The sequence below is a fragment of the Sphaeramia orbicularis genome, chromosome 24, assembly GCF_902148855.1.
Source record: "Sphaeramia orbicularis chromosome 24, fSphaOr1.1, whole genome shotgun sequence".
NCBI lineage: Eukaryota > Metazoa > Chordata > Actinopteri > Kurtiformes > Apogonidae > Sphaeramia > Sphaeramia orbicularis.
This window is the reverse complement of record NC_043979.1, coordinates 15,758,857-15,903,035: the sequence shown is the minus strand read 5'-3', so window position 1 is coordinate 15,903,035 and position 144,179 is coordinate 15,758,857. Positions and strand designations below refer to the sequence as shown.

Below are 144,179 nucleotides of genomic sequence, written 5' to 3'. Positions count from 1 at the left end.
GTGCCTGTCCCCCACCTCTAACTTTACCACTCGCCACAACACACAGACAATACCACTCCGTTCCGCCTGATTGGATCCATTTGCATTGGACACCTCCTCTGCATATTGATTGATGGGTTTAATCAGCGAATCAGGGGGAGCGCTCAGGACATCAATCTCTGTCAGGCCCCTACCTTTTTTCCGAGCCTGTGAGTCCCTGCTAGGACTCATCAAGGAAAGCAAGTTAGACAGAGAGGGAGGAAGAAAAAAAGAGGTGAGGAGAAGGAAACAGAAGCGGAAGAGAAAGAAAAAAGGAAAAGCGTGGGGAGCGGAGGGAGAGAGTATTAGAAATACTTCTATGGTGGATTTCTCTGACGGCCCTAGTAAAAGCAGATCAGGTGTAGCGTAAAGGAAGGATGGCCAACTGTGAAGCCAGGAAATTTAGAAATGAAATGGCAGCTAGACAGAGCAGATCAGATTTTTTACAGGTTATACACGTACAATAATGCAGAAAATGTATGAGCTGGGCATAAAAAAAATTCAAATTGTGTAGTATTGAGAATGATGTGCCATGTTTGATAGGGTGTTTTTACACGCTTATTCACTGTTAGTTGAAGAAAATATATGACAATTTAATATAATAATACTGCCTTAGAATAGAAGGCATAAGAGGCACTTTTGCATCTTCACTTCCTCAAATTAAAATTGTGTTCCTTATTCTCACCGCCCTCACTTGAGAGCATGAAGTAATAAAACGAATGACAAAAACAGTTAACTAATTGGCATCAACCCAGCTCGAGTCTTAAGAGCGTTCTTCTTCCTGTCTAATTTCACAGGTCCTACAACAGGTGTAGCTGTCAAAGTCACAGGATCAATAGAAAGGGTTGAAAAACAGCCTTTTTCACCTCCTCTCCCCGCTGTTTTGTGTGCGCTGGCGTGTGTGTTTGTGTGCTGCCGTGCACACGCTTGTGCCTCCTTGTCTGCGCGAGTGCACAGTTGTATATATAGATAAGTGTTAATTGAGTGTGATTGCCATTGTGTGCCTCATCAGGGATGTTTTGAGACCCCCCCTTCAACCTTCCCATGTCAATGTGAGAGTGTACCTGTGACAAGTCTGGCTGACAGATACTTCGTTTCCTTCTCACTTGATAATTACTGTAATACAAACTCAATTAAAAGTAAGCAGTTCAGAAAAGAAGGAGATGAGTTTGATTAAATATGAATAAAAATACAGATCTCCTGAATACATGTTTTTACAGATCTGTCCCTACATTGTGTGAGATTTGCACACATTACGCAGGTGTCTAATTTCTATAGCACAGCACAGAGTAAATAGGGTTCAGTCAACGCAGTGTTAAAGCCAGCATAAAGCAGGGAGAGTTTTGATTTTGTTAAAAAAGGTGTAAAAATTTAATAAATTCTACAGTTAACAATAATGAATGAGTGACAGTATTAGACCTCGTCTTTGTCACGAGCAAACACACTCACCCTCTATTAGAAGCACAGTGCTGAGGTTGCGACCAAATTACTGTCATGAAACAACATCACACGCAGCCAGTAAAACAGTAAATGAACTCTATCCTTCTGTATTTCAGCATTTGTTCAGCCTAAGAGTATTTTTTATTTCTTCTATTAAACTCAATTACTTCCTGTGTGAACCTGGCCTTGACGGAAATGGCTCCATAATTCAGTTTTAGAGAATAGAGAAAGAGAGAGGGGTGGTGGTGGGGGAAGTGGGGGGGGGGGGCGGAGGGACAAAACATTGCAACATTCTCGTTTTTTTGGAGGAAGAAACTTTTTAATACCCACAGCTCTTAATGACGGCACTGCAATTAGAGTGGCTGCATTTTTGCTCTAGCCGCGAGTCAAAGGAAACAAATAAAGCGCTCGATTTAGAAACCATTATTAGACTCTTGAGTCCTGAGCAATTAAAGTATTACAGCTGAAGTGCTTCTGGTGGAACCCACCGATGGAAAGCATTTATAGGTGGTCTCTACTTTACTGGTGGTCTGTTACAGGGCTTTTTTCTCTCTCTTTTTCTTATTTGCACTCTTCAGAGCTGCAATTGTTTCATTGTTTATGTGTAAGCATGTTATGAAAGACTCGGGCTGTAAAGCTTTTTCTACGTTTATAGTGTCTGTCAAGGACAAATTGTGCATGTGCAATACATGCAGATGATTCACACCTCTGAAAAGATGCCACCGCATATGACACAGACTTAATATTTCATTAATTAAGATATGATTTTGGAAAAAGGAAATTATTTAAATGCACACATCTTTTAGCATTCATACTTTAATCTTCTATCTCCAGCATTTGCCCCACACTGTGTCTAAATTGGCTTGGCTGTGATGATGCCCTTTGCAATGCAATCTCTCCAATTTGATGCCTTATCAAATTACTAACCCAGAGGAAATTAATGATATCATCTGTGTCAAGGCATTGATGTAGTTTCACTTAGCCTGAAACACTATGGTCCTAATTGAATGATTAGATTCCTCTAGATTTTCTATCCATCTTCATACTAATTACAATTGAAGAGGAAAACTGAGTGCCTTACATATCAATTTAACAAATAAAACCAGGTAAAAAAAAAATTAAAAGATGTTTCTGTCATGCAAAATTTAATAAAACATAATTGTAATTGGCTATAATTGGAATGAAAGTGTTCTGAAGACAAGCAGAATTTCATTTTCTTAGGTATATATTATTTAATGAATTATAAAACAGTTTTAGGAATAGAGCACAGCAATAAAAAGACAAAATCCTGATGTGCCACTAGGGGGGTGGTGATGCTTTTCGGGCTGAGCAACCACATGGGATGGTATGCATAAGAAAAATACACTCAAATGTTGTGTCTCTCTTTCATTCACCACACATACTTACTTTCCCACAATGAAGAGAGAGGAACAAAGGGAGGGTGGTGGGATTTAACGCATAGACAAAGAGAAAAAAACAGTAACATGACTACTTGTATCACTGCCACAGCTCTATCTTGACAAACTTCAGCTATAGTTTCACCCTCTGTCTGTTAATACCATAATCCCTCAGTAGTGACCTCCTCTTCTCGGACCTTTTCCGACACCTCCTGCTCGGGCCACCTCTGCCACAGCTCCTCCCCTTTGATCACTCAGCAAGAGTCCCCCGCCATAATTGACTAATGACCCCATATCAATATTTGGCTGTGGTCACAGGCTTTCAGTACTGTTGTAATTTAAAGTGGATTAGTGTTCGCCTCAGCACGTTTCTTTTGGCAGCCAGCCAGTGGGACGAGCTTTTGATAACAGGTTCCTTCTTGCGTGAGTGTGTGTGTTTCTACTGTTAAGTGTGTGCGGGTGTACTTTGTATGTGTTTGTGTGAACTACATGAGCTGCCCATTGCCCTACGGGACTTATAGACACTAAAGCACCAAAAAAAGGCTGCAGTTTTTACTGATGAGGAGATGGGAACACACACACACACACATACACACACACGCACAAACAGACACACATATGCAAAAGCTGGCTCAATAACTTACTGCCTGAGCCTGTTTCTGTGAAATGTCGAGGTCTCAGTCCAAGTATTTTTGCTGCTCTCCCACTGTGATCTACAAAGAAGGTGGAGACGGCCCCAGATCTGAACAAAACAGCTGCAGACGGAACAGTTCATTTTTGAGGCGATCAATTAATATTAACTGATCAGGTCGGACTCGAACCTTCTTGTTCTTGTGATGTTTTTGTGTTATTCTGTTATGGCGGATGCTGATTGAAATGTTGGGGAGCAGCTGATTGTAACAGTCTTATGGAACTAATTAGAAAATAATGTAAATGTAATCACTGTCATCCCTAAGAAATATATGCAATTTTAAATTAATTGTACTTCTTGGAATTGCATCCAAATATATTCTTGTGGGTAGAAAAAACAAAAGGCATATGTGTAGAATGTAAGAAGGGACCACACTAAGGCAGTGGCCATGTCATTTAACAAGAACCATTCAATGCTACAAATATAATAATATTTTCCCTATAAATTTGGAAAAGGGCTCCGACCAGGATTCTAATGCAGTATGTAAAGTAAAAAAACAAAGAATTTGATTAGTTTTTTTTTTTTTTTTGTCCAGGTTTGTGTAAGTGTGGAAATAGGGGAAACAAAAATGTCATATTATAATGGCAAATAATGTCAAATTGAACACAAGAAAACACACATCAAACATAAACAGAACAGTGTCAATCTAAATTTATTTCCATAATAAACATGCACTCAGTGTGAAATTTTGAAATGGGAAAATGTGCAGAAACCCTGTGTAACATTAATGGTGTAAATGTATATTTTTAGGAGTGTTTGGTTTTAAAAACATTGTGTCGTTGAAAACTGATCAAATGTTATGTTACATTATGCTGATGAGGTAATTAAAATAATAACATTACTTGTTTTTACAGGCCTACTATCTATTAAACACAGTACCTTCCTAACAATATGCGAAACAGTCGGATATTAACTAAACAAAGCCAAAGTATTCAGTTATCAGTCTCTTTGTTTTAAACAGTTATGTTGATTTTTTTTCCCTCCTCTCTCTGTTCTTTTATGTCAGCACCATTCAGACACATCCAGCCAGGTTCAGACTTGCCTGGATACACTGTCTGTCTTTTTTGGAACACTAAATAAACCATACAGCTTACTATGGCAATACCCAGACAGACAGACAAACATACAGACAGAGAAACAGAAAAAAGGTGTCTGACCTTGTTGTGTCTCACCTGCAGAGTGCACAGTGTTTATCTCGCTGGCTGTGGAATGTTTGTGTAACTGAACAGTATGCTGATCGAGTTCAAATCACAGAAGGATAATTAAAACATGTTGATCCCTTCAGTCATGGGAAAGGGGCAGATTTATTAATGATACACTTACTACAGCCCGTGGACTGCGTGCGCAGTGAGAAATGGTAATATTGCATGAAATCGTTGGTTAGATTGTCATTTACCTGCAGGCCCGTGCCAGTGTGAGTGGTCTTTCATGTAAATGAATTTGTCTAGAGAAATGAGAGAAATGAGAGACAGAGGGAGGAGTGAGAGATGGAATTAATAGCTTCGGGTCATGGGGATAATGATTTCTTCATGGACCCAGTCAGAGTCAAATGGCCCAGGCCTCTCGTTTGGTTTTTGAAAAGGAAGAATGAATGCAAGGGTGAACATTACATTGAACAGGGGCATTTATTGAATATGTAAACGCATTTGGTTTTATGACAGGGTCTACATGCCAACAACGCTTCCAAATGACCCACTTTGTATTCACGCAATGCAAATTTGCCACCGCATCATTAGATCTCGTTGATTGAGTGGTGCTCGCATATGTTGAACAAGAGGACATATAATTTGATCATCATATCAAAATATTATGAAATGTAGCGCATAAAAAAAATCTACTGCATGAATTTGACCTGATTTAGTTGAACTGATGGGTCAAGTTTAGCAGATATTTACTTAGTTTGAGCCTGATCTACGGTCAGAGTTGGTCACAGAGCACACACTCCTTATTCAAGTAAAGGTACATATACACATAATTATAAGGACGGACTCAGCTCTTTTATGGCAGTAAACGTAGAAAAGTACATACTGAAATTAACTCAAGGTATGAAAGTAGGATTTTGAAGGTCATCTCTACCTTCTGTGTTCAGTGTCACATCATATTAAGGTTCAGTGTGTAATATTTAGTATTATCTAAAGGTGAAGGTGCAGATTATAACCTAATGATTATCTCTCCTACTCACCTCTACAGTGGCCCACAAAGATCCATGACTGTAATTATTACAGCCAGTGTTTGTTTTTGTTTTTTTGGTCCATCTGTTCCAGGCTTTGAATAGATTTAACTCTAGTCCACACTCAAACATACCAGGTGACAGTAATGCACCTCAAACTAGATCCCACCTGCTATTAAAAATGAAAAAAAAAGGAATAAAGAAGTCTGTTCGGTAACTAAAAACTTGGCGGCGTAACATGGTGAACACAGAATGGATGCTGCCTCTATTGACAAAATGACTCATTTCAATGGCAACAAAAACACAAACTCCTACTTTCATGGGGTTATACAGTAATGAAAACATAATTGTGAATACAGTATATATTCAGTTTCTCTTAAATCCCATAGAGCTTACGTAATGGACCTTTAACCATCCTAACTCCAACTAAAAAACAAAAAACAATATGCTGAAAATAATGAATATAAACTTCGGCAAATCAATTTTCAGTATCAGCGACAGAACTTGACACATTATGATGCTTTTTCTTGCGTCTCATCTTTTTTGTTTCCTTATGTTTGTCTTGTGTGATATGAGCTCAAGGGATCAACTTTTATTATTGTCTAATACGTTTAGATTGAAGTTGATGTTTGGATGGTGTGAAATAATGAGAATTCCCTTCAAAAGCCTTAAAACTAGTAACAAGCTTTATTGTAAATGTAAGAAATTGAAAGGTACAGATATTAGTATTAAAATGTAGGGAGAAGAAGTGACTCAGATAAAATATAGATATTGAATTTCCCCCTGGAGATTAATAAAGTGTATCTGTGTGTAGATGTTGAAAGGTACAATAAAAATAAAGTATATGTACTTCATTACCTCCCACCTCTGTCCATAGTTGATTTTGGGCTTTATTCCAAATGTTAAAGGGAGACAGAGCAGTCATACCCCTCTGGCATTAACTGTGAACCCACACACATAAAGGTCCAGGTGTGTTTTTCCACCCATGCTTATTCACTGCTCAATGGGGGTGGCTGCGTCAAAAGCTGCTGGTCAATCTCTTTGCACGTCTATTGTGCAGGGGGCAAGTCTGACAGAGTAAACCAGCATGGACACATGTGAACATAAAGAGCACACCTCACACCCTCACCACCCCATGCTGAAAGGACCGAGAGGGGGTGAGAGCAGGAGGGGGGAGAGGAGGGGACAAGAAAAGGGCCCAGGCCAGGGCCTAATGGTGGGAACAGTGTGGAGGTGAAGCCGCCTTTTTGTTCGTGGTGGATAAAGGAGGCTTTTGAGAAGCAGCGTGTGTTTTTGTTCCGCGGAGGGCCATCGAAGCTGCAGGCCATGCTTGTCCTGGGTTGTGTTGTCGGATGGGGGGGGACAGGAGTGTGGACACAGGCAGGAGACAGAGTTACTTGCTCCAGGGAGAGAAATATGCTACTGCAAGGGTGTTGGAAGGAGGACAGCGTATCATCTGTCTATGAAGAAAAAAAGAAGGGGAGAGTAAGACAGGACTATAGAAAGAGACAGATGGAGAGGGGGGGTAGAAAGTGAGAAACAGAGAGAAGGAGCAAGAGAGAGAAGAGGCGTGAAGGTGCTTTATGGGGTACTTAGTGGCTCATGTATCTAAACCGCTGTCATTTCAGGTCATCCATTGTACTATGTGCAGCTGTACACACCCGAATCCCACTCAAAATGCTGCAAAACATCAAATGTTCGACTGCTTTAAGGAAACTAACTTGAATTTTTGGCGCATGCTTGTCAACTACATTTGGAAAAGCAACTCCACTTCTGTGACAATGTGACAATGACCTATTCTTCAAGATGACGAGGAGGCAGCTCCAGGCGGCGAGGGGTGAACTCTGCGTGCTCCCTGACCCGTCTGACCTTTCCAACAGTTCAACTTCCACAGACCAGTGTTGATTGATCTACCTCCAGGGCCTTTAAATTTGCTTCTTGTCTCATCTAACAGGCACCAAAATCTGTGATTCTTACACTGAAACCTCATCTTCGTATTAAATCTTTACATAAAACATGACCATGCAATCTCACAGAACAAGATTCGGGATCAGATTACACAGTGTCAGACCTCAAACTCTCAAAAGGATTCCAAAGCCTACTAGTGTCTAAGTGTTTTAAGCACAAAACAAATCCCTGCTTATTCGTGTATTCACCGATTTCTGAGGATTCATGGAGAGATTAACAAAATGAGGACATTCCTTTTGTTTTGATCCTGACAACATTAACAAACAAATGAAACTTGTGACCTGTTATAGGACTGGTATCCTGTATAATGACTTCGATCGTACATTGACATGACACAGAAGGAACCCTTACAGGTGTTGAGTGTCACAGTTGAATGGTAAGTCACTTCTCTTCTCTTAAATGACCCCAGGTGACTTCTCTGCTCTTTTCCGCCTTCAATTGATTGTCAGACATCTAATCTCCTAAACGTCCATTAAGGTGTGAGACAGAGTTAGCAGATTGTAATTGATGGGAATCAGATGACATTCAAACTGGAAAGAGGAGGACCGATTCTTTCATTGGCTGCGTAGAAATTACTATGATGTACAGACTGATGCTCTTTTTGCTGTAGATGCATTACAATATAATGCAACTGTAGAACATAAAACCTCAAATGAAGCGGGCTAATCATACTGATCCTTTAAGACTAATTGCAATTTGAATGTTACCTGAAACCTTTACCTTCCATCTGCTTTCCACAGCACTTTCACTCCAATATGTTGATACAATCCAAATATTACTAAAATCTGAAGAATCAATAAGTGAGGCTTTTGTGTTCAGTAGTTTTTTATTGTGTTTTCAAAGTCGCTAAGGAGCTTACAGATATACAAAGGAGAAAAGAAATTAATAAATACAAGAGAGAGAAAGAAAAAAAGTAAAATAAAATAGGGCACACAACTCAAGATGATAAGGTACATGAGTTTGCATCACTAGTAAACTGGCTGGGTTCCTACAAAAAAACAAAGAGGTGAGTGGCATGTTATGGGCCACTTCCCTGGCCATGGTCTTCATTAGTTTGAGCCATGTGGTCCAAAAAAATAAGTGATGCTTTTTGATAATTGCAGAATATACTTTTTTTTTTTTTTTGAGCAAAATTTTATTCATATTCATATTTCAAGCTTTACAATATGTACAATCCTTACATATTCTTAATGTAGAAAGCTACATATCTTTTATAACATAAAAAAAACAAAACAAAATAAATAAACAAATAAACAGAACTTCTCGGCAAACTGGTACCTCAAATCACTGTACTGTTACAAGGTTCTTATTTGCATACCTAAATATCTGCCTACAATTATTTTAATAATTACATAAAAATACAAATAATATCCCCCCAGTGCCAGACTCTCAAATGCTACAATATCAAATCCAAATGGGTTATCAAAGGATTCCACCTCTTGAACAAATCAGTGGTATGGTTTAAGTTTGCTGTTATTTTTTCCATTGTATAGACCCTCACAATTCTTTCCCTCCACTGATTTATTGTTGGAGGAAGTGGTTTATACCAGGATATAGTTATCATTTTTTTTGCTACCAAGACAAGAATTTTCAAAAGATATTCTTTATCCTTATTTAAAAAATTAGCAGGGAGCACTCCAAAGATAAAAATCAGTGGGTCAAATTCAATGTAAGTATGTAGTATTTTAGAAAGTTCATCTCTAGAATATACATTTTAAAATCTGATTTGTTACTATTCACACAAATTAGTGCACTGACAGGCAGTGAATTACATTTCTACTCTCTCAAAAACCTAATATAAGGTAGGAACTGGCAAAACCAATTAGTCAACATTTGCGCTCTTTCCACATCATACATGGCACTAAAACAGTCTGATATATTGTTACATGGCCAATTAGCATCTCATAATGCTCAGTCAGCCACAGAGCTCAGGGTCAGAGGTCATATTCACTCTTGTTGACGACAGAATGAGACAGAAGCACTGGTAGCGCTACAAAGGGGAGAAGGAATTTTTAGGGCTAATATTGTTACAATGGGGCAAAGGTAACATAAAGTCATTATGTTATTATTACATGATGACGGGCGATATTTGACTACACTGAAATAATGTCTAGATTGCCTGTTCACTCACATCCTCAAGCCATTTCTTGCCTTGGTTTAGATTCTACCCTCACACCGGTATTGTGCAAATGTTCCTCGAACAGACACTATAACACACTTCGTCATCTTTAAAAGGCAAATCAACATTAATAATAGCCTTTATCTGAGCGCTAATTGCCATAATCCATAAATCATCCTCTGAGATTACATCACTTAGGGCTGTCAAGTATCATAGATGCATGATAAAGCATTCAAATCAGTTTAATCACCTCTGACAAAGTACATAAATGACTGGATGGGAAGAAGTTTTGTTCAGATAAGCTAGGACATGCAGCGAGTGTAAGGAAAAAAGCTGGATCTGTTAGGCATCCAAGCTGATGGAAATGAAAGAAGTGTGTGTAGTCTATTAAACTACTCATTTGCTCAGCAGATACACAATAAAAACATTACGATGGCATTATCAGTCACGCGATAGCCATGATTTCCCATCAACAGCTCTCAGTCTGGTACCTACCAAGACCCTCCATTAGCCTGCCTGCATGTTTACATTCCAGTGGTCTGTTCACAAATTATTTGAATGTATTTCGGCTGCTACTGTTATTTATCACATGCAAAATGGGCTGGGACACTGGGATGTACGCTATCAGCAGTGACAATGATAACCAGGACAATAATTACACAAAGCCTGTCTCATCCATCACCGTCACTTATCACTTAAACAATCAGGCGTTAAAGAGAACGAGGGGTGGAGAGCAGTGGAAGGATCCTGGACTGGGATTCTCTGTTCCGTATATCAGTCAAAGCCACTCCAGTTTAGCTGCTCCTATAAACACTGTGTCATTGGTGTCATTGAGTCACTTAAGGCAATGTTTAGCCTCAAGGACACGGGTGTGATAGAGTAGACTGGAAGACAACAGACTCCTGTGAAATATTGTTGATTGATCGGTGAGAAAACGATCTCATCATGAAGAGCTTTTGATAGTTGTTCAGGAGCGTTTGATCATATGATGAGCAGTAGATAGAGTTTGCCCTGCTGTCATGGAACAGGAACTACTGCATAGTCTAGATGTTATTTCTGATTTAATAACTTCTTCTCCACATTAGATTGAAGTTGAGTGATAATGTATTTGTTCTTATGGGCAAAAAAACTGCCCCTAGCATCAATGAGTCCTTAAAAATTGTAGAAAAAAACATTAGACATCTGAAATTTCAGGAAATATGAGCTTTATCTAATGATAAAGATAAGAGATAAACTGTCTTTGATAAAGATAATCTAAGTATTGATGGAGCTCATATTTTAAGATGTGAAGTTCCCTAACAGCTACAAAATTTAACTTAACTATTAGCAGAAAATATTAAATTTACTGCAATTTAATACATTTCCTATGGGTTAAGTCCAAGATTAAGGAAGTTTTATTCTTTAATTTTAAAGCTTGATATATATCTCAGTTGTTTATTTTGTATTTCTGCCAGGGTGGTTATATAAGCACTTTTGTATGTCTGTCAGCAGAAATTACCTCACCAATTTTCATGAAACTTGGTGACAGCGTAGAGCAATGGCCAAGTTCTAAGTTTTGGGGTGGATCCAATAAAAGGGGTGAAGCCTGTCACTGTGGTTTTTTTTTTTTTGGTTTTGGTTTTTTTTTAACTTTATTTGACCCCAGGCTAACTTAGGGCGTTTTCACACCTTAAAGTTCAAACCAAGGTTACATTTCTGTTTCTATTTGGTTTGGTTAGCTTAGCTTTTACACCACAATTTGGTAGCAGATGAATACATGGTGACATTATGACATACATATGTGTGCTCTCCTGTACATCTGAGGTCAACATGTTGTTAATTCGCCTCATTTTCCTGGTCTTATATTAGTTTTTCTTCTCATTATTGTTTTTCTTGATGATCACTCTCTCTCTAAAATTTCAAGCAATCACAAAAGTGTCTTTATGTTGTAAGGGATAGTGTACAGAGTCAGTCATTTTAAAAACCCTGACAAAGGCAATAAAGGATTTAGTGAAAAGTAAAATTTTACAGTAATGATAGCCTCACTGCACATTAATCAGCTTATATAAAATATTATTGACACGGAAAATTATTGACAGAAGAATCATCCTGATGAATCGTTGGTTTCCACCATATAATAACATTATAGTCTGTGGATGGAACTGCATACAAAACAGCAATCGCCTGTTATACAGAAATGACTGTCATTGACCAATCACAGGAGAGAATTCAACAAAGCTGTGTAATCATTTAATTAAAAATTAACTACCCAGTGACACCATCTGACAAAACAAGGAAAATATAGGTTATAATTTGTGGTTTGTTTGTGGAACACGATGAAGTGTGGACTAATGGCCTTGGTGGAGGTCTGTGCTTTCCAAGTGCACTTCTGGAGTGTTTTTTAAGACTAAATTGGCTGCAAAATAATAACCAAAACAAGAAAATCATTCTAGTGGTTCTCAACACTGTGATTCAAAATAGCAAGATTTAATATTAATAATTTTTTTTTTTATTAGTAAGTTTTCACAGAATGTCCACTCAATACCAGCGTGGCGTGTGTTAAACAGACTGACCAGAAATCCACAGTGTTTTGCCTTTCACAGAGTCCTGGATAGTCTCAACATGCCTGGGCTGCACTGACAGTGAACTTGAACCCAGGAATCCACGGATGAAGGGAGTAAAGTGGAGAGTGAAGGACTGCTTGAACGACAGAGAGAGCGGAGCCTCCCAGTAGCAAGAGGTCAGAGGTTACATAAATACTAAGAAAACCCTCTGGGTTGGGTTGATGCACTCTCGGGTAATTAGGTTGCCACCTCCTGGGACTCATAACCTTTGAACTCTGAACCTACAATGTCTTGGCCTGTGGGGGGAAAAGGGAAATTTCACTGGCAACAGACACACCCATATGCCTGGAGTAGAGAAGAAATAGAGGGAGAATTTGACCTTTAACCCACAGCTTGCACTGTGATCCCAGACACTATCGCTCAACAGATTTCTAACAGTGAAATGCATAGTGACTCTGTGACCTGTTTGAGAAAATGTGGAGAAAATTGCAAAGGAGGAGTGAAGAGTAAACATCTGTCCATGCAAGCACCAAATGAAAAGCACTTTACACCAGTGTCTCATTCCCTTGTTTATTGCAGCCGGATTGTGAATATGTTTCCTTTGAACATGATGGATCATTAAAGTAATGGTGTACCATGGTTTTGTTCTTTTTTGCTCAGGATGTTTCTTCTTTTTAATACAAATTTCTATCTGTGTGTATTTCTCCTGAGATCTGCCATTGCTCTACTTACCAGGAAATACTTTCTAGATATGCAAATTTTTAGTCATGAGAGAGAAAGAATGTGTGTGAACGTGTGCATGTACTGGAAAAGAAAGAGAGCAAGAGATACACGGTTGGATATCTTGTAGCATCAGCAAAGTAGCAGCATTTAAGTAACTTATAGCGGCACATGTTGTGTATCCCTGAGTTCATGTGCATATATTGTACATGTGTGGGTGTGTTTTTGTGTTTCCTCTATGCAAAGTTTGGTTTTTGAAACAGCGTGTCATTGTGTTAATGGCTCTGGGTATACAATTACACTTGACTATTCCAATGTAAAACAGATAAAAGCACCTCACTTGTTAATCTGTGGTTCTGTGTCATTTGTAATTGGTGTCAGAGTCTAGTGTCACCAAACTGTAGCATTTATTCAATGGCAGATTTATAAGGAGGAAGAAACTTATACAGATCTTATGAAATGCAGCTGACCAAGAAGTATATTCCTGTATGAGGCATTTCTAAGACTGATCATTATAGATTGGTGAAATTTAATATCTAATGGTAAATTTCCCCTATATGTGCAGTACAGTCATCTCCCACAGTGACCTGACCCAGATGACGTCAGTCCAGATATGAAATCCCCCGGTTCATCTTCTCAGTCTGCAGATCAGAGACCACCCTCCCACTCATATTGTGTGTGTGGTCTGCGCCTTCTTACCTCAACCCCTCTTTTGAAGCTTATGCTAGAGCTTATCAATGGTAAGTGATACAGACAGATGAACCCATGGACAGCCAGGTACTCTACTGGTTACACTCAGTCAAGGCCAAATTTAACCCATTCAACTTACATAATAGATCCCCAAAAAATGTGCAATATTAAGAAGTATGAAGTGCTTAACCTTTAAAGTGGCATATGACTTTCATCACTCACCAAAAAAAAACAACTTGCACAATACATCAGTACAAGTACTTATTTATCTGAGAAACGTGGTGAGATACGATGAAACACTCAATTCAGATGTAAACTCGGATCATTTTCATGGTTTGAAAATTGGGCCATCTTCAATGTTTGTTTATGAACGATTTGGGGGAAGACCAACACAAACATGGTGACATCAAGCAATGGAAGTATGTCAACTAGCGGGTCATAAGAAATGGAAGGAGTCACCGTAAGTAAACTGTCATCTTATAACATGGGGTGTGTGATTGTGAAAGACAATACTTAGACATCAGTTTCATGTCATTTTCAGAATACGTCATTGTGTTGGCTTGTCATACACACCTCGCAAACATACAGGGTATGGCCGGGCCCTCACTGCATTCCCACAATGCACTTTGCGACCAAATTTCTGAAAAGGCCCGAGTGATGTTTCGGTTTGTTATGTAAATAACAAGTTGCAAGACTAGCGGGTGATACCATTTGGAATTAAAATATAGTAGGACTCAATCCGAGTTAATAGACACTATAGCCCCTTTTACACAGCACTTCTGTTCCGGGAATATTTCGCCTTTATTCCGGAACGATGTCTGTGTAAACGAAGTGGTGGGATCATTTGGTCCCACCTCTGTCACGGCTCTGTAACGCCTCTGGAGGTAGTGACAGAGCCGTGATAAAGGTGGAATCATGATTCTGAAACGCTATGTAAAAGGAACACCCCTCGTTCCGCAACCAAGGTGTCATTTTGATAACATATTGCATGTGTGACCCCCGTGCCAAGGCAATTTAATAATGAACGCGGGCCGTGTACAATAAACAAACATATCAACGCGACCAGAAAGATGTTGAACTGGGGAGACGCAGAGATCCACGAGGTGTTGTCACTTTAGGTGCTGGACTCTATCCATGCTAACACTGTTCATTCTCCATTGTTGATTTGAGAGCCAACACCGCTATGCTCGGGGTATTTCCGATGTGCAAGTTATACGTCACTCTATACGCTGCGCTGAATTACCGCACCTTTGATTCCGGAATGCAGGTCCGCTGTGTAAAAGTCCAGCCTGTCTGACCTCGGTTACTCCTTTGGCTTGGCTGTGGAAATCGGTCAATGGTGGCAAAAAGGTGGTATCACCATCTCACCATTTTTTAGGGAACTCTGTGTAAAAGTGGCAACAGATTGGTGAGTAATGACTCATTTAGGGATTTGGTTAAAGATCTGAGTAAAGATTCACCTGACTATCTCCACTGAGACCTGATGTAGCAGAGTACTAACATTATGGATGCGTCATGTCTTGACTTCTTTCAAATCAGCCAAAAATTTAAAGTAACAGTGGAGCCATTTGTAAGTATAGCCCATCCTACTAAATTTGACAGAATATCCTTTAAAAACTGTCGCAGTCCCATGACATATCCTTTTAGGTAGGAAAAATTCCCAAGGGAGACACAATAAAAAAAAAACAAAAAAAAAAACAGAAAAATGTGAAAATTGCAATTAATTTGAGGGCGGAGGATTAGTTTCTTGGATGAGGATCTAAAAATGGAATAATAGTGCTAAGTAAACCAGTAGTCAATGGGACAAGCATGCAGGCTGGTTCTTTGAGTGTCCCAGCATCACTGACTCAAACGTCTATGGCACCTTTGTCAGAGAGTCAATAACATGATAAACACTCTTTCATTTGGGCCCGGTTCACCACTTTAGCAGCCAATTGCCTTGACAGTCATTACCTAACTAGTAAATCAAACAGCCCCGAAACAAGTAATAACAGAGCCAGCGAATGAATGACTTAACAAAAGCAGTGAGCAGCAGGATGAGGAAACAAGTTGTCCTGTGTTTTACACAGACTCAATCTAAGTGGCAACTAAACATATGTTACAGAAATGAGCCTGTAAAACATTTTTGTATTTTCCCCCCCGAATAGCTCCGGCAGTGAGTGTCATTCAAGATGTGGCCTTTCTACATCCATAAAGAACACATAAAACACACATTGTGCTCTCGTAAAGTACTTACAGAGGTGAGATTTATGTGCAGGGGTCTGGATTTCCCAATAGAAACTGTCCTGTCTGTAAAGTGTTTGAAATGTTTGTGATTTACATTGACAATGGACTGGAATGAATACCAATTTGATTGCTTAAAATTTTGAAGGTAAAATTTCATTTGAAAAGCATTTTGAGTGCATACTGGAGGAGGACACCCTTATCACCTCAACAGGTTTTATTAAAAAGAGGCAGCGTTCATCATTAGTATTTTTTTTGTACAGATGTTTTTTTACACCCATTGTCGTTTTTGAGAGACAACAGCTCCTCCAAGGATCCCGGCTAAATGTGTGTGCTATCAAGCATACAGTGATTAAACACTCCTTTGCTCATACAAAACCAAACTTTCATTCTACAAAGAGGAGTGCATCGTAAAAGTCTCCCTGAATGAGCTGAGGTGATCACCTATGCTTTAACAGAGAAAAGGCTGAATTCCCTTTGCAGCAGGAGGTGTTTCTGCTTTGCTAATGTGTCTTTAATGTAGCCTCTTACACCTTGGCCGTGAATATCAAAACGTTTAAAGCGACCTGCTCACTGGAGGCACAAGTGAGTCTTGTAAAATGAATTATTAATGCCATGCGAGGCTCCTCTTTGACTGGGAACAATGTAACGTGCACTGGTGAATTCATCTGAGCTCTTTAAAATCAAGGTCTCTCTGCTCACTTTCATGTTCTGACGACGGTTCGGTCTCCAAAGCCACAAGACATTCCTTGATTGCCCGTGATGTCCAAGTCCTTCTCTGAGGCACCTCACTCCTGTCGGGACAGAGCACGTTATTGTTGGGATACCTGCATAGTTGCATGATTGGTGTCAAATAAACACAGTGCTGAGCTACAGTGCTAGAGGTCTTTTTACCTGTAATTATGGCATGGCTAGCTTTCCACTGTGGGACGGCTGCCAGCTTGCTTTGGCTTTTATGGGGCTTCTGGTCCTTTCTTGTGGTTGTCATGCTGCAATTAAAACTGTCTCCAATCGCTGGGTGGCAAAAGGCGCTGAGACAGACTCTTGTCTCTCTCACACACAGGCACACATATGCATGTGTATGAGTACACATAGACCCAAATACACACACACAAACACACTGTGGAGCCTCTGGCTAGAGGCGATGGGAAAGCGTATGATATAGGAAAAACATAGTTAATTACATTTGACAGGTATCTATTAAAGTGCATTCTTAGACCTTAGAGGCCTTCACACATCTAATGGAAACACACACTCAACTGCTGCCCATGAATAATAGGGCTTCCCAGCCAAAAGCTTTGGTTTTTTTCCCCCTTATCTCACCAACATCAAGCGTCTGTCAACGAATAGACAAATCACCACTAATCAAATCCACAAAAGTATAAACCAAGGTCTTATACTGGTATTCGGATGCTTTTTAATTAGTTATTCAAAGATTCTTTTCACTTTTAAGTGAAAGAGCACTTGAATCCCTCCTCCACAGAAGCACCAACTCGCCCGTTTATTACAGACAATAGTAGTATGATTGTAATCATGGCACTTTGCTCTGATTTTGCAGTTTAAGAAAAGATGTATGCATTGCAGATATACTTGAATCATGACCCGCAGGTGAAATGTCCAGATGAATCTGTCCAATTAGTAGGGATATTTGTCAGTCTTTTAATGTTAAATCTGTGCATCTGCCATTTGTCTGTCTTCTGCCTTGGTCTGTCTTCTACCTCTGTCTGCTTTGTGGGTTCCCCTGTCTGTCTCTCTTTTCTTTACTGGCCTTTCATCTAATCTGCCTGAAGACTCAGGCAGATCAGCTGTCAAAATCCAATTTACTATAGCTTGGTACAAAATATTCCAGGCGACAATAACGAAAACAGCCTTGTTAAAAAAAATAAGAAATAAATATAAAAATGTGCTCCATGGTCTTCAGGAGCAATTAGACTATGCATGTGTATAGGAGTGATAAAAGACTCTGTCTGCCATCAGATTCCCACTCAGTAGCATTGATGATTAATAAATGTTGATTATTTATTGTCTTCTGCAACACTTCACTCATACAGAACCTGTACATTTTGATTTGTTAAAGGAAAGGGTTAAAATGTGATTTTAAAGTATTTTAGTAAATTGTTACACCACTGATAGCTGCTGGATGGTGGCTACATAAAATCTTGATTCCAAAGGGCTACCAATGAACCCCTCTAAAGAAAACTAAGCCAATAACATCTCTCCACAACTCATTCTGGTCTCATTTACTTCATTTGGATCCACACGTTTAAGTCTAAATGTAATGGTGGGTGTTGTGTGAAGTATTGCTCACTTAATAAGATTTTAGGCCTAACAAAGATTTTGACATCTACTCTTGGAACTTTAAATGTATGGTGTGATTGACAGTTTACTCTTCTGCCAATATGGATTATCAGAGCTTCTGTTTAATGATGAAAACATATCTTTCCTACCAGACTTCTCTAGTGTAGTCGTAGTTAAAAGTTACACTAATAAGACCAGCAAATTATTTGTGGCACAAATGTTAAATGAACTTAACCATTTTAAGTCTCAGTGAGTTAGTGTAGTGATAGCACCAATTTCTTGACCAAATATAGTCACTTCTGGCCATAATGCAAAATTAAGTCTTTAAGACAGGCAGACGCCATGGTGGCTACGTCTGCTTTTTTTATACTGGGGTCAATATATGATTGAGGGACTTTTGAAGTCCATGGGGTATATAGTGCATACATCTTTATTAAAAGTTAAAAAAAAAAAAAAAAAAAAAAAAACAACAACAACAAAAAAAAAAAATAATAATAATAATGTTTTTATAGTCATTATAATAATTTCTTTAAAAATGCCATAATTATTTTATGGAAACAATCATTTATTAATAAATAACAAATGACTAGATATACTAAAATGTTGACTAAATAACCGTCCGAATTTAATCACAACCACCTCCTAATTAACAATAATAAAATAAGCTTGTTCAAAAATTGTTTTGATTGTGTTCTTTTTATTAAGTTGAGATAATTATGACAGATATTGATTTTTTGGCAATATATTAGATTTTATATAGAATATAACAAATTGTATCTGTGTCTGAGAAATCACTGTCAACTAAGTTACCCATTCCAGAAACACCTCTCAAGGAAGTGTGTTTATTCCAAATCACATGACCTGCTCCACATAATGTCATTTCCTCCTGAAGAAAACACTGGCAAGACTCCAACATATGTGCTTTCTCCTCTCTTAGTTATTTAATATAAAATAGTGTGTGAATCAAGTGTGTATTTATCACACTCTTATGTTAACAGTGTTACTACAATATCTTTATAAATAACTTTCAATTTCAATTTTACTCAGTTGTATATATGATGTTTAGAAGAATATTTCTGTAAAAATGCCATGTGGTGTTATGGTTATGTTGATTTTAGGCCTGAAAACAGCAAAAATGTCAACTATACCTGTCAACTAAGTTACCCTGTAAAGGGAACTCAAAAAGTCCCTGAATTATATATTGACCCACAGTCCAACTTTGAGGTCATATAAAGATGAATTAACAGACTGGTCACTGGCAAAGTATTTTAATCAGCAATAGTTGTATTAGCAAAACAGAATATAATGACAAAGCAAACAAGGAATTTTACATTTTTCTCATTTGAAATGTAGTCTTTCTCTTAACCACTTCTCTATTTTGTGTTTCACAACTCTTCTCCCAGTTTCCCCTCCTCCCACACCCTTATGTTTCTCCTCGTCTATCTCCTCTCATTAGAAGGGCTTGAGGATCACACACAAAGCCAGGGAGAGATTATGATGATAGTTTTGTAGCCTCCCCCCTTTGTCTCTGTCCACATTCCTTTAAAATGAAAGACAGCAACAATTATGTTAGTGTCTGAAGTCTTTTGACATCTACCTTGAAAGGCAGGTCTGGTTCCCAGCCTATGGCTATACGCGCACGTTTGTCTTTTGCTGTAATTACTGTCCACATTGAGATAGCTGACTAACATGGAGCCAGATTTTGTTGGCATGAAAAGTTGTACTTCATTTAGAGGCCAGGTTTTTGATGGTACACGTTATTTATGTGTTACTTTTGTTATGGACAGCTAGGCCGGATTCACTCTAAATATTACCACAGGTCAGGGGAAAGGCAGTGGGTATTTAAATAGAGAGCACATGAAAGCATAGCAATTTGAGAGTGACATGTGAGTCTGGAAAGTGCTAATAGCCTTCCCGAGCTGATTCCATCCAACCTCCTGCCAATGTCAGAATCCAGCTGAATTTGCTCTCCAAGATGTTCTTCTGAGGTGAAAGCCAGCAGTCAGTTGTAGCTCCACTGGTAGCCGTTTCCGATGCTTTGGTAGCGTAGCATCAAAGTCACGGGGCACACATATATTCTGCAGGATTAGAGTAGCGTAAAAGGACAGCCCCAGCCCATTCACTGTTGGCACGGCCGCCACAGCCTCGGCACAAGTGAGTTTTTAATGCATTCCATTTAACTTTAATTACTCCAATCTCTGCGAGGGCACACAGGAAGAAAAGGCCCGGGCGTTTGTGCCGAGCAGATTACCCCACTGCCCTGCCAAGTCCGCGGCGCGCTGCATCCTAAGATAGAATTCAAATTCAAATGTGGGCTAAAGAAAGTGCAGCTGTCACCCCTCTGGCCTGCGAAGCCCCAACCGGATCAAAGATGAGCTGTCCTCCTCCCCTGCCTGTGTAAAAATGAGCTGTCCTGGCCGTGCCAGTGTCTCGTCCCCCTGGGGCACCTAATCCTCCTCTCCTGACTCCACACTGACAGTCTGAATAAAGGCATTAAACCCTGCAAAATAATTACCAATTAAAACGGATGGAGAAGTCATCAGGTAGTGACTGGGGGGAGAGCAGGCAGAGGCGGCAGAGAGGGATGAAGCTGTGGTGGGTTTCTTTCCTCCCTGCCAAGAACAACCTGTATTTTCTCCTTTATGGGTTATGGTTTTGCAGTTCTGGATGAGTGAGTGACCTTACAAAGTGATATCAGACCAGGAACAGACTTCTGAAAGCTTCTAGGATGTCGAAGAAAGTTTCTCTGTGACATCCAAACTGTACAGAAGCCAGAAACGCGTGCAGAAGTTTTTGTAAGCCACCGGAATTAAAAGTAGTTGTTTTTATCTGCTGTTCTTTCATCTAGACTGCAGCTGCACGATGCTGCTGATGGGTTGTAAAAATGCACAGATCTCTGTGTCTGCGAATGCTGCAGTGAGTTAACTGGTATATGTGTTTCAAAGTGTCGGTGCTTTTGTGTGTTTACTGGCCACTGTGTTGTAAATGAGCATGTACGTGCATGTATATACAGTACCTGTGGAGAAGTGTTATGGGGGTGTTTGCAGACTAGCGTGCCATGAGGCCCGGGGCACTAATCCACCAGCGCCACACTGCCGAATCCAGGTAAAGTGATCCTAAAGCCTTCTTACCTCTCTCCCTCCTCTGTTCTCCATGCTCCCCTTTGAGCTCTGTCTATTAGCAGTGGCAGAGATCAGACTAGTGAATATCCACTCAAAAGACCAGTCTGGACCAGGACCCACATTTGACAACTTAATCTCCCCTTTGACGGCAGGCAGAAAAGGAGTGAATTGCCATGTGACAAAAGGGTTCTGACTTGACCATGTTCTTTTGAAATTCCTTGGAGACAACTGTATTCCTGTCCTTTTAACTCTTGTGTAAACATCTAGAGCTTACGAGACTTTTATAAGACACTTTTCACTTAGCATTTTTGATGATTTACTACAAAATTCTCTCCACAATCAGTTATTGGAAGGGTGGAGTTTTTTTGATATACACTTTCATCTCAACTGAAGCTCAAGGGTGAGTCTCCTTTCTAGAAGACATATGAGGACAGAACACGAAATTCTTGTGCAGCATGACTGTCACAGTTAATGAATGGCACATGCGATAAATCAAATGCAGATTAAAATGCCTGTTTATCTGTTGATTGTGCAAGGTGGCTCATTCCAGTGTCTGAATCTAACTGCTCTGTGGTCTATAACTCTCTGTGGTATTCCACTGATGTTGATCACTTTTGACCCGAGGGACAGTTTGCATTGCTGATATGACTTGTCTTTTGGTTTCTGTACCTGTGCCAGAATCACCGTGGGCTAAGTACACTGGGCGTGTACACCACTGCGGACGTTGCAATGTGTATGATGATGCATGCATGTGTATGTGCACTTGTGTGAGAAGAGCACAGAAACTTTTTTTTTTTCTTTCATGGAACCCACAATTAAATCTTGACTTTGAGTCTTATTTGAACACACATTAGTTGTACACTTACTTACCCAGGACACATGTGCACTACATTTACCTTGACAAGAAGTTAAATTGGATCCTGTGTGGGTGTTTTCTCTCTGCTGCTCTCTGTTGGATTAAACCCAGGATCAGTTCAAATCTGCTCGTTTCATCTTGGTATCCAAGAATTATCATCTTATGGTCACATTATCATCTTGATTTACAAACTCTGCTTTACTGTTGAGGGGCCAAGTCATCCTAAAAGTGCAATTTTAATTCCACTTATTGTAATGTGCAGCCCTGGGCGTTTTACTGCTAAAACAGATTTCATTCAGATGACAACTTCTGCTACTGTAAGAGCAAAACTCAATGCTAATCCTTTCGTAAACTAAGATTAAACATGGTGTGTTATGGAACTGTGTTTACATAATAATAATAATAATAATAATAATAATAGTAATAATTGCTACATGGTTACTCTTAGAAAGTGTTATGTTACACTGTAATCTTTGGTCAGTCCTACGAGTGAATAAGAGGCCCATGTGTCAAACAAACCGGTGGAGCAGCTTTTGTGCCACTTTCAAGGGTACGTGTCAAGGTACTAACATATTGCAAAACACCAGAGGACAGTGTGAGAAGAAGGAATGATTTCCTGTTTTAGCTTTGAATATTTTAAGACTTACTAAGCATGGTGTTAAATTTTGAGTATGCTTTGTCATTTTATTTTAGATGATTTTCCTTTAAAGTGTCTTTAAAACATCTAATGCAGAACATTTAGAGTCATTCTGGGCTATAATCACTTAACCATATGGATGGTATCAAAGCTAAAAAAGTTTAAAATATGAACATTGTGAGGAGGAATTGACAGGTAGTCATTAGCATGAAACTGTTTCAAACATCAGGTAAGGCCACTTTCCATTTCTGTCATCCATTAAGGTTAAGAAGAAAGAGCTCAGAAATCAAATACCTTACTTATGTAAACACAGTGTTCAAAATGCTTGAAAGTGCCTTTGATAAAAAAAAAAAAAAAAAGAAAAGATGAGAAACTTTGTGACACACTGAGGTCGAAGGACAATTTGATAATTTAAGGAGGGCAAGGATTTTGCTTTTCATAAAAAGAAAGAGCGCCATATAAAAGAAAGAGAAGGCCTTCAGGCCTTGTCAGCCATCTTCATTAGAACCCCACTTTAGTCTTAATGCATTTCTAGTCATTAGCCAGGGCACAGTATGTCACAATCCTCTTCAAAAGAGTATATACACATTGTTCAAATAATTGCCCAGTGAAGGACAGAAAACCAGCATGTAAAAGGCATCATTATTCAGGTGCAATCTCTAGCGGGGACTTTCAGGCCTTCCCTCTTCTTTGCTATTGTTGTAGAAGGCCATCTGATATCATGCCACGTGCCTCTCTGGAAAAATACAAATTAAAGACACAGTGAATCACCATAAAGCAGCATCGAGGAGTCTTCTGCTGCCATGCACAACACTACTTTAAGAAACATATCTCGACTCTAATGTTTTTAATAATAGAAAATAAATTATGCCACAAAAGAATGTTTATCTTAGATGGTAGTTTGTTTTCTGTAACATTAATTCTGCTGTGAAGGTAAACAAGATTTCCTCTTTGATGTTGCCTGACATAAAACCGGTGGTGCTGAGGCTGCAGGGAAGCTTTGGTCAATATGCTGATGCCACATCAGGCGTCCAAAAACCAGCTGAGCACACAGAAGTGAGCCCCAAATAAACTCTTTTAATAATTTAATAAATAATCTCGAGGTAAAAATTTCCCTACATCTTTAATTGATATCCTGCTAAATAGCTAAATAACAGCATGGGAGCCAGGGTGACTATGCAAATGTAAAGTTTAATACCCACACTCTGTCAGCCAAAACAGCAAAAGCAAGGGTAGAAAAGGACACATTTTTGGCAGCCCTTCATCAAAAGCATAAAGCAGTGGCCACAAGGGGAGAAGTAAACAGATTAGAAAAGCTATTGACATTTCCCCGTAGCAAGGAAGGGGTGTCGAATGGCAGCAAGGATGATAAGGTGTACAGGCATTCAGTCCCCCCTCTCATGTTTTATGTATCTGTGATCACAACTGATCGTGAGAGAAATTAATCAATAACAACGCCGCCGGGATGCGTGGCTGACACATGCCACTACCCAACCCCACCCCAACCCCCTCCGCCGCCACATCCACCGCCACCTCCACCTCCACCTCCACCTCCTGCCACCAACCTCCTCCTTCAGCGCCCATGTGCCACACTCCTCCATTCTCCACCCTCCTCCTCCATTCTCCTCACCCCATCCATTTTGATTCAGGGGCCTGTTGTTCGCCCACGTCTAGGTGAGGGATTTTTACATCCCCGGCGTGCTTGGAGGAACTCCATATGGCCGGGATCAAAGGTGTTGCTGGGTGCATGGTTCTGCTTGGTTGCCAGCCACCGCCGTTAATTAGAAAACAAGATCAGAGGCGGTATTAAAATCCAATTAAGCCCGTATGAACAGATTGCCAAGTGATGTTCACTAATGCATTACTGAGCACCATGCAAATTTTAGTGGCAGCATTTGGCTTTATGTTATGTGTTTGTGTCATTAAGAGTGTGAGCGTGTTTGTGAGTGTAGTATCCAAGTGTGTGTTCGAGGGTGTCTATGCACGTGTCACTTGCTGGCTATCCAAGGCGCTGTGACATTGCCTGATCTTTTCCTTGATACACAACTATAATCTCATATAAACAATCAGCTAAAGCTTTGCAGAGCAACAACACCTATACACACAATAAGATTGGATGATATTGCTTCGTACAATTAAAGCATAATTGAAGAATGCTGAATTATTGATCCATCATAATTGAGTTCTCTTCATTTGATTTGTATGAGAAACTAATATGATACACAGAAAATCCAGCAGATTTGGCTAAATTGCCTGGGAGTGTTTGAGGTTGATACAAACATCTATACCTTTTCCGTTTAGTCTCCACTGGCCACTCCAAGACAAATTACAAGAGGGACAGGAGCTTTCCATTTAAATCATTTTAAAATCTGAGATGGCTGTCAGCAGATAAAATTAACCATGTTAAGGAATTGGATGAGGCACATTAAAATGCGTACATAAAATCATCCTGCACAATAAGTGCCAATTTAATACATGAGTTTCATTTGCCACAGCAGACAGACAGGGCATCTGTAGCAAAGACTGACAAGTGGATGCAGCTGGTGGCCTATGGCCCGAAGCATCCACATTATCACAGACGAGGGTTGTTAATGTTGGGCTGAATGGAGCTCCTTTTGAGATACAAAATAGCATTCTGATTAGAAAGCCAGGAAATACACATCTGAAGTGCCGGAAATTGTCACAATGTCGAACCAGGGCACATTTGGCACAGTCTCAAGCTGGCTATACAGAAGAACGGTTTAAGATCTTAATGAAGGGATGTGCCAGTATCATTCACATTTCTCATACTGTAGTGTAGTTTAATAGTTTATTGAAGATAAGATATAATCTTCGGGTCATGAGTTGGGTCAAACTGCAGCTTCAGATTTGTACATATGATTATACCATGTTTGTCAGAGTTCATGTTTTCTAGATGGCTTTACAGGAGGTTTATTATAGCTTCCTTTGACTTTTTTGCTACAAGAACAGTCAACTAACTACACGATTTTTAGAGTTTTGTACCTGTTGAAATTGCTGTGAAACCAAATGGAGCCTATAAAAATGATGTACCCTTCAACTGCTTAGAGTTTGGTCAGTGTTGCTGAATCTGTAATGAACGCTTTGCTAAAATGTAAAGTTAAGATTAAAAATGTGTTTTAAAGCAACAAAACTGTGTAGTTTAATGTACAGGAGCAATATGCAAAATTGTCAGCCCGGCTGCCTTGCCATCTGCCTTGGCAGTGCAAGAACATGAAAGCAATTATCAGAAGATGCAGGTACAGGGCAACATCTGGGTGTCTGAGCATTCAGTACACTTTACTTTTCTGCAGCATCATGTGTTTCATTTTGACAAAGACACTGGCCCTGAACTGACAATTGCATAGTGATCAATACAGTCAATGACTGAAGCAGAACATCTTCAATGCCTACAGTATTAGTAGTAAACGTAATGTACAATGAGTTTGCAGGTGAATGGGAAATCAAATAGGTGTTTTGCCTTTCAAGCCCCAGTGAATACTTTTATTTACAGCGTGTTTTTCCTGCGGCATGACACACCATCATCATCATCTCCACTGTGAGAACATTTTCTATTTCACCTTTGCCAACAAAAAAACACTTCTTAAAATTCAGAGAGTATTAAATTACCTGTTGTGTGGGCACAAACTGAAACTTGCACACATAGATTTTTCTGTGATGTTCCCTCAACGTATGCCTTCAGAGTAACGGTCACATGAAATCAACTCAGTAACTTGTTGTTTTTCTGCACTACTCTTTTACATCCTGTGATGCATTGCTGATTACTGAATCAAGATGCGGGAGCGATGCACTTCAGCTTTTCAAATCAACTGCCTCAACTCCAGCAGTATTAGAGAGATGGATGCCACTTATCCATCTTCTGATGCAATTCCGACATCAACTAAAAGCCATACGTTGTCACAAATATGCAGGGGCTGTGGGGTATGGGCTCTTAAGCTGCATTTGGCTTTTTACAGTGTTGTGAATAAAATAGAGGCATCCATAAACACATCTCAGCAACCTGGGCGCCAGTGATCTATAGCTGTGGCTCAAACAAGGGAATCAATAGCCAGTCTGTTACAGTGACATTGCTTGATGTCATTAATGGACAGTGGGCATCCTAATTCATATAACAAATCACCTCAGAAAGACTCTCCATTGATCTTTAATTAGAAGCTGCTGTTAATCACCTTTATGACTCTCCTCAGTGGCACCATAATGGTTTCTGCAGCAAAGCCACAGCAGCCTGTTTTAGCTGAAGAACAGCAGCATCAGCAGGGTGTGTTTACTGTCTGAGTTTATGCACGGGGTATCATACTGTTAATGAATCTGCCCAGGTTTTCAGACAATTTGTGAATATTTTATGATTGTTATTTTTATTTAATATACAGCAGAAGCGAATTACTTCATCTGCTGTGTCTCTTCGTCTTTACCTCTGCCTCTTTAACAGCCTAAAATCCGCTTTTCTAATGGACCTTTCAGGCACAGGGACAAACAATGACCCACAGGAGACAAGTGGCAATTACCTCTAGTAAGGTGCCCACTTCACACACCTGTCACAATACAGATGAACCCATCATAAAAGACCAGTGGAGAGGGACAAAAACGAGGGAGTTCTCCCTCAGTGACCCTTGAGCTTTCACAGTCTCCCCTCTTCTTCAGCTCAACTATTAAGACATAAAGGGGTCAGTCCCCAGACAGCTCCATCCTTTATCCCTCCCTCACATATTCATCTCTGACACAAACTCTGTCATGTTCTCACAGCCACTGAGTATCACAATTAGGACTCCAGTCTGATTTTTGCTTTGAGAAAATATCTAATTTCATATATATATATATATATATATATATATATATATATATATATATATATATATATATATTTTATTTTATTTTTAAATTTATTTATTTTTGTTTTGTGTGTGTGTGTGTGTTTTTTCTGAATGAAGGTTTTTGTCATTTTAATGACTGTGGGTCATCATCAGCCACTGTTTTTTACTTTAAGTATTAAAATATTTACTCAATAATAACAAAAATAACAAGAAGTTTAACATAATACCTCTAGTACACAGTGCAAATCATTTAATTGTGAGTGATTTGAAGCAAGGCTCTGAAACATATTGCATGAAGCACAGCAAAAAAATTAATATACATATTGCCATATGTTGCGATTTGGCATCTGGTGTCCTCCTGTGCGAGTTGACGTGAAGGTGGAATCTGGTTTGACTTAGCCATGTGGCAAATATCATCCTAAGCAAACATGTATTTCAAATGTCTTGCTGTAAAAGACGAAAAAAAAACCCCATAAAAAACGTCTTCTATATGAGGAAATAATTTGCTCATAAAATTCATAGATGTTCATATTTTATTCCTTCAAGTGTTTTATGGCTCCCTCTTAAGATAATGAAACAGAAATAAAATCACATGGGGAAAGGATCAAAGTTTTATTTACAGTTTTTCATATCAATGTGACTTCTTATGATGTGATGCGGTCATTTATTGTCACATTTACGTATTTATCTGTCTAACCTCACACAGTCAATTTGAAGTACACAAAGAACAGCGAATCCTTTATTCTCTGCAGAGATTCCTCACATTTGAATACCTTTGTGGTATGAAAACCATATCATTAAGTACACCGCAGAAATACAGGAGGCATCAAATTCCATTACCTTGTACAACTGCTTAACTTTTTTTTTTCCCCTGAATATGCAGGATGTGTATAGACCAGTGTTAAAATCTACCCCCAGCCATTGCAAACGGCCCAATTGCCTTGTGATTAACGCACAATAAAAGAATGTGATGGCTTAAAGAAGCACCAGGAAAAGCTGCCCAGTGAAAGATGGGTGGATGGCGCACTCTATAATTAAGCCAGTCTGCACTTGATGAAAGTAGATCACACTGGCGGGCCACGGCTTCACAGCCAGTTTGTTTTTACGACATAATTACAGTCCAAATCAAATGAGAAGATTTAATATTGCACCACGATGAGCATGTGTCCAATGTCAACAATGACACTGACCCCCCTGAGGCAAGGTGTGTGTGTGTGTGTGTCTGTGTGTATGGGGGGTGGGGGGGTGGGGTCAGGCGTCAGGAAGCCGACAGCAGAGGAGCTTCCCCACCGTGGTAGCTATCTACCTGTGTCTGGGTCCACCTGGGAGGTCTGACACCAGTGGAATTACGCTGACAGTGGGACCAGTAACAGAGAAAAAGAGAGTTTGTCTAAGAAACTGAGGGAGGGAATGAGAAGAATGAGCGACCGTAGGGGGAGGGAAAGTGTATGTAATGAGCTTTAGATAAGAATACACAGGTTAGAGACACGAAAAGCGCTACAGGTGAAGTTATGTCACTCGTAAGAATTAATGAGGAGAGTGAAAGAGAAGAGAAACTGACAGAGCGGACATAAAATTGCAGAAAGCAAAGGGTGTGGCCTGAGTGTCAAGATAAATAAACATTTTTCCATGACTGTGTCTCCATGAAGACGTGAGGACCAGTGTTTATGAGGACATGTACAGTCATGACACGCTCTGTCGTTGAGGCGATACCAGAACAAAGGAAACAAGTGTCCGATCCTATAAGGTGTCTTCATTCTTGGTCTGTTCATTCTGACATACTGCTATTTTAAAGTGAAGACGGTTGAAAAGCATCACCAAAATATGACGTTTAATTGTCCAACAATGGAGTCAATATTTCCTACATTTCAAGTGAGGCAATTATAGGAACCATAAGTTGTCATTTCTGTTTTGCGATGTGTGCCGTTTTGATGCCTGATGACATGGTTGCACCCTAAACGACCAAAACCTCCCACTGAGTGGCTTTAGTGCTTTTCCTCTTTCTCAAAAAGCCTCCGTTTCCTGTCCTTTAGTTACACGCTCGACATGACCACAAAGCCTTTGTTCCTCTGGGTCAGATTCTCCCAGAAGAGAGGATCTTCCCAAGCCACAGCTGTTGAATGACCACGCTCGACCACACCACTCTCTATCTCCTGACCACCCTTCTAAATTGCTCTCTCCACTCGCCCTTCATCCATTCCTCCCTCCACTTTTCCCCTACTTCTCCCCCTTGTTCCCCCCCATGTTCCCAAGAGCAGGCAGCTGGACCGGATTTACTCTGGTCGCTGTGTCGCAGGGCGAAGCCCAGTCTTCTCGCTGTCATTTGACTGGGTACAGGTCAGAGCAGTAGATTAGTAACTGGATATCTACAGAGAGGCCAGTGGGGCCTGAGCCCTGTGATCCAGTGGAAAGTAGGGTCTGTGCGGTTTCCATGTGGTTCTGTGTGGACCAGGACGTGAACCGCAATCCCTGCTGACACCCTGTTCCCCGAGGACGTGGTTTTACTCCATACCGTGATTTCCCATCTCCCTCTGTGCGACTCTCTGTCTGTGACTATAGGGCCTCTGCCCAGTGCTTTCTGGTGAAGAGGATACGGCACCTCCTCACCGCTGGCGCTCAAGGCCACTTTTCTCCCACGAAGCCGGGCACACAGAGCTCACACAGGGGGAGGCCGTCTTCCAAACAACCTTATAAAAGACAGCTTTTTAACCTCATGTCACATGTGAACTGAGCAGGATGGGCTGGTGGCAGAAAAGTGGCCGGAATGGGTCTGCGAGCACACATTTGTGGCCTTTGATTATAAGGAGAGTGGCCTTTTAAAGAAATAGTTCATTATGGGCATACGGCTCTGCCAAAGCAAGCTGCATAAAAAATGCTCGAGGCTGTAATATGATTTGTTATTTTGCAAGACAAACAGACAGCTTTGTTCTCCAAAATGCCACTTTGATTAAAAAATGTAACACCGCACAAATTGCTTCCTTTATGCATTTTAAATAGATACATTAAAAGTGAGAAATAAACCCAGCAGAGAAGAGCCTCTGACACTGTCATTTTATACATTTTTTTAATTTATTAAAAGCATCTGTAGCCACAAAGCATTTGCGGAAAGTCATGCTATTTCAATTGTTATGTCAATGGTTCTGCCATTGCTAGGATAAGACCTGTGGGAATGTGACATCTTCCCTACATGCACATTTCTGCTGACCAAAAGACCAGAATCTTCAACATGGCACCCAGATGTCAGCCTTCAGGCACAAACACACACAGACACAGTTGGGAAAGTCACAATCAGTTCTGCACTGCAAACACCAAATCATCCAAACATCATCTGTGTAAGCAATTCGTAGCTTCTTGTGCGCTTATTTTTAGAATATTTTGACGTAATGATTGTGCTTTAATAATGAATCATCTATAATATCCAGACGCACAGACACTTTCTGGATTGTTTTGCTTGGCAGGAGCTGGCAGGCGTTGAGAATTCCTCCTGATTCAGTCTCACACAAACTTTCCTTTCTTTCTCTTTTTCCTCTGTGGAGTTATGTGTCTTTTCTCTCCCTACTTGTGCTCCCTCTCTGACACACAAATACTTTACGCACACTCTTTTTGTTATGCTATGCAAAGATCTGGAGGCTCAAGCAAAGACAAGCTTGACTGCTGTTGGCCTGAAATCAAGAAATACCTGATGGGTCCCCTTACTCATGCCAGGACTCATTTATGAAGTATGAGACTGTCAACGGCTACCTTGAAAAAACATGAAAACTTATGACTCACTTTGCATATTTTGTAGCAGTAAGAGAAGGTTGTACCAACAATTAAATCTGGGATGTTCCTTGATAGACAAACACATTGTAAAAGAACTATATTTAAATTCTGATGCAGATTTATTAAGTACCATCTGTCTGTGTCTTGTCTTGCCCCAAAAACATTTGGCTAAATAACTGCAAGCTGGCAAGATTCCTCAGCAACTATGTGATATGGATTTCTTAAATTTCAACTATAAAAATATCAAGTAATTTATAGTCACACAAAAGCCTTCACACATCCACTGCAGTTTGAGATGAAAATGGTGCTGATGAACCATTTTAGTTTTATTAAATTCATCATACTTGAGAGAAAATGCATGTTTACAACTGACTAAGGTACCTTTAACCTTTAACATCCACACTGTAAAAAATGACTGTAGAATTAACACCAAAAAGTTGTAAAATTGCAACATCAAAAAAAACTGTAAGTGACAATACAATGCAAAGTTGTTTATTTGAAAAAACCATAATGTTGAAATAACTATAATTTGTTTTATGTGTGTGTATATATATATATATATATATATATATATATACACACACACACACACATATATATATATATACACATATATATATATATACACACACACATTTATATTTATATATATATATATATATATATATATATATATATATATATAAGTTAGAAAAAAGTAAACATTTAACAATTCAGCATTTTAAACTTGTAAATTAATGGGTTGGTAGAGCGGCTTGTCCAATAACCAAAGGGTTGGTGGTTCGAATCCTGGTTCCGACTGTCCATTTGTCGAAGTGTCCATGGAAGACACTGAACCCTAAATTGCTCCCAGTTGGACCTGGTGGATTTGGAAAGTGCTTTGGACACCATGAAGGTGGAGAAAATGTGCTAAATAAGTGCAGCCCATTTACCAGTTAAATCTACATGTTTAAAATGTTAAATCTGCATGTTACTCTGTAAATATTTTTACAGTTGGATGTGTTTTTTACAGTATTTTTCTGGAAACCACAACTGCCAGTTTTTTTCTGAAAAAACAACAGGATTTTTTTTTTTTTTACAGTGTACTCTTATACAGATGAAGTGTAAGCCCAAACTGCATGTATACTATTCATTTTAAAGGTTTTGTGTTTGGCATGCAGCTGCAACACAACCAATGTTACCTTAAGCATAAAATGGCTGATGATCTGATAGATGTTAAGAGGATATAGTATAAAAAAGAAAATGTAAGAATTGCAAACTTTAGAAAAATGTACGTCAGTGAAGCAAAACATACTTGATCCCTTAATAGTAACATTATCTCTTTCTGACTCATCATGACAGCATCAGTGGAAGGTTAAACTCTTGTCTCTTATTGTTAAAGTGTACGTTATATGATCTGACTTTACCACTCTTTTCCAGTGACCTTTTGTTCATTACATTTAATCATCTTCTCTTTATTCTCTTCATGCCACAATAGGAAAAATGTATTTTTTACTTTCAGATTTATGTATATTTTTTTTAGTTTTAAAGCATAGGTCATCCAGAGTCAGTTTTTGTCAGTAAAATAGAAGATCCACTAGTTTTGCTGGTAACCAATAAAGACCTATAGCTATTTTTGTGGTGACTTCCAAATGAACCTTTCCTAAAGGATTTATCCCCATTTATTACAATATAATCCCCTGCACTTTGTGTTTTTTTCTGTGGAAAATTAGGTATTTTCTTATATTTGAGTCACTGATTGTGTAGATGTTCATGAAAGCTCAAAGTAACGTCAACGGGTATTATATTGAAACAAAGAAAACTGATGAAAAAGTGACTAAAGTTAAAGATTTAACTGAATATAAAAAGCATCTACAGCTACTGCCATTTGTCAGACTACATGGGTTTTATTGGTGAATCAGTGCTTCAGAGGTTGACAGTGATTCCATGTTCACTACGGAGCCGCTGAACGTGGGTCATATCTAATGACAATGAATGCATTTTACCTGAATTATTTCAATGTATTGGAAGGTGATTAGTGATTAAACATTATAGATCAGTAGAAGTTTTTGGTCACTGGTGGCTGTTTAGGTCTTTGAGGGTTAAACTGTAACTCCTGTTTTTCAGCTTTCACCTAAACTTTAATGAAGATGTTCCGTCTACACTGAAGTTTTATCGTTGCTGTAAAATGTCTTTAATTTTGTAGTGAGATAAATAAGATGAAAAGATGACAATGCTTACAATAAAATCACAATGAAAAGAAGCTTCAATCATAGAGCAATTGCAACATTTATTGAAGTGTTGGCTTTCTTGTATTGATTTTTCAACACATTACAAAAATACATATATGTTCAAAACAGCAGATGTGTACTGTTCTGAAATCACTTTTTTCACAATGATGCACTCCCCTCCAAAAAAAGAACAAGGAAACTATTTTGTACAAAGAGTGTAAGTGAAAGTTGTGAAAAGTGAAATATGTAAAAATGTATTTAAAATTACAGTTGTTAAGTGCCATCACAAGACCTTCAACCAACCATGAGGAAAAACAGCAAAAAACATGATGTCCATGAACGTCTCATTAAATTGATTTGGAAAAGCACTCCCACATTTTTATTCCCCTGCCGAAAGTCTTCTTAAGGATTATCTCATTCCTTTATTTTTTTCCCTCTCATTTAGTTGTTTTATATCCACATAAGGATAGCTTCACCAAACCAACAACAGGAAACTCATTCAAGAAATTAGAAAAATAAAAAGAGACCAAAAGTCAATAATGGCACCACTCTTGTTAGAAAAAAATAATTATCTGGCATGATTCTGCAATATTACATTTAAAAAATGTATTTCCATACAGTGAACAAGTAATCATACAGAAACATATTTATGAAGATAAAATCCCTCCACCAGGATATTCATACAAAACTGCTATGGTGTTCAAAACATTTGAAAGAACATTGGAGAAAACAATACTTTATTATCATTTTAAACACTTACACAGAGTATTTCATTAATGGCATACTTCAACACTGTAAACATATTGTAAGACTGAATGTCCGTGTGTGATTTGGATCTGTCAGGGTTCAACTGTTCATTGTTTAAATGTAATATATTTCATAATTGTATGGCTCATTTTGGCCTAACTCTGAGTTTTCCTGGAATGAATATACTGTGCGTATACAACTGGATCTTGATTTTTTGCACTCATGCATCAACATGTGTAAGTAAGCTGAACGTAGCTCTTCAGCCAACCTTACCTTGTGTTCATTCACTGAAATATAGTATAGTACGAGGCGGTAACGGAATAGCTTATGCTGTCACCTCAGCATTATTTACTTTCTAAGAAAAAAAAAAATCACAGAGAGGATTCTGCTCTTAAGTTACAGAATATTCCTTTTTCTATCAAAATAAAATGGTGCAGATAAAACCTGACAATGGTCCAAAATGCATGATTTTGATGATTGAGAACTGCAGCGGTAAAATGAAAAATCTAGTCTCCATCTCCCTTCATGTGGCTTTGCTGTTTCCCTTCCACTAATGTTCACACTGTGTTGGTCCATTATAAGATGTGGCCAGTAGATGTGCATTTGGCTACAAAAAAAAAAAAAAACACACACACTTTTCATATGCTTCCAGTTTCATTTGAATGACTCTTCTCCCTGGTCAAGGTCTTGCTCTCTCTCTCCCCCTCCATTTCTTTCTCACACATCTTCATTTCTCTGTTCCAATCTTTTATTTTTACTATAAGTACAGCCACTGCTCAAGGTCGCCTGGCCATCCCCTAGCGCAGCTGTGCTCAAAATTATCATAACTCATATAGCCGTATTTTTTTGTACCAGATTCATTTCGGGATGAACGATGCAGAAAATAAAAACTGTAATCCCCAAAAGTCACGAACATGCACACTGTCTCAAAATCTGTTACTGGGAGTTAAACCCATATCACTTTGTGAGGCGAATGAACAGGCTTCCTTTTAAAAGCTGCTCTAATGCATGAATCTGAGCTAGTGAACTGTGAAAAGACGCCGTCGGAGAGAGGCTTAGAGCACACAGCAGAGAGAACACATGCTAACACATATTGATATGACTTTCATTTGAAACCGTTTTGTGAATCGTAAGGGGGACACGGGAAGTCGGCATGGGTCAGAGCGAGCTGCCCAGACCTTTGGAAGGAGATAGAGAACAATTCAGAGAGTTTTACAATTGTTGAAGTAGCTTTAGTTTAACAAATTGCCTTGGAATAAGCACACATAATGGTGGTGGGGAATTGGGGGAGATAATCAAGTGGGTCTGATAAATCAAGAATGTATGGTAGTTACATTTAGCATATATGGTGAATGATGCAAGCAGCTGGTCTTTGATTGTTTAGTTTTAGGCCATCTTTAACGTACTTGGGGCTACTTTAACATATAAAAAAGAAAATATTTACAAACCATAAACAGGACTGTTCTCCTTCTCACATTAATCACAAGTAGTCTTAACTTATTCAACATATTACATATGGTGGTTTAAACCTACATTGGGAATGTACTGAGCATCAGTTAAGGGTACCTCCATTAAGTGCAACCTTTATTTATGTCCTGACTGAACCAAGGAAACAGGACAGCAATACAGTAACTGCATTTTAAAAATATCTGCATGCCAATATTTAAAAGAGAAAAAAAAACCCTGAATTAATTAAAGTAACTTATCAGGTCTTAAAGATAATGTTGGATTTTTTAAAAATCCAGCATGATATTTTATTGTCAGGCTGACATTCAGTGCTTTTTAGGCCTGTATGATGAAATGGATTGTAGTCCGCTGCTGCAGTTAATATAGAAAACAATTATCATTTCTTTTAAAAGCATACTGCTTCACACAATTTTACTCTCACATGATAACAAGGTTCCTTAAAGGAAAGAAAGAAAATTTGTATTAAGGGTGACTTCTTCCAGTTATCGTGTTTTAGAAAACAAAAATGTTTTAGCACATTTTCAAAACTAACTCCATATGAAATCCCACAAAGATGTACCTGCACATGCCAAATATCATTACAAAAATCCAATAAATACAGAAATTATTGCACAGTAGAAAGGCTCCATGGATTCCTAACTGATAAAATCCTCAGACAGTTTGCCTAGAAATACCAAGCTGGGCATTTCAGACAAGTTCTCTTTAAAGTTTCCCCTTGTTTATATTCTCAGGTGGCAGTTTCTGTGACAAGAAAAAAAGACGAACATCAATCAGTCTCAAAATTTTTAAGAGAGAGAGATTATCCAGCCAAGCCCCATAGCTGAAGAAGTGGTTGATATGAGGGAATTTGTATGTATATGTGTGTATGTGTGTGTTTGTTTGTGTGTGTGTGTGTGTGTGTGTGTGTGTGTGTGTGTGTGAATGTGTGTGTGCTTTTGTGTGAGTGTTTTCTTGTGTACACTGTAGGCTGTATAACTGTAGTTGCTGGCTTAACCTCTGTCCGCCTGCTCCAGTTTGACCTCACTGGCCATCAAATGTTCCCCATGCCATTTCTTCATGTGTTTCTCCAGCGTGCTGTAGACGCTGAAGGGCATGTGGCAGATGTCGCACCGATACACCTCCTTTCCAAATTGCCCATGGGTCTTCATGTGGCGGGTCAGCTTGGAGCTCTGGGCGCAGGCGTAGCTGCACAGGTCACACTTGTAGGGACGCTCACCTGTGTGGCTGCGTCGGTGCACTGTCAGGTTGCTGCAGTTCTTGAACACCTTGCCGCAGTATTCACAGGTGTCATTTCTCCTATCCTTGGAGCTTGGGGGTCTGCCAGGTCCAGGTCCCCTCAGGAGATGAGGGGTGCTGCTGTTGCTGCGACCTGAGGCGCTTCCCCCTTCCATCAGCTCCCCAGGTGGAGTGGAGAACCGGAGGCTTCCTGTTTCGGAGGAGGAATGCTCAGAAGATGTGGCAAACGGGGACTGACGGGAATCGGTGAATCCCAAAAAGGGTTCTCTGATGAAGTGGCGTGAAGCAGCATAACCAGCCAGGAGCTGAGAGTAGACATTCTCCGGGGAGATCAGGGGTAAGGTTGGGGGAAGCTCCAGCTGTTCTTTCTCTATCTTGATCCTCTTGTTATTGGAGGGGCTCGGGCTGGTAATGGGCGTAGGCCTTCGTTGGAACAGCCCAGGAAAGGAGTCTACTTCTGAAACACTGATCCTACCATTCATCACAGGCCTCTGCTCCTCCTGCTCGTCTCGCTCTCTGTCTTGTTCCCGTTCAGTGTCTCTTTCTCGTTGTACTTCGTCTCTTTCTCCACCATCTCCATTTGGTTGTCTGTCCAAGCTTCTCTTGTTAGGGTTTAGTCTAAGGTGATTGTCCAGATGGTTGTAAGGGTGCATGATGCCCACACCACCACTTTCACTTACTCTGTCTGCACCCAGGGACTTCTCAGGAGACTGTCTGGGCCCATTCTCTCTATTTTGACTGAACTCCTGAGAGTCCTCACTTATGTTTGAATCTGGCTGACTCCCATTCCTTAACTCTTCTTCCTCTTCCTCCTCCTCTTCTTCTTCCTCCTCTTCTTCTTCCTCCTCATCCTCATTGTCCATCCCCATCCCTCTTGAATCTCCATCCCTATTTTTTTCTTCACCCTCACCTCCCTCACCTCTACTTGCCTGCTCTGGAGAACCACCCATGGACCCAGACTTGTTGTGCATATGTGTCTTCATGTGCCTCTTAAGCTTGCTGGCCTGGGAACAGGCATGGTCACACAGGTGACACTTGTATGGCCTTTCTCCTGTGTGACTGCGCCTGTGGACAATCAGGTTACTCTGGAACTTGAAAATCTTGCCACAGAACTCACAGGATTTGGATTTGGCGGGGGTCTGGTTCTGACCTTGGTTTTCAGGAGGGCTGGTGGAACCATGTCCCCCATGTGAGGTGGGTGGCTGCGGGGCGTAGGTGAGAAAAGCTGGGGGTTTGGAGCCAGGCTGGAAAAGTGTTGGACTTAGCAGGCGGTGCATGGGGGGCACGCGGTTGGGCGAAAGAGGGGGTGTGGGTCCACCATTATTTGTTGTGTTTCCCGCCAGTTCCCTCAGACGTCTGGAGAAGTCCATGGAAGGTGGTTCCATGGGGGTCATTCGCATCACCCTCTCAAAGGCACTGGGGTGCTGGGACAGCAACCCCATCTCCTCTGGGCCTAGCCGCTCTAGAGGGGGTCTAGGGGGAGGGGGAGGGCTGATAAAGGGTGGTGTTGCAGGCAGCCGGGTTTCCATGTACCCCGGGGGAGGGGGGTGTTCCCTGAGGAGGGGCGCAGCCATGCGTAGGAGGTGGAATGGGTTGTTGGTGTCACCGAGGAAAGTGGGTAGAGGGGAGCGGGGCAGGGCATCAGCACCCGGAGGTGGAGGAAGAGCCATGCGAGGAGTGAGGGAGCAGTTGGCGAAGTGGTTGTCCAGGTATATGCGGATGCCATGAGTGTGCTGGGCATGTTGAAGCAGGAACCAGGCGCTGGTGAAGGTCTGCTTACAGGTAGTGCAGATGTAGCTGGATGGCTCATCTTTATCTGTGGGCCAAGAGAAGAAAAAAAATGGTCTTCAGTTCATTTTATTACTTTATAATAACATTTGACATTTCTGACAACATGTGGAGTGTGTGTTTAAGAATATTAATTGTACATAAACTTACAGTTATATGAGCTTTCTGTGTGTGAGATGGTCCCTGTGTGTGCTTTGTCTGCGTGTGTGTGTGTATGAAATTCTGTGTGTGACTACAGGCTAATGCAGATGGCGGGTAGCGCCCTAAGGCCACGACACATTATGCAAATTCTAATGTCAGCTAGGCTTTAATATACAGATCCATCTCGTCTACTCTGTCATTTCCATATGGAGACAGGAGAGGCAGCCATAGAAAAAAGCACACCAATGGGGGGAAAGCGAAATATGGGAGGGAGGGGGGGGTGACATGTGGCATTACAGAGAAAGACAGACGCACAAAAGGAGAGACAGGAGATGTGATGGAGATGATGTGTAAACAGTGAAGTCGCCTCTGGTCTTAACACAGCATCCACATGTAAAAGAAGCTCTACGTCACTGTTGTAATATCACGTACAGTAAAGTGATCTGTTGTTGCTGAACTCACATACTGTATGCACACACAAACTGTACATTACTCATTGACAAATTGCTCCTTTAAATGGCGTGACTTAATAAAGCCAAATGAATCTATCAGTCACTGTGGCACGGCCCTGTCAGCCTGCTGGTGACTCATAAAAAGAGCCTTGGTTGGGATTCGTCTAATTCAACACAGACTAGCATTGAAAAAGTATTTCCACAGTCTTGTGTTTGCTTGCAAGGCATCTGCATCTACTTTATCATCAGCAGCTACCGCAAGCAGAGTCAAGTTGGTACAGTGGTCCCAAAGCCTGAAGCCCTGAAGGGGAAAACAAAGACGGAGAAGTTGCTCTTGCCCAAAGTCTTATGTGATCAAGAAAAGAATCCTTAAGATGGCTGACTGCCTCAAAGCCACCCATTGTCATGGAATGTAAAACACACATGCAGACACAGATACATGCACAGTAATATTTTCTTTTCACTTTTCACCTCTGTTTCCCTACAGAGTCACAGCTCACCTCAGTAAATTCACACACATACACATGTACTGTGTTGAACAGATGAGCGAAAGCTGATGTTGGATCAGTGTCTAGTACAGGAAGCTGATTTGGCGCTGTGATTGGTTTGGCTTTCCTCAGGGGAGAAGGGTCAGAAAAAGTTAATGAGGGGCTCATTTACTGATTCTGTCTGCTTTTCACTGCTATTAGTGGGGTGTAGTCGTCACTTTCGCTTGTGTTTGTGTGGGGTGGGACATGACCTGACACCGGCTACTAATGTATGTGCACGAGCGAGTGAATGGGCACGTGTGTAGAAATGTATATCGGTGCGTTTTTGTGCTTCTCTGTATATGTCTGTTCGTGTGTGTGTGTTTGTGGGGCGAGTGGCGGACTGCCTGCCCGTGTTTAGTTTGGCTAGGCTTCACACGGCTGCTTGGCAGCAGAGAGCTGGACAGCTTAACAGCTTGGACGGGGAGAAGAGAGTGAGTGAGGGAAGGAAAGGGGAGGAGGAGAAGGGGGTAAGAAAAGAGGTGGAGGGACTTTAAGGGCCAGACGTACTTTGACACACACACATGCACACACAGGAATTGACACACAGGGAGGCTATTTACATGTCCCCAGGGATGGAGCAGGGTCTATAGACTTGGGAGCTGTTTAATCTCATCAACACATGAGGATCAATATGAAATGAAGATGTAAGATTGGGAGAGGGAGAGGGATTGATGATCTCATTCGATTTGTCAAAATCAGTATATTCTTATTCATTTATCTGTGTTTTGGTCTGCACACATTGCTTCATCAATACAAGCTACCCAATCAAATACCCACACCCCAGCAACCTTCCACCCCCAACACCATCACCACCAGCATTAAAGCAACACATTTGCATCTTGTCATATCCTACACAGCCGTGCCATATGTTGTTAAAGGAAGCGTGGCAGCTAATAGAGTGGCAGCTGATGGCTGCTGCCTAATGACGGCCAAAGACAAATTTCATCAACTTCCCAAACAAGCAAGTGGGGGGAGGGCAGAAACATAGAGAGGGGAAAAGAAAAAATTAATAGTTAAATATGAAAATTAAAGATAGGCAGATTCCTGTCTCTCATATATTTTTCTTTAGTGCAAAAAGTTAATCAAATACTCATTTTACATTTTTCACTGTGCATCTTGGCAGTAATTCTTAAATTCAGACATTCATTAAGAGTACATAAAAGCTTTAAGAAGCTGTCTCTGGGGAAACATTTGCCTGATTGACAGTTCTCTCTGATTATCACACTGAGCTTTGGTGTAGTTTCTCTGTGTACCTCAGCTCCAACAAAATCTTCCAAAATTTTGGCTTTAAAATCTACTGAAAGGACAGGGTGATCACTAACCCACAAAGACTGTAAAGCCCCTCCTTAGAAACTAATAGCTAAGATCAGAGACACTACCTTTAAGTGTTATACACACACATACACACACACATTGAGTCGTAGTCACCCACACTCAATCTTCTCACACACACACGGGCACACATGCTGGGAGAGTGTGAATGTTGTCGCTACTCAGTGCTCCAGCCAATAAAGCATTCATTAAAGAATCACGGTGGGCCGTGTCATGCTTCAGTTTGCGGTAATTACAGTCGTCTGCCTGACACGCAGGCAGGGACCCCTCCACTGCTGACCGCCAAGGTCAACTACCAGTTAGAATAGTTACATTCTTCTCTCTACGCAGTCACTGATGCTGGACCTAATCGCCCAATTTACTCCAGCACACCATATGCACACATACACACAGATACTAAAACACACACCAATGTAACTGAGAAAAGAGGTTAAATGAAATAGTCACAATAGAGTCACAGCAGGATTTAGGACATTGCTGTACATTTAACATCACTGTTTTTGTTGTTTTGCTGGTTGTGGAACTCTTTCATAATTCTACTGTATCATTATAAGCCATCTATCAGTTGTAACGTCTTCCCAGGTATCCAAATAAGCAGATTTTCCCATGAAGCAGAGGAACACAACACAGACCTGAGACCAGCTTAAGAGGGCAGCTCTTTGTCCTGTGCAAGAAAAACGAGGGCTAAGGGCCAGGAGGCCTGGAGGAAGTTATTAAAACATTGGCACATGCGTGGAGCTGAGGTGGGCCAGTAATAATGCTCTGCTTCTCTCCTGGGTTGGTTTTTTTACTAAACCACCGAGCCAATTAACCCAGTCTTCAGGGACTGAGATCTGAGCTTTACATCAGATTTTATTCTTTCCAGATTGCCTTTTATAGCCATTATTTTGCCTTAAAAAGTACAAACAAAATGCCAATGAATGAAGGGGAGCCATAGTATTGACTGTTCGCATATGGCTAGTGTAGAGATGTTGGTGTGAGCTGGAGGGGTTGGAGTAGACACCAGGCCTATGGTGCAGACATGTGGATTTGTGTTTAATTTAGGAATTCACATATGCCATCACTCCAGCCTGTGTTTGATTTATATTTCGAAGCACAAGCTCTCTCAAATGTACATTATACTTACATTTTGGGCCTTTATCAGATGCTCTAATCCAGAGGGATTTATAATAAAACCGCAGAAGAATAACAAAAATCCACAGGCTCAGCTCAGACAAGATGGGCAAACTGGAGCTTCTCAGCTGACAGTAAACTGTGTGTGGATAGTAATGAATGCTCACTGATGCCAAATTAACTCACAAAGCTTTGGGGGAAAAAAATCATAATTGAAAATAAGTAGCATTTGAACTTGAGCCCAGCAACTTCTCCACACAAACTGGCATGGACAGCTCTGTACTATGGAGGGTGAAAAATATTATGTCCAGAGAGCACAATATGGAGAACGTGTTACTTTATTGTAGAAACAGAAGGCAGTGCAGGTTCTTGTTGTTAACAAGGAGGTGTCTAGGACAGCAGAAGATGTGCTACAGTAGGTGTCATGTTTGTGTGTGACTGTGTGTGTGCGCACTGCAGCATTCCTTGGGTTCAGGTTCGCTTTACTGCTCCTACATTCCATCAAGGGCGACAGAACGCCACGGCAACAGATTTGCATACAGAACAAAGCCGCCCGCAGGCTAGGCCACTGGGACACAAACCTGCCCCTGCAGCCCCTCCCCTCCTGTACCCACTCTGCACACGCAGACACACAGTTGCCGCACACACATGTACACACAGGCGCACAAGCCCTGGGAGTACGCGTGTGTGCACCTGTCAGGGGTTAGCTGACACCTCTGCTGCTGGCAAAGCAGCTCCTCATTAGCATGGCTGTGATCTAGGGGTCCCCAGAGGTCCCAGCCTCCTCACCTCGCCCCCTGCACCCCCTACGCCCCCCTACACCTCTGCTCCTCTCCTCCTTCCCACATCTCCCATCCGTCCCTCCTGCTCCTCCTCCTCCTCTTCCTCCTCCTCCTCCTTTTTCTGCTCCCCTCTGCTCTGATGACTTGTTTGTCATGCAGGGGGCTAATCAGCAGACAAGAGGCCATGCAGATCAACCGTGGATATGTGTGTTACTCTCCCGCAGAAAAGGGAGTGGGGGAATCCTGGACATTTGACTGTGGCCCCAGCGAAAAAGCAACTGTCCACACGTGTAGTAAAAGAAAGAGGGAGCTGGAGAGACAGAAAGAAGAGAGACTGTGGAGGGTGGCAGTAGCAGGCGGGGGGTAAGGCTCTCACACAGTGTGACTGGCTCCATGCTAACTCAAACCAGCTTCGGCCTGCTAACCATATGCATCTGTGTGTGTGTGTGTGTGTGTGTGTGTGTGTGTGTGTGTGTGTATGTGTGTGCATGTACGTGTATGTGTGCAGCCAATATGACCAGCTGAAATGCCTGGGAGAGAGGATTTAAAGAAACAGCGTTCCCTAATGTGTTTGTTGAAAAATATTTTGAGATTATGAGCCATACACTCACATATGTTGCACGAAGTGTTTTGTCTTTAATTTTTTTTTTTTTTTTTCATTTGTCCATTTTTCTTGTCCTCCTTTCCCTCACGTACACACAAACCACCTGTACAAGGTATCTGGGTACTCCACCCTGACCCTCATGCCTCCTGGGATGCGGGTCAGATGAACAATAAAAGGGATCAGGTATCTCCAACAACTTGATCACACACACACACACACACACACACACACACACACATTGAGCCAGTCCAGCTGTACAACAATGCATGAGTAGAAGACGCTCTCATGTAGCAGACTGACAGAGCACGTTACCGCCATGAGGCAAGCTATCCCAGCGAGGGCACAGGGGACGCACTGTGAAAAATAACTGCAAAGACCTCTGTGTCAGTAAAGAGCTATGACTTTTGGCTCGGCTTCTAGGACAAAGAGAGAGGGGAGGGGGCTGCAAAAAAAAAAAAAAAATAGACAGAGAATGAAAAGAAAAAGGGAGCTCCATAAAGTGCATTAGCTAAGCTCTCTGTGGCATTTCTCTAAGTCTGACTCATCACCATCAGCTCCTAACTGGTCCCAGCGCCTGTATGCGAGTGTGTGTACACAAGTGTCAGTTTATGCCTCTGTACGTGTGCGTTTGTGTGTGTTTTGTGTTATGTGCGCACATTTTGTGGGGTCTGCTGTCTATCATATGACGCTGACAAATGGATGACACTCAATCGTGCTTGTGGTTGCCAGAAGATGTAAGAGAAGAGAGCAAGATTGAGGAGAGGACAAAAAGCAGAAAGGGAGGGTGGTGGGAAAATACAAATGTAAGAAAAGCGTGATAAGAAAAGAGAATTGAAGGCAGAATACTCGTAGTTTTTTTTGTTATTACCAGACTTTCTGCTGTATTAAATATCTCAGTTCGTCATGTGTTTACATTTTACCATAACACAGCAGCAAGAAACATGAAATGCAATTAAAGCAACCACTACTAAATAGAAATCATATTTTAGTTTAAAAAAAAAAAAGAAAGAAATAAGTTCACGCTTATGCCACAGATCTGGAAAAAAAAAAAAAAAATTTGAATAAGTGCTGGCATCAAAATACAAAACCTTGAGCTGCTTTGACAATGAAATGGAGAGTGACTTTGTGGACTCACCCAATGTTTGTTTGAGGTTTTACATCCAAATGAGCTCCTGTACCCCTGGGGAACTCTCACGTTGTCCAGAAAGTCAATTTCCTCTTCACTGGCACTGAAGAGGAAATTGACTTTGACATGTGAGTGACGTGCGAATTCTGAATTTTGAGTTTAATAAATTTTTCAGTGGATCAATCATTTTTTATGTAGAGTGCAGAAAATGTATTGTGTTGCAAGCGAGGAACAAAATGGACACTGTTATTTTCTTAATGTAGATTGGTATGAATTAAACAAAAACACAGTTGAGTGTAAAAAATGTTCTCATCTGAATGCATATGCTGCATGCATGTGTTTGTACATATGCCAGTGATTGTTGTTTGTATCTCGGTCTACCATTATGTGACAGGGTGCTATATTCTTTCAGCGGTAGTAATGGTCTACAGCTGGCTTTACCCATTGGAGCCAAGCAGCCAGCCCCACTTAACTAGCAGCCCACAGGAAAATACCACCATGGCCCTGAATGCAGCACACAGGCCCTCCTTACCCATTCAGCTCGCTATAAAACTCACCCCTCACATGCTTTCGACATGGCGTAGAGTCCATTCTTACGACTGCAGAGGGGCAGATAAGGAAAAAGAACCTGTACATTTAGAGTCCCATTCACCATTACTCCACATTTTTGCCGTTTTAGCTGCAGCTCCTCGACATACAGTGCTTCATCCTTGTGCTCCAACGTAAAGCGGAGGCTGTGATGAGAGAGCACGGGGAGCGCAAGGAGTGTTGCATCATTTGACACCAATTTGCAAGCTATCTAATTAGTGTTAGCTTAGTAAATCAAAGTAACAAAGGGAGGAATGTTTAAAAAAAAAAAAAAAAAAAAAAAAAAAAAATGGAACAACTCTTTGCTCAGTCTTGAAAAGAAACTTGCAGAGCCCAAGGCTTGTGTTATGCATAGACGGTTTGGAAATTTCCTCTGCAAGATACAACTCAATTTCCACATCAATTTAACATGTAGCATGCCTAGTGTTTTGGAAAGTTATTTGTGAAATGTACTCGGTTACAGATTACTAATTATGATGTTAAAAATGGAGTAAGTAAAGTAACTATTTTAAGTCATCACAATTTCTTACTTTCTGGAAACTTTTCTGACAAATGCTTTAAATTTACAAATGCTACATTCCAAATACAAAAATTCAGAATGAGAAAATATTCAGATTAACCTACTTTTTTTTTTTTTTTATTATTTCAATTTAATTGCATATTTCATTACACAATTTACTTACGAGCACTTTCTCATGTGCTCAAACAGAACAAAGCAGATAAAGTTTTCTGTCTTTCTTATATTTTCTTCTACTAATAATATATCTAAAATATCCAAATAACAAAACTAGTGTTACATTTCCATCTCTCTATATCTAAGTCAGTCAAACTTTATCTTTCATATAACATCCTGTTTCCGGTGCTGGATCCGGTGTAGGCCAGCAGCAAAACATTATTACCGTTGCAACGGTCATGTCTCCAGGTGAATTCTGTTCTTTCGATACTGGGGGCCTCAGGTGTGCCGAACTACCTCTTGGCTTTCACTGCTTCGAATGTCTAACCTCGAATGATCCACACACGCCCATACAGTCACACACAAATGCAGACATGAACATAGATTCATCTCTCAACATACACACCCAGCACATATTTATGAAGTGACATGAGTGTGTATGTGTGATGGGGCTGAGTTTGGCCCCAGGCGTCCCCCTGTGGGTTCCATGTGGCCTCTCCCTGTGTATGTGTGTGTGTGTGTGTGTGTGTCGCTCTCTATCGCTCCTTTTCTTTCTCTCTCATTTCTTTCTTTCTCTTCCTCGTTTTCGCTCTGTCTTTCTGGCTGTTATCATGCTGATACATTTCCTGCTCCTGGCACGGCTCCTGCATAGCTTATGGTTAAAGAAAGCTTTCATCTATCCAGTGCCTTTAGGACACACACACACACAAAAACACACTCACACCCACACACACACACACACATACATATACAAGCGCTGGTACGGGCTAGCGCTGCCCCGCCAGACCACAGGCCCAGACAAGCTCCGCTGGCACCAATCACCCTGATAACATCTTAGGCTTTATTTCATTTTGGCTTGCTCTGTTCTGCTTTGGGAACGACAGACACAGAGAAGAGGGCTTTCTGGAAAAGTATGAATTATGCCAGTATACAAGAAGAGTGAAGCCCTTTAACCTTGAGCAGTTAACTTCCCTGTCTGCAATGCCATCTATGGACATGACAGAGCAAGCCTTTTTTTCATCCAAGAAACAGACCAGAGCAGATGTTTCTGGTCTTTTTCTACTGATGACCTTACAAGTTTCATGAAGTAAAAATTAAAAAAAAAAAAAAAAAATTCAGCAGAGTAATTACATTTATTTCAAATATGACGATCCAGAGCATCCTATCATTTAAAACATCTATTTGCACATTTCTGCCTCCATCCCACTCCATTGAATTTGGTTTGTGGTGCTGACAGCTTTGAAAAAAAATGTTGATTTTCAGCATCAACATTAATTTGTCTTTCCAGATGAATGATGTCCCTGCAGCTCTGGATAATATACAGTCCCCTCTATGAAAAGAAATCTGTTCAGTGTGTTTTGATTATCCAAGGAAACAGGGGGAATGTGTTTTTAGACAGAGGTGCTGCTGTGAAAAAATTCTAAATGTTTTTCGGTGAAACCAACACATATAATTTAATTCAGTCTCCTTATACTGAGGTAGAAAACTGAATAAAAAACTAGATACCTTTAATTGAGAATAATCTGGTGATGTGATTCATACCATGATACAGGGGTTATAATCCAATATACTATAAAAAAAAAAAGTTTTTTTAGATCTTATTTTAAGGAAACACATTCATAAAAGCTGAAAAAAATGCATTTTCTTTTATCACGTGTAAACTATTAATTAAAATTCAATGTGATATCAAACTACTGATGTGTATCAGTATTTTCTTACACTCAGCCACTGGATCAATGAGGATTTGGGTGAGGCGACCGTTTAACATTACAGTCAAAATAACGCTCAGAACAGAGTGTGTGCAAGATGAGCGTGGTTTGTATGAAGGTTGTTGTTGTTGTGTACACTGGATAATGTTGCTGGCACACTACTGATTCATATAATGTTCGTCATGTGTTTGTCTGTGTCTAGTGTTCTCTCTCAGAGTAATTGCTCAAGACAAATAAGTGGATAAAATAAGGGGGGACTGTAAGTGTACCATGAAAGGCTTTCAATATCTCTTGTGGTGAAGCAGCCTGTAAAAGGAAAATACGGCTATAAACGCTGTTTCCTCATTTTCCTCTCCCACAATCCCACCCAATCAGAGCAAGACGCTAATAAGATAAGAGGAAGAGAACAACAACTGTGTAGTGGGTAGGATTAGCCCTGTCTGACCAGTTAACAAGCACTATCTCCTTTCTTTTTCACCAATACTAATGGTAGCCTCTTGCTCCCAAAGGCTACTTTGCAACAGAAAAGTGGAGTGTACGGTCAGAAACCTGCCCATTATCCCTGAATACGGTGTATTATATGTTAAGCACTGATGTCCGACTGGCACATGAGGATTTTATCTGCATGTCTTTCATGTTTTTTTTTGTCAGGAGTGTTTCCAAAGGTAGAGAAAGGTCTGCATGTTGCTAAGCAGGCTCTCATTTTTGTTCTTGTGTCTAAGTCAAAGCATCTGTACCCTACACACGTGTACTTATACTGTAATTACAGTAGGCCCTTTATAAAATGTGATGCATTACTCAGCACCGGTGAAAGCACACCTGCTATCAAATGTCAGAGCCAGAGAGAAGAAGCAAGGGGTAGCAAAATAACTACAGCACGGCAGTCAAATTACCTTGATTATAGCTATTTATGTGAAGAACATAAACACATTCACAGATCCCCACTGACACAAGACACAGCTCTGGCCCATGGCATGAAGTCCACATCAGCTCCTTGCTCAGAGCTCCACACAATGCAGCATGTTTGTGTTGAATACCAGAGCTCCATCATCACCCTCCATGCGTAGCAGGGACAGGGTGTGAGGTTTCTAATGCCTCTTAAGTAAGGCTGTTAAGGAGCAAAGAGTCCACACATCTGGAAGGCACAGTCAGTCGGCACATGCTGAAAGTTAGCGGTGGCGCTCGCAGTCCAAATTAGTGGCGAGTTTTATTCCCCCGCTGTGGTAGGAAAATATCAAATCTGCTGCCATATGAGTGCCATAAAGCTGGCTGTGGAGCGTTTGATGCCTTCATGTGGGAGCCTTTAAGCTGTGTGTGTATGTGCGTACAGTATGTCTGTGCAAGCATGACTGTCTTTGGTGGGATATCCAGGTCTTAATGTGAGATGCGAGCCAATGTATGCATTCCTGCATGCACACACATGCTTTGCGTGAGTGTGTCGTTCTTAACTGTGGTGCGCTTGCAAGTTGCATTTCCGTTTTTTCTAGCACAAATGTGTACATGTGCATCTGTGTGCGTTTGTGCGTCAGGTGGCTGTGTCGGTGTGCACGTGCAGCTGTGCCATTTTAGCAGCTCCCTTATAGACCTGGTTGACCCTGCAGACAGACAGGCACAAGCAGAGTCAGACGGCCCCTGGGGTGGTCCTGTCTGAGGCACAGTGTTATGGGCCAACAACTCCAGGGGCCCATACACAGGCAAGAACATGTATACTGTAATTGTACACACACGAGATATGGATGTGAACCTAAATGCTCACACAAGGCCATAAAATGGTTAACTCATGACTGTAAATGGAAGTTATTTTATTCATAAATGTAATGTTTACAAACAAATTTAAAAAAGACCTAAAGCTTTCTTTGGCTGTATTTCCTTACATGCACACGTTGGCACCAGTGTTGATGTGCAAATCTCTGGAAGAAACACTAAAATGTTGCTTGTGTTTCTATTCATTTGCAGCATGGAAGTTTAAGAAGTATAACTACAAAAATAATCAGTTTTTGGCACTGGATTCCAACTTTTTAGCATTAATGAAGCTTCTCCTGGTACAGTAAGGGCAAGGCCGATTGTAGGTACTTGTTCAAGAGTCACATGTTTTATTGTATTCACTGACAAACAGGCATTCATGCGCAGTTCTAAGCATGAAAGTACACAAAAAGAGAACTTATAAGATGTCATGAATTGATCGCAGTTGTATGTGTTGTGTATTTTTCTAGTCATAAATCTGCTCATATACTCTCCTACTTTTAAAAGAAATAGTAAAGCTTAAAAAAATCCTGCAATGTCTAGTTTAAAGAATGTGCTCAAGGTCTTTTAATATTCTTCTGTTACAACATCAACATATCTTTATTATTAATATTTTTTTCTGTTTCTTTTCTCCTATGGAAACTTACAAGCTCTGCGAAAAATATAAAAAGGGTGTATATGTAATGCAAGGAGTTACCGTACCATAAACGATGTGTTGCTTAAAGGATTTTTGTATATTCGACTGGGGGAAGATTTGTAACTGCTCTTTTTTTCCCCACACAGTATTAAGGAAATATTTGCCACTTACAAAACTGGGAAACACACACACACACACAAATGGGAAAATGAAAATAGACACACATGCCTAACAGCAGAAATGAGATAAATTAACTGGCAAGTATTCAAAACACTCGTGTAAGAACACATAAACACACAGACTGCTGTAGAAATGCAAAACCATGAGCACACAGGAGATACACTTGCAGGCAGGCACACACACACACACACACACACACACACGCACACATTCACACATGGCTGTACACACACCACCTACACAACTGCCACCATGTAACCCCTAATCACAACCCCAGAGCTTGGACATCAAATGAAGCAAGTTTTTAAAAAAAATCATCAGGAGTAATTAACGCATTTTCATATGCAAATGTGATTAATGCAAAACTACAAAGTCATTATGCAAATCGACTTTTCCTTGAGCCTCTGTACAAATATTCACAGCTCAAATCAGGGATCAGTCTCGCCATCTTTCTTTTTTTATCTCTACCCCTCTCCCTCTCCCTCTATCTCTCTCCCCCTCTCTCTCTCTCTCTGTCTCTCTCTCTCTCTCGGAGTAGAGATAATACGTAAGTAGCATGTGAAGTTATTTCTAACTCACGCAGTGTGTGTGTTTTCATGCGATGGGCCGGGGCTATGGCATTACACCGCCTGCCTACTGATTACTGGCTGCTTGGCACTGGAGCGAGACAGGGAAGCCGGCGTACAGGGGAAGGTATGAATATGCAAAAGCCTGATTGCTTTTCATGATTAAAGCCTATTTAATATGGAAATGAGAGCAAGCCAGGTGATTAAAGGAGCATTGGGTGGTGGGGTAAAAAAAAAAAAAAAAGGTGGGGGGGGGGGGGCAGAAAGAGAAAAGAAGGAGGAGAGGGGAAGAGAGACACCTTTAAATCCAGACTGTTGAAGAGGTGTGGAGAATGGAATGGAACAGTTATTTGTGCCACTTGGAGTGGAACAAGTGTTAAATAGTGTACGTTTGACCTCTGAGAACTAAGGTCACCATCACTTTTGATAAGTTACAGTTATTAGTCAGAAAGAATGAATCATTCTTGGGGGGAAAAAAAAGGCAAAAAGCAGAAGGAAAAAATCTGTTGGTAACCAGATCATATATTAAAACTCTTTTGAGTCCTTTCGCTCACTTTCACAAACATTGCATGAGTGTAGGTGTGACGGTTATTTGACGTTCACCCTTTGATCGTGACACCAGTGTCATTTCTGTTCATTTAGGCAAACCAGTGTCAGAGGAAGTTGCTTCCTGCTGTGAACGCCTAAAAATCTACAGTCTAATATAGTGATATGACTGTGTTACCCATAGAAGTGACAGCAGGGAGATCAGAGGTGGACAGAGAGAGAGAGAGAGAGAGAGAGAGAGAGAGAGAGAGAGAGAGAGAGAGAGAGAGAGAGAGAGAGAGAGAGATGTTTGAGAATGTCACTGTCGCTCACGTCGTCTCATGAAATATTTACCTCTTGATCTCGATTCACAGTGTTTGTGAGTGAGAGACAGACAGAGAGGGAGAGAGAGAGAGAGAGAGAGAGAGAGAGAGAGAGAGGGATGTTGTCATAATGTGACTGCGTCCTTATGTACTGAATGTCTTAAAGTGCTCCGAGGGGGCCCGCCAGCCGTCCTGGGAGGGGTTCAAAGCAGGGCCAGGGTCGTCTTAGCATGGCAACGCTCCCCTAGCGACAACCTCTCACTCTCCTGATGACATGCATCATTCTTCACAGACACTGCTCACAACAGCACACAGACATGCACAGATTCATACAACGCACACACATATTAACATACTCCGACAAAGCCCACACATAAACACGCAGAGTGCATGCATCAGCAAGAGAAACTCAGGAAAAAAAAAAAAAACGGGGCACAGACGGACCATTTTTCATCTACGCCGTGTGTACATGTACATGTGCGTGTGTGTGTGTGTGTGTGTGTGTGTGTGTGTGTGTTGCATGGGTGTGTTTGCACCTTTTGGGGTTCATTCTGCTAGCCTTGCAGCATGTTTGCAGTTTAAGCAAGGAGGCTGACAGACAAAGAGGCCAGACAGGATGTTATAAAACACAACCAGGTGAAAAAAAAAAAATTAATCCAGGAGAGGAGGGGGTTAAAGGTTATACCCACAAAACAAGCATTTCACACACTGCAATATTGTGCTTGCAGGTGTGTATTGTGTTACAAATTTGCAAGTTTTTCTAATGTTTGATACTTGTTCTTTAATTTTTTTTCTTTGTCGCCTCTGCTGCAGGTATCTGTTCGTGCTTGGGTGTGTGCATGCCGCAAAGTCCTCATTACCACATGTAAGCAGTTGTGATGTTTCCTCTTTAGCTTGTGTGTGTAAGTGTGTGTGCACTAGTAACATATTGGACTTAATTACGCCTAATAATGTAATCTAATTTTGGTTGAAACTTGAGAATGCCTTGAGTGGCAATCTAACGTGTTGAACAAAGCGCTCCTCCTCTCTTTTATTTGCGGCTTCGAGTGCTTTCATGTCCTCTTCTTTTAGTGATAAGGCTGTCTGTGCGTCTGACTCAAGTGACTGCAGCTCCAACAGGCTGACTCACTCGCCAAGTGGGTCTAACTGCTTTACCCCTGACCACCTAAAAAAACAAAATGCCATGGGAAGTGCAGTGGGAATTTTGCACTGCAGAAACTTCATGTTGTTCCTGTTTTTGTGCAGTTGACATATAAAACAAACAAAAAAAGTCTAATATAAAGAGTTATTCAGGTGTTTGTTCGCCGTGCTGTCAGAACAGCTTCACATTGGTTCTAGAAGTAGCGATGAACACCATTCTGTTCTTCTAGAAGATAGTCCTTGTTTGGTGTTTGGATGACGGTGGTCTAACAAAAATATTCCTAAATCTGCCGTAGTTTAAGCCTTATCATAAGACTCACATCATTTTCACGAAACCATTCAAAGAGGCCTCATAAATGAATGGGCGCATCGTCATTCCATCAAGTTTTTCCTTTAATTTGTCACCTGTCTGTAGGTGGGTTGGTGCTGAAGGCTGTTTAATACTCATTAAATTGTATAAATACAAATTAGCCATGTAGGTGCATACTCACATATTCACTGATTCTATTTAAATAACTCAAACCGACTAATTAATTGTCACTTTGTCCCATTTATATTTTATCTTCTGAGAACTCACTTGAAACATTTCTCTGATCTACTAAATAAAAACACTTGCGTTTTATTTTCAGTAATTAGCAGTGACATCCAAAAGTGTGTCACATATTGTTTATGATCTCTCTCTTTTTTTTTTTCCTCTGTGCAGATGATGGTGGCCACACACAGAACCCATGCATATCTGCTACGTTTTTTTGTAGTGATGACAAACCATCTCTTTATAAGATATGACTCAGAAATAAAAAGAAAAAAAGCAACTTGCAAATATATAATCTAGTCTGAGATGTTTAGTGCCTTTTCTTTTTTACACAACATTTGCAGGCCAGCTTGATATGTAACTTTTATCTTTTATTAAAGCATTATAGTAGTGATATAAAACATCTACATTACTGAGCCATTGGCTTTATTTTACTTTATGCCAAACAGTGTCTGTTTCAGATTTTTAGTTTTACTGAATCTGATCATATTTGATTGACTTGTACTAGTGCTCACATCTTGCACATGAATTCCACTGGTGCTGTTTTGCTGGTGTGAATAAATCATAACCTAGTATCAATATTTCTACAATGTTGTTAAAATAATAAGAATAACGTGGATTATTACGACACTGATATATATTACTCTTGTGTGCGCTTCTATCTTACTAGGTCTATGACTGAGTAAAACGGCCTAAGTCTGTCATTTTAACTGTTGCATTGTATTTATTTTGAAGGACAACTCAATTGCATTTTAACAAATACGCATTTGAAAAACTGACTTAAATGTACAGTCTTCCTTTAACTACTTATCTCTTAACATAACAATTGAGCGCTCTGTGGTGGCCGGTTTCTCTGTTAACTTCTAATCTTTTTATGTACCATTAAAGCTGGTAGGTTTAACAATACAGTTGCCTTGTTCCCGAACCAAGCCTGTCTGAGTCTACTGGAGTCGGTGTAATCCTGGATAGCCTTCCCAGCTCTTGGGTGTGATGGTGACTGTCTCCTCTGATAACTTTGAACTGGTTCCCCTGCAGCGCTGGCAGTCTACAGGCCTCGTTCTCTCCCCCCTATAGCCAGATGAACGGCCTTGCTGCTTTATTAATCCCCTTCTCCTCACCACGCGCAGAGATGAATTTTAATCAGCTTTCTTAACCTCTTTTTTTTATATGCTGCAGGATTTCTTTACCAACGCACAGACATGTGATGTGCACTCACGCGCGCAAAAACACACACACACACACACACACACACACACACACACACACACACACACTGGGGGCGGCTCCTCTATCACCTTCTTCTTCGCCTTTCACAATTGGTTTCAGCTGAAGAAGTCCTTCAGGCCTGCCAGTGTGTGTTTGTTTGGTGTGTGTGTGTGTGTGTGTGTGTGTGTGTGTGTGTGTGCGCGCGGATGTGTGTGATGTTTTACTTAGAACGGAGCAAAATAGACACACAGTGCAGCTCTCACTCACTCTAATGAAATCATCCCAGGCTACATTAATCCCTCCTGAAGGCCACTGTCAAAATAACAAGCAGCTGGGATTCTTTAAAGAGAGCTATCTGTCTTGGACAGGTGAGAGATGTGTGTATGTTTGTGCAAGTGTTTGTGTGTGCATACCTATGTGTGTTTAAGTGTACACACACATCTATACTGACAAAAGAGCTCTCTTCAAAACTGTGTATTTACAGCTGAGGAGCTGATTGGTTGTGGTGTGTTCTTTTTTTCCTACAGTGTGTGGTGTGATTCAGTCCCCGTACCTCCTCTTTCTTGTTTTGGGCAGATCCCCTTGGCCGGCGTCAGCCTCCTCTCTTCGTCATTTTCTCCTCCTGGAGTTACCTGAATGCCCACCTCAACTGGCACAGGCCCTCTCCCCAGCTCCAGAGACCTGGCACGGGGAGAGATGGGAATACCAGGGGCTCCACCGGTGTCCCCGGGCTTGGAGAAGGATCCTGGTCCACCTCTGGACCCCCGGCACAAACGTCGCTTGTGCTCAATGAAAACCAAGATTTCGCCCAGGGGGAAGTTGGTCTGGCACTGGCCACAGGTCAGCAGATCATGTTCCCCGGGTCCCGCCCTCCGAGGGCTGGGGGTGGATGGCTCCAGAGATGGAGATCCCGCCCCTGGATCATGGTTGGGCTCTGCTGCAGTAAGCGAAGAAGAACGTAAAAGATGGCAGTCAGTTATGTTTTCTTATAACAGGTAGTCAGTGTAAAAAAGGGGTAGACAATGAGAGACAACACATACAGAGGAGCATAAGTGAAAAAACAGTGGTTTTAGGTATTCCTGATAACATTACCTAATAAAAGCCATCCAACACTACTACACGAGCTGATCATTACGTTCACAGCACATGGCATAAAACAATGTCGCTGTAAAGCCACTTCGCCTAGACAAACACCTGCACAGCTTATCTGTGAGAGATCTGTGTGGGTGAGACCAAACACATACACTATATGTATATGTGTGTGTCTGTGTGTGTGTGTGGCCAGGAAGCTATTCATCTCACAGTGCAGGCTGGGTTTCCGGTGAGGGCCTTCGTTGCACTGAGCTGTCATAACTAGATGGCTGCTTCACCACGTGGGAGCCCCAGCTTGTGCAGAACAAAGTGGCGGAGGCCACATCCACCAGCATGTGTGTGTGTTTGTGTGTGTGTGTTTTCATGTTTATGTGTATCAGAGAAGAACACAGAGAAAAGAAAAATGAGACAGAGGGAAAAACAGTAAGATGCCTGTGCGTGCTTGTGTTGTGTCGTCTGTGTGTACGGAGCAGCACACAGGTGAGTTCCAACACCGTATTCTCCATAGACAGAAAATCTATAAAGCCAAACCTGGGGTCCTGTTAAGAGAGTAAATCTCATTCTTCACAGATCTGACACGGTCATTAATAACCATTACACATTCTTCCCTCCCTCCTCCCCTATGGCGTAGACTGAGTCCCACAGCTTAACATAATTCCCTCATGGACAACCTCCATTTTTTTAACCCTACCCTCATGTACTGGTATGAAAATGTGTCCTGCTCTAAAAGCCCTAAGGAAACCTGAGGCTCCAGAGACTCTAGGGGCGTCTGAAGGAGTGGGTACCCAGGGAGAGGGGCTAACACCTGGGAGAGGAGCCTAGCAGTGTCTGCCTGTCTGTGCTCTTCCACTTTTAGCGCTCACATCCCCCACCCCATGTTTGTCTCTGTCTCTCTGCAAATATGACACTCTAATAACTGCAAAGATTAGACAAAGAGTTTATGTGCTCCTCCATGTTTGTGCCTGTGTGCAGCTATCATAAACTCTCTATCACATGCCTGAGGTAAAACTCTACTTATCTATCTCCCATCTCAAACTGTCACGTACGGGTAGCTTCTCTAAACTCACAGTCATAACTATTATAGTAAGGCGGTGTTACACCTCACTGTTGCATACATTTTTACCAGATTTTACTATTCTTTTTTTTTTTGCAAATATGTATCACCCCCACCCCTACCTAACAATGCACCCAGACACCCTCCCTCCCACACACACACACACACACACACACACACACATGTTCCAGTCCACTCACTTCGCCCTGGAGTGATGATCCGATGCCAAATATCTTTTCTCTAAATGGCGATGGGTTCCTGGACGCCTGCCAAATAATTTCCATCTCATAATCTTTGGCGGCAAAGAAGGAACACAAACACATATTTACCTACAGTTCACAGCTTGTGACCATAATTCACATGAAGCAATGTTCCACAGTGTTCACACAAGCCATGCAACTGTGCATGTGCATATGTGTAATGCATGCAAGTAGGACTTTTGCAGGAGATCTATCTGCTAACAATATGGTGTGATCTCATTTCTGACTTTGAAAATAAGACAGGTGGCACGACGATATGAAAAGATCTTTATGTGTCGTCAGATGAAAAGCGTTGACTGACACCTGGGCAATTGAAGCTGCCTTTCTCACTGTGAGAGACAAATAGAGTAGGGCCTGTTTGTTAACCTATGGTTGAGTAACATGGCCTGTGGGGAGAAGGCAGTAAATTAGCAGGCGTTGGCACTGTCACTATGCCACTGCAATGTAAGTCGGACATCTTCTAAAAACCGCACCTCTCTCTGAAACCCGCTCACTCATCTATCTCGAGGCTCACCTGTGTGAGAAAAATATGTGTGTGCAAGAAGGAACTGAGCGTGGAATGTTGCAAATGAAAAAAAAAAAAATCAACCATGGACACAAACAGTCTGAAATGGAAACATACACACGAAAGAATAACACACTAATGTGGCCTATCATCGTGACAGACAGTGTCTAATTCCTCTGTATAAACTCCTATGTGAGAGGAACATGCTTGATAGGTAAGGGAGCATAGCAGACGCACTGTCAAACATGCCATCGTTGAGAAGGCGTGATGATAGCAATGAAACCCAGCTGTCTAACACGATACCACACATACTTTATTTCTCCCTCTTGGTCTCTCTCACACAGACGTACATGGTGCTGTATTCACCCAGTGACAGTGCTGCTACTCTGCCTTATCAAGTGTGAGTTAAGTCAGGCAGCCTTAGAGCACCCCCTATCAGTTTGATGAGGAGAGAGTCAGTCAGTCACTCCACTGCTGCCGCACACTGCCACTGCACAATATGTACCAGATGGGAGACACAGCTGAAGACAATGGGCCTCTTTCACCAATATTTCCACTGGTGCAAAAGGTTGAAAAATATTCCTATGCTTTGCCAAAATCGATTTAATGAGAAAAAACACTGGTGTCTGAGGGGGTGAATTGCTTCATTTGGGACTGAAATATTTTTAATTGCAAATATCTGTTTGTGCTACATTGTAATTTAAACTGTCAAAATCTTTACGACGTAGTATTTATGTTTTTTTTTTTTTGTTTTGTTTTGTTGTTTTTTTTTACCGAAAATGTGTATTCTTTTTTAGTGTTTTTCACAGTAATAGCCAAGTAAAAGAAGCCAGGCAGGTAGAACATGCCAAGGTTTGAGCACTCTAGGCTCCTGTTAGGTCCTCTGACATTAATTGCCCCTCTAAATCCACCTAATCCCTAATTATTGTCTTCATCCTTATATGCTCTTACAATAAGATGAGTCTTTTTGTTGTTTAATCAAGCTGGAGGTGAAGGCGAGGGCAAAGAAAAATCCACAACACGGTTTCATGAGTGTTGTACGTCTCTCACTTAAACAATTAATGGAGCAAATGTCATTTTTGCTGGGTCGTCTTCTTTTCGTGTAATTGTTCAGGTCTGATAAGATTGGTCTTGGCGGTATTAAACAAAAAGACGTGAAATCATTTTGCGTTAATGTCCTGACCTGACACCAGCTGCACACTGTGTTCTGCTGGTAAAGACAGAGTAAGGCCAGGGGCACTCATATGACAGTCGACCATACTGTATGGGTTCAGACCTGTCTGCCTTTCTTTGTTTTCTCCCTCCATTTGCAGGGTTAAAAACGCATGCACACATATACACATTCGTTTACGCTCACACACAGACACACACACATGTTTAAACCCCAAAGGGAAAGTGGGGTAAGATTCACGCTGTCATTGAAAATAAATGACACCAGCAACGATGCAGATGGTTGCAATCAAAAATTCAAACAACAAGCGGCCTCGCTTAGCCTATCCCTTTTTCTCGGCTGTGATTGCCAATGAGAGCTGCAACAGTGTGCGTTGTGTAAGGCCAGAGTTGTGTGTTTCATTATCTTATCACCATTTAATCTGTAGCAGTCTCTTTTCTTATCATAAATCTTAGATTATCAGGCTGAGAGTGAGCAAAATACGACGATGCATCTGACTGTGACTTGTCGCTAAATTGCTATAAATGACTTGTATGCTCTGAGGCATCATATTTGGAAACATAAATCAAATTTGCCCAACAATTTTAGACTAATCTTTATAGCAGCACAAAATTGATGAAATATGTTTGATAATATTGAAATACAGAAAGAAAATCTGGAACATTAAGCGAACAAAACCAGAATGCCTCACAGTAAATCATAAATTGCTCACCAATCATCTCCTGTGAGATTATCACCGGTTACCACAATGTGTGTGAATATTTACTGTGGTGTTGCAGTGTGTATGGTGGGTTTCTCCCCAGCACTTGACAACCATATGGCAGGAATAAAGAAGAAAACATTAACTGTTTCACAAGTAGCATGCCAATTGTCAGAGTAAACAGTTATCACGGGGCGTTTCCAACGGTGAATCCAGAAAACAGTTCTGCTACAGTACTATATATGAGGATGAGGATGATGATATAATGCTATATTAGGATAAAAAAAAGTATTCTCTGAACACGGGAGACCTGTGATTCTAATCACCTGTTCTTCAATAAAGTGTCTGTAATACATGTTAGATGCCTTTGTCATGGATGTGACTGTTAGTAGATTTATTAAGACGAAAAGCGTGAGAAAACTTAGAGGGGATGTTTGTATTTTTCTCTGCAAGACAGTTAAACAAAACAAAGATTAAATCTTGAAATCTACAAGGACATAGTAACATGTTACATGTGGTTTGTTAGCTTGTGAACACATATAGTCATGCAGTTTCAGTGTGATGCCACTGCTGTTTTACACTATGTGCTGAGTCTGTATACGATTGTGTGTCTGCTTTCCTTCTTGCATACTTCTGCATTGCATGCATTCATTGCAGTTACAGACACTTGTACGTCCCTCTTGATGCCTGGTCTCGCAAGTCGATTTCCAGTACATAGTCTCCTACAAAAGCCTGTCCAGAAATATGCTGATATTCAGGTTCTCTTCACTCCCAACTAGAGCATGACCTATAGGCCTATGGCTGCAGGGCACAGGGCTGTGTTCAGTTACACTGAATAACCCCACATCTGACATGTGGTTGATATATGCTGGCACCCTGCAGAAACTTCAGATTATTACTTGTGTAAGTAGATACCCTGTGACTGTTTTAGACAACTAATACTTAAAAGTTCTGCAGACACAGGAAAAGACTGACTTGCTGACAAGGTATAATTAAAAAGTATTAAAAACAAATGAGTGTCCACTTCTTTATGATGCATTTCTGACTATTCTCACACAGTAATGCTACAAATTTGCAGTCGTCTTGTTACATGTTGACTCAGTCAAATTACAGTTTGGTTTCCCCCCAGCGCTTCTCAGATCCTCCAGCCGGAGGTGTGATCCTGGTCGCCTCCTGACCCACCCAGCTAAGGGAAACAGCCCACAGCAACGTTCAGCCCCTAGACATTGAGTGATAGGTACATTAAAAGCTCTCCATCTGTCATAGCTGTATAGATATGGCATCATTACTGAGATGTCCTGTATGTATGGTAAACGAAGCTTAGGCACTTAGGCAAATACAAATGCATCTGTACACACACTTGCATGAAACCACACATTGTTCCAGCAGAGAGAGTAATTATACATATAAATGCATACAACACATAGCTAAAATGACAGAGCAATTGCTTTTGCCGTTGTCTGTTCAAAGTCAAGTCCTGCCGCTGTATTTGACCTTCTTGGTGACACCTCTGGCAAACAACAAAAAAATACCTGCATGTCCAGTGCCTCCCTACACTTGGACTTGTTCCCCACAGGTTGTTGTCACTTTGCTTGAGGCCACATTTCAACAAGCAGGAGACAGCGGTGTATCATGTGAAAAACAGGTAGGACAAGATTCAGGCCCTCCAGATGGCCCAGCTTTTAAGTATCCTGCTGTACTGTACTTGCACTAATAACCACATCAGCACGCATTCATACGTGCATGATCAAAATTAATAAGTTGTTGTTTGACACTTGGGTGTCTTTGCAAATAGGTCAAGTGGAGTTAAAAAAAAAAAAAAAAGAAAAGATATGATGCACATATCAGTTTCTTCTTAACTTTCACGTATCATTTGATGAATCCGTGAGACATTTAGACACACCTTTATCTTGGACAAACATGAAAAAATTAAAGCTGATCCATGACAAATAATTACTAGTTCATTTATGAAAGTGTCAGCATTTAACAGTGCAGGTTGTATTGAAAGTATGCTCCCTGTAAAGCAGATAATGCACAGTTTTATACATTTAAAAAGAGACTTGAAGGCATTAAGCAAAGTGTCCCCTGGCCAGAGGGAGCTGATGCAAATATTTAACAGTCACTCTTAGACAATAAAGACAATAAAACATGGAAGAACAATCTAATTTTTTTTTTTTTTTGGCATTTAACACACATTCACCTGAGGCAAAACTGTAGTAATTTAAAAGTCACAATTTAACTGAGGTGATAACATTTCTGCACATAAACACTTAAACACACACACACACACACACACACTGGCTGTGACAGCAAAGGAAAGCACTGTCAGATCAATATGTAAGATTTCTGCAATCTGACTAAATTTGATAAGAAGGCGGAATGCATGCTTTAAAAAAAAGGAAAATGAAAACACTCGCAACAGCAAACATTTAGATTCCTATTTGCGTTAGAAATTACCCCAATTATTTCAAGTGAAAAGTCGACTGAAGAAAAGTCGGTGAAAGGAGAAAGGGAGACACAAAGTGAATGGGATAAATGATTAGTCTAAATGCTAAATGTGTCGGGTGGGACGGAATGCGCCTAACCCTTTTCAACACAAAACAGATTGGCCAAAGATTACATCATGAACTTCTGCAATGAATTACCCAGATTAGGCCTCTATGAAATTGGATTTAGGCAAAGCAGAGCGCTGGGAGATGAAGGTTAGATTGATATAATTGATTTGAAATTGGATTATGTGACTTTTTAATCATATGCCCCGCAAAAAAATTCCTGCCCAGATTTAATCTTGCGCAAATTTAATCAAAATTTTTGGTCGCAACGTCTGAAAAGTTGCAAAGGAGTTGTGACCTTTCGTTTAAAAAATATTATTTGAATGAACCTTCAGTGTGTCGTTACTTAGTTTTTCTCTTTCTGTAAACTGAACTTATTTTTATGCACTTTTTTATTAATATTTTGTCTGCTGCCTTAATGTGCAGGTTGGCCTGTATGTATGAAGGGAAATAATTTTTGTAGTATGAGTAATGTGTGTGACAGAGTGTGTGTGTGTGTGTGTGTGTGTGTGTGTGTGTGTGTGTGTGTGTGTGTGTGAGAAAGAGACACAAGTAGTAAAAGGGAAACCAGTAGAATAAATTATAGAAATTAAAATAAAATAAAGCATTAACTTGTCTTGTACAATGTCTCAAAATAAATATTACTGTCTTTAAAAGTCAGAAGTGTAAGCTGAAAAGAACTCATTAATATATATTTTGCAGTATGTTAACATATGCAGGGAAAATCCATGTTGTGTGAAATGTTTTATTGTATGCACACACACGCTGGATGCACGCGTATACAGTGAAACACACACACACGCACACACACACATAAACACACACAGACACATACACTCTGTCTCTCACTCTCTCTCTCTCTCTCTTACACACACGCACACACACACATTGCCAAAAAAGTCCCATTGCTGTTGTCACTAGATCAGCTCTATCACTAAAAGTAAAATAAAGCTAAAAACAGTGCATTAAAATAAAATATCCAGTAGTGTTAATATATTAAAAAGTACAAAATAACATCCCATGTCCATGCACTTGCTCAAAATGAGTGCAAAAGTTTCTACAAAAAAAAAACAAAAAAAACCCAACAAAACAAAACACACATACACACCTGTTTTCTTTGCATCGGCACACATTATCACCTAATAAATTCATTTTTACAATTCACTTGTATTTAGTTTTTCGTTTGCTCTGCGCATCTTTACTCAAACAGTGAATGAACAGAATGTGAGTCTGGTTACAACTTGCTTTGAAAATCAGAATTATAATAAATAAACGTAACCAATAAATGTCCAACAAATCAAATGAACCATAAAAGTGTTTCAAGAATCCCACTCACCTTGTATTGTCTCCCTGTGCGTCAATGATAAGTGCTGCGGGTTCACCTGCTTGCGGCGGGACATTGCCCCGGCATTTACTCTGGCATCGCCCGGTGAACGGCACTTGGAGTCGGCTTGAACCGTGGTGTCGGTCCTCTCTGGATCACAGGTGACCAACTTTTTTTCCCCCCTCCTAATCCCTTTCTTATTTACAATCTTCTGTTGGAACTTTGATGCGCGCCGGGAAAGATGAATGGGGAGACGGACAGGAGCGCTTTAAAGATGGAAGACCAAACGTGTCCAACAATGTCCAGCAACGCGCGTCACGCGTCTTCGGAGGAAGCAACACCTGAACTGAGGAAGCCAAAGTGCAGTTTTAGGAAGAAGTAGGCTTGGAAACTGATGTTGGCGCAGGGAGGTAAATTACAATGACCTTTAAAAAAAAAAAAAAAAAAAAGAAAAAGAAAAAATCCTGGACTGCCCACCTCTGAGGCGACCGTGATGACAGATGAAGTGTACGGAGCACTCCACCGGTGATGCGTATTGGCTTTGATTTGGCTCCTTTCCTTTTTTTTTTTTTTTTTTTTCTTTCTTAATTTTAATGATATGATTATACCATCTGGGGTCAAACGGCTGCTGTTTATTCTAGGATTCCCTAAAGTCCTTCCGTTTCAGCAGTGGTGCGCTAAAATGACCCTTTGGCACCGACTCCTCCTGCGCGTTTTGGCATCGGTGCGCGGAACGGCAACTCTTGGCTCTGGTGGCAGTAGTCTCTGATTGAGAGAGAGAGAGAGAGAGAAAGAGAGAGAGAGAGAGAGAGAGAGCAAGCGGGCAGGCAAAACACCTCCTCCTTCTTCTCGTCCAACAAGCAGAGGTCCAATGTTTCCCAGTTTCCTCCAGTGTCGGGGCTACTTCTGCTTGACTCACACGATGAAAGAGGCTCTGTTAGGGAGGACACCGCATTAGTGTGTGGAGTCTATATGCAGCCGCTGTTTGTGTGTGGCTGGGGTTGCCTCTGTGAGAGTGGGATGGGATCCAAGTTCAAGTGCGTCCGTGACGTTTTTTTGCGCGTCCGCGTTGGTGAGAGACACCAGACACGCGGGGTGGGGATGGAGGAGGAGGAGGAGGAGGAGGAGGACACGGACACTGGGGGCAACTAGCGGTAGCTCACCCGTGGGTTCCACACAAAAAGTAATTATCAGTGATCAGTCGTTTTTTGTTTTTTGTTTTTTTTTTTTTTTAATTATTATTATTTCAAATATAGTGTGTGTTCAGTTAATCCTTCAGATTCACCCATATGAGTGGTCAGCACATCCTACAGACCATCACTGCCCCTGAGTCCACTTCCATGTGTTTTCATCAGTGTTGTCTACTTTTTATTTCCTTTTATAAAATGCTGCAAGCACAACTGTTAGAAAAGGAAGGAAATTATCAGTAGAAAAAGATCTAAATCAACATCACCTATTTCTACAAGATTCCAGTAATAATGATTCATCTGAGTTCAAAGGTCAAATCTGACAGAAACACTTACCTGCTTTATATTAGTCTGTCTCTATCAGTTTATACCAAATAAATCACCCATAATGATGCTGTACCGTGATCAGTTGTAATAAAGGCAGACTTGTCCACACAGAGGGGACAACCAGCAGGCTGCATCTTTGTTGTTGGGTTAATTTAAACATGTTGTGAGGCAACAGTACCCTCTGTTGGCACAATCAGGAGACATTATGAACCTGATAGTGCTCATATACCTTTGCACAGTGTTTTATTTTGTTTATTTATTTTTTAGAATTAAGCAGTGGCCTTCATAATTCGCCATTTTATTCATTTCCAAATCCGTGGCAGTCCTTGAAGAGCAGATCAGGTTCATTCCAAGGCAATTAATGGCACTAATGGGCAATCATTTCACATATAATTCACTGCATTCATTTAGATCAGCATATGCACAAAAGTGCTTTGTACATTCTACAGTTCAGCTGACAACGGAGCTGAACTTTTTCTCCATTTTTCATTTTATACCATACAATTCAGGGCTGTAATTTGGTTAAAATACACTGTTAAATTAAAATAAACTCCTAATACGGCCATTTAAAGTTGACACTCTTTCCTGGTGGATCAGCAGAGAAGTGTGCAGCTATAGCAATACATTTTATAGTCTCCCATTAATAAAACATGGTGGGCAATTTTAAGAGCATTAGAAGTTTGATTGCTTCGGGGCAGGCCTAGGGGACTTTCAGGACACTAATTATTTATATAAATGAAATGTCATCTCAGCTCTGGCTCAAGTAGGCATAACCTCAGCAGACTCCACATGGAAACACCACAGCACAACAGCTATCTTTCACAGATACGCCGAGCATGTTGTCAAGCATATTGCTTTGACTGGAGCCCATAAATTCGGCATGTGATATTACATGGAATGTCTTCTTTTCGCAACGGGCCAAGAGAGCAACAACAGTCACGGACACATTGGATGCTGAAAGAAAACATTACCCTGAGTTCACACACTCTCTTGCCATCCCCACTGGCTGCAAGCAGCTCCTTGATCCTTACCCATGGGTTTCTCAATAATACATCAATGTCTCCATTATAGCTTGTATCTGCTGGCTCCGGGCAAAGGCAGTTTAAGCTGGGTTGCACAGAGCCAACATACCACAAATACCCTGCTTGTGGACACAGGAAAGGTTTTAAGTCCAAAGTGTTGCCTCTGAGGAGACATGCATCTTGCGTGGGTGAGTGCCACGGCTGAATGGGAGATACCTGAACACACCGCAGGGCATTACCTACACTGGAAATGAGGAAATGCTGAAATGAAAGTTTTGTCAAAGTAACAAGAAACATTACATACTGTTCCAAAATGACCCAGGGTTTAGGGATGTTACAATCACTCATAATTTATGTTAAAATGTTAAAAACAAGCTAAAATCCACAATTTGAGTGGGGAAGGTCTTGGAGTACATCAGAGGACACAAGTGGATGCAGTCTAAAGGAGTCAGATTCTAGGTTATAACCCTTGTCATGTGCCATCCTTCTATCTTACATTTTTCATGTCTCTCCCATCTGCGTACAAAAATGATATTACAGTAATATCTTCAAACAGGCAAACATGAAGAACTACATAAAAATGTCACATAATGTTTTTTTTTTGTTTTTTTTTTTATTTATTTTTTTCAGAACAAAATGGATCTTTCTTTTGTTGGGGTTAAGTGTACAAACTGGTCAAAGGACTCAGTTTAACCTCAAAGTGAAAGGACTGACATAAACAATGAAAGGTCCACTCCAGAATAACTCATGGTAACATGAATATTGCTCTGGGATTTGCTTATAGTTGGTGCTTCATTATGCAATGTTTAATATTAATAAAGAAAGTACACGTATATATAATTCATAAGCTGATTTACTGTGCTTGATGTGTGTGTGTGTGTGTGTGTGTGTGTGTATGTGTGTGTGTGTGTGTGTGTGTGTGTGTGTGTGTGTGATTTGAGTGACAGATTGAGATGCTCCCTTGCTACAGGCAATACAACTAGACAAGGCTCTTACTTTTCTACAGGACACATCCTGACAATTTCTCCCACAGTTAAGAGGATTTGTCCGAGCACGGGTGAATATATAATGCATGCAGATTCCAAATTTTAATTTGGACGAAGTAAATGATTCAATGCTGGCTTTTCTCTGAAGTGAAGCTGAGCGAGGAATGATGAGGGCAAGATGTTACTTGTAGTCTACTTTTTTTCTGCATTAATATTTAACCCTACAGAAGAAGTGAAAATAACCATCAGTTAAACAGATAATAAAATATTTCTCTCAGAGTCCTCAGTTTAAATTTCAAGTTTCTGTAAGTTAATTTAGTTTTCTTACTATATGGCTCTAAAGATGTTGCCTCTGTCTTTTCTAAAAAACAAAAAAACAAACAAACAAAAACTTCTGCATTAGTAGTATATAAAGGATGACAAAGGAAAACATATATTACACAAAAGACTAAAGTTCTGCCCTAACGCCACTCTCATATGCTATTCTATTACTGTTGACTGTAATGCAGATTTTTTAAAATTGATTTTAAATTATTTTGTGGCCTGTAAGCATAAATTTGTAATGTCTACCTGATTTTAAAATATTCATTACATCTATGTTAATCAGAGGGAGATAATTAATTATTTTTGGCTGATTTCTTTTTTTTTTTTTTTTTTTTAATAAGAATTAGATGGTGTTTTTCATGTGTATACCTCTTTACAAATACATTTTCCAGAACTACCATGGGTTTTTAATGCATAATGCCTTGTGTTTTGTTAACTAATCCATTATGACAGGATACTTCAAACCAGTGGCTCCATGGGTCAAATAACTGATATTGTTATTATTTGTCTCCCTCTAGTGGATAGTATTAGTCATAAAATAATGTCAAGGACGTTAAAGAAAATATTAATTCTGAGCATTTTTACGTTCGTATGTCTTTCTCAACTGCAGCTACAGTGTTCAATGTACTCACCAGATTAACTTTGAAGATAAAAGACAGGATTAAAATCTTAACTCCGCACACGTGTGGGATGTGATACGTAATGACGTCACCCACAGACGCTGACGCATTCCATAATGGCGGTGCCCTTGTTACAATGGGGTCTGTTGTTGATCACTTCTTAGCAAAGTTACTGTGAATAACTGCCGATTTTCCATACCGCTGTTTGTACTTAGTGATATTTTCCGAAGGCTACATGTTAAAGGTAAGATAAACGCTTCATTGTTGACAGACTGAAAACAAACGTGGCTAATACGGAATAGTTTCGAGAGGTTTCGGGGCTCCTAGCCTTGTCGTTGTCGAAAGACCCCGGGTGAAGAAGTTTGCTAGCCGGGGTTAGCTCGCACAAGGCGGTTTGCGAAGAGGATCAGCTCCCGAACTGATAACTTTATTGCTAACTTTCATTAATTTTAAACCCATTGTGTTTTAGCCGACTGTGTGATCAAAGCTACTGTCTCACATTTTTCCGGCCTACCTTTATGTTTACACGATGACGCTAACTATAACTTCACGTTAACGTCGCTAATGCTAATGAGCTGCTAAGAGTTTCGTTACGCAGATGTACAGAACTCAGTTACAGTTGTTGACAGCTTCATAAATGTTTGTATTGGCATATACCAGTTGTGCCTGTTTGTTTGTAGACGTAACAGTTGAGTTTTATTTGTGATTTGTTATCACGTAACACTATGTCCCAGTAGTGTCTTGTGGAGGTTTACAGGTTTGACTCTGAGATCTGCTACTGATCTGGTCATAAATAGAGAGCTTTGTGTTTAATGCAGTCACCACTTATATTAGACGTGTGAAATGCATGGCTGTCCCTCCTCCATGACTTACTCAGTTTGGGCTATGAAGTAATAGATTTTATGTTGTTGTGTGTGTGTGTGTGTGTGTGTGTGTGTAAGCAGTATTATAATCCATAGAACCTTAAGCAAATGTGCCAAGTTGTTGTAGGCTGCCCACAAGATTTTTTAACAAATAGACTAAAAATTCTCAGTGGTTTTCAGCACTATCAGCTTAATAACAGAGCCACTGCTTTACTATGGGCAATGAAATTTAACTGCTTTTCTGTGCATTGTCTCAGCAACCCAGTGCAGCGGGTCCATCCACCGTAGCCTCTCCTCAGCCAATGAAGGAATCCAAGGAGAACTTATCAATGACCGGCCAACTTATTTTGGACCACATCAAGCCATGCTGGTACTGGGACAAGAAGGATTTAGCACACACCCCGTCTCAGTCAGAGGGTCTGGACCCTGGTACAGAGGCGCGGTATCGGAGAGAAGGAGCCCGGTTCATATTTGATGTGGGAACTCGACTTGGCCTGTATCCTTTCATTGATTGTCAACAATTTTCTCTTATCATAAAACATGTTACTACTATGGTTTGTAAAAGTCTGTGCAGTGTACAGGGAGATGTACTTTTTCTAAGCCCAGTGATGATCATAGAAGCATGGTAGTGGTCAAACTTGTTGCTTTTGGCAAGATAAAATCTATTAGAGAAGAGCTTCACTTAAAAACACTTACTACTTTTCATCATTCCTTGACTAAATCTTATCAGACACTATGATACCCTAGCAACTGGCATCATATATTTCCATCGATTCTACATGTTTCATTCCTTCAAGCAGTTCCCCCGATATGTAAGTGTAGTTTACTGTTATTCCTGTGTAATTCCTTAGGGCGGGTAAATTGTGTAGACTTAATGATGTACTTTATACTTGAACAGGTGACCGGTGCTTGCTGCCTTTTCCTGGCAGGAAAAGTGGAGGAAACTCCCAAGAAATGTAAAGACATCATCAAAACAGCCCGTAGTTTATTGAATGATGTTCAGTTTGCACAGTTTGGTGATGATCCAAAGGTACAACTCATTTTTTTTTCATTATCTCTACCTGAAGAAGTTTTGGCCTCGCAAAAATTTGTTTATTCGTAAATGTGACATAACACGTTTAACAGGCATATCGGTATGCAGTAGCTTAAAAAGTGTTTTCATATGGGAATTTGAGTGTCTGGATAGTTGTAAACACCACTGGGTCTATATGTGTTTTTGTCCAACAGGAAGAAGTGATGGTGTTGGAGAGAATCCTACTCCAGACTATTAAATTTGACCTGCAGGTGGAGCACCCATACATGTTCTTGCTGCGTTATGTCAAACAACTCAAAGGTGAGACTTCATGAAATATGGCATCAAAGCCACACCCAACCTATGCATGATGTATTCGGTATTTGTAAAACATGTCATTAAGATGTTGTTATTATTCTAGGTGAGAAGAATAAAGTGTGCAAAGTGCTACAAATGGCATGGACCTTTGTCAACGACAGGTAAGCATGTAAACACCACAACATCCATACAATCAGATGGGATGTAATAACTGGTGTACTGTAATGGGAATGTGCTAGGGCAAACTGAACTGACTTTAATGGTGTTTGCTTTTCGTCTCCCAGCCTGTGCACCATGCTGTCACTGCAGTGGGAGCCAGAGATTATTGCTGTGGCTGTTATGTACCTGGCCGGTCGCCTCTGTAAGTTTGACATCCAGGAGTGGACAGCCAAGCAGTCGTCCCGCCGCTGGTGGGAGCAGTTTGTCCAGGACGTCCCTGTTGAGCTGCTTGAAGGTACTCATCATCAGTGTTGGGCAAATTACTTGGGATATATGAGTATATAAGTAACTATTACTTCTTTAAAGTAAAATTTATACTTTACTCAGTACAGTCATTTAGGTAAGGTCCAGTTATATTATTGTATCACTTTCAATAGGTTTCATGTTGCTGCTATAACAGATGCCTTAGATGTTGTTTTCTTTTTATTTGAAAGCAGTTTGCTTCTTGTTCAGAGTTTACAAATGATCACAATACTCCTTGCATCTTTGGCTGAGAAAAAATGAATAATGTCATTAATTTCAGCTGTTGGAAGTAGAAGCCGCCAAAAAGTGTGGATACTTAACCGTCTGTATAATCTATACTGTCTATCAGGAAAGATTGATCAATCAGATGAGATCTTCTGCCCATGAAATAAAAAACATCACAGTTGGAAATGAAGTAATTTTGACAATTTGAGAAACAAAGACAAAACAGAAGATCTTATTATAAACCTAAATAAATCAGTCAATTAAATCTGGATCACTGAACATCAGAGTAATGGTCAAACATCTAGATGATTTTTGGTTTGTTTTATTTTATTTTTTTATTTCTGTCACTCCTTTGTACCACCCGCCATCAGACTGTACAACAGCAGCTTGACTTGAATTACATCCTGCTCTAAACAGATTTTTGCATCTGGTCAGTGTCACCAACTTTCACACTTATTATTTTGTTATTATTACTATTTATGTCATTTTAGTCACTTAAACAAATTTTTATATTTTTATCATCTCAGTATCTTTTTATATTATTTGATGCTTCTTGTCTTGAGCTGCTGTACATTTGAATTTCCACCTTGGGGGATCAATAAAGTATATCTTATCTTAAGAATATTATGTTCTGTCAGTAACTGTATTTTAGAAACATAACTTCAGCTGTCTAGCAGTATCATGCCCGATTTCTGCTGATACTGATATTTGTAAACTGTCCCATCAGACCAGATTAATTCTAGTTGTAGGTCTGTCACTAAGTGAACTGTAATACATTTGCTATTTTGGAGATTGTAATCCCCCACTGTGTCCGGGCCGTCGCACATGCCTTTAACATAACATGTGAAAGACTCTTTTCTGTTTTCTGTCCTCCAGACATTTGCCATCAGATCCTCGACCTGTATTCTCAGGGGAACAAACCCATCCCTCAGCAGATACAGGAAAAAGAACGACCCCCTGTTCCTCAGATTCCTGCTCCTCCAGCGCCACAGGGCCCACCCCCGCCCACCAACCCTCCTCCCCCACCACCAAAGAAGACTTCTCCACAGGGTGGCAGTCCTGCACGTCAGCTCAAACGCACCCATGTAAGTATGTCCTTCACCTGCACCACTGATCACTTAAACCCATGGCAGAAGCATAGTTTTCAAAACCCAGTTTGTTTATAGAAATATTCCCATGTCATTTGTTTGCAAAGTTCTTGCAGGGGTAGAAATTCTGTTAAAGCCTTGTATATCTGTGAAGTCGGTAATTTAGCATTAGTGTTATATTTTGAGCCCCACAGTTTGTGATGCATCCTAGCTTGCTATGGAGACGGATATATTCCCCTAACAGGCTCCAAAACATGTCATTCTTGTTTCACATTTTTTGTTTCAGACATCCCCGAAAGATGAACCAAAGGCTCCAGGTAAGAGTTTGAGACATGGTTAAACTCGTATCTTCTGAATCTGAAATACAAGAAATGTTAGACTAGTTAACAGTGCATACTGAAATGGTGATTTTCCACCATATGGTACTGGCTCGGCTTCTCCTGATTTGTTTTGGTACAAGGTCCATCATTTTCCACTGCACATAATAGTACCTCTTACTCATCACAGTAGTGACACCACATGAAACTGCTATGACACACTCAGAAACAATGGGCAACACAGAAGGGATATTGTTAGTCAATCCTGTTGAAAAACCTAATTCTGAGTTCACAGAAAGGGGAAAATTGTATTTGATTATTACATATATATTAATAAACAGAACACAAGCTACTGTGTGTAAAATACAGTAGTTTTGTTACTGACAACTGGTTGTTTTTTCCTGAGACAATGACGATTGTTTCTGAGCAGTCAATAGCCTGCAGTGCTTTCAAAAAAAGTACCAGGTATCTACTACTTGTCTGCACTGGAGAAGGTGAGAGGAGTTGAGCTGGTACTGTAATGGAAAAGTATCACAGACCTACTGAGACCTTCAGACCTTGTATTTATAATCTTACAATGATTTGTCTGTTTAATTTACAGAACAAGTTGGATCGAAAATCCCTCGTCTGGAGAGCCCCATGCCCCCTCTGCCTACTTCACAGCCTCCTCCAGGTACGATTCCTTTCCTCTGTTCACTGTCTGTTTCAGACTGAAGTTAAAATGCTTTAAGGCTGGGTAGACTGTGGGTCTGCTGGTATCCACTCAACACCAAACTGTCTGTTTTCATCTGCCAACAAATAGACTCATAATGACCAGCCAACGTCCCCTGCCCTGAACTACAGCTTAGAAAGCAACCCAAAGTCTTTAGTCCTCTCAGTCAGCTTACATAACCAGCATCTTGTCTGGACATTATGTTTCCAAACACATGCATACCCCTAACCTCTCCAGACCAATCTGATTAGTGTGTGAGCCTTCTAATGAGACCTCCTATGTGGCTAAAGCCTGACAAGTCCTGGTCTGGCTGTGCGCTCACTGTCTGGGAATGGAAAGGTTACTTGAGCTCATGGAGGAATGAGCCTCCAATGATTTACTGGCCAGATGATAGCATATTTTTAACAACTTGATTTTTCTCTCTGCTGTTGCTCACTAGACCGCAAAGCCCCGGCTCCAGCCCCTCCTGCTGAAGCAGAACCAGGAAACGAAGCGGCCCCCCCTCCACCTCATGCGCCACCTCCCCATCAACCCCCTCCTCTCCCCCATCGCCCACCACCACCTCCTCCCTCCAACTACATCATGTCCACCACCAGCTCCTACATGTCTGGGGAGGGCTACCAGAACCTGCAGTCCATGATGAAGACGGAGGGTCCCTCCTATGCCCCTATGCCTCCCAGCTACGCCCCTCCCATGCCACCATACCACGTCTACCCTCCACCTGCAGCACCGCCCCCAGGCCCTCCTCCTCCACCTTCAAGCTACCCACCACCCAACTTACCCCCAACCTATCCACCGCCAGGATACAACAGCTACCCACCGCCTCCGCCTCCACGCATGCCACCAAGCCACGTACCGCCTCCTGGGATAGGCCTCCCACCTACTGGGTACCCTCCTCCACCCCCTGTGCCACCAGGACAGTCACAGGTGCCGCTGCCCCCTCCACCTGGCATGCCCATGAACCGTGGTGGGTGGATGAGATGAGACGAGTCGAGTGGAAAGAGATGAAGAATAACGTGAGAGTGGTAACAGTCTATGAACTGAGACGATGCAGAGCCACAACTGGGGACCGAAAACTCTCTGGAAAGAGAGAGAAAACAATCAAAAACTTGTCTTATTGTGGTACAAACTAAGGAGAGCAGAGCTCACTCACTTAAGAGACTATCTGTAAACAGGTGCTGGGCTTGTGATGAAGGCTTGTAGACCTGCTTTTATGAGAACCTTAACTGCTGCCAACACCCTATATTGAATTATTTTTGACAAAAATGGCTCAAAGGTTTCGATTTAAATGTGGTCGTTCTTGCGTGAAGTTTGTATTGACATCTGTGTTGCGCTGAGAGACAGTCGTTTGACGGTCTGGTTCACAGGATGTACTCAGTTAAAATAGTTTTGCCATTGGGCATTTATTTCAGTCAGTAGTCTTCTGTCTTCTCTTGTCCATGTGTTACTCTCCTCACTACATCAAAGAACAACCTCTGAGCTGCAGAACCTGGAGTGTTAAGAAAGGCATACGCCTTTGTGTTTTTCTTGTCCAACGGTTTAGTCATTTTCATAGCACAGTTCTCTTCCACCATGTTCCATCAAAACAAACTGGACATTATTTTGCAAAGGTACCATCTCTGAGCGGCCCCAGTCAGGTGTCATATATTTTAAAGAAATACAAACTATTCCACAATGCTGAGTTTTTGGCCCTAGTTCCAAAATGATGAATGGTGCCAGACCCATCTCCAGCACTTGCTTAACACTAAGTGTGGAGATAGGTCTGGCTATGCTAAGCTAAAAGCATCTTGGTTTTTTTATACTGTTGCAGCGATAGAGGAGCAGAAAAGACAAAGAACTGGAAAGCGTAGAAAATCCAATCCAAAACCTCTAAATAGAAATCAGTGTACTGGGGCTGGTACTGTAGCTTTGTTAATAAACAGGCTGTCAGCACTAAACACACCAACAGAAATGTCATGTAAGCATTTGTAAATGTAGTGCACCTTCACACGTATGAGCTAAATTCCTTTTCCAGTTCTGGGCTCTCATTACAAACACTTTCCACTCACTGTTTTTGTGCAACGCAAAAGCATTCTGTTTCTCATCACACTTGATCGCTCACCTAAATAAGGGGAGATGCAATGTACCACTTTTAGGATCAAAGGTTAAGTGTCCCCATCAATATTTCTTTTACAGTCATGTTTAAATTGCTTTACCTGGATTGTTTCTCCTCATCTCCCTTGAAAACATTTTCTCCACAGAATGTCTGTGTGATATAATCATGAGATGGACTTGTAAAAGGCCTGCTCTACAGCTAACTAAGAATGACACATGCTGTGTAATTCAGTCATGTTTGTGGATTAGTGTGAACATGCTGTAAACTGTCTTATTTGATTTTATTCTGTGGAAAACACTGAGGTCACGCTACAAGAACCTTCCTCTGTCATTAGACATTTCATGTTACGCAATGTCAGTTTTCATTTTATTCCTCAGTTTGCTTTCTCTGTCTTATTGTTAGCGGTGACTCGGCACTGCAGATGGTATTACAAGAACTAAAGAACACAAACCAACTATGTCTGACACTGGACAGTTCACAGAATTTTTGTACATACGATCTTTTCCTTTTAGATTTTTTGTTGAATTTCTATCCATATGTGCCTTAGACAGGCTCCTCTTTTCTGTATCCTGCACACAGCTTCAGTTTTGTGTCAAAGTGGCACCTAGGACAATAAAGACCTGCTTTTTCCTACTTTGAACTATCAGAAACCGTTCTCAGGACTCTTAATACGTTTAGTTTCACTTCCATCATTCTACCAACAGAGGGCAGCCTGACTCATCTAATGAGAACAACAGGCCAGCGATGTGGTTTGGCTCTTCAAATTAAAAGACAACACAAGACATCATTAACCAAGTTTTGTTTATTTTCTCCCAATGTTTTTCTAAAAGTGGCCTATTTAATATTTTCTTTTTACCTGCCAATATTCATCTCCTAAGTGAAAAGTAGTTACAGTCATGCTAGTTACTACAGGAATTGACATTTACACTGTAGATTCTAGGATTCTGTACTGCAATTTAGCACATAGGCAGAAAAAAAGAAATCCTATAGATAATAAAAACAGTTAGGTTCCAAATCAAAACACCATGCAGAAAAAAAAAGTGGCACGTCTCAAATCAAATGCCATTTATAAAGTATTCAAAATTGTATCATGGCTTCAAATCAGTTCCTAGAAAAAAGGACACTTTAATAAATCATACTTGGATTTATTATTTTGACTCGTTATTTGAGAGAGCAGAGGTGCATGGTGGGCATCCTCGGAAATGTTCTAATTTGGAACAAATAAAATTTAGAGATGGGAGAGCCAGAGATGTCAGCCACCAAACAGATCGATCAGATAACTGTACAAGACGGAGTGAATCTGAGTAACATATGATTGTTTAGTAACTGATGGCGCTCCCATCTCTATCTGACACCTGGCAATAAATACTTTGACAAACAGTATTTTGTTCATTCTGACATCAAGAAATACTCATGTTAAATGTTTTCAGGAGACATCTAGGTGAAGACTTATCTCACATTCTACAGAAAAAAAAAAAAAAAAAAAAAAAGATAAAACTTTTAAGAAACATGCGCTGCGTAAACACACCTGCTGAATTTGTGACAATGGAAAAGGACTGAGCTTTATTTAATTGGATATAAAATAGAAATTATTTATATGCTTTAGTATTTAGCCGTAATATTTAAATCACGTCATGTGGAAAATGCTAGACCAGATTTTGTATGGATTCAGCAAATGTCTTCAGCAGATTTCAGCTGTGTTGCAACCAGGGTTCAATAGAGGATTCACAGGCAGATACTACAGCTGCAAGAGAACCATTCAGTCTGCTTACACACACACACACACACACACACACACACACACACTCACAAGATGGGCAAAGGTAAAGCTGTAGCCCTCCCAACCTGAGAAAATGATTGTCAAGCATGCACACAGCATACAATTTTAGTTAATTTCACAATTTAACGTAAGAAAGTCATCTATTAGTTAATTCATTGAGATGGTTTGATTCAAGATGGCCTTGATACTTTTTCAGAGGTTACAGAAAGACGGAATAATAGCAATTCATCTGGTAAAAGAATTTAAAAAAAAAAAGTATTGAAGAAGTTTATTACCAAAAACAAACCCTGCTTAAGGTCTGGTTGTGTGTGCTTTTCCAAACTAAAGAGTTGATCACATGGCCACGCTAGAATATAAAACAGATCAGTAAAATCAACAATAACAATGAAGTAGTGCTATGGTTTTATACATAATATACACAAGTTAACAGTGATCTCTAGACTTTATTATCCATAGACTTGTCTTATGAGCAAAAGGTGCTAGGTCACAGTGGGTTTCACTTAACACTTTAGATTGCTAATGCTAAGTTATACTCGTTGAGCACTAGAGGGCGATACATGTGACAGGAGCTAAGGTCTCTATAGGAGATATTATAACAAGATATCAGAAGATTCTGCCACAATGATGCCTCACATCCCAGCAACATATGAAGAGGTTTCTGCCCCTGCGGTTTGATCAGTTCTGTGCTTGAAACCATGTCGTATCACTAGCTCGATGTAGCACGGCTATGCTCTAAAAGGACGGCGAGTGGGGTGTGTTTATGCTGGTTATTGGAGCCTAGACTATCCAGCAGATTGATGACAGAGAGAGATCATCGTGTAGCATCCAAATCAATAAAGAAAAAAGGTGGTGAACTGGTGAAACTAGCTGCCTGTTGTTAACGCTTCACAAGCTCTGAGATAAAAATATGTTGTACACGGAAAGTTGTACGTCGGTGTATAACAGACTAAAAAAGTCCATTTTTGTAGCTTCTGTTGTTTACTATCTTAACCAGTCTTAGGATAGTGTTTGCTGAAGGAATGCTGGGTGTTGTAGGCAGTAAGGAGCGTGGCATGATGGGTGGTGTAGGCGCAGGTAGTAAGAGGTGGTTTCAGGTGTGCACTGTACTAGATCCTGATCTCTCTCTCTCTCTCCCTCTCCCTCTCTCTCTCGCTGTCTCTCAGCGGTTGCCATGCTACAGCGGGCCTTTGAACTGGTTCCCAGAGAGGTGCTGTCTGACGGACAGCTTTGATCCTGCTGCATCACCCAGCTTTCTCCACACCACCTGCAAGCAGAAGCAGAGAGAGGAGTAAGGAGGGGAAGAGGAAGAGGAAGGCATGCAGGAAAAGACAGGCAGACACACAGACACAGACTGAAAGAGGAAGGCGAGGCAGAAAAGACACTTTCTACTTCAAGAGTGAAAACTTCAAATGCCCACATCTTGACTTTAAGCAGACTGCACACACACATACACACACTTTACAGTACAGCTATCTTTGTATCTCTGTCCTCTGTCTCTGGCACTGAGATCTCACAGTGAGTGAGAGGGGCCCCTGGGGACCCCACAGATATTACAGAGGTACTATTGTAGTGCTCCCCAGATTCCTGGCCCTGTCACATACCTCTGCAGGGCCCAGATAGACCAGCTTTCGTCCTCGCTCTAATCAGCAAACCTTTTATCCGAGACTGGGCCTTTCAGCACCAACACAGTAAGATGGAGGGAGGTGAGGGAGGAGGGCAGGGGGGATGGAGGAAGAATGGAGGGGTGAGGCTGAGGCATGGGGGAGTGCTCTTTTCCCTGCTGCACCGGTTTAATTGCTCTGACTACTCAACTATGAGCATCTTTTCAGGGCTTCCAGTGGAGAGCTAGCTTTGCAGCAGGAATGGGGAAGAGGGTGAGGGTGAGGGGAGGGGAGGGGAGGATAGAGAGAGAGGCCGCTGTGCCCAGCACCATGCTGTATGTGTCAATCCAAACCAAATGAGTCTAAATGAGGGTTCCTCATTAGTGGAAGCACTTAACAATGACCTGATTTGAACTCAGAAGGGAAGGAACAAACCACTATGGACATAATGTCCTTGTTTGTTTATTGGGGTGATGACTGTACAGTATTACACCTCCAGAACAGACCATCAAATACATGAACTAATCTGCATTTAACCAGGAACCAATCAAACAGCACGAGAAAGTCATGAGCAAATACAACTTCTACTTCAACTGCAACTTTACTTCATGCTCAAATGAATACATGTTGACAATACCGTAAAATAATGTCACAATAAAAACAATGCTGTTAGTTTTAACAGTATAACTAAGATTTCAGGAAGACAAACTCTAGGACAGTAGTAGGAAACTGGTCAGGGACAAGGTGCAGGTTCTGCACTTACGTTGCACATCTCTCTCACAATGGCCTTCTCTTTCTCACTGAGATCATCCTCATAGTCCTCAGGAACCTGCTTGTCCAAGTTCTCATGAACCTCCAGCACCTGAGGACAAATGCAACAATGATGCCTTTATGTAAAACTAAATAAATTCTTGCATTACAATATCCTAACTGGACACAAAAGAAAGATGTGGTGTTCAGGATTTTTTTTTTTTTTTACTTCTTATGCAGTTTTGAACACATCAGTGCACACAGGACTGCTATAGGGGTCTCGATCAAAAGAATATTAAGAGACATAATAGGAGGTAATGTCTTGAAGTAGCTACTACCATCAGGTTGACTTTTTTTAAAGGTAAGTTTGCAATTAACAGTACAGTATAAGCTACTGGTCACACACCATTATAAAGTGGATTGACATTGAAAGACACCAATAAACTAGCTTTGGGCTGGATCAGTGTTGTAAAGTGGAATCCAAATAATAAAAAAAAAAAAAGCAGTGGATCCACAATATCGCCCTATTACTGTGCCTCTGGTGTTTTATCAGCTGTTCACCTCGTTTTCCTCCTGACAGAAAACTAAATGAAACAGGCTGGAATTTCAATAAAATAACAATTTCTCTAAATTTGCATATAGTGAGTTGATGTATTCCATATCAGTGCATGAGTTGTATAGAAAATATATAATATACGCTTAGTTGTTTTTCTGAGTTTTAATGCAGAAATGTTATATAATAACTCTTTGTCCACAAATCCTGTGACCTTTGTTCCTTTTAGCATTTTTTTCATTTGCTAACATCAAAAATCAATACAGTCACTTGTGCACTGCTGGTATTAAAACAACAGAAATCCTAAGCAATTTCTTGCAGGTGATAAAACATCCACCATACAGAATTCTGTGGTGTAAACATGCCCTCCCTTGGTCATTAGTACCTTCATAGCGTGCACTACAGCCTCAGGCTTCTGGGCACAGGATAGGTAGCCTGTGGCGGGAGAGGACTCGCTTGTTGGGAGACGGCCCGTACCCTGGAGAGAGAGAAAAAACACAATGTGACATTCCTTACACAGCAGACAGTATTCAGCACACGTAAAAGCATTTGGAAGTCTGAAACCTGTGAAGAAGGTCAAAAGCCAGGTGTGAGCCACAACATCTGTAGGACCTGACAACTCATACGATGTCACATCCAGTGACATGAACATTATCCCAAAAGAGTTTCAAAAAACATCACAGAGAAAGTGAAAAAAGAGCCACATCCCCCTTAACAGTAGGTGTTTGGATCAAATCTAAGCAGAGAGATTTTTTTGTAGTACTGAAAATGTCACCCCCTTCATCTTGACTCAAATCACCTCGCCCTCCCTGGGTGTGTGTGCTTTTCTTCCCTTTTTTTTGTATTCACCATGTGTTCAACTCTCCGCCAGGTCTGCTACCTGCACAGTGTGATTTAACTCGGTGTGATGGGAGCAGCGAGCCAGGAAGAGAACCAGGGGCTGCTTGACTCATCCCACCCCCCGGTTAGTTCCAGACAGTGGCTCTCTGTTAGAGGGACACACAGATCTCTGGGACACACAATGGTGCCATTCACTGTAACCTGGCATCGGGACCCTGCATTAGACACAGCTCCATGGCTCTGTTAGCCCAGATTCAATTCTTCGCTCACTTTGTGATACGTTTGTCAGCTCCCTCCGCACCCGCTGGCACCGTTTGGGTGCCAGAATGAGCCCACATAACCCAATACCACAGAGATAAAATAATAATCCCGCTGCAGCCAAGAAGGACATTCAGGCCAACAGTCTATTCATATCACATCAACTGTGTGAAAAATTGATTTTCTTCTGGTCTTGAAGGTTATGGCCTGAGAACTGCTCTTCTGACAACCACTACTTGTACTAAATATAGGAGTAAAAACATATTAAATTACAGATATGACAGAATAAATGAGACTTTAAATTATTTTATCTTCATTTTGCTGTTCAACAAAGTTAAACCAACTCCTAATATATCACAGTGAGTGAAGTTGACTGCTGCAGAACACTATTCAGGAGCTTTGATATCAGCATATATGCATAAATGAAAAGGTTCATGTGAATATTTGCTTATGGACTGCACGATGAGGTTGCAGTAAACATTTCAGGGTCACTGAGTTTTAGAAACAATGTCTCAGGCTGTTTCTTAACTTACTTTGAGAAAAAAAAAAACTTTCCTAAAAATATTTACATAAATGTACTATTACTACTACTACTGTATTACTCATTTTTCAAGAATTAGTATTATATGGTCTATAGAACAGGTGTCAAACATGCGGCCCGGGGGCCAAAACTGGCCCGCCGGCCAAAACTGGCCCGCCAAAGGGTCTAATCCAGCCCCTGGGATGAATTTGTGAAATGCAAAAATTACACTGAAGATATTAACAGTCAAGGATGCTAGAATCATTTTAGGTCAATTCAATCTAAAGTGGGTCCGACCAGTAAAATACTATCAGCATAACCTATAAATAATGAAATTCCAAATTTTTCTCTTTGTTTTAGTGTACAAAAAAGTAAAATTACACAAAAATGTTTATATTTACAGACTAGCCTTTTACAAAAATGTGAATAACCTGAAATTTTGTAAGAGAAGTATGTGGAATTGGACCAATATTCTGCCTGTTACTAAATGTTTTGTGTATTTGTAGATCCACTGTGATCTGTAAGTTGTGATGCATATGTATAAATGATCAACTAAGACATAATATTTTTAAAATTGCACTGATTTTTCTTCAGAATTTTCAGTTTGTTCATATTTGTTCATGTTATGTTCAAGTACAGTTCGTAGATGTAAAGATTTTCATTATGGAATTTGACTGTTTTCACTCAAAAACATATAAAAAAAATTCTGGAGTTGACATTATTTATAAGTTCTTATCCTCTTATTTATATTATTTTACTGGTCCGGCCCACTTTATATCATATTAGGCTGTATGTGGCCCCTGAACTAAAATGAGTTCGACACCCCTGGTCTAAAACTGGCAAAAACAAATGCTATAAAGAATAAATATATACATTTATTTATTAACTGCTTTGATGAAATCAGGTAAAAATTAATACATTTGACTATTCAATATATTATGTTTTAGGATACTTACTATAGACAGTGCTCAGTACAGTTAGGGTCAATTTACAGCCCTACAGGGGTTGGACAAAATAATGGAAACACCTTCTATGATGCCACAATGTTAGGTGTTTCCATTATTTTGTCCAACCCCTGTAGTTTCATTATGCTACCATGAAATAATCACTATACCTGAACAAAATTCTATATCGGCAAACTGATTATTCCACTGAATAAGGATCAGTGAGAAAATGTGAAGTTACCCTGAAATTAATTAAAATTTGTCTGCAGGAAATGTTGCATTTAATGGGTTAAAACCTGCAAAATCACTTTTCTTTAAAACATGGCAATAGTTATATAGGACACCCACACATTACTATACTTTGCAGATAAATTATACAAATATATAATCCTTTTGTTAGAGATGATTCTTTGGTTCACAGCAACAAATGTAACACTTCAAGTTTCAAGGTAAGTCCTCTGGAGGGCAAGTACAGAAAAACAAACAAAACCCCCCCCTGTTTTTACATGTTCTATTCTGTGAATTAAAGTAAAATGTGAAAACAGTTTGTAAGTACTAGGACCAGGTTCTGTTTTTGTACCAGTTTATTATGTGCTCGAGCAATGCAGTAAAGAAAAGGATTTGGACAGCACAGAGATGCAGGAGGCTTTGGGCGATGTTTACTGTTCATATGGATGTGCAGCCGCGGACGGTTCGCCTGCATAAACAGGACTGATTTGGGCCTCGTACGATGAGGGGGAAAGCAAACACTGTCAGAATCCATGGGTTGTAGTTCGAGCATGCAGAATCAGAGGTGACTGTTGAGCATTTGTACGAAACGCACAGAGTGGCCGCTTTCTTTCTGTATCCATCTTTTTCTTTTCGTCGTCCTCACTCCGTCTCGATCTGACAATCTCACACTCACTGACCTGAAACCGGGGCCGAATGAACGACAAAGAGCTAAATATAAAGGATGAGCTGATAGATCGGGAAGGGTACGCACAGCGAGACTTCAGTTCACCGACGTTCTGATGCTGCGTTCCACGACCACACATCTCTCATCTTCTGATTCAATCTTTCTCCCCCAACTTCATCATCCAACCAGGGCTTTCTCTCACATGTGCATAAACTCGGGTCACGTTAGAGAACAGCCAATCGATCACCGCGCAGCAGCATGAGTGCGTGTCACGATGGGGTCGTCACGACAACACAGCAGTTGGAGGAAAAGAACACGGAGTTACACAAAGTTATTGCGAACTGCATGTAACTGATTAGCCAGAATCACAGGTCCACACTGGCTATTTCTGATTTAATAACTTACATTGACAGAATTCAGATGGGAAAATGAATTGATGAACGCATGTTTTTGTTTTTCAAAGATGTGAAAAACGCCTCTGTTACATTACTAGTTCTCTATAGTTACAATAACAGACTATCACCATTATCTTGGAGAGTTTTAGCAGTCAACGACAAGCTTATGTTCTGGCAGTGATGAAATGGAACAATATATAAAGTCCAAACAGTTCTGCAACGTCTGATGTGGACCATAACATGTGCTGTGAAACTTAAAGCAATTTCTATTAAGATCAGTGACATCTTTTAAATCACTTCTTAAAACCCATTTTTATAGACTTGCCTTTATGCGATGTCTCTTTTTAATATCTGAGTATTTAATTGTACCCTTTGTTTTGGATACTCACTGATATTGACATTACATGATGTTGTCTTATTCCATTCCTTCATTTTTATATTGATTTGACAGCATCATGCTATGTCTCTGTAACCTCTGCCCTCTCTACTTCATATATTACATTTATTCGGAGTGTCTTGCTTTTTTAGTTTGCTGTTCTTATCTATTTTACTGTGTTGTGTTGTTTTTCTATGTTTTCGTGTCTTTGCTTGTGTCTTGTTTTACTTCAGTTTCAGCTTAATTCTGTCCTCCTGTTTGTCCCTCTGTTCTTATTTTGACTCCTGGGCATCCTTCTGTTGTGCCCTTCTGCTTTGTCTGCCAAAGCACTTTGTAAACTCAGTCTTTAAAGGTGCTTTTAAATAAAAGTTATTATTACCACAGCACTATTTTAGCACCTGGTATTAACCAGAAATAGGACTTCATGTCGACAATATAAAACTTATTACAATTGTGAATCATTCATCATACTTGTTGGTCGTGTTGCCCAACCTCTGATTAAACAATAAAGTTAAATGATTTAATACAAATTTTTGAAGTTGATGCATTATTGATTTTGCCATCTTTTATTGAAGACAGATAATTTACATTTGTTCCCAGCCTTTTCTGCTAAGCTAGGTTAAGTAGCTGCTAGCTACAGCATTATATTCAAAATCAGAATGATCTGGATGGTCTCGAGACTAGATCTGAACTCACAAACACCTAATTTGATGTGATCACAACAGACTAAAAATGTTAATATTTCCTGGCCTTTGCTGGTAAAGGAGTCATTTAATTAAAATGTTCAATATGTAATATTTAGATGTGCTGAGATAAGATTGTGCCGGTTGTTTTTGATGATTTTTGCCAGAAATCAGTGTACAGAATAGGGATGCAAATTATCGATTAATTCATTAATCATTAGTTGGTTGACCTTATCAATCGATTAATGATTAATTGATAAGTGGCGATTTTCCTGAGAACCTGAATTTCTCTTTTGATAGGGTCTATGAGAATAAAAGCTAAATACTATTTATATACACTTCATGACAAAAGCATGTCATATTCCTTAATGATTGACTTATTGTACCATTGGGAATACAGAACAGGCAATGATATTTATAGAGTAGAACTAAATAAATTTTGCAGAGAAATTCAATAAAATAAATGGATCTGAAGAGGGGCAGTTTAGAAGAGATGGGCATTTCTGACTTTGCATCACTACCTGACACGACGGAGTGAAATTTCATCAAATCTGTGGCTCTCAGCAGACTTCAACACAAACTTCACATAGCATGTCTGAATCTTTCATATTTAACCTTTAAATATAGGTTAAATGCAGAATTGCACATCTTTTTTCAGTCTCCTCCTGCTGCTTACTGAACATATATTCAGTTACTGATACAATTCACATCTCGAGTCAGTACCATGACCTTGTTTCATGTGACCCCTTACTGTGAAATTAAACACAGGGAGACAACCATGGAGATAATTTGCAGTTTATTCCTCCTCCAAAGCGAGATGCCTCTCCCAGGGTCAATGTTCATGGACATCACTGAACAGCATCACCTGTCAGAGGCAGGTTTGACCTGTGAGCTTAAAAGGTACGAGTCAGCTCTGAATGCAGGGAGGCTATCGTCTCACAGTGGGCATGTGATTAAACCTTATTGATTTCTTACAACAGGGCCTTCTGGGTAGTGCACAGTCCCACTCTGACCTTCCTTAAGCAGTCAGAAAACAATTACCCAGCCTTGCTTCTCCAGACACTGGCAGGGTCAGGGGTGGCAGTGGATTCAAGAGGATTATTACTTTCATAGTGGGATTCAGCTCAAACAGGCCCCAGGGAAGAGGAAGGGAGATTTATAAGACTCTTCCGCCTCTTCTTTTGCTGATGTATCTTTTTCTTGCCATGCATTACCTTCCTTTCACTCCATTCCCCCTCTTTCTCCTCCTTTCTGTGTGTGTTTCACTTCCTGTCACGTTGAAGACAGAGTATGGAGGTATAATTGGAGAGGTAGAAGTCAAGTAAATTAGAGTCGACTTCACTTCCATTCCACTGTGGAAGCACCGGTGACAGCCTTACCCACAATTAACCGTGTCTGCACGACATCAAACTCAGTGTCTACATGCAAGCACATTTGTGGAAGTAATGACTTGTGTTTTCCATTATGCTGAGCACCATCTGATATCTCGTTGTTGATGTCTTACATGTTGTAATTACTTTGCTTCAGTCACGTTGTCGTGTCATAGTTTGCGAATCAGGAGAAAAGACCACAACATACCAAAGCAGAATCTGTCCAATTTCAATTTCAGCATGTTTGCGTCATTAGAAACTTAACCCAACTGTAGTTTAGACTGAATTCCATGCCTGTAAGCTATTATTATATTTACAGTAACTTTACTTTGAACCCACAACAATTAGGCCAACTCATGTACACTTCTGTATGGAATTAGTGTATACTAGTTGTATATATGTTGGTGAAATAAAAATTAGTGTGCACACCACTTGGCCCCCCCATTTTCATTCTGACATGAACATAAATGTTAGCTAGCTGCTATTAATGCTTGAAACACACAGTTTTATTTTTAACAGGAGCCAGCTAATTCTAATGCACACCAACAACAGCTACATTTAGCTACTAGCTAGTGAAATTACATTTGATTGGTCCTAAATATAATGTAGTCCTTCACATATGACAAAATATATTCAAACTGCTGTTTGCTGACTTTAAATACTTTTTTTTTTTTTTTTTTTTTGCAGTGAGGATCCAATCTTGGTGTTTGTTCTACCCGGTGAGCTACCAGGGTACCCAAGTGTTTTCTGGTCTTTTTCTCTGATTCACACAGCTATGACGTCAAAACAACGTGATAAATTGTTGCACCGCTGGTCCTGAAGCCACGTTATGACGTCGTGGGAACAACACCACCACAGCAATATCAGACTGTGTTTAAATGGTTATGTATGTGGGTATCCCTCTGTGTGCGTGTCTGTCTGTGAATCTGCATCTTTGTGTGCATAACGCCAGCCTCTTGGGTACTGACCATGTGCATGGCGTCCTGGCGTTGGGGCAGAGAAGACAGCTGGGACTCCGAGTGGTACAGGGTCATTCCCTTCCTCAGGGCACGAAGGTCACCTGGGTTGCATTGCTGGGTAAAAAATATAAAACACATTTGAAAACCAAAAAGTAGAGATGAGGTTTCAGTGCCTGAGAACCCTTTAGCTGTGACATTTAAGATAAGATAAATACACTAGTGATCTACATCCCACTGTAATAACCCATTTTACAGCTAACGGCAAACAAATAAAAGAAAAATACCTTATAAAGAACCTGCTCTATTTAGTTTTCTGTCTGCTTATTAATCACAAAAAAAATAGATGAACATTTTAATGAAGATACCTTTAATTTCTAAAGAGCTGTAATTTTTTGGGTGAACAGATTCTGAGAAACAGCACATATTTTGTCATTTCCGTACTGTGAATGACTTAAATACAGCCACGATTTACGGTTGAACAAAAACACACAACACTACACAAAATGTGCATCAAGTTAAATAAACTCTGCTGCAGTTCGCACAACTTCATTTGTAATAAACCTGCCAATACACACAGATAATATTGCTGATGTGTCTTCGTTCAGTGATGTTCATTACGACTCCATCTCACACCTGCACTCTCATCATCACTCTGACGCAGTTGCTGGGGGGCGGTTCATCTGCAAATCTGACTTTTATGTGCTGTGGCTTTCCACATAAATGGCACGTCACAGGGCCGAGCTGTATCATATTGTGCCATCATCATCATCATCATCAGTGGCGGTCGTTACGCAGGGACAGTGTACTTAAGATTTGTCCTCATTAGCAGCCAAAGACCACTGGTTCCTGGGGGCAGTAACCAGCCCGGCGTCGCTCTCCGTAGGCAGGAACACGGCGACACCGCTGCTCCTTATGACATTTCTCATGTCACGCACTAGTGTTCCCTCTGCAAGCGCTCGGCGTGTAAACACACGTGATGCCTGGGAGCACTCAGGCTATAAATAACTCAATGAGCTGTGGGTGTGCGTCTGTGAGCGGACATTGTGTTTTGTTGTCTGTCTCTGTATTATCTCTCTGTGACACACAGGTGCACGACTTTGCACACAAAGGCACAATCATTCCCCTGTATCATCCCCGTCCTTTGACACACACACATCCCCCTTCCTCTTCTCCTCTGCAGATCCCGTCAGTTTGTCCTCTCTAACCTTTCCATATCCTTCCCTTGGCACTTCCTGATCTATCCTTCAGTTTTTCCATATGCATGCCCTTAATTCTGTACCTTTGCAAACATCTCTGCCATTTCTCCAGGCTCAGTGTCTGTCAGATGCAGATGATGTCCTAAATGTCATGATCAGACAAGTGACAGACTACACTCGACTGAAGATGTAGTAAAGATAAGAATTTCCGACTATTTAAATCATCTTTAGGTTATCGTAAATGCTTGAATCAGCAGCGCAAACAAACTAACACAGACCTCTGAACACCTCCCTCCTAAGTTGACCTTGACCACCAAGACCAACAAAACCATTTGTTTACCAGACAGCCTGGAACATTTGAGCCCTCCGCAGTCCTCTGGGCTAAACCTTGGGCCCGACCATCTATCCATCTATCACAATGTTCTTGGTGCTGACGGCGAGAAGCTGTGGACGTCATGCATCATTTCCTGTTTGAGTTATGAGGAGCAGAGGTGATGCCACCTTGACAAAAGGGCAGAGGAAACAGCGCAAGGCTCCTTCAGTGCCATAATGTAACAGAAAACAAATCCTGTCCCAGACAACAGGGAGTTTCTTTATCCTGCATGAGTGGAAGAACTGTTCAGATCATTTACTAAAGAAAAAACACCAAAACCACACGATAAAAATACACAACAACAAGTAAAAGTCCTGAATTCAAAATGTCACAAATATGTATGATCAAAATGTGTTCAACATGTAAAGAGGAAAAGTAGCAACTGTTCTGTAAAAATGTCATCATCAGTGTTTTAGATGTTTTTGGATTCATATTAAAAATACATTCATGTGTCTCTTGCATTTTACTGCTGCAGATGTTCAGACTACTATTAATCGTATACTGTTATGCAGGTTAATCTATAGCACAGGTGTCAAACATGCGGCCCGGGGGCCAAATCCGGCCCACGGGATGAATTTGTGAAATGCAAACATTATACTAAGATATGAACAATCCTTTTAGTTCAGGTTCCACATTCAGACCAATTCAATCTAAAGTGGACAGGATTCAGTAAAATACTATCATAATAACATATAAATAATGACAACTCCAATTGTTTCTCTTTGTAAATGTAAATATTTTCATGTATTTATACTTAAAGTATAATTTTGCAAAAAAAAAATGCAAATAACCTGAAATGTCTTAATAGAAGCAAGTACAATTTTAACAATATTCTGCCTGTTATTAAATGTTTTGTGTATTTGTAGATCTACTGTGATCTGTATGTTATAACGTACATGTGTAAATGATAAACTGAGGCAGAATATTGTTAAAATTACACTTATTTTTTCAGTTTGTTCATGTTATTCACATCTTTTGAAAGGATAGTTTGTAGGTGTAAACCTATTCATAGTGTAAATTTACTTTTTTCGCTGTAAAACATAGAGAAAAGTTTGGAGTTGACATTATTTATATATTATTATGTTATTATTTTACTGGTTTGGCCCATTTTCGATCAAATTGAGCTGAATGTGGCCCCTGAACTAAAATGAGTTTGACACCCCTGATCTATAGCAATGCATAAGATCATCACATGTCTGCATGCACTGAGAACCACGTCTTTAAAAAGTACAGCTGCACAGTGAATTGGACTGCAAAGTCAGTGTGTGTCATAATTTCCCTATGAAGGCTGAAATTTAGATGTCCAGTGTGTGTATAGAGAGATTTGGGTTCAGTGACACTGAGCAGAGTTTTGTTTTGTTTTTTAGGTTGTTTGTATGTTTGAGTTGTAATATACACAATACGGGAGACTGAAATAGTCATCATGGAGTCTCCATTGATCAAAGAAAACCCGTCTCAGCTTTGTGACTTAGTATATTTTGCAGTTAATCCATGAGTTAACTGCTTAAAAGGACGAGAACATTCTGTATAACCTTAATTTTGCACAAACAGTAAAAATCTGCACATTTAGAGAGATGTGGGTTTCATTGGGACGGAAAGGAGAAATTATAATCTTAAATAATTCAAGTTCTCAGACCAAATGTGGTGGAATAAAAGCACAATATCTACCTCTGAGATCTAGAGCAGTAGGAACATAAAGTAGCATAAAATGAAAAAACTCAAGTGCAGGCACATCAGATTTGTGCATGTAAGTACAGTAGTTCAGTAAAAACAATACTGTAGTGATTTAGTTTTCATTCTGTATTTGTCTTTTCTTTAATTTGCAGGCTAGACAAAAATTCTCATACATCCATCATCAAAAATATGCAGCTAATATGTTCAGGTTAGTCATGTTTCGGCCAAACTGACGTGCCAGTCGATAAAACGCATAACGTTGTGAATGAACCGGCCATGATTCATTAACCTCCATTGCTGCGTCCACTGGACCCAACTGCCACCCACTTAGGCTGTAGTTAACGTATGAAGGGCCACTGGATTCTGTCATAAAATCATTAAACTCTCGGAGTCACATTGAGCTTTTACTCGTTAATGATAAAGTGGCAGCGAGCGTGTAGGTAGAACCACAGCGTCTCACACTTCAGCGCCTTAATAGAGCTAAGTAATGGTTGAAGGGAGGCCGGGGAAAGAACAAGCAACGTATGCACGTGGTTAAACATGTCTGGATGAGTGGGTGGTGTGCATGTGCACACACACCCATTTTTGTCATTGTCTTACACCTGTGCATGTGTTAATATCTACCCCTGGACAATGCTGTCAGCCCAATCCCTCCCTAACCTTAAGTACAGCACAATCCTTCTGAGCTAGTCAACATTCCAGCGATAAGAGGCGATTGTTTCCCTCAAGCCCAACACAAGTTTCACTGGGCCAGTTTCATAACGCAGGAAGTTAAGCAATATGTCCATTGAGGCAGCTAATCCACTGTAAACTCCACCTGCTCGGACTCAGACACAACAGAGACCAAACTGTTGCACAAGAGTTAAATAAACAGTAAAACGCTCAGATTTTTTGCCATTTTTTGCAGAGGAAACCTGTGTTTTGTTGAGTATTGTTCAGGGCTAAACAGCGTGCAGAGTACAAAGTCCAAACTACAAGAGCTGGCAGTTCTGGATCCATGTAAAGTGCGTCACAACATGGAACATTTAAGTGGCTGTCACTATTAGATTACTTGTGGTATCTATTGCCAAGTCCTGACACTGCTTTTTATAGTTTCCTGCCTCTTATATAAAACTAAACTGAATATTTTTGGGTCCATCCATTTTATGATATTTTATTGACCAAACAACTTAAAAAACCAAGTACATAATAAGGTTAATTGACAATGAAAATAACAAAAAGCTGTAGTTCTATAATAAAGTTCAGCATTGTGGTCTACAAATAGAACACTCAACACATAAAAAAAAAAAACTGTTTATTTGACAGATAGCCCAGTAAAAATCTCATTTTATATATTTTTTTCCAAGTGGAAACATGAGTTAAAATGGTGACTAGTATTGTAATGTTTGTCAAAATGAGGGCTTTAATTTTTACAGCCTTACACTTGTTCCAATTTCATAAAAACAAACAAAAAAAAAAAACTTTATAATATCACATCCAGTATGATTACATTTCTAAACTTAACTTATAAACCAGACATTCTTGACATTCTCACACACTGATCGTCAGTCATGCATAGTGGATGTTAGATCCACCTGTGTCGCCCCCGTATCTTAAATTATTTAGCCCGCCAGACGTCCCGACAGGACAGGACAGGACAAGCGCGCGTCACTTATGCACCGGAGCACAGTGTAGCATCCATCCACCTAGGGCTAATTCAGCAGACACACTGACCGAGCTGTGGAGGAAAAAAAAGGAAGCTCCGAGGACAGGAGAAAAGGGATTTCCTTGCAAAGAGAGGCCTCATACAAGCAGGGCCACCTGTGTTCATTCATCAGCAATGCATGCTAAGCAGCGCGGAAAGGGGATCAGACCACAGCAGCAACACCTTGACACGGTAAGGCAATCAGCACGACTTCACCTCTGGGTCAAAGAGGTCAGAGGTGAGGTCGGCACGTTTCATTAGTTTTTGTTCATCTTAACCAATAAAGACCCAGTGGTACTGTTATGGGCAGTTCCCAAATGAAGTTTTTCTCTGCATTTAACCTTTACTAAGTGATTTATCACCATTTATTAGAACATTATCTTCTTTATTTTGCATTTTAGTGAAAATCAGGTATGGTTCGTACATTTAATTTTCTGATCGTACAGATGTTCATAAAAGCTCAGATTAAAGTTGAGAGTTTTTATATCAGAATCAGAGAAAACTGAAAAAATGGACTTTTCAGCAAAGATGTCATTACATGAACATAAACCAAGTGTCTCCATCCACTGTCATTTATCAAACTTCATGGGTTTTACTGGTGAATCAATGTTGTAGAAGTTAACTGTGTTTCCACGTTCACTACGGAACCTCTGAAAGTCCAAATGGGTCATATCTGAAGACCATGAAAAGATGACAAACTATATTTTATAACAATTATTTATATGCATTGATAGGATTAGTGGATCAACAGGTATTAAACAGTTTACACCAGTAGAGGATTTTGGTCAATGGTGGATGTCTTTATGGCAGGGGTGGGCAATCCTGGTCCTCGAGGGCCAGTATCCTGCATGTTTTAGATGTTTCCCTCTTTCAACATACCTGGTTCACATGATAAGCCTATCATCAAGCTCTGCAGAAGCCTGATAATGACCTTCAGGTGTGCTGGAAGAGGGAAACATCTAAAACATGCAGGATACCGGCCCTCGAGGACCAGGATTGCCCACCCCTGCTTTATGGGTTAAAGTTCCTATTTCACTTTAGCTTGAGTTCACTATATGTGTGTTTCAGGAGTTATACATTTATTGTTTTTGGTTTGGTTTGTTTCTTTGTTTGTTTGTTAACACTCTAGCAGGAAAATTATTGATTGAATTCATACCAAATTGGGTTTATAGATTGCCAGTGACCCAGAATAGATTTCATTACATTTTGGGAAAAATAGGTCAAAGTTAAATTTTTTTTTCTTCAAATTTTTAAAATCTTCCCATTTATTTATAAAGGACAAAATATGTGTGAGGGGTGGGGTTTGTTGTGCCTGGACCATTTGTTTCCGTTGTAATAGAATTTCTATAACCTCCTAAGACCCAGGAAATGTCAGCAAAGTACAAGCTTTTTTTTGTTTTTATTAAATAAGTGCCTATATTGGAAACATCATAATGCAACAGTTTTTAAATTTCTATGGAATGTCCTTTCTGGTGGACAATTTTCTTTTCCTTTTTTTTGTATAAAGTTCTGAAACTCTTGTCCACAAATGTGGACAGAAAACCCATAGCTGGGTCTTAGGAGGTTAATCAGTCTTTCAGATATTATGTGGTAAACCTCAATTTGCTGAAGCTGAAAAAACTAAAATCTGATTTTAAAAAATCCTGTTTATGCAAAGATCCCATATTGAGAAAAACCATTTTATTCACCATGAACCATTAAAATTCAAGGAAATTTTTAACTTACTATATAACCTTAGGCTCAGAATTACTTAAAAACTTCCATAGCGGTACGATACCTTATGTTCAATCCTAATTTCTGAATAATACTTTTACATTTTAACATGAAACAAAAGTAGATTACATATTCCAGTACAAATGTTTAAATACATTTTTCAGCTCTTCCAGTTGTTTCATAACATACAACATATGAGCCCATTTCCTAATATGTGGTTAAACCTAAGCTTTCTGTTTTAGATATTTAGGTTTTTTGTTTCAGTGCCTTGGCATTTCAACCAAACCAGTTTTACAACATAAAAAATACACTTTAAGCTACCTCTTAACATATACCATCAATAAACAGGTATAAACCATGCCCTAGCACTGATGAAATTTGGTCCATAGGTACTGAAATTTGGTCATCAAGACATTTTTGGAAACTTAACAGTATCTAGTTCAATTAATGCCATAAAGGTACAAGAGTGCCAAACCTACTGTTACACACTTACAGATTATTGCAGTTGAGTGCATTACATTGAACAGGTATTGCTATGTGTCCAACCTGTGGATCTAAAAAAAAAAAAAGGCATCAAGCTCAAAGCTGCGAAATTCCCATCACCGAACACGTAAAAGAGAAAGCGGACGAAAGAGACCCAACTGATTGGTGAAAACAGAAAAGCGTTTCAGAAGAGTGTTCAGACATTTTGAGAAGTTACCTTTCTGGTGTGTATCTGTGATAAGCTATACCGGCTATAAGCCTAGAGGAGAGAAAAACATAAGGATGTATGGGTTCATCATTTGCCTGCTGGGAGTTATTATTAACAACAATGGCAGCAAATGTATTTTTCTTGAGATCCATACTGATAGCCCTTTGCAGAAATCCTTCAAAGGGAGGAGTTTTCTGTCTTCTGATGTGAACAGTGACTAATACACACTGTGAGACAGGTTCATGTTTTCAAGTCTTGACAGAACACCGTAGTGAGACAACGTGAAGCTCCTAATTGTAGCGCTTAGCAGCTAATTATGAGGATCATTTCGGCTTCATATCAGTGTTTCCGGCCTACACACTCTGCCTACATATGAATCTGGTGGGAGATAATTGAGGGAAGAGAAACCGCCGAGAAAAAAAAAAGGCTTCAAATCGAAAAGCCATTTAAAGTGTGAAACTCTGAGTCGAATGTCTGCAGCCTGACGTGCATTTAATCATTATTTATAAAAAAAAAAAAAAAAACTAAACTAAAAAAGCTAAAAGATTTATGATGTACAGATATTAGGACTGGCCAATAACAACAAGAAACTAAACAAATGATGACAAAATGCTTTATTGCGATATCACTTTACATTATATTATGGTTAAATCAAAATATTTTACAGTGTGATAATCATTACAAATTCATATATTTCTTAGTCTTAGAGTGTATTTTGTTATATTATTAACTTAAGAGGCAGCTACGTCTGTCTTTTGGGTCTTTGCAGGTTAAATCCCTAACATGTCCATATAGACGGTTCCTTCAGGTTTCTACAAGTTAAATTTAAGACTTTTTAAGACCTTTTAAGACTACTTAGAACCAAATTTAATGGCCATTTCACAGCCTATTTCACAGGCTTACAGGCAAAAATTTGTGACTCCTAGAATTTAGGAAAATGTATTTATTTACTCCAACACCTTGATTCCCACTGTTCCAAGACATTCTTCACCGGGGCCTGCAAAGTTAGTGATAATTGGTTCCTAATTTCAATCTAAATTGTCAGTTTGGAACGGGTGGAACTGAGTAGACTAATGTTACTTTCTTTGTACCTTGGACATTTCTCCAGCATATTTAAATACAATTATGGCAGTTTATGGCAACATAACTTAAGACCTACCATATCAAATCTAATACATTTTAAAGACTATTTTAAGGTATTAAATCCAGATTTGTGAATTCAAGACTTAAGACTTTTTAAGACCCGCTGGAACCCTGATATGGAATATTTTTTAGATAATAAATCTGACCATGAGTTGACGTCTGTGGTCGCTAATCCATGTGTGTAACCTACACTCCTACAGACTGACATGTGACCTCCCACTGAACCAAACCAAAAATCTACAGCCCCCTCCTTTTTTTTTTTTAACACCCCCACCTCCACTCAGTACTGCCGTCATCTAAAAATTTAGAAGTCAGAGGAAGGTCAACTGTGGGAGAAATGCTTTACTCTGTCACTGTCACTTAATGCCTCTTTCCACTCCTTTTTCCTCCTCCGCACCCACGGTTTGCCTCGGGGGCTAACATCACTGCTCACTACTGAAGCTTACTGACTCCCCATGAATTAAACATGGATAAACATATTCTCCAACTAACAGGCGGGCTGCCGTGAGGGGGTGGCTTCACACAGTGGCATCAAGCAACCACTTTATCTCATCACAGCTGCCTATCACATGTTTTGGATGAGTTGAAAAGTTGCACAAGAGGAGTTCATTGAGGGCAGAACTTTGAACCAGAGCTGCTTTTTTTAAGCTTTATCTCCAGTTCATCATGTAGTAGCAGACCAGGGTAAATGTTTGTATGTGAGACATGAAGAGAAGGCCACCGGGGTGATGTGCAGCAGCAGTAACATGTAGTATTCATGCAGGAAGTGTGAGTGTGAGTGTGTGTGTGTGTGTGTGTGTGTCTCACCTGCGACAGGAGCTTGTTGTTATCGTCCTCCAGGATCCGCACTTTAGTCTCCAGCTGCCTGATGTAGTTGGAGGAGGAATCTGGAGGAGAGACAGAGAAGAAAAGAAGGGAGGTGAAGTGATTAGCATTTCAAAGACGTCAAGCGGAAAACAGGCAGACAAGGCCACTGCAGCGAAAGGACCGCATAGAGATCCAAAAGGTTGTTGTGCACTTTGAGAAAGCCAAAAAAAACCTCCACCGGGATAGGCATTCTCCAAATGAGGAAGGAAAGCAGAAAGTTGTATTTTTTAAGCGTGTGCTCTGCCATTAAGCCTCATTGCACACATTTAACATACGAGGACAAGGACAAAGACTGGGGTCCCTGGAGACCCCATGAATACACTACTGTAAGAAACAGCAGTCACAGATAAATGTTAAGTTATTGTATCTCAATACACTATCGTCATTATTAGATATGTGATAATGTCCTCTTATTTCAACAGATTTTTATTGTAAGAAAGTTAATGTACAAATGTGTGAAAACAACTATCTACACATAGAACTATCTACACTTAAATGTCATTTTGTACCCTCATCTTACTGAACATTACAGTTTAATTATCCAGGTCTGTTTTTATACTTGTAATTTATTATGTATAGTGTATTTGCACTTTTTCCATTTTTCTGTTTCTTTGTACTTTATATTATGTTGCTGCTGCACTGTAATTTCCTAGTTTGGGATCAATAAAGTATAATCCATCCATCTATCACCATAATGAAAGTTCAGTTAATATTAACTGACATACAAATAATTAATGATTAACCCTTTCATGCATATTGGTCACTCCAGTGGACAGTTCTTCTCCAGCTGTTCTCTTGTATATTCATGGATTTGTTGTTTTAGTTCCATATCAGCCAACACAGTGGACACTTATGCACCATCCCATAATAATACACTGACATTCCTCCCACTACTGTAACTTTCCTGTTCTTGATAAACCTGATCTCCAGTAACATATTTGAGTATAAATCAATTGCTAATTGTTATTAGACTGTAATTAACAGTTAAAAAAAATAAAATAAAAAACAAAAACATGTTGTTTCTTTGCATATTATCTGAGTGTGTAATAGCTAGTATTATAGATGTTAAAATGTGAGAAAATATCAGACTAGCAGCATTACAAATGTTTTTATTTCATGGTTTTCACACAGTATGTCGCTTCAAAAATGAAACACATGGTGTCCAGCTGAGTGGACATTTTTGTAACTTCATGAAAAATACGTTCATAAAAAAATTCAATCACACTGTTTTTTTTTTTTTTTTTTTTTTTTTTCATGCCTAAAGAGGTATAAAAATAGTCAGAAAAAAATCTCATAATTCATGCATTAAAGGGTTAACATTATAACTGCCTTTTCTGCTCACTTGAATCCACCAGTACAGTATTATCCTAACAATAGTTTCTATAATATACATTATGTATTATATATGCATTAGTACTGAAAGTCACAACAAATAACTGCATTCGTTTGTCATTAGGTTATGGCCAAAAAAGTCAGAAGATATTTGATATCAATAACTTCCATAAAAATCCTATCACATAAATATACAAACAAATGCCCAACAACACCTGTTTTCATGCAAAAGAATGGACACAATTGTCACAATCATGCAAAATAATTGTATTAAGTCCAAATAATTTCGATAAGCCGATTATGTAGTAATTGCAACAGGCCTCGGTACACGTCATCAACAGAACGCATGAGGACATATGTCTGCATCTGTGTCTGCTGTCCACTAAATGACCGTTCCTGGGTCAACAGAACTGAAAACTGTGCACTGGTTCTGCAACGCAAATACAAAAATGCAAAAGATTTCTGAAAAAGGCCTTGTGTTCTAAAATAAAAACAGTCATAGGTTAATGTTAAGGGTCAAGCAGTAAAAATTCCTACCCAGAATACCCTTCACTCAGTACTTCACTGGGACTTGAGAGATCATGTCTACATCTTCTCCTTGTTCAGCTCAGAAAAGACATCACCGTCACATTTTAGCTGCGGCTTTCTATTCTGTGCATGTGACAAACAGAGTAAGTGATGCCTAATTACTCCACAGAGACTTCCACCGCCATTGTTGATCCCGATAAAGCGGCGGCATTCTGCGTTAACATGAATCAACTTCGCTGAGTTCAAACTGAGGACAGGGAGCTCTCTGTAGAGTGGAGGTACAGCGCTGCCTCAGTAGGTGGCACAGAGCCTGTTATCTAAAAAGACATGTTTAATTTACAGAGAGATCAAAGCAGGCGAACTGCACCCAGGCAAATAGTCAGGAGAACAGAGCACTGCACACACAGCTTCACTTTATTTTGTTTCCTAAATGGAAGAGCGGAGAGACAAAGAGTGGAAACGGCGATGTAGAGATGGCAACAAAGACAGTGGGGGGGGTTGAGTAAGATGCAGAAGAGAAGTCATCACTGTAGGGATAGCACACACACAAAATCACAACTTGTTGCATCAGTGAGCCTCCACTGGTTTGAGTAAAGCTGAACCAGTTGATTTTCATTCTGATCTTTGTGTCTCTGTGAAATCTACAGCCAGGGGGTGCTATTCTGCACAAAGCACTTATGTCCACACGAATTTCACAGCAACCAGGCTGTTGTTGCGAAATTCTCCTCTATAGGAATGCACAGATGTTGGGATAAATTTGCTGAATGATAAAATGATCACCTAAATTTGTTTTTTTTCATAGAAGGGTTTGCATCGTTTTCTTAACTACAAAGCTGATCTCTGACCTCAAAGCAGACGGGGTGAACAACTCAGGTCTGCATGGCTATTTAAGGTCAGCCTTGGCATTTTGAGGTGTGTGTGTGTGTGTGTGTGTGTGTGTGTGTGGGGGGGGGGGGGGGGGGGCAGTGCAGCAGACAGAACTGCTCAGTTGCCTTGTTAAATGGTGGCTGGACAGCGAGAAGAAGAGGCTGCAGTGCCCAGAGATGGTAATCCTCTCTCCCTGCCTTGTGACCCTCTAATCTGGATTCATCTGCTGGCCTGACCTGCAGCCAGATCTCAAGCCGATTAGGATGAAGGTTCCTCAGCTTCCAGCCATTACCAGCACACTCAAACAACAAAAAGAGAAGGCGCAAAAAAGAGGAAAAGTGTGTTGAGTACGCCAAAATTACCTGCACATTTAGATCACACATGAAACAAATGTTAACTCTACATACCATAAAGGATATTGGCTCTTTATTAGTCATTAAAAATGGATGCACATGGATTATAATCTTTATGTGCTTTACTCAGGGTGGGACTTAGAAGGTGGATTATGTCAGAGTTATTATAGTTTTCATTCATATTTACTGAGTACTTCAGTTTTTTCATTTCATTTTAGTTTTAGTTAGTTTAGCTAGCTGCTAGAAGAACTGAGTGGTTTTGGTTGTGTTATTTAGTGTTAGTTATGCATTATCTTGAGGAAAACCATTATTTATAGAGAATAAGAAAGATATGATAATGGCATTAAATATATTTGTGCCTGTTTGTGTGTGATTTGACTATTTTACAGAGCCAGTATTTGCGTCAGTCTCAGTACTATTCATCTCCCTCCTGTTGTCCAACTACAGTCATTTCTACCTCTAGCTCCAAACACCCAAGATGGCTCCTGGCTTCAAAACACTAATCCGATGTAATAAATATGACTCCATTCACCTTTTAGATATAGATCCACAGTTAAAATGTTGGTTTACAAGTTAGTACTTTAGTCAGTTTTGTTTTGGGCCTTGGTCATTTGTTGACGTTAGCTACAATTAACTTGTTGTAGCTAACAACTTAGTTTGAGGAAAAAAGTTTTTAATTTTATAATTTTAAGAATATAAACTCAAAGAGCAAACATCAGAGGAACCGTCTTTCATTTGCATTAAAATGAGGAACGCTGGGCACCTCCTTAAACTCTATTGAAGTATGCATTTAACATATGATCAAATACTAATGCATGCACATTTGTTTTCTTGCACTTTAATCTGTTGCTGCCTCAACCAGTGAGTTTCCCCGTTGTGGGATCAATAAAGACTAGTCTAATCTAATATAATCTAATCTAATCTTGGGTGTAATCTTGAGAGGTGTATTTGTTTTCCCTCGTAAAAAAGAGAGAATTACAACTTCATTTTTGTAACTGACTTTTTTCTTAAACCATTACTGTCAACTTTATCCTTGTAGTATTGACTTGTTGAAAACTCCATTCTCACACTCTCACATTTATTTCAACATTTAATGTGGCCCCAATTCTTCTTCACCAACAGCAACACTGAACAATAACTAATGCTATCTTAGAAATGAGTTAGCTAATGTTAACAAAACACCAGTACCGATTGCACAGATTCCAACACAAACTCCATGTAAGCTCACTGAAATATCACATATTGAGCTTTTTATGAAATTCTTTTTTTTGCTGGTAGTAGAGCTCGGCAATACAATCAAAAAATCAAATATTTTAGTTGATTGGTTTCTAGCTACATGGACTGGTGACAAAGCATGATTCAGACATACTTTCTTTACTAAAACTATACACCATATATGACTGGAGAAACACCTTCACATGTATACAGGGTGTATTTGGTGTTGGTGGATATTTGTCCAAATTTACAGACCCAGGTTTTCATGCATGAGTGAGCAGGGGCAAACTGCACAATCCAAGTTAAAACTGGTTTGTGCAAAGTAGCGGTGGGATCTAAATCCAATCAAAGGTCATGGGAGGGGACAATGGGCATCCATTTTGTTTTCCACAAAATTGCCAGGTTACAGCACTAACACTTTGGCCACCATGTCAATTTCATTTCTTTACCTATGGCAGCTGTTCCTGCCTTTCAAAGTTAATTCAACTTGTTTAGGCCTGAAAATGTCACTGAGGACAGGCCAAGTTAGGGTTAGGGTTAACCCCCAGTTAGGGTTAGGGTTAGGGGCAATTTGCCCCTGCTCACTCATGCATGAAAACCTGGGTCTGTAAATTTAGACAAATATCCACCAATCCCATCCCTACCAGCGTCCATAAAAGAAAATTCCAAAAATTATCAAATGTGGAATTGGGGGTAATTTTTCAAAATGTCCAGTTTTTTAGATAAACCCTGTATATTACAAGACACAATGAAGTTGCATTTTGAAATTGTTGTGCAAAAACTGCACAAGGCTGATTAAGTGTATTAATTTGATACATTTCCCAGCTACTGCTTTGAGTTTTAGCTTTAGTCTTAGTTTTTGTTAGCTATAATAACATGCAGAGAGTCTTCAAACACTGCATGATTTCTCTCCAAGCTCTAAGTCTTGGATGTTGCACTGAATCTCAGAGCGCATCACATGTCATACGTTTAAGTGGTCCTGCTCAAATATGCTGTGGGAACTGCCTCAACAGCTGCACCACACTGAACTGTACACATGTTAGAGCTTCAGGGTTCTGCAGGGAGCTTGCAGCCGTCCCACTCTCTTTAACACCTGACTCCAGAGAGCAGTCCTGGAGGGAGATGGTTCGGGCAATTAAAGCCTCCTCCGGCTCCTCCTCCCCCCACCACTCCTCCATCGTTTTATCCCTCCACCCCTCCGACTCACATCTTCTCCTCTGCGTTCCTCCACAGGGCCGTCAGAAAAGCTACAGATCATGCAGGGATCGCACAGTCCCAGCCAAAATAATTACCCGGCGAAACTCAGCTTGGCATCTACTCTTTTATCCACAACAAGCACCGAGGGAGAGGACATTATTACTTATGCATAACCTGAATGTGATCTCAAGAGCTGATAAAGTGAGTACAAGAAGCTCTGATGTGGGGAAGTAGAAATGCCCGTCTAAGCAATAACACACAGACACAGAGGAGACAAGAGGGAACAGTGAAAGCTTGATATTACAGCACACAAGTAAGCAATTTTTAGTGTTTACCAAATGAAATGAGCTGATGTATTGTAATGATAGAGCATGCACGTCTGTTTATACATGTGCAAGACAAAAGGCGACGCAGACAGTGGCGAGTCCGTCCCTCTCTCTGCACGTCACTTCGTATCACGTCAGTACCACTGTGACCCATTTCCAGCGGCCACTCCCTCATCCAATCTCTCTCTCTCTTTTATTACATCCATCCACTTTGGCTTCTCTTTTTCAGCTTTTAATCAGTAAAGTGAGGACAGTTTCGAGGGACCCGCTGTCAAATTGGCTCATGAGAAAAAAAAAAAAAAAAAGACACTAAAATCATTTTTCAGTGTGTTGCTTCACTTTGACTGGGCTTTATTAAAAAGGTCCTGATCTCCACTGGCTCTTCATTTTCTGCTGTGCTCATATTAATGTAGCCTCTGTCTCCATCCAACCTCATTACTATTCCTACCACAGCATTTAATTCATACCATGTTGTCTGTATTTTTAGTGCCACTTGGAATTAAAGAAAATTCTTTACCAAAAAATGTTGATGACAGTAGGTAAGAACTTTATAATACTTTGCAAAATCTAAATCAATTAAATTAAAGTTTGTTGTTTTTTTTTTTTTAAAGTAAGAACTTTAAATTCCTCCCTAAGTGTTTGAGGGCAAGTAAACAAAACTGTATAAACTGTAAACTACCAAACTACAAATCACTATTTTCCAAAGGTATCCACTGCAGTTTTAGAAAGTTGTAATATATTTGTCTACAGTTGCAGTTTCAATATGATACAACGAACAACAGCCCTTAAAATAAGACAACATAAAATAAAAAGGCCATATCAGTAAAAAGCCTGTAAACTTCCAAAGTCCATCACCTACAGCTGACTGCCATACAGAGGCTGAGAAAGTAGGCCGCAGTCCACACAGCTCCTTCCTTTTTTTTTCCCATTGCGCACTTATTTAGGCCCTTTTGTACATTAATATGCATAGCAGTGTAGTTGCATGTTGTTTGTGTTGTTTTTCAAGCATGGCTGCCCAAAAGAATCCTCCCACTGAGAAAGGAGTAGAGATGGAGCACCTAAATGCAGCATGAAATTATCTATAATAGGCTGTGCTCCTAGATCTTTCTCCTTCTAGTTTACACTTATATGGACTCTACGGATCTCTCAGTTAAATGGATCTCTAATGCTGCCTTCACATGCAATCAAGAAGATGACCCTTTCCCCTTATGAATTTGAAATTACAAGTGTGTCGCGTTCAAGTGCTTTTGTTGTCGTAGCAAAAAGAAAAATGGCTGACAATTTATCTCGACCTGCTACTTGGATGAAACAGTTTTGGCCGTGTTCATTCATCTGCTACATAGTTTTTGTAATTTTTTTATTCAAATTGTGTAGGCTGTAAATGTGCAAAATCATCAGCTAACAGCAGCAGAATGTTAATAAAAGCATTGTTTATTAATAGGAATGAATCCTTCGTTGCTCTCTGCCATCATGTTGAAAAAGTCAAGTTATTTTCATGCCATGGATCAAAATTTTTTCCCAATTCTCCAGTAGAAAATACGACGTGGGGGGGCATTCATGTGCAATTTTTGAGTTCGTAACTGGTATTTACCACAATTCCCATAACACGTGAAGGCAGAATAAGCCTTATGTTCTGAATAGATCTTCTCACCAGGGTCTTCTGGGGCATTTTAGTGCTGTGTGGCCAAGAGGTTTGGGAGTATGTGATGTTATTTGTCTTAACCCATAAAGACCAAAACCATCTACTGAACTTAACAGTTTAATACCTGTTGATCCACTAATCCTATCAATACATGTAAATAATTCAGGTAATATGCAGTTTGTCATCTTTTCATGGTCATCAGATATGACCCATTTGGACGTTCAGAGGCTCCGTAGTGAGCGTGGAAACACCACCATCTTCTACAACATTGATTCACTAGTAAAACCCATGGAGTTGGATCGATGACAGTGGACGGAGACACTTGGTTTATGTTCAGTTACTATATTTTACTGAAAAAGCCCCTTTTTCTTCAGTTTTCTCTGTTTTTGATAAATAACTCAACTTCAGTCAGAGCTTTTATGAACAACTATATTATCTTTCAGCTAAATATAGGAAAATATATGATTTAAACTGAAAAAACACAAAATACAGAGGATAATATAATAGGCTAAATGGTGATAAATCACTTAAGAAAAGTCAAATATTGAGGAAAAACTATTTTAGAAGTGCCACAAAAGTAGCACTGGCTCTTTATGGGTTAAAAAAAGGGGATTTTCACCTAATATTTCACTTACTTATTACAATATTAATGAAAGACAAAGAGGTTATAGAGGTTCAGTTTACACTCAGTCAGTAGTAAGAACAAAAAAGAAAGTAAAATAAATATACAAAAACCAAATAAGTGCAAAGTCTTGAAGTAATCCTTATTTTGTGTGCCATAAAACACAAGAAGCACCAAATTTGAGGTATTTACACAGATTTTTTCCAATTTTCATCTGACATAGCTGCTCTGAATAAATGCCTTATAATGAAACCATGCTCACTTATTTCAGATCATATATGTACCCTCATCCTCTCTGTGGTTTAATAATTAATTGCACTTTCAATATTTCAGTAGTTCACTATTGTTAGTTAAATGTTCAGGGACAGTGAGCTTTAGTTGGTGAGGAGAACAACTGATTACAGTGCTGCACGCATCATGTAAAACTGTCGTTTGCTGATTCTTAAATGCTCAAAATGTTCACCCCATGATTCCTTTGCATTTAATTTAACTAAATGAATCAGTGAAATTTTTACCAATAAAGTTTCAGACTGATAAAATATATAAGAATAAATATGAAAAAAGAGGGTATATTGAGCAGCTCAGTTTGCTCAGGTCAGCCAAAACTGTATTGTTTCTTTGTTTCACACCAGTTTTTAAAAACAAAATATATTTTAATTAATGTGGTGTTCCATAAAAAACGCTGCTATTTCAATTATTCTGGGACAACTTCTCTTCTGCACCACTTTGCCTTTCATCTCCACATTTGTTCTGTCTTTAGGGGCAGTGAATTGGGGAGTAAAGGAGGGAAAACATGGAGTCGGGCATGAGGAAGGAGGGGCAGGACTTAAAAAAAAAAAAAAAAAAAAATCAGACCACACGTGTACAAATTTACACTGAGCATTTTGCTTATACTGGCAGGACTGTTACAATTACAGCAAAAACCAGCCTCTGTGCTGTTGACTCCAAGGTCTTTGCTACATCAAAGTAGCTTTGGAAAAATAGTACGGTTAAAAAGGACCAGGCTTCGGAATCCCCTTATGTTTTCAAGTCAGATCCCATGGCTGTTTAAAAGCCTGCAGTGCACTAAAAATCACTGTGCTTTTATTATTCCTGGCTCGGCTTTGGCTTTCATCTCCTATTCACAGCTGTATTGCAGTGTTGTAGCGCAAAGACATGGATATTCTCTCAGCAGTGTGTGTGTATACATACATATATATATGTGTGTGTGAGGAGCATGAAATAAGTGCTTATGTGCAGCATTTGTATGACAAGGAACCCATGTAGCTGTGTCTAAACTGTGCGTGAGTGTGTATCTGTGGGTGTGTGTGGGAGTGAAATAGAGCTGGTGTGAGAGAGGGGATTTTCAAACCCATCTGTGATTGTACTGTATGGGAGCCAGTATGTGTGTTCAAGGCGGAAGGTTGGGTCAATTACCTCAAGATGTTGAAGGAAAAAAAAAGAGCAGAAACAGTGTAAACAGTCTCTCTGGCTCTACTTTTCCCTGCACCCACACCCGACGTTGTCTGAATCATGTGAAAATCTGACCTCACCTGTTATAGAAAGTCTATCCATCATACAGTACGACTCCATGAACCTAAAAAACGCGACCAGAGAACACACCGGATCAACTGTGAGACTGTAATACAACTGGAAAATGTAAAAAACAGCAGAATATAAAACAAAATGGTAAGAATCAACACCTAAAACAGTTCGACTGCTGTTACGTTTACACACGATGGTGAGGATTACTACTATTCTAAGTTTGGTGGTGGTATAAACAGCATATTCCAGATACTAAAAGGAAATTTTTCCAATGAAGATAATAACATGAGACATGGCTGTATTATTCAGAGGTGGTCTTTGAACATGTGTGTGTAACATATGTGACACATCGCATCTTTCTTGTTTAATGTAACTTGGTTGGTTTGTTTGGGACATAAGTCTAAGCTAATAGTCTGAAAAAAACAAACCAATATTCTGGTTAGAAGTAGAAACACAACTGCTTCTGAATTACAATCCTATTTTTGGCAATGATAAGACAAACACATAGCACCTGCAGCAGCCTGTTAAAACAATAAAGAGACAAAATAGTAGATACACTGAATCCAGCTGTTTCATTGCTAAACTACAAAACAATAATGACAAATATCAGTTCAATAAATATCATTGCATTACAAGTTTTATTTCATCCTCAGTGTTGCTTCTGTTTCCTGTGTCCTCTATTCTTACCACATATTTTGGGGGTTTTTTCAAACATTTTTTCCCAACCATTTTTTCTATCCTTATAACCGTTTTAAATTTTCAACATTTGATTTCTGAAGTACTTGGGAAGTTCACGTTTTCATCCTTGCAATGTGCTGACAGGTGTTGGCCTATGTATTTAAATAAAGGGGAAAAAGAAACACATATATATAACCTGTTTGTCACCATTTGAGTGTTGACTCCTGAATATATAGTCTGTACTTGAATGCATCAGTTTGTGTGTCAGTGCCCCTACAGTTCATCCTTTCATACAAACATTAACCTGTCTGTGATGAATAGCTTTCTGAAATTTACTCAGAAATGCAAAACTTCATGGGTGTCACATTTATTTAGTCTGTATGATTTGTGATCCATGATTATTAGATCTACCCATAGAGTAAAAATGTCAAAGGCTTATCATCATTATCACAAAAATTTCACTGTGATCCTGTTTTTACACTGCTTTATCACCCAGTCCTATCTGATATGATGTAGCTAGAACATGTTAGGGCAGCGTAAATCACAGTATGCATGACTGAATGTAAATGTGACTATCAGGGAAATATTCTCTTTTAGCAGGAATGTAAACAGCTTAATAGCAAGACTGTCTTTTCCAGAATAGTCACAATAAAAGTCAATATTTGGCCTGTTTACAGTGTATCTTTTTTATTTTGTGCATATTTTCTGTATGAGTCTATAGGTACTTCATGTATAAATATGCATGCCAATGCTGCGTGCCTCCTCTGCTCAGCTGGCCAGTGCTTGGTCATAGCTGGGGCAAGTCGACCAGAGCAACAGAGAACAAGTTAAGTGGGCACCCATGCTGCATTAATGAGGGGGATGGCAGAACCTGGCAACCCAAGCACGTATAAACCACAGGGCCCTGGAAGGGCTTCAAAGGCTCGACTGGCTCATCAGCTGGCGGGGAGCTAACCCCATCTGACAAGACATGGCACCCGCTCTGAGGGAGAAGGAGCTTCACCTCACACGCACCCTCAAGTGTACGTGAGTGTAGATGTGGCTCAAGTGTACTCTTGGGGGAAAAAAAACAGCAAGACATTTTTTTCATGTGCGTGTGAATATTACCAAGTGCAGTATTGCTTTATGCTTGAAAAGAGACGAACTACACTGAGTGACTAGTGTGAAAGAGCCAAATGGATTACCCTTCAAAAGGATAACTTGTGTCCATCACTAAATCTTAAACATTGACCAGGTGGAATCAGCTTTTTAATCATTTGCCGCCTTTCAGCGGTGGATCTAGACAGGGCCTCACTAACCGTTAGTGGCAGCTGAACATGCAACGCATTTCCCAACGATGTGAACTAACAGACCATATGAGAAATCCTCTGTCAATATGAAACTGCAACAAGAGATTTGCCTTGAGGAGTTTTCGGTCACATAAATATTTAGTATTCTTTGGTGTAACACAGGTGTATTATAGCCCCATGAAGCGCTTTGTGGGCTGGCAGCAAAAATCAGACAGCTGATTGGCTAAAAGGGGACCTTGGACCTTGACCACAATTGGACACTGAATACACAAACTGTGAGCTCACAGTTAAAGAGTAAAACTTCAGATGGGACAACTTTTTCCTGTATTTAGGTTTCTTTCTTTTATTTCTTTCTTTCTTTTATACTGCAGCTGATTGTCCTTCTTTGTGATATTCTAAACACATTGAAAAGGTATTCAAGTATTGGTAAGACTTTGGAGAATATGAAAACTTATTTCATCTTCACTGATGCAGGTAACAGTGTCGCTGTTAAAACCGTAAAATAAATAAAACAGATATATATATATATATATATATATATATATATATATATATATATATATATATATATATATATTATTTATTTATTTATTATTTATTTTTTTATATTTATTTAATATGGTGTACATACTTTTCCAATTTAATATCACCGACAGGATATCACAAATCACATCTAAAATAAGCTCCCCTATCAGCTCTACCAGGGGGTGTCAACCACTTGAGCAGAACGGTATGGATAAGGAAGGAAGAGGAAAATAAAAAGAACAGTATATACCTAAATATCAGGACGAAATGTCTTGATATTCTATAGGTCAAATGGGAAGCTTTGGAGACTGGATGATATATTGATCACTAATCTATATGAGCAGCAGTCACAATCTATCATTTTACATAATACATATTACATAATAATATTATCAATTTAATGTGATACTACAGTATATGACAAAATAGTCTTCAAATATCTTTTGAAACTTCCCAATCCTGTTGACTCTAAATACTATAGGACAAATGTTCATGTAAGTTGTCAATAATTATTGTGATAAATGTCAAATCAATATTTTGTTTAAGACAAAGGGTGTTCTGTTTCTTCCATGTGAGGGTTGAAAGAACCAGGTTGGAACTTAATAGTTAGAATAATATGGTCAGAAGTGACAAATATTTGTGAATTCTAGAGGCAGAACCTTTAAAATAATGATAATGATACAAAACAGTGTCGGGAATAGATGACAACGTGCTGTTTCTATGTTTTTTATTGTTAAAAATGTTACCCTGTTAAGGGTGTATGTATTTGGATGGTAGGAGAGAGACAGTGATTATGAAAATATTGCCATAAAATGTATGATTAGTGGCACAACAGTATAATCAATACATATATTTCTATAATCACACAACAGATATATAGTTTCAATCACAACTGTTTCTGGAGTTCACTTTGAATACTGGAACAGGTGCACACTTGTTGTCATCTACAGGCTGAAACTCATTAATTCACACAAATTATGTCCATGTCTAATACATTATTACATCAGTCTTGCTATCTGTATGAAACAGATCAAGCTGATTGATAGTAATTACTTGTTTAATCTAATTATCCACAGTTACTGGCGTATGCTTCGTGTAATTACACACACTGTAGTCATTTGGGACCTGCATGGAGGTCAGCTGGGGCTCTTAATGCACAAAGCTTTATTGAATGGAACAAGAAGACCCGTTTAAACTCGGTCAACCTATTGATCGGTCTGTCTAAACATCCTTAAGTGGCAGAGAACACACGCAGGGTTTATTATAGTCAGTCCAGGAGACGGTAACGTAGACACGTGTCTTGTTGCCATCACACATCCCGTCCGGCGAACCGACGCGTCCCTCCCCTGTCTCCTCCACTTGTCGTCACCACTCTCGCAAGGACGGCAGACGTCTTCACACGCCCGCAGCTCAATAAGTGTCTGTGTGTGTGTGTATGCATCTGTAATTATGTACGTACGAGTTAAGTCCGTTGGCTGTGATTTAGAATGACAAGCTCACGTGTTACTATTGGGTGTGACAAGAGAAAAAACTTGTTTTGTGAAAACAAGTTGGAAATGTAGTGGAACAGCAGGAGCCATAGATGATCGGGCCACTTGTCATCTAGTGTCCTTAATCTTTTGATTAGGCTAGAAGAATGGCAATCTGGCAGCCAGTTGGATTTAATCCCATGAAATCAAAGCTGTGGGCTTATATTTGGTCCGCACCCTTAATTACTGCCCATGTGTGCGTGTGTTGGGTATTCACTGGGAGACAAAACAACAAAGATTAGTGAATTTGGACATGCGATGGCTATTGTTTCACTACGTCTACATCTTATGGACTCATTGAATATAAACTGTTAAATGTCATGTATTCGATTTTTCTTAATCTCCTAACTCTGGGTTAAATACATGACAAAGTCAGACCCCAAATGTGTTTCTAAAATACAAATCCAACCAAGCCCATACATTGCTGGTACCATCTCTGAACTAACAAGCAAAGAATGAGCAACATGTTTTGTTTGCTCTTCCCATATCCCTAGGAGACATTCAGAGACACTCATGGCCCTTGACACAGAAGGTCAAGGGTCATAACTCTTGACTGATTCAGGGATGAAGATGCAACATTCCTCTAGATCAGTCAACCAGGTAGGATATTTCATATACAAAGTGGCAAGGTTACTGTTCAAATATGCATTTTGCTTATTTTCCATGAACAACCTGTGTTGTTGTACATTTCCGTAGATAGGTTTTGGGAATATGATGTTAATGATGCAGGGCCTTCTCCAAACCATTTGGAAATTGTCAACAAAAACTGCTATCTCATCTGATGACAGACACACATATGTTGTCTACAAACGTCTGGATGCCATCAACACGACACCGCACAGAGGCCATGAAAGGCTTGCAGAAGAGGCTTAAGAGGTGGATGGCTTTACCTCGCACAACCCACAACCCACCACAGTGTGTAACAAACACCAGAGGGCATTGTGGTAAAGAACGTCCTCCCGGAGCCCATAGCCCTCTTTACCTCATTCCTCTCCCCGTTACCACGGTTTCACCACCACAAACCCCATGGCAACCTCATTTACATAAATCTGCATACCTCCCTGTTTCTTTCCAAGTCTGTCTGACTGACTGCTGACTGGCAAAGGGTTGTGCTTATGTAAGCAGAGTCTAGCAGCTCTAGATGGTAAATACAGAGGACGTTCCTCTGTAAGTATAACCCTGAAACCCCTTATTAAGTGCCTCTGAAAATCTCATCTGCATGCGGGTTCTGATGCAATGTGCGAACGAGGATTCCTTCCAGCCCGGTGAAATAACCTTTTCTTTCCAGGACATCATCTAGCATTTCGGGACTGTTTACAAGAAAAAGAACCAGCTCTGATTTCATTCTAATGCAAATGAAGAGAGAGAGAGAGAGAGAGAAAGGGGAGGCAAGAATCAACTTGTGGCTGTGCTACTTAATTCAAAAGCTGACAAAATCTACTCACACTGTGTTTTGTTGTGCTTTGACTGTTGTAGGACTATATATCTCTAAACACAGAATTTCTGTGGCAACATGTAAAGTGTCCCAGAATGCACATGTCTAAGAACATCAGCAATAATAACCTTCACCTGTAATTTAAGCCAGAGGTGGAATGTCTTATGTACTTTTACTCAGTACTGTTCTTAAGTACAAACCTTAGGTAGTGATACTTAACCCCTTTTCAGACGACAAGTTTCATCCTCTGTTGCTCGGTTCAAATCCATGATTTAAATGTTTATGATTAAAGATTAAGTGTTCCATCATGAGTTGAGATTTAAGACAAACCAACTCTTTAATACTGCTTGGATTTGGTAAAAAAAAAAAAAAAATGCACTGGATTTTTTTTCTTGAGCTCATGAAAAGGTGACTTTTAGAGATAGAAGGTTCCTGCATAATTAATGCACTGCTGTAGACTACACAACAGTATCTAAAGAAGCTCAAATGAACTTGAATTGAAATTGAACTATATACAGCAGTAAACATGCAAAATACACATTAATGCACTGACAATATTAATCCAAAGACATCATATATAAATAGTAATAATACACTGACAAGGAGACACGTTGAATACTTTGACTTCTATAATTTTAAGGGAGTTGTGCTGTTAATAATAACTAAAACATTAATGTCAGTGAGGTTTGAGTGCAGAACATTTTCTTGCAGTGCAGTAGTTTTAACAGTGTGCTCTTAATACTAAGCAAACATGTTGAATACTTCTTCCACTGACTCAAAGTAAGTAAATGCACTTCACTATTGACTTACTGCTCAAAGCAAGAATGCAAACTTCTTAAATGAAGCAACTTGTCCGGACAAAGTCCTATCCATTTACTGCCATCATCTGGGCTTTACAAACTGTTAACGCAGTACTGATGGATAAAAGGAAACTCTGAGGGGCTATTAGTGCAGTAAATTGCCACATAGAAGAAGGATATTACTAAGAGCTGTCCAGATAGACAGTTATCTCATCCAAACACAGCTAAAATTGGACTGATGCTGGATCGCAGCCTTTGCTCGGCCCGACAGCGGCGTTCTGAGATGTGGCGAAACTAAACGGAGGCGACAGCACTTTAACTCTGCAGTTGTCAGGAAAAGAGGGCCATTAGAAAGGAAACAAGAGGAATGAGAGCGAGGCGAACAGCAGGATGCAAGAGATACTGTGCAGAGAGAAAAAAGGGAAACAGGCATATGACAGGGAATTCTATTACATCCCATTATGAGTACTTAGCATTGGCTCAGGGTCGGACTGCACAGTTTCATCCAGGGTCTTGACTACAGGACAAACAGGACAGCCAGACTCATTGCCCTGTCACGCTGCATTAATTATTTACAGCCTGGCTATGGAATTGAAATCACGTTGCCCTGCTGGCAAAAACTGCTGATGTATCTGGCTCTGGTCGCAGACATGCTCATCCTCGTCAGCGGACAGAACAGACTGAAATGTATCCAAAAAGCAACACAGAATGAACACATCGCACAGAAACAGACTATTCATACCACCCCACCCCCCTTACCCAACACACGTACATACAAATCTTCTTGTAGAGGCATGCAGCAGCAAAATAACATTTAATCTTAATCTTCAAGTGTCTGACACACACACCACACACACACACACCACACTCCATTTCCCCTGGCAAGGCAGAGTCTAGCAGCCTCAGACAGAAAAAGGGCACAGCTGCACACAAACACCCACCTATGTGTGTGAAAGATCTGGTCAAAGGTGTGAAACATCAGACACAGAAGAGCCAAGTGAGGCATAAATGCCACGGACCTCTTTTAGAGGAAAACTTTAACGGGTCCTGACAAGCAAACATCAGGCCACACTACCGGTTATTTTGTTGCTGCAAATCCCTGCCGGCAGAAAGACGAGGAGCGTAGAAAAACAGGTTTTTTTTTTCTGTCAGTGCTGTTTGATTAAAGCTGCCAAGCATTCCCAAGGAGTTTGATCATGTTTAATTGTTTTCAATTCAACCTGAAACGCGATATGTTTGTCTCTTTACTTCCTGCGGTTGATCTTTGGATAGACTTCAACCTGTGCCAAGACAACCAGCAAATAACAAATCAACAGAAAGAGGAACAATCTTTATCAATAGTAACATAAATCTGTCTCATATAATACAAAACAAGTGGTGCCAGGCAAACCCCGCCCCTCACACGTATTTCACCCATTATAAGTAAATGGGAAGATTTTTTTTTTTTAAATCATAAAAAATTAGAACTTTGATCTACCTACCTACCTAATAACTTTGATCAAATGTCAGTAAATGATTTAGAATAAAGCAACTTATAGTATACTTTAGTCAGTTCCAGGTCAAATTGCGTTTTTATTCAGGTAATGACTAGGGCTGGGCAATATGGAAAAAAAAATCACATCACAATAATTTTTTTTTTTTTTTTTTTTTTTTTAAATCAGACAATACTAATATGTATTACGATAAATCAAATCATTATTTTTGTGAAGCTTAAATTTTCCGGTTACTGATCAGGTAGTTGTGAAGAACATCAGAAGGTTATTTTTGATTTAAATATGATTTATTTTCTGTCAGAAGTTGAATTCGACAGATGTGCTGAAGAACATTATACAACTGTTTCAGATAAATAAACAGTCCATATATTTAAGAACTAAACTAAAAGTCTGACCAGCAGGCATAAGATTTCAGTTTTAAAAGAGAACACAAACAAAACAGACCATCTTCACAAACAATGCTGGGCATATATACGTGGGGGGTGAGTTCCGTACTGCCATAACTGGTGTAAATCAAAAATGAAACGTACATGCTTTGAACATCTGACTCCTGTTTCTATGCCGCACCCTACTGTTCAGTACCCAGTCGCCCGAGTTCTTGGTCAAATTTGCTCTGGAGGAAACACTTATCATCTCCTAACCTAACTTGCTGTGGCTCTAGCGTGATTGGTTCGGTGCGGCGCTACTTAATTATGATTGGCTGTTCTTATGTTTGTCAAAACATGGACAAATGACTTCTATTGAAATTGTATCAAGCATATTTCTATCGAGGAAAAGTTATATCACGATATACAGGGTGGGGAAGCAAAATTCACAATGAACATTTAGTTGAGTAATCAGGAAAGCAAACGTCAAAGAGTGTGTGATTTGCTGAATGCACTCGTCACACCAAAGGAGATTTCAAAAATAGTTGGAGTGTCCATAAAGACTGTTTATAATGGAAAGAAGAGAATGACTATGAGCAAAACTATTACGAGAAAGTCTGGAAGATACTATTAAAGAAGAATGGGAGAAGTTGTCACCCGAATATTTGAGGAACACTTGCGCAAATTTCAGGAAGCATGTGAAGGCAGTTATTGAGAAAGAAGGAGGACACATAGAATAAAACATTTCTATTATGTTCAATTTTCTTGTGGCTAATTGGTCATACACTGTCTTTCAATCCCTGCCTCAAAATATTGTAAATTTTGCTTCCCCACCCTGTATATCATTATCGTTTTATCGCCCAGCCCTAGTAATGACTAATGATGACTAGCTAACTGATTAAGCTGCTCTAAAAACATATATATATATATATATATATATATATATATACATATATATATATATATATATATATATATATATATATATATATAGTAGTTTTTATATTTAATTTATATAAACAGATTTAGTCATATTACATATAAAAAAATGTTTGTCCTTAAAACTATGACATAAGTCCACGGTGCAATTGTTTGGAATTTGTAGTATCTGAACTGTGACAGTGGGATCGGCTCCATGCTACAACATTACCCACTGTATCCACATGGGCCAAACTGTGTTTCTAATACATTTCTCATAAAGACGTAGACTATATCTCAGTTAAGGAAATACAGAATATTGCAGCCAACTGATCCTACATTACTTACGGTCTAATGATATTTCCCAACCATTTTATGTCTGGGGGAAAAAACCCCAAAAGTAACAATGTCGACCCACCCATACAGCAAGTATCAACAGTGTGATCCCCACAAAGTATACATTCAATAAAACAAGCCGCGACTCAGCCTAACACAGCTGCATTAGCCTGACTGATGATTAATCACAGCAGTAAACATTTAATTGGAACTGATTATGAGCTTCATCAAGCAGCACCGTTGAAAACAAGTCCCTGTTTCAGCCCTTAAAGCGATACGACGGCTGCTGCTGCTCATGTTGAACAAGTTTGAAAATTAGGGCCTTACATTTGGTGTGATGAAGTGGATTATGGCATGTTTTATCATCTAGCTCAGTGCATAGGGAGGCTTTTAAATGTCATGGAACACCGTGCTGCGGTATATCACAAGGGTCCCAATTCCATAACTGCCAGAGCAGCACTGCAGCACTCCATCCTTTTAATAGGACTAAAGCCTGCATCTGACTTTACAGCCATTAGGTTTATTAGTGTAGCCTGCAGAAAAACACACATAGACATACATGTATACAGAAGGGAGAATCGTAGGATTTACAGGCGGAGCTTTATAGCCAGATGGTTAACCTGCAAATCAGTCTGATGAAAACTACAGCAGGACTCCAACTTACACATACACACACCCCTCATAAAGCCTAATGGAACTCATCAACCGGTAATTTTATTATAGAAGACCTCTTTGACACCCCATCGTCCAGTTGTCAAATCATGCTCTCCCTCTTCATGATGCATGGCTATCATTTACAAAGCAGGGCGGCTGCAACAGAGGCAGTTTGGTTAGAAACATCCTCTGACGGAGTAGAGTCGTGAGCCACGTTCATCAATCTGACAGTCTGTAGCAACCCTTTAAGGTGTTTGTTTTTTGGGGGGAGACCTTTTTTGCCTTTGTAATGACATGCAACACAGCAGAACAAACAGCATTCCAAAAACTATAAACTGAAACTTGACTATAAAATGATAACTGTGAGGGAAACTAATGAACATTATGCCACTGAATTGTAGTAGAAGGTGTAATAAAACAAACGGTAATATTTTGAGAACAGCAATTGTGATTAATTACTCAAAACAGGTCCTGACTCGGCTGCAAAAAGACCTGCTGATGATCATTTGGTCTTCAGAAAATATTGTGATACAAGATTAATTATTCCAGTCATGGGTCAGGCAAAGACGTTGGTCTGACTGTACCTTTTAAAGGTGTTTTTAAGGTTTAGATTGGTAATTTAAAAAAAACAAACAAACACTGACATCTTTACATACAGCATTTCACACCATTACACTGTCACTTAATGTATGTTTAAACCAGATATACAGGGTGTCCCCATAAGTCTCCATACATAGGAGACATAATACATATGGTTCTAACATGTATTTCTTTACATTTCTTCTTTATTGTTCTTCAGCAGTGGAGGACACGCATTGAAATGTGTTCCCAACAAAATGGCAGTCATGTAGAGCATATTATATAAATAAAAATGGTTTATGTCAAGAAACGTTTATTTTTCCTATGTATGGAGACTTATGGGACACCTTTTAGTTTAGACTGTGTTGTAGCTACATGTTAAATACAGAAACTACAAGATATCAATTTTCAGATGAAGCTTGATTTATGTATTATGGCTTTACAGTAGATGTTAAACTATTAAACGCATAACCTTGGCCTGCAATGTGTTTTCTGCCTAACCACATAAATAGATGAAGAAACAGAGGTGAAAGACTTACAAGACGATTACAAATGCAGTTTAAGAAGTGTTTAATGTTCCATAGTGTGTTAGTGATGCTCCAGATACAGATGCAGGACACTTTTGGCTGATGGCAGGTGTTTGCTGGGGGCGTTTTAAAACCGCTTCATGTTCTTCTGACTTCCCATGCGACTAATGTCTTTAGAAACAAAGTTCCTAATTTGATTGTTTTCTTGGACAAGATGTTTTCAACAGACTTTAAGTACTAAATCCAAACTGTTTGAGCACCTATGAAAATAACATTTAAGATATTTCAAAGGTTTGACATTCAGATGATTGGATTTTAGATTCCTAAAGGTTTCCAAGGGATAAAATCATCATTTGACCAGTGCTTCAGGAACCCTTTGAAACCACAGTCAAAAGGCGCCGTGGCTGAGTCGACGGCAAAGCAGCAGTGACTTTATCGTGGACAGTTGGGTCAGACGCCGCGTGGCCTCCATTGTCTGCAGAGGAGCCAGCTGTCCTTTGGGAGCTGCTGTGTCAGCTCACATTAGCAGTGAGTGGCACAGATCAGACTGAGCCAGTGGTGACCAGGTGGTCCCTGTGACTCAGTAGACCACACCAACAGACCTCCAGCCAAACCCAGGCTCAGTCTTCAACATGCCTCTGTCGCTGGAACAGAGGCATTTTACATGACATTTTTACTTGTTGGTTGAAAAAGTACGTGATTAAACAATCTCAAAATGAGGAGATTTGTGCTGATAATGACAAGGTTTAGACTATAGCTGAGACGATTAACCGATTAAAAAAAAAAAAAAAAATATATATATATATATATATATATATATATATATATATATATATATATATATAGTTATTTCTCTGTATCTATAGATACACTTTTCTACTGTTAATTCTATATGGATATTTTTATATATCGTTTTACTTGTACTTTTTATGGTTGTTGTTTCAGCTGGTTCTGGAATAAAGGACAAGTTTTCATTGTCAGACATGTCTTCTTCACATTTTTGTTTTATTTTTGCCTATTCAAATAATCGTTTCATCAAATCGAAAAAAAAATGATTGGTAGTTTAATCAATTACAAAAACAATCAATAGCTGCACCTCTAGTTTAGACATTTTTACTGGATTTGTAAAGATCTGGACACCGGGACGCCTTCAAGACCCCTTGTGAATTCAGAAATCTGTTCTTGAATGGATAATGGAAATAAAAAAATGCCAGTTATGTTTCGTATTCTGAAGTTCATCTAGTAAACCCTCTTTCCTCAGCTTTCAGGATACACTTCAAACTATTCACTATTAAATTAAACACTATGAAAAATGTCTGTATTGATTAGGATGGGGCAAAAATATATTGTAATCTTATTTTTTGCTGTATTGCCCAGCTCTAATATGAAAAGAACAGTTCAAGATTGTGAGACAACCCAATTCTAAAATGTCCCACACAAACCTTTAGCCTTTTTGTGCTGTTTTGTGTTTTTTTTTTTTTTAATGGCGGGTTATCAAACCTCTAATCATCTTACTGCAAAAGCTCCAGATTAGCAAACCAGGACATATGGCAGCTCTTTGTCCTCAACATCAAACCCTTTCTGCCCTCGGTGTTTTAAAAATACAACTCCAGTATTGTTTCATACAGCGGGGCCTGGCTTTAAAAAGTTAACATGTTCTCTCTTTATCTGGAGTGTTTGCTTAAGGTTTCCTCCCACAGTCAAAAGAAAGTCAGTGTAAGCTCACATAATAGTGGCTTATTAAAATGTAAATACAGTAAGACATTATGAGTATTGTCGACACATTTTCTTTTGTTTTGCTAATTTAATTATATTTACCCTACTGTAATTTTCCAGGGCTGTTACACAATGCAGACAAGTGAAAATAACCAGAATCCGACTTCTCCCTTAAAGACAAAATGGCCAATTATTTCTGTTTCTGACCTGTAGAATATGAACTCACTGGTTTCTCTTCAAATGCAGAATCCCACAAGGCAGTTCAGCAACAGGGCTTGTTCACACACACCGACGCCTTCCTTACATAACCAACTCACTGCTTTTATTGCAACGTAATGACAATACATTGCGTTGACTGCACCTTTCTTCCAAGTTCCTGTCAGTAGGCTGAGTTTATTGATGCTCCCCAGAAAGTTAAAGACAAGTGGAGCTTGATCCAAAAGCTATGAACAAATAAATCACGTTTTTACATTCACTGTCTCAAAATTAAATTTATAACTTGTTGCAAAACTGTAAATAAGCCAATATTAGACCACCAGTGAGATGTGTGATGGTAGCGAGGCATGTAAACATCTGGAAACACTCCACACTAGATCTTTATTTGAGCTCAATTATGAGCCACATTGAGCTACAGTATATATCGCTGGGAACATAATAATACATTTTGTTTGAATATTTAGAGTTTTCCTTTTCAGTAAAATACAAAAGAATGCATCAGGAACCTCTTGCTTTAGCTGAATTTTGCTATAAAAATCAACTTATAAAAAATTCATGCAACCGAAAGTCTTTAAAGAAGAAAAGATACTTTGCACTGGTAGTAAAAAAAAAAAAAAAAAGTAAAGCATAGTCATAGCCGCTGTGAAAGTGGAGATAAAACAGATTCCTCTCTTGAAATATTTACTCCTATGAAAATAAAAGTAGGAAAAGTTGGGGCATGTTTTCATTCAGTGCTCAGTAGTGTCTTTTTCACCGTTTTGAATGAAGTGAGGTGAAATTTCTAGTCTTTCAGTCTTTTTCTATCTAGTTTTTAGACAGTTTACGTGTTTTTTCTTCTCTCCGCCACAGCAGCTGAAGTTTAGACAACCAAAGTCCATCAGTGACACCTTCATGTTCAATTCCTTAACCTTTTCCTTCTCTGTCTTTGTAATACACCTTACTTGATCAATACATGTGGATCAGACTGTTTGTTAATACACATAGAGTTACAATGCATCCCATCCATCACATGAATATTTTTGACCACTGCCATTGGTTTCCCCCCCTCAGAAAATAAGATAACATCCCAATGGTTATCTGTTATTCTTAGATTTTCCTGCTGCCTACTTGATGCTACCAAGTAGTTGTTATAGTTACCATGTTCACCTCTAATTATGAGTAACAGTCAGGGAGTGGTAGTTAGCAACAAAACAACATAAAAACAAAGTGGTTATCAGCTGTTGTTATTTTAATGACTGGTATTAACCTAAAATTTGACGGTATGCCTACGGGTGATGTATTGCAAATGTGTTTAAATCTAATTTTAGGAAAACATTTGTAGTAAAATATAGCATAACACCAAAGTACACCACCTTATCAAAGGTTCAACAAGATTAGCCCATGGAGCTGAGCTTACACTGAGTTTGTGTTGGAGTCTGGAACCAGTTGTTTGGAAAGGTTAGTTCACTGCATTGCCTAAATCCATGATAACAGCCTGGACTGACTTGTACATAGAGGACAGAGATTTTATCTGTGAAATGATGATGATTCTTGAGCTCACTTCGGAGTTCTTCAGTGATCCTTTTTAGTTGCAAGAGTGCACCAGGCTAGCTACAGTTACTGTAGAAATGCAGTTGCATATCGTCAGCAAACCGGCTCCAACACAAACTTCACACAAGCATATGTGAATCTTACATACCAACCTTTAGCAAAGCTAACTAGCTAAGTTCGCTAATGCTAACATTAGCAGTGTAACGTTTGAGTTGAAGAGTGAAAGAGCTGAGCATAGATGAAAATAGTGCTCTCTTGGGGTCAGTGGTTTTAACCATGAACTGTACGTAATTAAAGGATAAAGGAAAGCATGTCACCTATTGGTTTCCAAGCCCCCATTTTGAAACTAATAGATTGTGATTTGGCTGTCGCTATGTTGGCATTTTGGAGCCAGAAGTGACCATAAATGGACAAACAAGGCAGAACTACTAAAGTCCAAATGCTCAAAGGGGAGTTTATGTGTTAGTTTAAGTGTTTAAGTGTTATCTTACAGACTCAGAAAAATGTTTAGCTTCATCAAGCACCGTGTAACAAAGTCATTTTACAGTCTTGTTAGAGGATCCTTCTAACCACAACTACAGTGGAGCTGTCTGTCTGGGAAAAATCTGTTCTATTCAATAAACCAAAACTGTGAAAGTGTGAGTCGACCAACAGCGAACTCTTCTGTTTGTCCTGGGATCTCATTAAGAGAACAAAAAATTAAAGCTGGACCACCAGATCACTTATTAGTAGTTCCAAATGAAAACAGATGAGACTGAAATGAGCCCCAGAAAGAAAATCATTCATTTTGTATTTTCATAATGACAATAAATGCAAGTCTTTGAGAGCCAGGATTTTTGGAGTCAACCCCAGCCAAGGTCTTTGCCTCTTGGTTTAAACTCAGCTACAAATAAAACACTTTCTGCCACAAATTTTTACATTGTAACTACACTAGAAATCAGTACAGTAATTTTGGGAATTGATACAATATCCCAAAACATAACATCACAATACTCAAGTGTACTGATATTTATGCACTCATATATATCATTATTTAGTCATTTTACTTTCTTCCATTTTTGTTTTTACCTCTAAAACCCCCGATTTTTTCTTCCCTGATCTGAAACCTACTCTCTTGTTCCACTCTCTCCTCATCATGCACTTCCTCTGATCCCCGCTCTCACATATTTCTCGGCTCCGTTCATTTCCCACAATGCCACTCTCATCAGCCATCAGCAGCTGACGGCTACTGATGTGGTCACCCAACAAAACCTCCACCGTCAGCCTTTCCATCCATTTGGTGAACTGCACTGCCGGGACTGTGGTAAATACAACATCAACACAATGGCAATCATTTGCACAACTCTGCTTTCATTCAGCTTGGCGGGTGCAGCTCTCATAATGCTATTCATACTCTCCACCAGGATTTTCCAAATGGTCACCATGTGACACAGGCCAGGGTTCTCCTCCATTTAATTAACCACCACTTTTTTGCCACTTTATTCTTTTTAATAGTACACTGCCCTAACTTACAAGGAACCCCAACAAGTATACAATAGATATTTTTCCTCCAGGGAACATGGATAGCGAACCTTAAAACCAAACCCTGAATCTACACGCATTCCTCTGCCATGAGATCCAACTTGTTTGGAAGTTACCCGGTGAAAATCAGATAAAATATGATGGGAGAAATTTGTTGAAAGCAAGGGAGAGAGATGTAGAGGGGCCACAGAACAAAAAGAGGTGCCACTCTGTAGAGAAAGCACGGTGCAGCACACCCCATAATGCCGAATAAAAAGGGCATAGTATCCTAGCAACAGGCAAAGGGAGAAGGTGCTTGCTCTGCAGTGTCCTATGTTGCTCCTGGATCTTCAACTTTATATCTTCAGGTCCTTCTAAACAACTCCCCAGAAGACACTTTTATCCTTCCTGTCATTTATCCTTCTACTCGTTCTACGGCATCCTGCTGCACTCAGGGGCACTTTCATCAAGTGGATATGCCATTTAAAACTATTATATCATCTAAAGGCTTTAAGAGACCGCCTCGGTTCATACAGTGCATATCATACGCAGGGCTACGTGCCATGTATTTAAAAGAGTGGTGGGCAGAGATACTGGATCCCACTCTTCAAATCCTTTTAACAGAGAAGCACCCCCTCCCTCAAAACCCTCTGCTATGTTTCAGAGAGCCACAGCAGAGCTACAACATCAATGCTTTTAATCCCCTTACATCTTTTGTTGACTGAGAGGGGAACGGGCAAGTCAGAGAGGATATATAAGAGATATCGCACTGTATATCGGTTCCTCAAATCCCTCTTGGCTGATTTTGTTACTAAATTAATCTATAGCAGATTGGGATCTGAAATAGCAACGGAGAGCTGTGCAGATAGCCACAGGTCAAAGTGAAATCATCAAAGAAATGGGCGAGGTCTTAACGCTGTGCAGTAGTGTGTGTATGTGAGGCCATGTACTGATGGACTGATCGAGTTTTTTCAGTAGTTATCCTCAAAAATAAATCACAGAATAATCCATGAATTCTGCTACATGTACTTAGTCTATGAATATCAGGGAACTGAATGTCATATAATCCAACAGCCCATATATTGCTGTATACTATGCCACATTTACTGGCCTTTGATTGCGGTTTGTAAAGGTCATTTACATATTTTATATATAACCTGGGGCGGTGCAGTGGTTAGTGGTGGTGTCGCCTTAAGGCAAGAAGGTCCTGGATTCCATCAGGGGCCTTTCCATGTGGAGTCTGCATGTTCTGCCTGTGTCAGCATGGGTTCTTTCCGGGTACTCTGGCATCCTTCCACCATCCAAAGATATGCACTTAATAGGTTAATTGGTCAATCTAAATTGCCCGAAGGTGTCAATGTGAGAGTTAATGGTTGCTCATCTGTGAATATCAGCCCTAAGATGAACTGACGACACATCCAGGGTGTGTACCCAGTCTTGACCCAGGATAGACTCCTGCATCCCCACAACCATCATGAGGATTATCCAGTTAATGATATTTATGTCTACACCTAGAAGTTGATAAGTAATGTTTCCTGATGTAAGCTACAGCAGTGGCTGCAAAATAAGTGAAAGGCCCTCATTAGAGCCAACACTGTTTTAGTCTATGCAAAGCTTTTGAGTTAACTGGATGTTAGTCCACACTCAAAGACGAAGAGAACAGAAAGTCCAGTCCAAGTTGACATAAAGACATGGTGGAATCTATGAAAGGCAAGTTGCTGCCACTGTAGATGTAACCTGTTTATTCTAAGGCAATGATAACACAACTCTTACTTTTGTTTGATTATACACTAATGAGAACATAAGCATGAATATTTGATTATATTTTTGCTCTTAGATCCTCCTAAATCTCCATAATATTGAACATTATCATATACATTTTCTTGTGGCTGTAGGGATATCGAGTTCAAGTGCATAGAAAGAATGTTATAACTATCCCAGGGCTGGCCCCAATTCCATCTTTAGATCTTAAGACCTTCGCCACTAATCAACAGTGAATTTTCGAAGCTTCGCTGGGGGGGTCTCTTAGGAAATCATTAATGTTGCAAAAGAAAGTAACCCAGCAATAAAGTGAACGGTAAAGATAATGAAAAAGAATATAAATTGAGCATAACAGTTCCACTACTCTCCAAGACTTGGACACCCAATCGAATCAGACCCACCATCGGGTCAGACAGTCACACACAGGCATCTACACCTTAACAAAACCTGAAAATGTTTGACATCAGGACTTTATATCATGACATTTTAAACAAAGTTCTGCAGGTTAAAGCAACTGGACTAAGCACTTTTTATTGCCAACTCAATCACTATAAACAGACTTATATATTCTGTCCACACTAACAGATATTTTCTCAAATTCCATCTATGTGTCCTTTATCTTTACAAAATATCTATCTACAGAACACAAAACATTTACAAGCTGGTAAAAACACTTGCATGATTCATGGTTTCTGTTGGACTTCAAACGGTCAACAGCGTATATGCACCGACCTCAATCTACTGCAGAGCCTACACTGATTTACACACTTGGATTTGAGGATTCATGTGCAGGTTCATCATTTGTTAATTGCAATAATAGACATACACAAAACAGAGTGTGGCAGCGTTGTTTTCCAACCTCTCTGTTTGTGTTAATGTTAACATTGAAGACTATCGCACAGCTGAACATTTGGTTCCAATCTGACAGTTAAATCTATGCTACAGTACAGAGCAACACAAAATTGTAATAAGCCTTCAAAACATGTTTTACAAGCTTGTGCACAAAGGGGATCATTCACTCACCAGATTCAGAATGATCCCATATTTTTTGCCAGATACACAGAGTTAAAAGTGGGGTGCGAGATGTTTTCCTAGGGCATTTCTTACTATACTAACTTCTACTAAACTATTGCTTAAAATCCCCTTCACACCCTGACTACAACCAATTAATTAAATGCTCTAACACAAAAATTTAAAAAATTTAGTCGTTCTGTAATAGTGGGGGTGTTGGAGGCAGTGGCAATTTCTCATAGACTGCAAGGGAAGCCCTGCCTCCCCTAAAATTATGAAAATTAAATGGTTAAATATGTACAGTTGTATTGACATTTTATTGACTACAAATGTGTTGGAATACGTTCATCTCAAAGGTGAGTTCGTTCAGAATCAGCTTTACTGCAAATCAATGGATGCGATGTTGTTCACTTCTCATACATTCTCGTTGCGCTATTTCCTCATGCGATCTCTGCTCAGTGCATTTGCCAGTAGACGCCGGGCATCTATGGGCTTCAATGGGACTGAGTGGAACAGTTTTTTTCATTGCCTCAAAACTGGACAGTAATTGGATAAATGCCACGATGTTGTCCCACCCCCGGACGCCGGGCATCTCTGGGGGTGAATGGAGCTGTGGGCGGAGCTCTGCCGGGCTGGACGCCAGAATCCCATGTGCTGATTGGATGATCAGTCGAAAGGCTGAATCCCATTTGATTGACAGCTATTTTGAGATCTACTCCTTCACTGACACAGTTCAGTTTAATACAGTCGCGCATTCTGCTGTAAAATCAAGAGAGAAACCACTACGAAATTACTCGTTCATTTCTTGCACTGTAAATAAAACACACTCATTGTACTTCCTTGTTTCAATTTAACATAATTTCAGTGTTTTCTTGTTTCAGTTACATAATTTAATCATTTCTTGTTCAAGTTTAATATCATTTTGTAGATAGTTAAATCAATCATACTGTCGGCTAGGTCGGAGTGAAAGGAGCATCTCTTGTTTAAAAAGGCTGAAGTCTTACACCCACAACACAATGGGCCAAGGCAGTCTAAGCAGCCCAGCTCTGCTGGACATTGAGAGGACACTGGTCAAGTCCCTGGAAAAGACACCTACTTGGTACGATAAGGTCATTGCCCATTTTCTTAAAAAGGAACAGAGGGACGAATTTATGTGTAAATAACTTGACAATTTTTTTTTTTTATGTAAGCCGACAATGAGCTTCCCCTGTCTGAAAGACCAGCAGCCGCCACTGGTTGGAGGACACGGAATGAGGTATGCATGGATTGGGGCCGGAGCTGGGGTTGAAGCCAGAGCCAGGGCTGTATGGGGCCGGAGCCAGAGAATTGTTGCTGTGCGGTGCTCGTGAACCCTCGGGAACAAGCATTACGCGTACCAGTGCTCTGGAGGCGTTGCTTCGGGTGGATGTCTGAAGAAAGGGGTTTAGACTTTTGAATTTAGTATTTTCAAAATGAAGGTTGCTCGAACTGTTTTTCTAAGATCTCGCACCCCACCTTTAATTAATAAGCAGCACTGTAAACAACAGTGTCTCTCCATAACTAAGTGAGTGACTGAGGGTCAATGAAATACTGGCTGATACATGGACGTACTGGATTTAATTTGGAAGACAAACACCAATGTGTGCATTTTTATTTATTTATTTTCTTAAATACAAGATGGCAGTCTGTATTGGGGAACATAAGTGACTGTCATTTTCAGTCTTAACTCATTTAATGTGACAAATCTTGTAAACCAGTTAGTTCGGCTGCACTATAAATGGAGATATGAAATGGTCTTCCTTCACTGTGTTTCTGACAGTTGTTAAATCTAGCTCATATATGATAAAACTTTCCTTCAAATTATCATCAGTCACAACCCATTTTACACAAATCTTATGAATTCTAACTTAGGAGAGCAACAGAAGTTTGGGAAATGTAATATTTTGTTTTCAGCACCATAAAACATAAAATCAAGACATTATTTTATAAAGATTTTTGTCGATTTCATTAACCCATACAAACTTTCCATTAATCGAAATCTCCTTAGGTCCCACCTTTAACCAATGGACTTCTGTTTTGGACCTTCTAAACAGTGCTTGGTTAAATATGAGAATAATTCATCTGTGTCTTATTCAGTACATTTACATATTTGTGTTTTGATGCAGCCAAAACCTAATTATGATGTTCCTACAAAAGACACTTGCAGTAAGTGAGTGTTAATCAACTGTGTGTGTCTGTGAAAGCTGTTACCGGATTCAAAAAAAAAATGTGCTGATGCTGAAGTGAACCCGAAATACAGCAGTGGAGTGGAGCGATGTGAGATCAGGAAAAAAAAAAAAAAAAAAAAAAAAAAGAAAAGAGGCCACAGTGCTGAGATAGAGATGGGCCAGCTATAATTGGCTGTCAGAAGTGTCATCTCCTCTCAGCTTGTGAGTGAGAGGAGTCTGAAATATGCTGCGTGATGCCCTACTGAAGATGAATAACCAGCTCCTTTTGACTCATTTGTTGCCTTCTTACTCTATACAACACAATAAAAGTGTTCGCCTTAAGACTCCTACACAAACGGGAGAAGTTAGAGTATCTGTAGGGACAGCACCCTTTCATCCTCCATTCATTCCTATTAAAATACTAAAACTAAACTTTCTGTCCCCATTTTTCAGTATCTTTCAGTCATAAACCCCACAGTCAAGCCTTCTGCTACGTGTGTACATCTTACCTCTGATAGTTAAAGGATGCAAATAAAAAATGATCATGCATTTATGCTTGTGCTTCTCTCCCATTACCAGTCATTGATTTATTCCCACAAACTCCTTTTCCATGAGCCCGCATTTTCATACGATTATCAGCTTTCATCTTAAGCGCTTTATGATTGTTACAGTAACATCAGGGGAATGGGAACGGCCTACACTTGGCTGAGTTGGAAATAAATAATGACTTTGATCGGCCTTTATAATCTGAGACCAAGCCCGGTTAAGTGGGGTGGTCTTAATACGTTTTTGATGGAATTTCAACAGGCATCAGATGAGTGTTTGTCATGAGCAACACAACTGGGACACAGCACCATGAATCACTTTTTTCAATAAATATTTGATGTGGTGGGGGGAGGATTGATGATGTATTCACAGTAATAAGAGTCCAAAGCTGTCCTCTGACCTTCCCTGTGCGATTCATCCACTCCATCATCCCCCAGATTTCTGCCTGTAATACAAGGATTCGACTGGAAAGTTAAGCTGAGAAGAGTAGGGAGTTAATCGATTAGTTGATCAGCTTAACAGATGTGGCAAAAGTACACAGTCCTTAGTCAATAGAATGACAGCTACTAAAAAACACAAAATTGAAACAAATGTAAATACTGGCTTGATTTCACTTACAAGTAAAAAGTACAGGCTCTGAAATGTTATTAAAGTATAAAGCTCTTTGAAATCCATCTCTACTAGTTATTTCTGGATCTTTTGTCATATTAAGACACTGCAAAGAGCAATTATTCATTCATTTTCCTCTGGAGGGTGGTAGGCGAAGGCGGGGTACACCCCGAATGTGTTGCCAGATCCTCACAGGGCATACAGACAAACAACCATTCACTCTCACATTCACACTTACAGTAATTTAGCGCAAAATTAACCTAATAAGGTGAATGTTTTCCTCTCACAAAGTCGTTCACCTAACAACGTGGCACATGAGGACATGGGGAAATCATGCAGACTCCTCACAGAAAGGCCCCAGCCAAAAGACTAAAGACCATTCTAACTTAATGTAAAAATATATTGTAAACATGAACGTAGGTCCTGTCCACTCTTATGTGGATATTTTGCCAAATGCTCTGTTTGGGCCCATTTTGGCACATGCGTGTAAATGTTCTGTGAAATGAGCCTTCACCTCAAACATTAAATCTAAGTGTACCTTATTAATCACTATATGGCCTACAGTAGACTGAGGTCAGCATGGAAACATTTTGAGAAACACCTCTGCATCTGCTACATCCAGTATTCTCCACAGTCAACTGTCTGACGTCCAGGTTGTAGTCATGTTGGTGTTGATGTGTGGAGGTTTTTTATAAAAAAAAAAAAAAGGTCGTGTGGACAGAATTTTGTATTTAAGAGCATAGGAAGACAAATACCTGTTCAGAAATATATCCACTTTAGTTTGGACAAGGCTTTAGTTCCAATGTGCCAATGGGTTTTCAATCCTAGCAACAGATCACAGAATACTATGACACCTTTACTGTTTTGTATTTTGTCATTTTCATCTCATTGAATAACAGCTCAAATAGCATTCATTTGAATTTATTTAGGTTAATCTTGCAAGAGGTGGCATGACAAAGAACTACAAGAACACAAAAGACTACAGGTGTGCTTTTGTGTTGTTTTGGAGATTGGTGTAGAGATTGACTCGCTATGTGTTATTGCTCCATCGGTTCAGGTTAAAATCTGTCTGGATGACAGGATAGTATGCAATCATGCAAAATAAAAATAGCCCCTAAAATGGATCAAAAAGTATTAATAAACCTGGTTTTATCATGTAAGATGTAGGAAGTATTGATAGTTGTGTTAAAATGTAGGGAGCAGAAGTAAATTGCTGCTAGAAAAGTAAATACTCAAGTACTGAACAGATACCTGAAACCTATACTGAAGTAGTTTTTTTCTATCTCTGAAGGGAAATGCCATCTTCTTTGGGCAGAGTTTTTTTTAGCAGGCATAACAAGACATGTCAGCACAATGCAAACATGTAATAGAACATTTTCTACTTCTTATCTGTCTATTAACTGACTATGAAGAGCAACGTAATTGATAATAAAACAATTGTTAAAATAAGGGCTCAACAGGAAGTGCTTCTTTAATTTTGTTTTTTGGCCAAAAGGAAACACCCAGAGATTACATTTCTAAATACAGTTTTGTTCTATGTGGATTGTGTTGCAGCTTTCTACTTGTAATCCCTTTTTAAATACATTTTGAGTAAAGTGACTTCAGTCTGTGATGTCTGCTGGTACCAGTATGAACAGAGATCAGCTACTCTAAGCCCCCAGAGTCTTCCAAACACTATAGTTTCCACTGACAGATGGCTTCAGTGGTCTTAATGGGAGGCATTATTGGGATAGGGGGAGGGGAGGGGGCATTATACAGCAACTGCTTGATTTCCCAAACCTTTTCTACTGTAACACAAGACTTTAAATGCTTCTTATGATTCTTTACAAGCTTAGAAAAGTGTCCCATTTCCGCATTTTACAGAGACACACCCATAATCCCCTTTATGACCAACTGCTTGCCATTCAAATACTTTCCAGACATTGAGTATCAAGAACGTGTTTGGAGAATGATCCCAAGCCAAAAGATGTTTTCTCAAGTCCAGTCCTGGCTCTTAAAATGGGACTGCAAAAGGAAATTAGCCTCCAGAATAGCAGAGCGAGGTTACCTGAAACCATCCCGAAAAAAACATCCTGAGGATGGAGAAAGAAACAGTGTTGACACTGAGCAATTCATTCCAGATGCTTCAGCCGACCGTCAAAACTCCACATTATCTCATTCATCTCGAGGGCCTGCTGCCAATTTCACATTTTTTTGTGAGCGCTCCAGTTATGCAAAGTCCTGGTTATGATTGTAGGGCTGTTATCATCTAAGCATCAAATCAAGCATCTAAATATTTCTTCACCAGTTTTTTTTTTGTCTGAATTCCATAGAACAAATGATATTAGCTTACTAGAAAACTAGTGAACCATTCCATGTGTGTCCTACAAGAAGTGGCCTTGAGCCAACTATTTAAAGCACCTGAGTGTCTGTGGGAGGAAAACAATCTATAACTGTTCAAGTACAGGCTAGAGTGAGGTGACAGCACTATCTAAATGCAAGCAAGGTGAAGACATGTGCTGACTCCACTCCCCAATGTCACAGCTCCCAAAAAGCAAAGAGCTGACAGGCAGAAAACCCAGATGAACGCCTTGTTCCTTCCAGGCCTCGAAAGGAGCTGATGAAGAGGTGCTCTGTCTGGGAGTTGCTGACTTTTGGCAACCTGGGACTATTCTACTGTCCAAGGTCACGGGGTGTGTTAGCATAGACAGAATCAAACTGCTGATGGTGATTTTATGGTTTGGTCCCAGATGCATGTTTGTCTCCACACTCCAAACCAATATTGCTTGTTTGCATCTTCATGAGTTGTTTTGACTTTGCCCTATCTGATTTCACAGGTCAATAAGGGCTTCTCATTATGAAAACCTTCGGACAACAACAGAATAGAGGGCAAGGACGTGCAATAGTTAAACCGTCCACTGTGTATCCATGTCATCTTCAGATCAGTAACCAGTTTTTCTTTTCTGTAAAAGCTGATTTGTATAGATTATATCTATTAAAATCATTACAAAATAATGTATTATCAAGTTTACCTGGAAAGGCTGCCACGTGATAGTCATAGTGCTGATGTGACAATATGCCAGAAACACGTTGCCTGAATAGTGATGTGACTTAGAATAACATTTTATTTAGACACATGCATTCTCTATGCAAACATGTGATCTACCTGGTACTGTCTTGGATACATGAGCCATACATGCACACCATCTGGTAAATCAGATGAAGCTCCAGCTAGCTGTTGGGTACACCTTATTCATTTATTTATCACAAGAAAGAAATATAGAGAATATGACAAAGGTAGCTGCAATTGTTCACGCACAATTTGACCTAACTGCCTATGTGATGCAACAGAAGAAATATCAGCCTATGCCCTGAATGTGTGATAGGTGCAATTATCTGCTTCTTAAAATAACCTAAGGTGAAGTTAAGTTTTACTGAAAATGAAGCAGGATATTGGCTTATACATGTAATGTGAAAGTAGCTAGGGTGTCTTTCTTTTAAAACCACAGATGAGCAAAAGTCTTTCACAGAAATACAAACAAAAAGTGTTGCCAACTTGGCTTGGAATCTGTCCAAAGGGCAAAGCCTTCTTACAGCCAAGTCAGGACTAACTTGGAGGACCGCACCCTGTTTGTGTCTTATGAGTAAGTTCCATTAGAACAGCTCAACATACACAAATACACAAACAGAGCTAACGTTGCTACAGCCAGAATTATTCTGCATGGGTCACCCAGCATGGAGGCCGACCATGCCTAAACCTTTACCCATCCCCCCTATCTCTTACTTCCGTCCGCTTCAGTAACTCTGAGGCTAGGAGTGGGCACCGTCCACTCGCCCCACTGATCATTGCAGTTGCCTAGGCGACTGAGTGACCCGGCCCCAGCAGCGGCCCTCAACTCAGCGATCAGAAAAGAGGGACATCCATTTAGATCAGAATGGACATAAACAGTGGAAGACTTAGTTGAGAGGCTGAGATTGCTTTAATATACATATAAATACAAATTGATTACTTGATATACATGTCACTGTATACCAAGATGTCAGTGATGACCACACAAGTGTAGAAAGCATCCACAACTTGTCTAAAAACTTATTTTTGGTTTATAAAAACTAAGACACTAGCATTGGATCTCACAGTGAGTTCATGTCTGTGCATGCAGGACTCATGCTGGCACTATAACCTCATTCTGTCTGCTGAGGGCTGTGTTGATGGGACTGAACGGACAGCAGATCAGACAGCAGGTTCACGGGAATCAGGAGTGAAATGGACGCAGATGGAGGGAGGGGGAAAGCCTAAGGATGTGAAGTCTGTCAGTTAGGGGGAGACAGAGAAGGTAAAAGCTCAAAGAGAACGACCTACAGATCCAACACGCCACTGAGTCAACGCTTCCTTCGTTTCTCATATTTTCCTGTTCTTCTCTCCATGCAGTCTCATTCCTGCTGTGTCACTCAGGAGAGAGACCCACTTCCTCTTTGTTTATCTAGGAATGTGGGACGTCCTGACAGGCTGGCTTTTCATTGACAGCACACAGCTGAGAGTTTCCCCTGTGGCTCTGTCTCTCAATCTTCCCCTCTCTCTTTCTCTCATGTGGATCTTTGAGTGTTTGTGTGTGTTTTTCTTCCATTATCTGTGTTATCAGCCATTCAGGCCTCACACAGGCAGACAGTCCTAGGAAAACGAAAACCAGTGTGCTCCTGGGAAAAACTAAATACCTGACACAGATACTGGTTCAACACACGTTTTAGGCAGTTAAAAGATAACACGTGATGAAGTAAATGGAGATAATTTATGGCACAGCTAGCGAGTAGTTCCCTCACCACAAAAGGCTTTGAATAACTAGTAACAACTTCCACATCATGTTTGAACACGACACAATGTCATCCTATTAATGATGTCATCTATAATCTAAATCCTGTTGGCCTGTTGGCTGTCCTCCTGAGGGGCACATTTAACCAGGCATGAGGTTACATGTCAGCAGGTCGGAACTTCGCAACTGTGGACAAACAGGACACGGCAACAGCAACATCCTTTTCCTGCTAGACGCCCTTTTTTAGGCTCGCAGACATGCCAAACAATGACTTGAAACCACAGCGGAGAGGAAAACACCATTGTGTTTGTTGATGCTCTGATTTCCTTTGAAAGGAGAAGGATCTCACACAGAGAAACTCCAGGCTCACTGCATCTGATTGATTGAGGTTGTGAGAGTACAAGGAATATTCTAAATCTGACTGAAGATTTTGCAGCAAAGTAAACCGAGTCAAGCATTAAACACAAACGTACTTTGAACATAACACAATGCTGGACTTCAAATGACTGATTAGAACTGTTAAAGCGTATTGACAAAGCACCTAAGGGGAAGACGAAAATAAATGCTTCAGTCAAACATGATTGTGAATACCAAGGTGCTGGCTAATTTGTGTTAGCATGATGACACACACACCAAACACACACACTCGCTGGTGGCCAACTGGGAGGGCTGGTTCTACAGTTTCATTGTGAGCTTTTAGGTCATGTCACTCCCCAAGGGTAAAAGGAAAGGAAACTGAAGAAAGAGACACAGTACGAAGGCCTAAAAATCAGAATATAGACCAGCTAACACACACACTCACCGAAAAGCCAGTGTATGCACAGTTCAAGCACCGTTTTATGACCTCTCGCTGAGTTAATGGGGACTAATTTGTACCTTGTTTAAGTCTAAGTAGGTGGGTTTATAAGTTGAGTCAACAGGGTGACTAAACACAGGACATTTTAGCTTCTTGGGAAAAGGATAATTTACTCAAGACAAATGTAGGCAGTGAGTACAAGCCAGGCTGCTTTGATGTCGAACAACATTATAATCATATAAATACATTATACTGATTTAAAAAAAAAAAAAAAAAAACATGCCTGAAATTTTGGTGACAAGGTCTAGAAAAAGTGTTACAGTGGCATCAAGGTGAGGAGGAAGGTATATTATTTTGATGAAGGTTCAGTTTTTCAGCAGCCAAAAGAAGCTTCTTCTCACATGAGTAGATGCATACCATTTTACACGTAGGATTAAGCATGCATGTGCTAAAACTAGCCTCAGCAGTCCCAACCCAGCAGGATATTTTTTTTATATCCTTGTATTAGCGTGTTAGTCCATGTGCATGCCATGACCTTACTCGCCAAGGGTACATTGACTTAGACTGAACCACCATATGGTATCAGTTTTGATTAAAGGCTAGATGAAAAAATTTTTTAAAAAAACATACATCCATGGACAGCACGTGCAGTTTGTTTGACACTGGGTGAATACATAGACTTAGTAACTTGGTTTGGTTTGTGAGTTTCACAAGTGGAATTTTTGCTTTTAGTTTTACTTCGAGGGGCTGACTAGTTTTGCTTCACTTTAATTTGAGTTTTTCAGGAAAGTCTAGACTTATAGTAGTTGAAAAATGGAGAATGTTAACAAGAAGGTAAAAATGGCAGAACTGGAAAACATTCATCTTCCTTCTGCATTTCTGTCTTCTCTATTCAAATCAGAAACTAAATATAAAGACAGACGAACATGTTGTTTGGTGCTGGTATGAAAAAGGTAAAACCACTTTTCCGTCATGTATTTAACCCTCCTATCTGTCAAAAAATGCCTGTGCTTAGTTAAAACTTGTAGACCTACATCATTTTGATTTCAGTTGATAAAAATATCTTTTCAATAATGACTCATAATAATGGCATAATGTTAACTTTAAATCAGATGGATCCACCCAGCTCCACAAAACTAAAGTATATTTTGAGCCTCAGTGGAATAAGCTCTGAGTTATTCATGACATTAATAAGCCATAAAGGAACTTGACATTTTTATACAGCAACATAATGTTTTATGAGACAAAGTCCACGTCTATTACAGCTGCATCTCAGAGTGGTACAAGTAGCTAAATGTATTGACCTTGGCCAAGGTTTGATAAGCTGCCGCTCCATGTCCATGTCTGACAAAACCTTGCACTCTGGTTTATTTAGAGTCACTTTATTTGCTGAGGTAGAAACATTGTTCATTTAAAGCCATTTGGCAGCTAAAAGGCCAGGGGAATGTGTGGAGGCCTGTTAAAGGTCAACAAGCATTAATACAGAGAGGATATTTATCAGTTCATCTGGCCAATGTCAAGGCAGCACTTTGCTGTCTCACTTGGCCACTTTAACTTAATCTCATGAAGCTACAGTCGGTTCAGCTCAGCCTGTGTGGCACTATAGGGGAGCCCTAATGCAGGCTCTCCGTGACAGCATCATATTTCAGGCGGTATTTGGATGGAATTGGGTTACGGACCACCAAAAGTGAATGCAGACATAAGTCTGGAAATAGAAGTCACCATTTCAGGTTATGAAACACAGCGGCACTCGTTGTAACCCCTGCTGATCTGTGTTTTATTCCTTCAGAACAGGAGCCTTGGCTCTCTGCACACATTACAGCACACACAGTTCAAGCAAACATACCCCCCCCCCCCATAGGACAAGGAGTGGGGGGTTTGTCAGCCATGTCAACGCATAAGAAATTCAATTAAGCAGACAGCAGGATGCCTCCGAAACCTCCCAGCCTCCTTTGAGTTCAATATGCCCTCCAACAGTCCCCCATCACTCCACCCCCAAGCATCGCAGCCAACCTCTTACTGCCATTCAGCCACTCCCCTAACACTAGACCCATTGAGGTCCCCTTTGCTGGACTCCTTTTCATACAATCCTCTCCCAGTGCCTCTTTTGCCATTTCTAAAGGGATGGAAATCTTCTTGATTCACAAGCAAAAAAATTCAAAACTCTTGACTTTAAAAAAGGAAAAACTTATAAGTATGAAACCGCCACCTCAAACTCAAAATGGTTGGTTAAAACAACCAATGCACACTCCATCATCCTCCTCCTCCTACTCCTCTCCTTCACGACTGTGTGTGAGCTGCACAGATGCTGTTCATTTAGCATTTGAGCGGCAATCGTCGAGCTTGTCTCCTAAATGCCCAGGGGAACCACTGGCATTTGGACAGCATTAAATAAAAGCCACTCTGCAGACCTCACACTGCAGCCAGACCTGACCTCACAACGCTGCTACTCCACTCAGATTTCCAACAGCCAACTGAGTAAATCTGGGGGAGAAAACCATTTTCTTACAGCTCAAAAATTCAGGTTGGAGGAAGCTTGTGAAAACCTGCAGGCGATTCAATCTTCTATTGAAGCAGGTTGTTCAAAATTATTCATTGTGTGATGAAACACTTGTGTGATATGACGTGTGCCGGGTGCAGCAATCCAACTTGTGCAACAGTAGATTTGAATCAATGGAGTATTGTTTTGCAGCTTTGATTGACTTTTTTTTTTTTTTTTTTAATTATCTTCAACTGTAGTAAGAATTATGATTCTCAGCTTTGATTGCATTAACCCCTTTGCTTTTGTTTAACAGTAAAATTATGAACCTTATCTTTAGTTAGGCACTTCTATACCAATGTGTGTGTTTGTGTCAGTGATGAACACACTGATCTGGACCCTCAGGGACACACAATGCCTCCCATCTAGCATAACGGCAGCTTAGAGAGGTGCTTGGCCACTGCAGAGACAATATTGATGTTACGTAATGACTGTCAAACAACGCCCAATAATGTGATCGTGTTAGTGTATGTGTGTGTTTTCGGATTAAGGGTTCCCTCATGCATGCTTCTACCCTTTTGTGTTTGTTGCCTTGTGCAGTCAACAGTTCCAGGAATGTCTACGGATAACACAATCTGATGTGAAGTTGCTTGTTTTGTGCCCTGGACTTATAACCTGGTCTAAAGTAAAAAATGGCATAAACCTTCAGGGGGATGAGGGATTTTTTTTTTTCCCCTGTAAAACAAATCTATTCCTCTCGTCAAACAGATCACGGCGAGTTATCAGCCCATGTGCTAGCTAAACGAGGCTTAGTGTCCTCCTGTTCCATCATGGCATTTCATCCCCCCTTGCAGCTTTCAGCCATGTATTTAGGCCTTAAAACAGGGACATTGATTTCTGGTCCCATGCCCACGCATTTAAAACAGTCCCTAAGCAGACATGAGTGCTCTTGCACAGCCAAAGACAGCAATGATAATCAGCAAATAACAAAAAAAAAAAAAAATCAATTTGCTCAGAACCCTTCTGAAAGCTATTAGGATAAGTCCCCTTCCTTAAGGACCATGAATGCACTGACCTAAATCAGTACAGTTTCAAATGGTGGGGTAGCGTGTGCCTGAAAAAGGCCACTTAAGGATGCTCTGTGTGTGCATGTGTGTGTGTGTCATAATCACCCCAATCAAGACTTTATGCTGAGGTTAAGCCAAGACACCCCCCCCCAAACACCACTACCATGTTAATCCTTCACAGCAGTTTTGATCAGCATATGTTGTCAGTGCAATCACAGTCAGTATCTATGTAACACAGTCTGACTATTTTGTCAATGCAGAACAAAGCAGAGGGGAAGAGACTTCACCTGTCCAGTCACCTGAACACAACAGAGACTTTAAAAAGGCCTTCATCTCTGATAGACATGATCAATGTTATAATCAGTTTGAGTCTACTTTTCAGTCTACTTCAACTTTCCTATAAAAACACAGCTGTTTTGAGTGCGCAGAAAGTTTTTAACACCAGAATATAGATTAATTAAGTTCAGAGGTTTACACTGACGTGAGAAGGTGTCACCTGCACATTTAAGATGAATGTGGCATTTTATTCACTACTTTAGACACATACATTAAGGACTGTCAACATAAACTCATGCAGAAAAGGCACAAAATTCACCAGGATATCTGAATTGATGCACTTAATGGTCAGGACCCTCAGACCCTTAATGCATCCTATCCAAGCATTCTACTGAAACCTACTCCTGTGGTCTTATGTGTGGACAGACAGTGAACATATAAGTATTCAGGACTTAGAAGACCTTGAAAAGGCAGTGATCCATGTCTCTTCTGGAATTTCTGGAGCCACTGGATACTTCATGGGTCATAGAATTAAGCAACATTTGTAGCAGGACCTAAAGTTGTCTTAAACTATGGTTCTATTGTATGTAGCATGATGAAGTCATGTGGTCTGGTGGGGTGGATTTATATTTCCTTTTTGATGGGTATAGACTAGGGATGTAATGCTTACCAGTATAACGATAAACCACGGTAAAATTCCTGACGGTTATTATTACTGTTTAAATTGTAATTATCATGATAACCGTGTTCGATTACCGCACTTTGAAAACTCACGGTATTGCACATTTCCTGGAGAAACAGCAGTATGCCAGTTTGCATCTATCTATCCATCTATCCATCTATCCATCTATCCATCTATCTATCATCCATCCAATCATCCATCCATCTCTGAAAAAGAGACTAAAAACTCAAACTTGATATGGAAAATGGTCAAACAATGGCCATAAGGTTCCATCTTTAATGCACATTTGTATGTTTGATGTTTACATGTTAATATTTGAATGTTTCTGCGACAGAAAGTACATTGTGCCTATTATCTTATTTTATTATTATTATTTTTTGAAAATACAACTCAGTTAAATTATTTCAGTGTGTGTAAAAGGACTTTTTGAACATTTTGAGCACAATTTCAACAATACTGCGATAATAATGATAACCGTGATAATTTTGGTCACAATAACCATGATATGAAGTTCTCATATCGTTACATCCCTAGTATAGACTAGAGCAGGGGTCACCAACCCTGGTCCTCAAAAGTTTTAGATGTTTCCCTCTTTCAGTACACCTGATGGGTTGTTATCAGGCTTCTGCAGAGGTTGATGATAGTCTTATCATTTGAATCAGGTGTGTTGGAAGAGGAAAACATCTAAAACATGCAGGATAGCAACTCTGGAGGACCAGGGTTGGTGACCCCTGGACTAGAGACTACCCAACAGCCAGGTGTGTGTCCAGGTGAGAGGAGTGTATGGACTCACCATTAAGTCCATTGGGGATGCTTCTGTGATGATGAGGCGCTGACAGGTCATCCATGGACCTCCTCATGGTGGACCCCATCTTACTGTTCTCTGAGGGGGGCTTGTGTATGTGGTTGTGGTTGTGGTGGTCTGGACTACCGGCACTTCCTGTGCTGGATGTGCTACTCCCATCCCCAACATCCCTGACCGTCCCAGTCCCTCCGTTCAGGTTGGTCAGGCTGGACTGACTGTCTATGGAGCTCCTGGACCCTGCTCCGTTCCTCTCCTCATCCAGCATGAGGATGATCTCCTTCAGCTCAGAGTTCTCCCTCAGGACGGTGTCCTGGTTGGCCTCCAGCTCCTTCAGCTTCATCATGTAGGTGCCCACCTCCTTCCACATGGCGCTGGCTGTGTATCGGCCAAACCTCTGCCACTCTCTGGACAGTTTCTTGCCTTTCTGTCGGTCATCATCCAGGAAGCAGCAGAGCTCTCGGAGCTCGTGGTTGTCATCCTGCAGCTTTTGGTTGATCTCCTTCAGACTCCGGATCTCGTGCAGGTGCACCTGCAGCCGCCGGTTAATGTCTTTCATCATGTTGCCGTGCTCGATCATCAGGTTCATTTTCTCGCCGTCCACCCTCCTTAATCTCCGGAGCAGCTCCTCTTTGCTGAACCGGAGCAGCTCCTCGTCGGTCAGCTGGCTCAGGTCATCCCTCGGTCCCTCGGATGGATTTTTCGCCATGACTATTTCTCAGTTCGTTGAAACGGCAGCTTTAAATTAACTGTCTACAGTCATTTACCCCAGCCTCAGTTGTGGAATAGTGTTAAAATGCGTATACATGGTCCAAAAGCTGACAGTATGGTGATGCTCTTTCTCAACAGGCCGATGTTAATAAACAACTGTGGGAACCCGCGCGTGAACTGGATGCCCTGACTAATCTGTTCAACATAAATCCTTTATGAATCACGGTTACAGTCGATACTCACATTCCGTTAATAACGAAAGCACATGATTACCGTCGGTCTCCGGTCAGGTCCTGGTTCCAGTCTCCGGGTCCTGTCAACACAACAGTCCGGGTCCCGTGGCAGTGTGCGCCGCCGTCGCTGATCATCGCTCCGTGGAAATGATGGAAAACACTGGAACGCGAATCAAACACGAGCCCACTTTCCGCCACAACGCAGACCCGTAAACACGAGCCCCCGAACAGCCTACAACTGTGTGTTTTCTACCGGCAGTCGGTGTGTTTCACCCTCAGATAAGCCTCTTTACTGGGGTGGTTGAGTTGGAGGACTGAACCTTCCACCAGAGCCACAGCGGAATTAGCAGCGCGCGCCCCCCTCCTCTTCCTCCTCCTTCTTCTTCTTCTTCTTCTTCTTCTTGTCCAAACACTTGGGTTTGAAATCATTCAAGAGGATTTGGGCCAAGACGGCCAATCAAGACATAGGAGAGGAGTGGGCAGCAGGTACATGAGAAGTCTGTCAGGATCAGCCCTCTTAAAGGAGCAGCCACTGGGAGAAAACACTGAAATAATGGGATGTTTTATTTATGGCAATTAAAACAAACCCTGATAATAAATCTAAAGCACATATATTTAGCTCAGAATAAGTAGTTTATTTAATACCTTCAATACAGCTTGATCATTTTAAAGTAAAATGGACTGTTTTATAAGTAAATGCCCCACCTATTTGTCTCAGATGTTAAAATGACCCTCCTTTGTTATTTTACACTTTACACCACGTCTTAGAATAAAATCTGAAAGCATCTGATAAAGAACTTCCAACTTTTCGGCGATAATTCTTGACTGAGTGGTCGAACAGGTGCGTTTTGTTTCTATGCAAAGTCACAGCTCCCCCTTGTGTACACAATCCACAATAGCATTGAGTGCACTCCACCTCTGCACAGGACAAAAACAACATGCAGTAGTGCACACACATCAACCCCCCGAGACCCAGGAAAGAACAAATTTATGTGTTATTTTGCTTGAAAAATGGTCTCTTTTGCCAAGATGTATGGAGCAAGCCAGCGTATGCTCAAAGCTAGAAAGGAGGCACTTGATGTAGCTTGAGCTATGACTTAACTCTTTATTATTTTGTATTTTTATGTATTTATTTGAAATATCCAGCAGTAAATGTAAAAAATATGAAAAAAAGAACATTATAGAAGTGGTATACAATTACCTGGACAGGCAAAAAAAAGTTGAAAGGTGTACAGACAAAAGCTTTGTATAATATTACCTATAGAGCTGCAACCGATTAATCGACTCAAAGTGATCCAAAAAAATCATTCAACCACAATTCTCCTGAGTCAAAGCTTTGTTTCCTTCATTTCTCTGCCGTTAAACATTGGTTCCACTGTTGTGTTTCACACGGACGCTTAATGTGACGCACAAAGAAACTTCAATTCAGGAAAACTGCTATGGGATATCTCCCTTCAATCAATTCGAGTTGATTAATAGAATTGGGAATTTTTGCATTGGCTTCAAGCACCTAGTCGATTAATCGGTTGCAGCTCTAATTACCAGACAAGATGTGAATAATAGATTTTATTTCTAAGCACCTTTCTTAACACTAAACCATTCAACCATCAGTAGAACAATGGATGAAAACAACAAACAATAACCGAATGCAGAGATCAGATCAGTTACATACACCCTCAGAGACCATTTAGTTGTATTTTGTTTTAAATACTGAGAAATTAATATGTATTCTCATTACAACCACAGAAAACAAAGCTAGGTGGGTTAAAACACTACTGTATAGTATATAATAACAGTATGGCAACAATACAATGGAAGAAAACATCGCTTTAAATGTGACTTTACTGTGACTCATGTAAGATCAAATGAAGAACTGTTAATGGTATTCAATGTGATGTATACAATGAAAATATTTTTACACTGTTGCTCATAAAGTTGGAATCATTTTGTTTTCAGACACATTCCTCTTTTTCTTTCCATTTATACACATCAATAATCACCTTTGACCAGCTCTAATGATTATAAACTGAGTCCCAGTTACACTGGATCTATCAAGAATAAATCACACTGTCACAACCATTTCATGAGAGGACTTTATGTGCAACAGTGTATTTGTCATTACATTTACAAACTAACAAGCACCATAGTCATTTTTGTAATATAAATTTGTGTTTTACCCTGTAATACCACACCTGGAACCCTGCAACCATCTAGAGGATTAAGTAGTCTAAAAAATGACTGAATAAGGGAATATGTGTTTTATGGAAACATGTACAAGTGATATCCTTTTATTTTTACACGTTAATGTAATATTTAATGTGTAATCCATGTTGGGAACATTACATTACATTTAAACCATTAAATAAAAGGTTATGGATTTGGACAGATGGATAGACAGATGGACGGACGGACGGACAGATGGACGGAGTAAGTAATGTAAAAATATTAATTACTTTGTCATGGTAATTTAACTAATTATATTTAAGTACTTTTTGATTTTGTTTTTAACCAATAAAGCTGCAAAAAAAAAAAATATATATATATATATATATATATATATATATATATATATATATATATATATATATATATATATATATATACACAAAACAAGCAAACAATCACTGACTTAAACTAAAACAGTGCATTAATGGTACAGCCCTGTTCTTTTTTCAGGTAGAAAATATTCAGCTCTTATATCCTACATCTAAGCCTTTTCCCTCAAAATAATAGATTTGGACATCACTCCTTCGGAATCACTGACATTTTGATTCATAGCTGTAATTTCATCATCTGTAACAGTAACTGACTTTTGTATAATCTGTAATTCATTTATCTATTCCCATCACTTGCAAGTAGTTATACCCCATCAACATTTACCATCATTGTAGGCTAAAGCAGTACACTGAAAATTATTTGATTCTTATGAAGATAAAAAATAAAAATAAAAACAAACTTAGATTTAGAAGTGTTAGCTCATTTATCATGTTTTAAGAGTCAGTTTCTTATTTGAAGTGTTCATACATCTGTAGACATGTTTATTTCTAGATTTAACAATCTTAATTCAACTGAAAAACTTGTCAAGTGAAATTATCTTGTTGCATGGAAAGGTATTTCACTTGTTTTGAGGACCTTTTTCCTCACATTTAGTGTTTCTATCCTGTTTTTAGACACTCTTTTTCTAAACCTATAGAGGTTCAGTGCATGGTGGTGTATGAACATTTACTGGCTGTGTTTCCTGTGTCTGATAGAGCACAACACTCCACTCTTTGGCCTGAGTGATCCAGTGTCCACGAGGTCAAAGGTCTGTCCTGGGATGAGGGTGAAATCAAACCTCTGTAGCAGTTTGGCCATCACCACTTTAGCCTCCATCTGTAAACACCAGAACACACCATCAGATGAACTGTACAGACACCGTGTATGATGTTCCATTGGTTCCACTGCTATTTTCTTACCTGAGCAAAGTTTTTTCCCAGGCATGCCCGTGGACCAAGGGCGAAGGGGTAGTAGCAGTAATAAGGCCTTGAATAGAATATAAATAGACAGCAGAGAACATGAGTAATGCCAGGACAAGAAATAGTCCCCTACACTGCAAAAATCTAAATCTTACCAAGTGTATTTTTCTCATTTCTAGTCAAAATATCTCATCACACTTAAAATAAGACATAATCGCCTAAAGAGTAACTTGTAAGTCAGATATAAGAACTTATTTTTAGACAATGGATCTTGAAAATCTTATTTCAAGAAATCTTACCAAGCAAGTTTTCCCTTGTTCTATTGGCAGATTTTTTTGCTTGAAATAAGCAAAACAAATCTTGAATTAAGCAAAAAAAAATCTGCCAATGGAACAAGTGAAATTGATTTTGGTAAGATTTCTTGAAATAAGATTTTCAAGATCTATTGTCTAAAAATAAGTTCTTAAATCTCACTGAAGAGTTACTCTTTAGGTGATTATGTCTTATTTTAAGTGTGTTGAGATATTTTAACCAGAAATGAGGAAAATACACTTGGTAAGATTTTGATTTTTGCAGTATAAGACATGGAGAATAAAAGCAAGAATGAAACTGAATGTTGTGATGACTCCTCTGCTGCCCCTTTTGACACCCATTGGTCTCTGCTCCCCAAGACCACACACTGACCCTGAAAGACCTGAAAAACTTCAGTCAAAATTGCCGTCCAGATTTTCCATGTCAACCCCAATTTGACCTTGAAAATGAAGGTTA

General features: G+C 39.9%; 4 protein-coding genes across 9 annotated transcripts in view; 1 reads left to right on the top strand and 3 right to left on the bottom strand.

Moving 5' to 3' along the window:
• Nucleotides 1-33,723: 33,723 nt before the first annotated feature.
• On the bottom strand, nt 33,724-64,452 carry bcl11bb (BCL11 transcription factor B b). 3 transcript variants are annotated; one of them, XM_030129013.1, is made up of 4 exons: nt 63,969-64,452; nt 63,504-63,837; nt 55,387-55,770; nt 33,724-38,959 (listed from the first exon to the last, which is right to left on the bottom strand). In XM_030129013.1, exons 2-4 carry the CDS (start codon nt 63,565-63,567, stop codon nt 36,897-36,899), a joined length of 2,511 nt encoding a protein of 836 aa, XP_029984873.1. In that variant the 5' UTR covers nt 63,568-63,837; nt 63,969-64,452; the 3' UTR covers nt 33,724-36,896. The 3 variants fall into 3 exon arrangements, with proteins under 3 accessions (XP_029984873.1, XP_029984872.1, XP_029984874.1); XM_030129012.1 differs by having other exon boundaries at nt 63,504-64,452; XM_030129014.1 differs by having other exon boundaries at nt 55,387-55,767; nt 63,504-64,452.
• A 3,614-nt stretch (nt 64,453-68,066) lies between these two features.
• On the top strand, nt 68,067-76,579 carry ccnk (cyclin K). The gene is made up of 11 exons (XM_030129124.1): nt 68,067-68,201; nt 69,078-69,316; nt 69,551-69,632; nt 69,719-69,850; nt 70,048-70,153; nt 70,254-70,311; nt 70,435-70,604; nt 71,714-71,922; nt 72,212-72,242; nt 72,844-72,915; nt 73,394-76,579. The coding sequence occupies exons 1-11, from the start codon at nt 68,193-68,195 to the stop codon at nt 73,936-73,938; spliced, it is 1,653 nt and encodes a 550-aa protein (XP_029984984.1). The 5' UTR covers nt 68,067-68,192; the 3' UTR covers nt 73,939-76,579.
• ccdc85cb (coiled-coil domain containing 85C, b) lies at nt 75,837-140,428 on the bottom strand. 3 transcript variants are annotated; one of them, XM_030129125.1, is made up of 7 exons: nt 139,004-140,428; nt 96,255-96,334; nt 94,314-94,355; nt 86,983-87,087; nt 80,119-80,211; nt 79,194-79,292; nt 75,837-78,093 (listed from the first exon to the last, which is right to left on the bottom strand). In XM_030129125.1, the coding sequence occupies exons 1-7, from the start codon at nt 139,719-139,721 to the stop codon at nt 78,004-78,006; spliced, it is 1,227 nt and encodes a 408-aa protein (XP_029984985.1). In that variant the 5' UTR covers nt 139,722-140,428; the 3' UTR covers nt 75,837-78,003. The 3 variants fall into 3 exon arrangements, with proteins under 3 accessions (XP_029984985.1, XP_029984986.1, XP_029984987.1); XM_030129126.1 differs by lacking the exon at nt 94,314-94,355 and having other exon boundaries at nt 139,004-140,423; XM_030129127.1 differs by lacking the exons at nt 86,983-87,087; nt 94,314-94,355 and having other exon boundaries at nt 139,004-140,426.
• A 2,343-nt stretch (nt 140,429-142,771) lies between these two features.
• Nucleotides 142,772-144,179, bottom strand: part of LOC115414623 (cholesterol 24-hydroxylase-like) — an 8,464-nt gene continuing 7,056 nt past the window's right edge. For both annotated transcript variants that reach the window (XM_030127843.1, XM_030127844.1), the window contains exons 14-15: nt 143,412-143,478; nt 142,772-143,328 (exon numbers count right to left, since the gene is read on the bottom strand). In XM_030127843.1, the coding sequence (XP_029983703.1) occupies nt 143,179-143,328; nt 143,412-143,478 (217 nt within the window). In that variant the 3' untranslated portion in view covers nt 142,772-143,178. The remainder of the gene's footprint in view (nt 143,329-143,411; nt 143,479-144,179) is intronic.

What these genes read in the sequence shown, in the direction of transcription:
- bcl11bb (XM_030129012.1), bottom strand. Translation starts at nt 63,567, where the DNA reads ATGTCCCGCCGCAAGCAGGTGAACCCGCAGCACTTATCATTGACGCAC. An exon ending in GCACAGGGAGACAATACAAG is followed by an intron (nt 55,771 to 63,503) that starts GTGAGTGGGATT and finishes CGCTTACTGCAG; the next exon opens with CAGAGCCCAACCATGATCCA. An exon ending in CCCAAAACAAGAAAGAGGAG is followed by an intron (nt 38,960 to 55,386) that starts GTACGGGGACTG and finishes CTTGGCCCACAG; the next exon opens with ATAAAGATGAGCCATCCAGC.
- ccnk (XM_030129124.1), top strand. An exon ending in TGGACCTTTGTCAACGACAG is followed by an intron (nt 70,312 to 70,434) that starts GTAAGCATGTAA and finishes TTCGTCTCCCAG; the next exon opens with CCTGTGCACCATGCTGTCAC. An exon ending in CCCTGTTGAGCTGCTTGAAG is followed by an intron (nt 70,605 to 71,713) that starts GTACTCATCATC and finishes TCTGTCCTCCAG; the next exon opens with ACATTTGCCATCAGATCCTC.
- ccdc85cb (XM_030129125.1), bottom strand. Translation starts at nt 139,721, where the DNA reads ATGGCGAAAAATCCATCCGAGGGACCGAGGGATGACCTGAGCCAGCTG. An exon ending in GCCAGGACGCCATGCACATG is followed by an intron (nt 80,212 to 86,982) that starts GTCAGTACCCAA and finishes CTCTCTCTCCAG; the next exon opens with GGTACGGGCCGTCTCCCAAC. An exon ending in TTGTGAGAGAGATGTGCAAC is followed by an intron (nt 78,094 to 79,193) that starts GTAAGTGCAGAA and finishes TTCTGCTTGCAG; the next exon opens with GTGGTGTGGAGAAAGCTGGG.